The sequence below is a fragment of the Varroa jacobsoni genome, unplaced genomic scaffold (assembly GCF_002532875.2).
Source record: "Varroa jacobsoni isolate VJ856 unplaced genomic scaffold, vjacob_1.0 scaffold_123, whole genome shotgun sequence".
Classification (NCBI taxonomy): domain Eukaryota; kingdom Metazoa; phylum Arthropoda; class Arachnida; order Mesostigmata; family Varroidae; genus Varroa; species Varroa jacobsoni.
The window spans coordinates 369,637-484,131 of record NW_019213025.1 but is presented as its reverse complement, the minus strand read 5'-3'; the positions used below and the strand labels follow the sequence as shown (position 1 = coordinate 484,131).

Genomic DNA, 114,495 nt, shown 5'->3' with positions numbered 1-114,495 from the left:
GTTACCTTCCCTGAATTTCGTTGCTACGAAACACTACTTCCTGTAAATAACTAAACTGTCTGTGTGTAAATTACTAGACGAAGAACTTTTACTCCATTTCTGGGTGCACGTTTCTTGTTGTTTAAATATGGCTAGTCTCCTTGCCAGCAGATCTGAGAGAAGTCTATAGCTGACGTGTTCCGTTAGGGATAAAGAGAAGCGTTGCATTTCACCAATGTGGAAAAAGCAGTCCGAAACAAAAAAAATCGTAAAATGAAGCCATCCAGCGCGGCGTAAGGCCCGCGATTCCTTTGAAGTATTCATTCCTAATCCTGTCAAGTACCAGTGCCTTTCTTGAGCGTAGACTTTCAAGCACTTGAGTAATTTCCACGACAGAGGATTAACTCCTGGTCCAGTCTTTCGCAATCGTCTATTGCCGGTTCGTTCCACCGTTGTATTGGGGGTAAAACCTCTATTCGCGCGATGAGCATTGATAAGGCGATGGGATAGGATATGGGACATTGACGGGTCGTCAAACCATTTGTATGACCGACGTTCAGCCTTCTTTCGGAGTATAGTTTCGTGTTGTTTCAGGTATTTTTTGCCCTGGGTATCATATGTCATCCGGAAGATTACTTTAAGCGCTGCAGTTAGTGGCCCCAATACCGCTTGTGGTGTTGCCAGTAACATAAAGGTATTTTATGCACGGCGGGCCAGGAGGTGATTGCAATCAAATTACGGCCAACATCTCCTTGCACAGGTCGATAATCGCAGGATGTCGACAAGATAGCGCAAATAAACCTTAACATCATCAATCGAGGTCGATATTGGGAGGACTTTAGAAGCACGTATTTAGAACTTTAGTCTAATTTATGCGGTAAAGGAAAGGTCTAGTCTGACGCGAATGTGCGTCTTGATCTGTCCTGTTTCATAAAAAGAGCGATTTTGTAAGACGTATTTGATTTTATCCCTTGTCGCACTCGTTGCAAAGATATCTATGATAGAGGTTCCTGCAATATCAATAAGCGTTAGTATCGCGCTGGAATTTACTCTCCAGCAATCGTACTCCGCCTCGAAATGTGCCCTGAAGGGATGATATCACTCCGCAGACCACCGATGAGCTTTTCTGGGAGGGTCAGAATGTACTCTTTGCGATTCGGTCGTACACACACCGCCACAAACTGCATTCTGGGACCATAAAAGACTATAACGTTGTCTTCCACACAGTGCGGAATAAAGTCTTGAACTATATGATTATAAAACACTGAGGTTGGTCGCGACGCCTTCCCCTCCGCGCGAGGCAATAGATGGAGTAAATTCCCTATAAGTCAAATGAATTTTTTACCCAGGTGTCCGTGAGCACGAAGCTAGAGTTGTACTAAACGATTGTCAGCATTTTCCATGGTTCTAGCCTAATCTCTCTTTTGAAAGCGCGCATGCGACTGACTGCGATTTGAAGCTGCTGTCCCTAAATATACTTTGTGGTTTCAGCGCGATCAGAGCCTGATTCAAGGAGTCTTCAGTTGTTAGTGCTAGCAAGAGCTGCGGTAATCCCATAATGAGTGCCAACACGGTGTTAGATCGATTCGGGTAAGAAGGATCTGGAACGGCGACGATCCTGTTACGCCCCTTACGAAACTTGAACTCCTTACGAAACAGATGGTCTGGGCTGTTGCATCTAGGCTGGCAGACTGTTTTTTGAATCTCGTCGTGGCAGGCTACAGACAGACGTGTCCATCGGAATCCTTTTGATCCTCATTTTTAAAAGTTTCTGTGTATATGATCTTCTAGAAAAAAATACACAAAACGCCCGTTAATATTCCATTAGCTCCCACAGAATTGTTCCGCCTTTCCGACGAACCTTATTGGGCTCTCTTAACCTCTAGCATAGCGATCAACCATCCTTATCAGTTACAACATTAATTAGATCACAGTTGGAGATGAGTAAAACCAGAAAAGTATTGCTTCAGATACCTTAGCAATCCTAAAGTTTACCACTACGAATGTCTGAAGGTCAAAGGTTTTTAAGAAGCTGAAATATACGAATGGTTTTATTCTTTGTTTACAATGAACACCATTTGTTACTTTGTAAAGTTCAGTTTATTATACTTCTTCTTTTTGTAGGACTCCCGCATAGTACGCACATTTACTATCTAAAACGTAAATCAGTCGTTTCAAGAGGAACCTTTGTCAAGATTAAAATATATATTCCTTTATCACCTATTTATCTATCATCATTGATTTGATTCTTTAATATTACTGTGAGAAGCAGAATGAGTCAAGGCTTGAGAGAATTTGTTAGCCTTAAATAAACCGTCGGAAAGTATAAGAAATCACAATTTCGCAAATCAGTCGTTTTTTACTGCCCTATTTTCGTTTCAAACATTAATCTTAATATAGATGCAGGTTGTCACTAAGAGATCTATGACACTCGTACTGATTTACATTTAACCTTAGCTAGCGGTTCTCAAATTGATCCCTGCCAGCTTCGCCACACGTCCGTGGTATTCGAATTGAATAGCCATAACCAGCGACGTCCCCTGGGAATTTGCGAACGGAAGCACTCTCTTGAACACCTGGTAGCCTGCGCTCGTTGTGCTTACCCTCTTTAGGATCATAGCCCATTATGGGCGTCTTAAGACATTTCACCATCACAAAATAATTGAAATGATCTCCAGCGCCATTTCAGTCACTAGTCATTGGTTTCGGGTCGAACGTCACACAAACATCGTAACCCTCAGTGATGTAGTGAAGCAGGAAACACGACATGTGAACTACGTCTGCAGTAGCGATGTTCGACTCCTTTCAGCCAATCTAATACTGTCATTTCAAAAGTATAACATAGGTGTTTGCAGTGTATGTTCATAATTTGGCTCACGATCACTTTTCCGCATCTTACTTCACAATAGTATGGATTTTAGCCTGACGGAAAACCGTATGCAGGTCCAAAAAGGTGTATCCTTGCTCGATGTCGAACAACGGATTCTGGTCTACGATCTTCGTCGTAGCTTCTGCAAAGGAATGACGATGGCTTATCGAGCAGGGCTGATCATTTGCATTACAGTAGCCGAGGCTAAAGCGCTATACGCAGCCCTAGGATGGGCAGAAATGGCGCTGAAGACAAAAGCCAACCGGGATGTATTGTTGGCTGCTCAAAGAATAGTCGCAATACGTGTGGCAAGAGCGTACAGAACCGTGTCAACCGAAGCACCTTTAGTACTGGCCAAAATGGTCCCATGGAATCTGCTTGCCAGCGAAAGAGTCGTACGACGACAAAGAGATGACAACACCGACAACATCACGGCCCGTGAGGCCACGTTGAACAAATGGCAACAACAATGGGAAAATCCCCACACTAACGGCCGAGGAGAGTTTCCGGGCAGTTGGACCCCACATCTAATACCAGATGTCAGGAAATGGATTCGCGGCAATCACGGAAAGCTTACACACCATTCCTGCTAAGTCTTGTCGGGCCATGGACAATTCCAGACCTACATGACAAAGACTGGCAAGACGCAAGTGGACACCTATGTACCTTGCGTGTCGGGCACGAAGGACGGAGTAGAACATACTCTACTTCACTGCCAGGCACTTAAAGGGGTTAGAGATAAGCAGGTACACAGAGAAGTCGCAACAAAGGGCAGCGCTAAGGAAATGCTGGATGTGATGACAAAAGACAGGACGACCTGGGCTAAGGTTACGGCCTTCTTTGATGATATTATGAAAAGAAAGGAATAACTTGAAAGGATGAGACGTAAGAGAATAGTAGAAGGACAGGCCCGAAACAATCAAGAGCCTGACACACTACAGTCGGCATTAACGGGAGTACGGGGAGTACGGTCTCCATCGGGACCCAGCGTGTCTGGTCAAGAGGAAAACCAGAATGGAGGACGGACTAGAACGGTTCAAAGGGAAGGATGACGAAATGACTGTTCCTGCAAGTCATGGTTTCGAAGTAATATCAAATACATCCCGAACCATGACCCAAGCTGATAAAGAGGTCCAGGGTTTAGAGTCCCACAGTACCGGACAAAGCACAATTCAGTGATATTTGGTCTGCATAATGCATTTGCCAAAAAAAAGTAGGTCTTACATAGAGCAAGGTTGTTCTGGCCTTCCAAACAATACTAAGTCATTGTAAATTATTGCCAGATGCATAAACCTCTCTCCTGGTGCCTCGACAAGCTTTCGTATTCTATTTGGGAATTTGGTGTACGCGGGTCTGAATGAAGTTCGGCGTAACCACTTTGCTCCGGATATGCTCACCTGTATCGTCAATTACATTGGATTAAATCATTTCTTTTGAATAATTAAATGTGGCGAACAGAAATGCACTGTCGTGCCTCACGCGCACATGGCGCCATTATAGATTTGGAAAGCGAAATGCACTTCTCGTCAAACGATTCGTACTTCCGCCTTGCAGAAGTGCAAAGAAGTTACAGAAGATAACTGCGTTCTATTTCCAACAGTCAAAAAACAATGAAACTAAGCTTTTCCGAATGAACTTGGCTTCGGGCGCAAAAACTTGAACTTCGCTGCACTGAGGTGTGAACTAACGTTCCACAAGCCCTCAATGGTAAGGTGGTCTGTCTGGATCCCATTACTTAACCGTTAAAGGTCACGCGGCTTGGACGGATCTTTTTTGCTTTTTGGAGATTGATGCCTATACTCGCATGACCCATTCCAGGTTAGAATCCAGTGTTATGTCTGGATGAGCCTAACCTCATACACTAGCCCGACTATGCCTAATCAAAGCTTATAAGAGCAAAAGCGAAACTCAACATCGGATTATTCCGGCCGACTGTCGGAGTGGTGGTTCATAAAAATCTGATCCTTTGACTAGCGCTATAATTTCTAAATATGTATAGTGTAAAACTTTGTAAAGTTCTTTTTCCACCACCGACTACGCAGGCTAAAGTAGGTTTCAATTCATATAGGCGATGTTGGATGCTGTAGTTGAAAGCAAAGACAAAAAAAAAGTAGCTTTCGCATTACATCTTTAAGAAATGTGTACAGCAAAACTGGCCGATAATAATACTAAGTTGGTCATATAAAAATAACAAGAAAACTTGGAGAGGCTTATATAGTTCATAATGTAGATATCCTACAAAGCTGAACGTGAACGATAATTAATAAAACAGATTTGATCATGTAAATAGAGTATTCAGTTGGGGGTTATGATAATATAATCCGAATGCTACCATATATATCAGACAGTGTTCAAACCACTCATTTTGATGGTTAATGAAAATTTTGATGATCTCTCTACGTCATTACGTTAAAAAAATGCATAAACATGGGCAAAAACAGTAACGAAGTTTCGTTTGTCTTTACCTTATTCAAAGTTTACTCAATGTGTTTATCCAAGGTCCGTACCATTTTACAAACTGGCGAACACTTCTAATATTTTGATTTATTTTTATGAGAAACAGAAGGATTAAAGTTTGTCGAGAAGTTCGTGTAACATCTCCTTATATGAAACTAGTGATTGATCGTTCGGTAGCATATGAGCTGAGTAGTACAGTCGTATTACTTACAACCCAACAGCGTAATACTGAAGCTTTACTTTACAGATAGGATGATCTCGAATGGAAATTGGGGTGTTCTATATTCGACATAATCATAACCGATTTTTTATTATGCTTCTCACGTTCCCAGGAATAGAAAGGTGTCATACCCGGTTACCATGTAAGGTCGGTAATTTGGTGCGAATACCATTTCATGGCAGCGCGGTTAACGTAAGCCAATTTCATATTGATATGATTAGTGTTAGACGTTAGCTACATCAGTCTTCACTCTGACCAAAAAGGCCCCTCGTACTTTATTGCACCTCTCTTACTGGTTAATGCTTTTTTTTCTATTTACAATATATATTTACATGTTCAATATGTTATACCTGCGTTTCGTGCATTGTATGTTAGTGGCGAGTGTCCTAGACATATGCCATTTCTGGCCTCTTCTCTGGCAACCACTACTACAGGAAAGTTAGTTGGTATCAAAACGATATATCCGCAACCATGCATAGCAAAGGTGTGCAGAGGATACCGAAGTTACGGCAAGACGAAATGAAACGGAAAAAAAAAATTTTAATATATAACAAGAGAAGTACATAAGAACAATTTTGTTCGAATCAAGGAGTGTTTATGCCATCTAAAGTCATTCTACTCTAGTTATCACCATTTTGTTGATGTACGCAATAGCTAGCGAATCGCGCTTAATTATATAATTAGTTTATTTATTTAGATAACTAGTTATATTATTAACTATTTTGAGTAAAAAAGCATGTTGGCTTGGCCTGCTGACACTTTATTTGTAAACTGCTGCAATACACACGTTACACAACTTATAGAAAAGCAATAAAATTAATGCAGGAGTAAAAGGTATAGGAAGTGAGCTGTTGGAAAGCATTTGGTCACGACGAAAAGGATAAAGCAATAAATAGAAACGTTTGAAGTTTTGAAAATTAGTTATTCCTAAGTGGATGAAGCATCAACAAATTTCGTTTCGTTTTGGGACGTCGTCTGGGACGAGACAATGCTGGTTGTAACAGTAGAAACATTTAGTATAAATTGTATTTTCTAGCCCTAATTTTTCTTCAGAATGGCACAGACAACTTGATCTGGCAGCGTGAACACATTAAGATCTCAGTACAGACAAAACGGGATTGTATACTATTGACGTAATAGGACTACGCATACCTTACTTGATAGCAGGAGAGATATCGCTATGGGGACGTAGAGCCTTCGTCGTCTTGCACCCCGCTAAAATTAAATAGTAAATAATTTCGCTAAAAAGCGCCAAAAATAACAAACGAGATGAACAACAGTTCGGCGAAAATTAAAAAATAAAAACGTGCTCATCGTCAGAAGACGTTTCATAGAAAGTCTCCATATGCTTAAAAGCGAAATTCAATAACCGTCGGAAAAATCTCGACTGTCGAAAGTCATTTTACCTTTACCGTACAGTGCCTTTTATGCAAGGGTAATAAAGCGCCTCTTACATACAATCAAATATATGCTCTTAAAAATGACGGTTTAGGTAATTAGCTACATTTTCTGCCGACTTCTCTTGATGATAACTTATTAGTGTTCCATCATAAATTCAGTGGTTACTAATTGATCATCAGGCTTATGTTATATGCAGTCCTCAACAGCGCTCATCTGCTTTTCACAGATTATCTTCACAGATGACGCTACCATGTCCGTCTGCTTTGCACGAACAAACAATTGACCCTTGTTAGCTTGGAGTGATCATTAATTGTGGCGAGAGCTACGCAAAAGTCGAGTGTTATACCGAAAGCATGTTTACAGACGCCTTCGACAAACGCTGATTGGTGCGTGTTTAAATAGCAAAAGTATGCTTCTGGTCTCAATCTCTCAGTTTAACTGAGAGCTTTTATTAGGTATTATTAGTCCTTCAGGAACAAAGGAATACGGTTTTCATGGAACTGGTAATCGTCGGTCATTTATTCTAAACCACTTTACAATTTACCAGCAAAACATCCAACATACATTTCCTCAATATGTATGTGTACAGCCGTAGGTGAAATAGCCTTTCCTACTTTCCTTCAACTCACTCTTTGGATAAATACAGTGCGTATCAAGAAAGGAGGATCATGTTTATAATACCTTTTTTTAATCACATACATTGAATGCGAATGATTTTTAATACATTTTGAAATATGCTGCACGCAGAACAATTCAAGAAACTAAACATATCTGCGATGGTAATAATATAACCTTTTATGTGATATCATGTACTGTCATAAAGTAAAGGATTCTGCGAGTGTGTGATCTGATTCAAAAATAGTCTCTCCTCTAAGTAGTCGAAGTCTCATGCTGCTTCGTTTGGAATGACTCTAATCAAGACATTTGGTCATTAGGACGAAAGCGAAGTTCCAACGTTACCTATTCAATTCCATCCACAAAGAACCCTGTCCTCATCAATAGCCCGTGTGTTCTCAGCTTCGGCCTCATCATTTGCTTGTTTATGACGTTGTGACTTGAGGCCCGTTGTTCGTACTATAACCCAGTAATAATTACTCCATAAATACAACAAGTTACCAATGAATTCACAGCATAATACTAGTAATACATGGTACTAGCTCTGTGCTGATACCACGTTTGCGCATAACTATATTAGAGATAAAGTTTTCAGACAATCATCATATCATTATGAATGATGATGTGGACACAAGATCCACAATTGAAGGAAATCAAAATGGGTTCTTTTGGAAAATGGAGTTGCGCGCCCAACCAAGCGACCGCAAAGAAAGTGCTCCTTTACAATTAGCCTATATGTGTATAAGTATTTAGTTGACCTTTGCCTTCTCCAAGTTCTAATCAAGTGCTTCGACGTTAGGCCACATGGGGACCTTCCGGCCTGCCAGAGCGGATGCTGCTAAACACTCGCCAAGTAACTGGCGAAGAAGAAGTCATTGAAACGGAAAAGATGGTGCGTAAGCGTTGTTGTAATTGTGCAAAAATATGGGCAGTCGCTGCGCGTGTACTTCACCAATGAATAGCTCAAGAACGAATAATAACAAATAACGTATCTCCTGCTCCATTATACCGTCAAACGGCTGCGAGGGACGTCTTTATTTGGAGATCATATCTGCACAGTGTCATCGCGGTATTAGTTTTGTCGTTCGTGGAACCTCAGTGGACGCGTCAGCCGTAAGCGCAGCTGAGGTATTCTCGCTCGCCTGCGTGTTATCATGCTTAAAAACACACATCAGGTGATCATACAAAATAAGTTAGTGTTCTCCAGCACGGCACCTGATACGAGCGTGCCCGGTAGAAATAATCAAATCCTCAACACGACTTTGATGGCTGATTCTCTACGGGATTATGGCTTGTTTACCCTGCTTACAATCGACATTTACAGAATCCAAGACTTACAATGCGTGCGTAGAATCGAAGGGACATTTAACTGGTATGTGATCGTGACGCAAATCCTTTGTATTCGCTGGGACAAAGACTAAAATTGGGTCCTGCCAGGATTATGTACGTTGTCCATCGGTGTGGATAGCGTTAAGAATAGGTTGTACAGGACAATGTCATTTCCTAGGAACTAGTTCGCTGTGACATCAATTAATTTCAATCGGAGCTAATCTAGTTCGGGATCACAAATTTCTTGCGTTGATATTTCTGCCGCCGTCACCTGGCCGCAGCAAGACTGTTTTTCACAATCCCTTCTCTGTATTCCGAAGAACTCAGAAAACTCAAAGAACGTTCGTCCGTATATTGGTTTAAAGAGGTTTTCATGTAAGATAAAAAATACGGCGATACATTGCTGCGTTAACCGATTTGAACTCTCGACACTGCTACATCATAACTGCGCATGACAGGTTCATCTTCAGAAAAAATCACGCTTCAGCCCTTAAATATACACAATTCGTTTCAAGATAATATTAGGTATAGTTCATGTAGCCAGTAGAACATTAGCGGTTAATGAATGAATAATTTGACCATCTCAGGTATTTAGCGGGTGTCGTTCATTAAGAACATCTTCATATAAGCCATAAACAGTCAGCCATTTCTTTGTTATGAGCGAAGAGCGGCGGTTCACGAAACGCCTGCAGTCTTCGAAGAGCCTCGTAAATGTCTTTAGGCTGGATGGCTGGACCGTCCACCAGTTGACCCGAAGGTACAGGATCTTCTCGGAATTTTCCCCTAAACAGAGGGTTGTTAGAGACGAAGTCAGGATTATACCGGCGACCTCGTCCCACTTCTTGCAGTTCCTCCTAAAACAAAAACGAATGCACATTTTAAATTCTATTAGCTATTTCAATAAATTGTCCCTTTGCTTTCACCAGTTGTCGTACACTTAATTTTTTTCCAGTTATTTTTACTTAATATTACGCTCATCAATTATTATTAAAAGTATTGAAAACAGTATTTAAACTGTTAACACCTTTCAACAAAAATAAATAATGAACTCATCGATCCTATCGGAAAACATGCCTCCCGACCAAAAAGCTCGAGATGTTGAACAACCTTCACCAAGTTAACGTTCGAACTTGAATGGATCTAACTTTGCAACGTATTCAGAGCAAAACTCGACAGGCAGTTACCGATATGGGTACCAATAGATAAAAACACGGGATTTGGTTTCCCTAAAGCTTCATTCCCGAAATCTTCTCCTATAATATATGTATATACGTACTACCATTGAATGCCATAAAATCAGATTGCTGTTTTACCTCAATTTGGAAAGTTAAGTTACTTTACTTCTCTAATTGATTCCTAAGAAATAAATCGTATGCTGGAAAATCACAGCCTTTTTTGACTGATTCGGTGACACTTTTTTTACTCTTTATTTTTTTTATCCAATCCACAGCTATCTTAACAATTCCTATTCATTTCTGTACCAACCTCATTAATTGCTTTTGCGGTATCTCGGATGGCTACAGCGCTTTCAGTTAGCTTGGCGACGATCTCATAGGCAATGAATGCAAGAACGTCACCGGCTGAGGGACTTAACTGCCACAAAACATTCTGGGAGAGCCACTCGAGGAAGGCACGTCGCGCAGGTCCCGACGTCCCGAATGAGACCCCTCGAGCCGCGTGAAACTCCAGATACTCCTGGCGATCCATACCGCGAGTGCGGACATCCATTCGCCATAACCGTTCCTGCAAATCATCAAAGAAATATGTTTAGATCGATCAAATACGAACTACGTAAAAAGAAATAACCCAGTCACAATAGATGGTGCCGAATTATTGAGAAATGATCGTCGTATAAAGAAAGAGGTGCCAGCTTAATTTGGCTTATTTAAATACCTTCTGCTTTGAAAATGCTCAGTACACATTGGGTGCACCAGAACCATACATTAAAATATTTATCCATTTATCCTACAACAATAGCTAGAAGAGGAAAATGCCAGCAGAGTTATCGGCCCATAATGTAGACACTGCTGTTTTAGCATAAAATATCATTTTTTAATTGAAAAATTATTTTCCGAAAACACTTGAAAATATCAGAAAACGAATAAGGTATGGCTTGGCTTAAGACTCATGCTTTTTTTTATTTCACAAGTTTCAAATGCAGTATTTTGGAGTTAAGTCAAACTATTTATTACAAAGCTACATCTAAACAATGCCTTTGCTGCCGGCTTTGGTTATTATCGTATGCCTTAAAGGTGTTTAAAGACGAAGTATATGTGCACTGCAAAGGTTGCATCATCGAAAAATTTTAGCCAGATTTTCAAAAACGTATGTTCGTATTATCGTCTAAATATACGTTTGTAAACAATAAGCAAAAACAAGGGTATGCAAAGCAACACTAACTTCTTTGTAGCTACAAACACAAAATCTGAGTGTTTGATCAATATCCAGTGGCTGTCAAAAATGTGGACATGTAAATTTACTATCTACTACTAATTTCAACTATACTACTAAATATTTTGCCGATAACTCATACTTCGTTATAATGCGATAAATAGGATACTTCACTGCATCGTACAAATTCCAGATTATATCTAGGTAGAAGTCATCTTCACTGGTACGAGAATTACCATGGAGAAACTAAACCACAGGAGCGTTACAAAATTTACATACATACATACATACCTTTAAAACCTAGAATACATTCCTTTAAAGCTACGGTTGTATGACTGGGGTCGCATCTCAAGAAAGGTGCGAAGTGCTCAGACAGGATGCTCTGATTAGTAAAAAATTAGTAAAAAAAAAAAACAAGACTTTCGATTCCCTAAAGTCTACAGTAAAATTTAAACTCGCAAGCTGATCGGACTCACGGAAGTAGTTCAATTCGATTTTTCCCACCACTACTAGGCACACATTCGTGTCGACATGACCGTACGATCATTGCTTACGATAGGAGAAATTCGACATTAATTATGCCCGGAAAATGCTTATGGGGACATCGTGCAAGTAAACATTTGCACGTACCGCTTATGTATGTACACTTAATGTCTACCATTATAAGGTCATGCCTATTTGGTACGTTGTTTGACGCGTGGCCGAACACCACCGTTCATATATACATGAAAACACTATTTAGTAAAGAAGCCTTAACAATCGAAATGCTGCTGTTTGTTTGTCATAAACTTGCATTCACACGTAAAAAATATACCCTGACCCCTTACCTGTGATATCGCGTCAATGTACGACTCTTCAAGAACCTCATTAAGTCGGGGATCATCGATAAGTCTGAAGCTATATCGAAGCTCCTGGAGGGTTTTCTCCCCATCAGATGCTCCCATTTTTGCACCAAGTTGTTGCTGTAGTTGACGGACCTGGCTGCGGGTAGATAGCCGTCTAAAATAAGCAAAACTTTCGTAAAGCTTTATACATATATATGTCCTGTTGCATAAAGCTACTGGTCGTCAATGCATTAATTCGCTTCATCTCTAAACAAAGAATATTTTAGTGTCCTCGGATATAAAACGAAAATGGATTGTGAGTTGTCCTGGCCATCTGAAAAAGACTAGGTATGTGTATCACGTTTTTCAGGCTGACGTTTGATCTTATTAATTTTAAGATCTCGCAGGAAACGTCGAAGCATTCTTTGTCGCATCTACATAAAATAGTCTTAGCTTGTGGCACTGTAAACGAGTGTAGTAGCTCAATCTTGGTGCCAAATTTAGATCAGTACCGTTGATTGAATCCGTATTAAGGGTGAATGCTGGTCGTTTAACTTTGCTGTAAGAGCGGCCACGTGCCGGTTTTGCCAATGGTTGTATTTTTTTTTCAAACACTGTTCCTCAAAAAAACACGGTATTGGCTCATCTCCCAAAGGAATTAGAAGTCCCCTTTCACTGAAATGCACAAAACGTAGAAAAAATCTGGAAATCGTGGAAGAAAGCAGAGGCTCCTTCAAAACAAAATGTCGATGAATCTTTTTATGATTTTAAGGAGATTTGAAAATGCGTTAGACGGGTGTGTTGCTTTTTAAAGAAAAACTCAACTGCAAGTCTGAATCATATACTGTTATAGTTTAACTACATGCATAGAGATCCTAAACTTCGTGACCTTAGACTTAACGCGGCATATGGCGCACCGAAGACTTAAGGCAACGGAAGATAAGGCCAGCCGCAATTCCGAAATCATTAAAAGTTTGCGTATGTAACCCATTATGGGCAACATCAACCTCATAAAAACGCCTGATACGGAAATATATATTTCTTTGGCGAATATTGCAAAGAATAGACAGGCGCCAGCTTGAACATGGTTAGAATGGCGAAGGGCAGACACCGAATACGTACTGAACTGCTAAAGCACGAGCAGCGTTGAGGGACTATGGTGACGGCGCGCAACTGCTAGGGGGCTCAGCCGGAAGGCATTACTGTACGTGATACCATTGACCATAGTGAAAGGAACAGCGACACGACCTGCTCATGATCCAGAAGATATGGGCATTGTTTAGATGCATGCGTTTAGAAGCTGAGTTTGGTATCCAATAAAGGAGAAACGGCATTCCACCAAAGCTTGCCAGAAAGGTAAACGCGTCACTGAAGAAGGTCGTCTATATGCTTTCCAAATTATCCTGCGGTTGCGGATAGCTGAAGAGCTGCAGAGCTGCAGTGTTTGGAGAAAGACCAAGCGCTGACAAAATCAAAAATTCAACGACTAGTGTCTTCACAGCTAAAGGCACCGTCACGTGTACTCGCGCGTCGTGACCACGATTTCTGGCAACGAGAAGAGGACGAATTGTGGGAGCCAAAAGACTGACCAAGCTGCAAGGTTAAGTTCTCTGGCTAGCTATATATATATATATATATACAGAATCACTTGAAACTGCGTCCTACAGTTGTACATGTAAGAACTGCGGATGTAACTACAGTACTGAAGTAATATATACATCCCAGATTGGGAGAGTTTAGTCTTATTTGTTTACAGAAAGCCTGCCTAAATTGTGCCAGAGTAAATAACCGGCATAAGGGTAAATTAATGGTCAATCAAGGGTCAACCAACTGCTATTCTCAATGTGTTCTCAAAGAATTGTTTGCGGCCGAATTGTCTGTCTTAGAATTCTTCATGCCTGTTGAGTCGACCCAACTTCAAAAGGTTTGTTGTACACGATTATACGGTGAGGTGAGCACGAAGAGGTAACGATCGTCCTACTTGTTTACAGTTCAAAAATCTATGTTATGGTAGACCACCGTATGTAAGCGCAAGGTATAAAAATACGCATTTGTATAAGTCACTGATTGGTTATCGTTTGCAAATCAAAAGTACTTAAGTAAATAAGCAAAATACTTATGACTGTGCCTAATATGCGCCGGATAGAGTAGAATTCGTTGTTAAGAAAATGGGTCCAAGAACTAACTTCTTTGTGCCACGCTGCTAATTCAAAGACTGATATCTTAACTTGATAGTTCTTATTGTCGGCACAACAAATTCAGGTTTGCTATACGCTTGAATTACAAGTTCAATAATTAATTACCAGTGACTAATTGTAACAATGATTGCTTCCATTCTATAGTGAAGTTTTTTTTTTTTGCTAACTACTACTCGCGTCTAGTGCATTTTTCTTATTTCCATCCCAAAGCTATAATAAACAAAAGATCAGCTTGATGGTTAATTCATGTTTGAATTATTTGATGAACATCTATTAAGCAAACGTAAAACAGCGACCCGTTCCCCAACTAAAAAATCGCCTATTTCTGTAAATCCATATCACTACCTGTCCAGTATGAATTGAACATGGATCTCCAATACCGACAGCTGAGAATCATATGAACGCTAACTTATGGCCCAAGATCGAGACCTACCTTCGAATTACTTAGACCTAGTGGTGTTTTTTTTTAGGATTTAGTAACGGCGAAACCTTGACGTGAAGACAAAGAAGAGCAATCTTCTATCACAATGATAGCCTTTTCATCCCACGTCCTACGTCTTCCGTATGTGTTGTTCCGACAGTGGAAGAATGACAGAAGTAGAAAATGTGATGACTACTGCTCATACTCTTGATTTGTGTGAGCCCCGATGGACTGATTTGTCGTGGCCGAAATTGACGTTTATTCGTAAGTGTTTATACGGTAGACAGGCGTGTATCACGTCGGGAACAGTAGAGAATCATAGTTCAATAGGATAGAGTAAGATGGTAATCGAATATAGTCAACATTGCGGGCATTCCGAAAGTACCATTGAGTCTAAAGCTAAAGCAATCACAACGTTCAAATTCTTAATTTAACCATGCTAAAGGGCATGACAGGTAGCACAAGACACTTCACAACGCGATCACTGCCTCGTAAAAGGAGCGTTACCATTGTTACTTGCACCAGGTCACGCCGTATTCGGATGTTTGATAAGTTCTTTCGAATACTATCATTAAGTTTTTCGCAAGAAAGGGAGCTCCAGACTAACGATAACGACGACTGAGGGTGAATGTACTAGATTGTTAAGGACGAACCAGGCTTCAAGAGTAGCAGCTAAATTGTTAGATACCAGTAATCGGAAAAATAACCTCCGACAGAGCTAAACCTTTAGAGGGTTTGAATGCAAGTTCAGTGATGCATATGCTTTGTATGCTATAAACGGAAAACAGTTCACTCAATACCTCAGACACGTGCGGTCCCTGCCAAATACTCTGTCGGAACAGCGGTTTTTTTTTTGTAAAAAGAACAAACATGCTTATGATTTCTGCAAGTCCGAAATGATATAGCAACGTTTTTATTCTGAGGACAGCTTTCTCAACATCGTTAATGTTCCTCAATCGTAAAACCAGCGTCAGAAGAGCAGCACCTACAACCTGCTGCTCAGGGAGCATTATCATTGTTAACCTAGCTTTTTTATAGTTTTACAAATGAATGGAACCAAAGTAACTAGATAAAATAATTCTAGTTTTATAGCTCAAAAATAAATTCCATAATAAACTATAAATAGTTTCCATCAAAAAAGCAGCGACAGCTTTAAATCATCGCTTGCCGGGAAAATATCTACAGTCACCGATCTTTTTATGTATTAGATGGACCATTCTAGGCGTTCAGGTGACACCTAGAAGACTAAATTTTTACTCAACCTACATTATATCGAATGCATGTAAATATGCTATATCATCGTGGCGAACATGACTCACAGAGTGCAATGAATATCAAACTTCATCTTTAAATGATATGATGGACAAAGGTTGAACCTTAGCTATAGGAGACACGCCTCAAAGGAACTTTAATATGTATTGTGGATATCAAATAATAAAATCATCGATGGAGTAAGGAAGCAGTGACTTTAGATTATGACACCCCGCTATGATGGTCCGCGCACCTCCGCGCAATGAACAGTTTTTGGCAATGGATTATGACGACTAAATTATTTCTATATAAATTTCTAAAGTAAAATAAAAATACATGCCAGGTAATGCTTTTTTTTTTTTAAGTCATTCTGCAAACCTTAAAAACAAACCGCGCAAACTACCCATTTTCATGGCCCACTATACCCTTATTATCATTTATGTCGACCCAAATCGTCGATGGCGATGAACTGATTACAAGCAGACTAATAACGAATGAAGCAAAATCTATACAAAAACACATTTAAAGCTTAAGTTACAGATTAGAAAAACAAGCGTGAAAGCTCTTTGGGCAATTACAGATAGCATAGGCACTCATCATTCACACCTCTTCGCTATTCATCCTCGCTGTAAGTATTAAGATTGTATCAAGCTGGGTCATCGGCATCGTCTCAATTTTACGACCAAAACAATGAGTTAACAGCCGCAACAAAGATGCCGTAAGTTTACCTGTCAAAGACGGTGACCGGTATGGGATACTAAGTATTCGCGCTAGCTTCTGAGGCGTCGATAAGCAAACGGTCGTAAACCGCCCTTTGGGCAAAGGCAGGAGTAGCAGTGTCGAGATGACAGAATCCAGTATAACAAAGAAGCCTTATTGGAAACGTCGCACGAGAAACGGGATGCGCTGGCGAAAGCTGGGAGACAATCGGCCCCTTATGATTGGTTGGAAAAGATGCGGACAGTACATTCATAGACATAAATCACATAGAACCGCTAGCAGAAAAATGGCCATTTACAAGTTGTCGAAACATTAGTGAAGATAAAGTATAATCAACCAGACGAGGCTAATTATAACTGGCGATTTATATGTACCTTACTAGCGAAATGAGTGGACGACATGTTGAGGAAGGGAGGCACAGTAAGATATATTCGTAAGAATTAGGGAACGAGTGCAAGGAAAAGGCCAAAAAAAAATTGCGAGACGCAGATTGGTAATACTTGCCACTCATTTGGTGACAGTTGCCATTTGTTACAGTAACAAAAAGTCTTGCTGCATTACTGCTTTCGCAGTTCTGACCGCTTTACTGCGACGCCTCGAAACCATATTGTCGAGAAACGTTAGCGGGTAATGATATTTCTATGTGCGAGTACGCAGTAAAATGAATTTTCAAATCTTTTGTGATAATTTCGTTGTTGCTGCAAATTGAATTGGGTACAAAGCATCGTACGCCCATTTGACCGCCGTAGCCAAAGGTCGTTTATTATAGTTATGTAATATACACACGCAGTAGTTAGGAGGCAGCGTGGCCCGGCTGGCCCCCTTTCAGTACGTTACCATGGTAATCGTGTAAGGAACAAGCGGTATGCAACTGTGCTGGTTCAACGTTGGCAAAAAAAATACTCGCGGGAAAAATAAGGTTTTTCGTTGAACGAACACAGTAGAATGAACAGCTACTTGTCTAGTCTCCATGCTATCTTATAGGTCTATTAGAGAAAACAAGTTGCTTTTACATCCTTCGATTAAAACTAAACTAACACCATCAAGGAAATTCTGCAAAAAAGCTCTCTTAATGCTAGCAATAGATGATAATGAAACGGTGCAAGATCCGTGCTATAGAGCTTATGGACTCAAATTTCCCATCCTTTCAATCTTCGCCTGGTACTAGTTCCTTTAGTGGTTTTTTTTTTTTAGTTCTTTTTCAGTAGCTTGTCGTAACGTTGTCAATTGTGGTTGGTAATAGGGACCCGTATCAGTCGTTGTGCTAGACGGCAGCAGCTCGTAGTGCACGGTTGTTTTCCAATAAACCAAACACATATCCTCAAAGTCTTTATTTTCGTGTGATGTCTTTTCAGCGTCCGTGATCACCCGCTTTAGAAATGGGTTTTGCGGAACGAAATTTTATCGACAAGATCCTTCTGCGTCGCCTCAGCGTCGAGCTTCTTTTTGGAACTTTTGTGGGGAATATTTGGCCCCTAACGATGTTACGGCTCTCCTCGTGTCAACATTTTTTGCAATAATTTCATTCATTTTTTTCGTAACTGACTGACCGCTGTAAAGGGCACCTTTCAAATGGCAATTTCCAGAACGAGAGCAAGATAACTTTTACATATCTTTAACTCGTTTCTTCCGATAACGCATTTCGAGAACAAATAGCACAATTTTTTAACGGATTTCGGTAGCATTTGTGCCTTTAGCAGAATCGAATTGTACATATTGCCAGGACTAAAAAGACATTATAAGGTAATACAGACGGATAGAAGATTTAAGCAATGTTAGCACATCTACTATTGCCAGCTTTTCCAACCAGTGACATCAGTTTCAACTGATATTACTTGAGGTATACGATTAAAATGACATTTGGCTAGAAAGATGCTTAGTAGTGAACCTCGACAATCGAATATAGATACGTGGGTAACCGATGAACTATATAAGCGAGTTAGGCTGCAATCGCACATAATCCGGATAGAATAAATGTGACGAAGTAAAGCAATTGTCAGGTTTGGTAAAAGATGGAATATCATGTCCTGGAATCAATCTAAGATCCTTCTTGTGCGAACTTGTCGTCTGTAACATCATCACACAACTCCTGTTAGCCTGCAGGCACGGCTGACATCGTAGATCATATGCCGACACTAATTGAGGACCGACAAACAATATCGTTAGGTGACTATATTTAGCTACTTGGGATCGTTTAGAGTTGTCGGGTATGCACTGAGACATGCTAACCCGGCCGTGAGTAAGATCAAAGGAATCCAATGAAACAATACCCCTCAACGATTGGTATCAAGAGTCAACAATTTCTACCGGTCTCTTTTCGACGTTGTTCGACGCAACCACGACTCAGTTTCAGACGTTGACACGTCGTTCCCCAACCCGATCTACACGAACTACTGTCTGGCTAAATCTTACATTTATACACGATGAGCGAAATCACTCTCAAAAACTTACCTACGCGAAGGGAAGGTATGCTGCAATAGAACATCGTCTATAACGAGTAGACTGAATGACTGCGAGCACGCAGACAGCATGCACGAAAGCTTCAGCTCACTAATTCACCCGCCAGTTGACAAACACGTTTCACATAGGCAGATATATATATATAGCTGCCTTTGTCTCATCGTAAGGATAGTCATATGATTTAGCATAAAATGCACAGCTACAGAAACGATTAATCCGAAAACAAGACTCTCTGTGAAGCACTAACTCAAACATGAGTTACAATTGTATTCGTAACAGAATTAGTATAGGAGACAGAGTGTCGTCGCGGGATGACCGTGAGAAACCGCAAGTACTCAGCACTTGCTTCCAATCCACAGGTCCACCGGACGACGAATTGTTGCGCCACAACCAATCGGGTCTTCCCGCGACCACTTCCGACTTACTATTCCTCATGTATACAGTAGGGATGCCCAAACTTCGGTCTAAACTTAATGAGACCCTGCTCAGAACCGCAATATATATTCCCCGCTTACAAATATGTGGCCGATGTATAAAAGAAGTGCTCGAGAGCCAAATATATTCAAAGTGGCTATTGTGTGCCATAAGAATCGATCGAAGGTTGAGCCTAAAAACAAAAGTATCGTTGACTGTAGTGGCGTGCAGACCGCTAGAAAGCATCATTCGTACAGTCGCATGTACAAGAACGATAACAAGCAAGCACTGATATCTAATGGTCAGTTAATTTGCAGGCCGGGATGAAGCACCGATCTGCAGCTATTGTAAACAATTCGAATGAACAAAGTCCATCAATATTCTCAGTGCTGTCACGTAATGTATTTCGACTCGAGTCCAGCGTCCGAACGAACCACTTATTCCAAGCATCTCAAGATGCTTCTCTACTTCAGCGTCTATGTACCTGATTTAAGAGCTGTGGGGGAAAAAAGCACGGGAAATCGTATTAGACAATCGCAACGGATATTTATGTCTATATGCAGTCATCGATGAGCTCCATGAACGCAAAAAATTGATGTGAAAGGTAGTTTCATAATACGCCCCCTTTACGACATATAAGAAAAAGAGTAAATGTTAACACAAATTTTTACACCATTGATACTATTAAAGGCACCAGATAGCCACTAAAAACTAATAAAAGCCAGCAAAAACTAATGAGCTGTCCCAGTGAGGCATTGAGACTTCTCTACCATTTCTGTTTCATGGCCCGCAATTGTTTCGAAGTAGCCGGAAGCGGGCCGCTACAAGTATGCGAAATGAATGACTTCAAGTGTACACTCTACAGGAACAGGCAAATTATTTTTCGACCGGTTTCTCATTTTCGAATACACCTCCTCGATAAAAGTGGCTCAACTTGTGCGCACGGGAGAAACGGAGACCCAGGAAGATCAGAGTTGGCCCGCTGACCTCAAGGTTGAAGGGAATCGCATTAGAGGACGCCTCCTGTCTTTCCCTTACTGACGCTACCTATACTTCATCTGCATCATGTTTTGGGAAAGAAACCCGACAAAAAAGACAGCACGTTCTATCGACAACAAGAAAGAATGAATGCTTATTACCTACCTCGTTGCTTCTTTTATACTAGTACGTGTGTTATGATCAAGTGCTGAACCTTGTCACGAGCAAACTCTATTTAACTGTTTTTGACTAGGAGGTGCGAAAGAGTGACTGTGTAAAACTGGACTTGTTAGGTTAGACTTACACGAAGTTCCTTTGCTAGAAAATCCCGCAGATTGCAAAGACATTTATAAAAGCTTCAACACAACAATACGACGTGTAAACGAATTTGCTCAATTGCTAATGCGTACATCTGTGTGTCGAGCGAAGGCAGAAAATAGAAATCTAAATGCGCTTCGGTCAGACATACAAACACTACAGTATCGTTAGGCCTAGAAGTAACAGCAAATTTTGTTAATATAATAACAGCAATAACAAGGACGCGCTCTCTACCGATTAATTAACGATATGTTACTTCTATGTACCCATTTGACGAGAGAATATAATGTGTTGCCATACGAGTGTTGCAGGTGGCTAGAATGACTGTGCCGCTCACCTGTAAAGCCGATGGAGCAGAGGAATGTCCCTACGGTATAAAAACACAACGTCGAGTACTTCGACGACGGAGGTTCCTCTTTGCTGGCAGTTCTCCCAGGCCAACCTGGATAAAAAGGAGCATTAAGGCAAATGAAGCTAACTTTAGCAGTTGCATCAACGTAAGCAGAATAGTCAGTTAACTCGATGGCCGCCAGGTGTCGGTAGACACCGTGAAAAGGTCAAAACATTGTTCCATTCTCATACCATTCAGATAAATGCTCTGTGGGCTAGTAATTGTTTCAATCGACACCGAAACAACGACCCACATTGATGTAGTGCAGAAAAAGTAATTCATTGCTACAGAGGCCGGTTATGTCAGTCGTTTGGGTATCGCGTCAGCGCTTCGGTGAAAGTAGACGAAGTCTACGATACGGACAGCCAATATTTGGGAACAAGATAGATGCAGAAATTGAAGGGTAGGCAACTAATGCAATGCTAGGGTCGAACATTGTCTCTCTATTTTTCTTACCCCATAGGTACTGGTTATGGTCAAATATTGCTGCCGACTAGCTACATGTATTTATTAGAATTCGCCCGTTAGAACGCCCTGCTTGACACTGGGTGGAAAGCGGAATTTTTCACTATAGAAATTACCACTTTGTTGTATTATGTGCTATCGTGTGTTATAATAGAGACAGTTACGGCTATCCACTTGTATCTGACCACTAGACAGAGGCACTGAAGCCCACACACTCTGCAACGGTAAGGAGGAACTTTCACGGCACCATGACTACATGCACAGGAAGTCGATAACAGACAGGATTGGAATTTATTCTCCGTTAAGAATAATTTAGCCCAGTATACTATTTGATTTCGATCGACTTCCGCTCTTCCATATGATCTTCAAAAAAACAGCAGATAATTCTATAAATAGGTAAGAGCATTACACGATAGAAGTATAACATTTTACAGTGACTTAATCGTTGATTCTCACATAAAATAAGATCATTTAGTGGAAAATTAAGCTAATCTAATGTTTCACCCTTTATCTGACCGGTACGCGCCAATATATTCTCTTGAAAAACGAATCCGACATTGAGACACCGAAAGTAAAAACCATGACTGAAATATAGTGTCTAGGCTACAATAGACCCAAGGCACCGCTACAATGTGTGCATCCCTTTCGAGAAAAGCAAAAGGGACTAGCTGCGTTACGGTCGCACTGGAAAAATAAGATGTATTAGTAAATTTACTCAGAATTGCAAAACACTTAGCTATCTTTCGATTGAAGGGTACAAGTTATCGAAGTAGACCAGTGCAGGAAAAATGTCTTATGTGCCATCTTTGCCTTTTAATAGATCCTCGCCTGTCAGGATACGATATCTATTGCTAATCTGGCAGGCAGCAACACGAATCGAAATGGCATTTGCGCGTCATCCGACCTTGTCTAAATGGCATATATATATATATATATATATATCTTTTATTAGTTATTGATATTGCTACTTTATAGCCAAGAAAGCAGAGAAGAGCTCATTCTAATACGGGTTGATCCACTTTTACGTATTTGAAAATGCAAGGCTAATTCAGCCTTGCATTTTATAATAGGATATTTAGTACTAAACTCTTGTCCTGGTTTGAATTTGCTTCGTGATAGAGGCTTGAAAATATGACTTATCATGCTAACGATTCCTTAGAGTTCAAATTTTACAATGTCTGTTCATTACTACGGATTCAATTATTTCTATATATAGTACCTCAAAAGAAAAGAGCTCCTATGATATTGCTAAACGTACCCAAGAAAAAAATCTATGACAAACAAATGGCAGTTCAGATTTGCGAGCCGGCGCAAATACATTTCTTTTTCGTGCTGGGAGTCAGCCGTCTAATGAAAAGTCTAATGTTTATCTGGTGAAGGACAAATGCAATTGTAACCATAATGTGTCACCGCTTCCTGCAAACCATTATAACAAGTGATAGCATTCGTTAACTTAACATGGCGGACGCATTAAGATTAGGTATTACTGTTTATAGTCGTATTCTCGTAATATGCAAGACAACACAGTAGAATTCAATTCAGATCGGCTTAGGGATCAAATGCTATACTGTATACCTGTAGGCGAGATGCATCTGATCCTGGAGGATTTTTTCGACGGTGTCGGCTGTATTATCCTGCGGGTTTCTCACGTCGCCAAAGGCAAACATAACACTTTTGATGACCGAATGCAAACTTCGTTCCGAGTTTGCCTGGACAAACGAACGTAAATTTGTACACTTGTACTAAAGATTTTGCTACACTGGTGCCTGCCTAAGCTGTTGTAAGGGTCCTACATAGATACCATTGGCTCACTCTCATACATCAGCTGATCGTGGCAACTGTAATAAAATGACCGATTGATCGACTGAAGGGAATTTACTACGATAGTCAATACAAGTTTACCACATACTGTTCATTGTTTCCGCAAGAGACAGAAGTCATCAAAAATAACTTAATATTCTCTAACTAGTACCGTGTCCAGATACTATCCATTTATTATATGTGCATTCGCTCAACCACCTACTAGATTGTCGAAACATCTAAGTAGTATCATACGAAATTCTATATTTAATATGATCATGGGAATTTGGACACCTATAGCAATAGTTCACGTGCTTTGTCTGAGCTGTATTATTGAGATTTTTGCAAAACTATGGAAATGTCAGAAAATGATGCCTCACCTCACGTCTCACCTGGTGCGTCGCCAGATTTGAGCTAGCTGACTCACGACGAATCCGCACCGACGGAGGGGTTTTAACGCGTACTGGCAGATCTTTCGGCATTCTATGTGTTGGTGATCCGCCTGCTTCGAGATCTAAACTTACATAGACCTTGTTTTTGCGTGCCGGAAATCCGTCGTATGACAACCCTGCTGCAAAGGAACATTGCATGAATTCATTACTCTCGAACATGCCATAATTTTCCTTGAACTATTATCCTAAATGTTTCGTCCTGCCGCCGCGCTTGCCTCGACAACCAGCACTAAAAGATCATAAGAGTTTAATAAACGCTTGCGAAAAGCTCTATTAAGCTTGTCTATGCAGCGTTACTAAAATGTTCGCATCCCACATGTGTTATACCTAGCTGGCAACTTAGGCTGCTAGAACAATTCAACTATTTTAGCAAAAGTGCTAAACCTCAAAACTTCTTTAAAACTACGATCATGACACGTATTCTTAACTGAGGTGTACAATACAAAAAACCTTTAGAAAACTTTCGCTTCAAAAATCTTTCAACTGATGACTTCTTTTTCGTCATAGGTTCACTACGATAATTTGGCCAATAAAATGACGAGTTAGAATTCAAAGAACTTTTTATTGCGGCCAGGGGGAACAAAATGCTTGAAAGAAGGATAGCAAAAATGTAATAGAGATGATACCGCCTATTAGAGACGCTACTTTTTAAATATTATTATTATCGAATGTACGTGAAAATTTTCAATACCCCAGCTAAATCTGCGCAGACCCTATTCCTAAGCTAAGCGGATCATATATATATATGATCCGCTTAGCTTTTTTTGATAGTTTTAGAGCAGAAACACCATGTATACAATGGCAAATAGCTGTCCCGACCCTGTCATAATGCTCTACTCGACATACAATATCAAGTTCGCCAAAACAGTACAAATAGATTTCCGCCTCCTGAAAGCATATGTAGTTGCTTCTAATGTTGTCAAGTGTGGCGCTCGTGTACCAGCCAAAATTACGTTGACGGCAATACCGTCAATGATAGCGAAGGCCGTTCAGCCTCTAAAAGGTCGCACCAGCAAAAACGAATGTAATAATAATAATATGAAACACATGGCAACACCTAATGTCGATGTGACAGACTGAAAATGCAAATTAAGAATTAGGTACGAAATTATAGATGGCGCCACTGTTTTTAACGGAGGATATATTTGTATTTCATTTGAGGGTAGCTTAGTGCCACGTTTGTAGACAGTTGACAATGATACAAAAACATCATAATATCGCATTCAGAATAAGACCCGTAAGCTTGAAGAATTGATTCATAGGCCAGCCGTAATAACGACGAACGTTTCTATATTGTATAATATTATAGTGAAGATCCGTTTTCCTGATGTCCGCCCTGCAACAGCGATCGTATTCGGGAATAACTGCTTAGAAACGCATTCGACTGAATAATACTGTCACAATTAATATGAACGGATAGTGAAAATGGAAAAATGTTAGAAGTTATTGCAAACGTTTGTGTGCATCTTGGCGAGACTCTGATCTTCTACTATATTTGCTTTCGTCGTTTGTTCTATGTAAAGCCGCTATGCAGCGGGAGTTCCCCCGTCGGCGGAGCAGTCTTCACAAACTGCGCTGACGTACAGGAACAAACAGGTCCGCGTGAGTGCCTCTAGAAAACGGTCATCAGCACTGCACATATCGATAGTAGAAACGGCAGACCGCTAACTCGCCAACGAAAAGCTAGAACGCCACACGTGGCTTACGCGTGAATAACCATCTGTCATTTTCGACCTATGGTGGTGTCTCTAGTAACCTCAAAGCGTCAAAATTTCGAATAAAAAACTAGTGCATGAGCTTCATATGTTTCAGAGTTGTTAGGCTACTACGGGACGTCAACTTCTTGTCAACAAGTTGTTAGTAAACAGAATAAGCTTCTAGATTAAATGTGAAATACCCAATCAGATGGATAAATTGGTTAGCACAAATTGTCAATATGGACGCATTACGTCATTCGTTTCTAATGACACCCACGCGACGTCCACGCGATAAACCGTTTCTGCGTCTTCGATGTATGCTGACACATCAATAGCCGTGTGACCTTGCATCTGAAAAAAGACTGCTTTTGATGACAACAGTTACGCTGATACGCCTTGGACAGCCTTTTATAACTTACTTCAATGATGCCCTTTCGCCATTACGAGAATCTTCCAAATGTATTTCAACGTCAAATACGTCCTTAGACTTTAGATTAAAAAAAATGAAAGAAATTTATTAAGAATCAGAGGTCAGATTCGAAATTAGCGAGCTGCCTCTGCAGTACGCTGTTTAAATGATCTTCGTTAAGAAGTCGGTCGCTTGATAAAACAAGCGTCAATAGCTTCGGATATCAGAAAAATACTATCTGATTATGGAAGCTGTCAGAAAATCGTTTCACTGAGCAGTTTTAACAACGCCGCAACAACCGCTATATTTACAAACACGGGAAACGACCAAGAGGATACGTGTATTCGGCTTGACGTGCAGTCAAATATCTGTACAAACGCACACATCAAAATGGCTTTTCGTTAAAGAGCCCTTAGGTTCGACAAGTCATCTACTACCTTACAGACCTAGAACCCACAGTAAGAGCAACTGGTTAAAAAATTATCGAACAGATCATTAACTACAGTGTCCATCATAAGCAAATGCACTGTGACAAGTAGTTGTCTCTAAACCCAGTCGTGTGTCTTTTAACAAATTGCGCTTTTTTGATGAACGAATCGCTTTGCGAAAACTAACGCCATCGGTTAAGCGACATCGTCACTGTCCTAAAAGCAGCCTTAGTTACGTATTAGTAGTTAGCAGCATCCTATAGGATCAGTATTCTGCTACGTATTGATACGCTTATTCAGGCCGAAATAGCGACTCAGTAGAAAAATTGGTGCGTCATCTTAATGACTGCTAACAGCCTAAGTGGCGTCAAATAATAGCCTTACTCGATTAGACGACTGCTACACGGGCCGTATAGATAACACATACACACCATTTTCGATACGTACAGTTCGTACATCAAACACCATATTGAACATAGCACATAATGTACTAATGCATACTAATAAATAGGATCGCTTTTGTGCATAGTTCGAAATAATTACTATACTACATTGCAAACACGACATTGTTTATTCCTAAAGAAAGGCTTTTCTCAGCAAGAAAGTAAGGTATTTTATTTAACAACGTTTACAATATTATGTCACAAAAATTAATCAGTAAATGGGTGGATGTCTGTTATACCCAACAGCTATAAAGTCGACTCTAACGAAACAACATAGGAGTAGTTGAGATGCACTGCATTAACCGATAGAATTCGTTGTTTGTATAATTGTGTAGCTAAATGAATGGATAATTGCTATCTGCTGTTTCATAAAATGTTTAGGTTCGCTCTGTCGTAGAAAGAGCAATGCATTTACTTCAATAAACACAAGATAAGAGCTGGCATGCTAAATATAGATGAATCGCACATTGAATAGTCCTATAAGTACAGCATTACATAATTTAGTTCTGTGAGTACCAGTTTGATAGGCATGAAACGAGATGTTCTCACGCTTTGAAAACGCAACTTCAACTTTCAGCATCGTTCATAACTGCAGAGGATAAAGATACGCTGTGTGAACCAATGCCCATCTCCTTATGTCAATGCGACCCTTGCAGCAGCATCCCGTACCGTTATAGCTTAACCGCTTCATCAAAACTTTCTTATAACCGTATAAGCGCAATACTCTCCGAATACAGTTTTAAATGCCAGTCTATATAGGTCTTTCTAATGAATTTTGCCCTTACAGCCTATGCTACTTACTTGACATACTGAAACCGGTCTAATCTCTAACATAAGAAAACGTAGATATTAATTGACGATTCTAGAGTAGATTAGGCGATCATCTATACAGCAGCTGATTAAAGCCCTACTTATTTCTAATGCTCCATATATACACGGCTGTTATAATATCTTGGCAGTCTTAACACTGCGTGCGTATGTGTCTATACGCTCTGTATGATGAGTGGCCACAAACGTAATAACGTAACATGCGGAGTCGAACTCGACCACGAACGACGCCAAATAAATTTTTTGGTAGTCCGATTCTACCTGTTTCCGATTGTATCTAAGCAAAGTCGATAATCTCTTTAGAAGCAGTGCAATGATTCTTGGCTATAGTAGTAAACTATAGACCGAGCTCGGGGTACATTTTACCGCTGTTGGGGTACGAGAGTCAGCTAATCTGACTCAGGTAATCAGCTATCATTGCTTCGTTCGCTGTGCAATAAAAGCTACGGTCTTCATAGTCTTCCTATAGTCAAATGAACTAGTTGTTTTAACCCTGTCTGTCTCTTAGTCGTCGACCATCGACGAGCGAAACATGTTCTCATTTTAACGGCCATCAGCCTAGATTATAACATGCTAATAAAGGCCCATACACTGCGGCAGTGTTTCAAGCAAGTAACGTGCAGCTTGTCTAGAAGGCGTTCAGCGCCCTATACAGCCACAACAAGCACAACCCTGTCTGAGGCTAAACAAATTTCCATGCTCTTGATAGTGTCTTTGCGCGAATTTTTGTTTCTTTATAGATTGTAAAGTGTGCGTGGATGTGAAAATAGGTCAACAAAGGCCACGAAGTGTTATTTTGGAAGACGAAATTGTTGGCTAAAAACGAAACCAGCCCTGCAAAATTATATCGCAATTTTTTACCATCTTCTTCTTCTTTCATCATTACAAAATGCACATCATTAAGTGAATATATTTTTTCAGAAGACAATTCACTTAAGTTCGTTCCGAACTTGTAGGACTGTTGGCTTTTTATAGTTTGTGCCAAGCCTGGATACCCTGTATATAACAGACGAACCCACCACCATCAAAGATTCTTTTACCTCTGGCTGTAGTGTAAATCCGCTAAGGCTACGTGCGATACAGATTCATTGATTAAAGTGGGCCGAGCCTTTTTTCCACACAGCCTATTCGTTCTATTTAAGCGACACATAGAGGGAATGAAAGCTGAGAACTTGCAAGTAAGGCAAACGAAACAGTGATTTCAGAGAAACCAGTCTTTTCCTCTTCCAAAAGAAGATCTTCTGTTTTACATCTTCCCTTGAGTCAACCACACAACAACCGACCATTCGTCCATCCCATTCATAGAAACCTTCTTCCACTTTTATTTCGTAGTTCTGTCTGCAGTGGCGCGTATCTGCCCAGCTTTATCAACAAGTGGTTGTTTGTTCATATCGCTGTTTACACATATCAGCTGTACCAGGAACGCCAGCACACAACATTACAGTGTTGTCTATCAGCGACAGTGCAGAACGTTATCAGGCAATATCAGGGTCAGCTCTTAAAGCGAAACCGGCTTCCTCAGCTCATGCCGGAATCACAGCTGTTAAGAATAGATTACGCAGTACGACCCTGCAACATCCAGCCAGCTACGTAATGCGCGGTAAATAAATTCCAAAAGTAAATAACTCATGAGACGCCGCGGGTTACCAAAGCTGATTATATGAATGAATTGCCAAAAGCACAACGAAACAACTAAATAGACATATTGAAATATTATTTTCGGCAGACATTTTAGACACACATTTTCTTACAGATAATCATTACATCTTCTATAGTGAAAATTAGAACAGAAGAAAAAACACCTGTGTGTTTTTTTTAATATGTTACCTGTGCAAAGTATTGTTATTTTAGAGTTATTCTTTTTTGTTTCACAGATAACAGACATCCTTCCCGTCGTCCAGTGTTGCTTGATACAGCAACTGACTGGTTCTCAATGTGTTAATTACTAGGCCATGTCCATGATCGCAAGTTCGTTATCTAGTTCCTATTTGACAGTAGGCCCCACGGACGAGCCTAACCTCAAGTCAACACGCGATAACGCGACCCAACAGCGAGCACTTCAACATATCCATGACGGTTAGCTCGCAACAACCGCAACCACAAGAGAGATCCTGTATACAAACAATAAAATGCAACGTATGGATGCGTATTTTTCTCTGTATTTTGCGAGTAATTCGACTTTGTAGAAATTGGCTTTGTGGAAAATCGGACTCAAATTCAATTCCTACTTATGTGAACCACCGAAACGACAGCAAAAAATCTAAGAACTGAGCGCAGAGCGCAAATTAGTTTCATAATATTTGTCTTACTGTTTATGAAAGATCTATTGGTGTTTGTATGGTCTTGCCGTATGCCCTTCAAAATATGTCGTAAATTGGGACAATCAGCATATGAAAAAACCGTAACGTGCGCGGCTGTATGTGACCAGACGGCTCAGCCTAAGTACAGTTAACACATCGGATCTGCTGCACGTACTCACTCCATCGGATCACATAGAGACGTATAACGCAATCAAGCTAACCGTCAGCACGATACGCAGAAACAGCCTTGGCCATCATTCAAGCTGTTACATATAGAGCTGTAATTTGTTTTCGATACGGTACGAGCTAGTCTAGACTAGATAAAGGCAGCACAACAAAAGGGGCGATATCGTCCAAGTCTTTCCCCCAACATAGTTTTTTTGTAACCTACGGTTCAGAAAATGATAATTCAAGCTTTTTCACTCAATTATTTAGGCGCATATGCGATATGGGAGGGATCTGCCCTGCGCCCTATGATCCTGCTATAGTGCTTAAACATGGCTATCAACACTGCAACCCACATGATGTTGCCCACCCACGTAAAACCCGAAAGCCACATACTCAGACTAATATCTTATGCTAACATAGCGTATTAATATGTCTTGGTATACATGCGAATACAGATCTTTTGATGTAGCTAGATATGTCAAGATACTAGTAGTACCTGCTACTCATACTTACACGAAGTATGCACTGGATTTGGGCACCATAATAACGATTTAGATTTTTTTTGAGTTGGACCTTTGTGCTCACAGAAAAAAATGTTCAACTGCTATTGATTAAGTATGAGTCAACTTAAATAAAGGCAACGCAATGAAAAGGCCTTCCTGACATAGGCACTTGATAATCTTTCTTCAAATAAATAAATCATAATGTGATGCCGCTTATGTATTGGCAACTGTTCTCATTAGCTAATAACTATAATAAACGTACGTTTAATAATGGCCAGTTCAAAAAGAAGTTCACTTCTACGATAAACGTTACGGACATTCAAGTTCGAATGTTGCTTCCGATTAGCAAACAAGAACCGAGTTGGTACTAAAGTGGGTAAAATACCTATTTACTCACTTTAACTAGAACATTAGTTGAAAACAGCTCGGTTTTAATGAGCAAACAAACCATTAACTACCTATATTACCTATGCACATTAATATTCGACTACTTGCAATAATAAGAAGAGCATTCACTGCATGCATCTCTCCGTCGCCCAAGGCCGTAAATACGATGGCTTATAAGGGAACGAAAACCAAATGCGCTGGCGCGACTTGATCTATTAAGGGTAAGAAAAATATGCTCTGTAATAGGCACCATGCAATGTTTTATAAAGCTATAAATGATTTCAGAACTTCTTCGATTTCGGGCAGTATAACGGTACATGTATCACAACAAATAAATGTTATTTCGAAATGAATGATGTAAAATGTATACTACTTCGGCTGCAATCTAGAATCACAATTCTTAATTAACTGTATTAACTGAAAGACATTGAGGGTATCTGTCAAGCGATTATACAGGGTACTCTGACTTGAATTGCCCTAGTATTTGCAAAACGGCAATCTGCAATTTAGTACTTGAGTTTAATTTCTGATTCTTCGCGGAACGCCGCTGCTGCTGCTACTGCTGCTATGCTGTCTAATGCTATACCAGTAAGACAAGCCAAATATATATTTCGAGTTTTACGTCCGATACTAGGCGTTGGGCCATTCTTCAGTAGGCTGAAGAGACATTTGGGAACACGTTCCCATAAGTAAACATTGCTATACACAAAACACTGAATTTTAAGTGAAAGATTGATCTAAAAGATGCTGTTAGAATCAACTAGGCTCATACTATTAAATCGCTGCGGCCAAACATGGAATTTAAGATCGAACTTCGAGAAATTATTAAGACAAACTGAAATCACAAATTTACCAGAAACAAAGATCTCGAATAAGACCCCATAATAGGCAGCTCAACAAAAAAAAAAACTCCAGAAAATAAAAATTGGTCATCATCTGTACCTGAAAAGCCACCAAAGATTATCGCAAAAAGTTCATTCTTTTGCCACTTTTTTTCTCCGAGACATTGATTCTACTTGCGTCTCCTAAATTCGCACTCTTCGTATGCCAGAGAACGTGCATATCGGTTCTTCTATTCCCATTTTCAATCTTAGAGCACAACAGCCCACCTACTGCTGATATTTGGCGCTGCTTATTAAATATTAGCAATGCTGGATTGCACATAATCAGAGCTGAATTTATCAGTGCCGTTTAATATTCAACTTTGTTACAAAGCCACGATCCATATAATCGAGTTACGCTTACGAATATATTCTCTACGCACTTCTTACGTATCGTTGCTTCAGTATTCATCGTAACGGAAAATACCGTAAGAGCTTTGTACCAAACCATGATTTCGCAAATAACTCTTTCTCTGAATACGAAAGAGTTACGAAATATAACTAAATTTTTTTTTTGGAAATAACGGGGTTAGCCTGAAGCAAAAATTTAAGACTCCCCGCCAGCTTTACATGACGAGAGCAAGCTTCTCTTCGATTGGTTTATTTACAATGATATCGAGTTTATCGGTACGACCTTTCTTTGACTCATGCATGTATATATGCTTTTCTTTTTCATCAGCTTCACCATAATCTATATAGCTTTTCCTCTTTCGCTCTCACCTTAATCCTTTTCCTCTATGCGTTTTCATTGTTGTGGTTGCAGTAATTTTATATCCTGATAGAAGAACCTAACACTACTTTAGTCTAGGGAGCTAAAAATTTATACGGCAATCAGTGTGATCATCACAGTCAATTTGAAAAACATTATAATATAAATATATATTAACATAGTTTGTCGTTTTCGTGATGAACTTGTGGCTTTTATTGTCGTTTTTATGGTAGCTGGTTCTTCTTCTAATTCTTTTATTTTCTTTTTTTGTTGACATCTTTTTGTAATAATAATACGCAACATAAGAACGCTCTCTAGCTACCATTTAGTTGTTCTTTCCGAAGTGTCATGATAAACCTACAAAAGGAACGATTAGCCTAAGTTTTTATATGCATTATTGTTATATATACATTACCGGAAAGCACGTAAAAGTTACGCATTCGTATGTTATTTCGTACGCATTAGTGGCTTCTCCAATCCACCCTCTCAGATTATCCACCTAACCTCTCGGCTAGACTTTGTCATTTTACGATGTAATTCATCAATGTTTCATTGCTCTCGATGTATGTTATGGTAAAACGTCGAACCTACACGAGTCTATATGATGGATTATGCACCGTAATATATATATATATATATGTTTATATATATATGGTAAGTACAACAGTGAAAATCTAAGTACTAGTTAAGTCTAGTTTCCGTTCTATGCTATGATCTACTACCGTTTGTTAAGACACCGTAGAGGCAACACTTATAAGACACTCGTTTCAGAAAGACGTGAGGTTCCACAGTCATATCCATTCAGCCAATAATAATAATAATAAACAGTGGGAAGTTTCGTCAAAGCTGATCTGAGTGAACAACCTATTAGGATAATTCTATATACTAGTTGTATTTTTCCCTTAATGATCGGCAATATAGTTGCAAACAATTATATTGGCAGAATGCTGTGTTTAGAAAAAAGAAATCAGTATTTCTCTACTGAAGTAGATATGACACAGTCAGAACGTCGTCCCTTCAAGGGTGTCAGCTAGACGCCAGCTATATCTTAACTTTCACATCGTCTTTTCGCTTACATAGTTACATTTTAATCGGTCTCGTTGAGGACACAGGTTCTAACCAGAAGATCAGTGACCACATATGGGTCCATATTTGATGCAGGCCGGCGGTCCTCAAAATAGCCCTTGTTTGCTTCAGCGCACGCGCGCGGAATACGAATTGAACAGCCACGATCGGCGATGCCCCACGAAAATTCGTGAACGGAAGACGTCTCATGGGCCCCAGTCAGTCGCCTTTCATTGTCCTTGCCATGTTTAGCATCGTAGTTCGTGATGTGCGTGTTGTGGCGTTTCGACAACTTTTCAATCGCCTCCTTAATAACTTTCATTCCCCCTTCTTTCCGCATTGAGCTTACTGAAAAATTAACATGAGCTCCAGCGCCGTTCCAATCACCTGGCATCGGCTTCGGGTCGAACGTCACACAGACACCGTAGTCCTCAGCGATACGCTGTAGCAGGAAGCGCGACATCCAAAGTTCATCGGAAGCCGACACTCCTTTTGACATAACCTGATACTCCCATTGCGAAAGCATCACTTCAGCGTTTGTGCCAGAAATGTTAATACCTGCATGCAGGCACGCGCGATAGTGAACGTTGACAACGTCACGAGCTGTTACCTTGCCGCAGCCCACACCACAGTAGTATGGGCCCTGGGGGGCGGGGTAGCCGCCTTTTGGCCAGCCATACGGGCGACCATAAAGATCCAAGAAAGTGTACTCTTGCTCCACGCCAAACCACGGATCCTGATCCCTGATCTTGTTCATAGACTCTGCGCAAGAATTACGGTGATTCGTGGGAGTCGGCTTGCCATCGGGTAGGTACGTATCACACAGCACGAGCTTGTTCTTACCTCCGGGAAGAGTGGGATCATCGTACATCGCCACGGGACGCATGAACGTATCCGAGTTGCTACCGCGCGCCTGGTATGTCGACGAACCATCGTAATTCCACTCGGGCAGTTGGTCGACACGGGTAGGAATGAAATTCAGTGTGCGAGCTTTGTTTCGCATATTCTCACCCGTCCCGTCGATCCACACATATGTAGCGATACACTTGTCGCTCGGCTGGGGCAAATTACGAAGGTAATGGAAAGTCGTGACTCGGGAGGCGTTGTCATGCTGATCGCGAATCTGTTGTCCCACATTCTTGAAGAGACGTAGTATAAGCCTGGACTGGGCAATCATTTTTCCTGATTGAACGCTGTGTGACGTTCGCTTTTGCTCAGGAACCTCAAATTCGACTAGCTTTGACTTACAAACAAGCAAACAAAGACGGAGGAACCGCGGGGAGCTACAGCAGCTACCTGGCTTCCTAGCTGAACAAGAGCTAATCAGTCGCTCTTCCCGATCAAAGTGACTGTTTCACTGATGTCAAGACAAGTTCCTGTGTGAACAGAGACGCTGTGACAGCGCGTCGCCCTCGCCACCACCAAATACATCACGTGATCTCCCCGAGCCGATAGAGGGCGCGCACAGACCATGCACACAGACAGCTAGCGCGGTTCAGCTGGGGGCCAGTCTAGCGGAGTTGATAAAAAGGCATTTGAATGAGTCGAAACGCCAATCGCAAGACAAGATGATTTAAGCATGAAATTGTTAAACAATGATGTCGGCGGCGAGCGGAGCAACACGTTATCATGTATCGCGCTCAAAAGCAGCCGCATAATGAATCTGATATCAACCAGCCTGATACACATGATAACAAATAAGTATTGAGACTTAATAAAGACTCGACTTACCGCTTCGGGACCTACTCGATAACACAGCAGCGTCCGTAAGAGTCAGCAAAGAGGGTTGATAAGTGAGGGTGTCGTATACAGCAGTTGTGTTGGCTTACGAGAGGGTTTGTTTTGCCAAGCGAGAGGTGGTGGTCACACGCGTCATGAACTGGCATAAACTAAATTGGCAATCCAGCGCAGCTAACAATGAACAGCTGATTTATCCCTAACACCCGCTCCTTTTCATTTGTCATATCACACATCCATACCGCCCGCGTATACCCCAAAATAATTTAAAACTACAATCGACGAGTTACAACTACGATCACGCACACTATTGAAGCACAAGTGAATGACCTGTAATACTTTTTTTATTTCCCCGACTCTCTCTACAGACTAGACTTCTTGGGGGATCTGATGACAAAAAACGGAGCAAATCAAAGAACATGGTGATTATAAAGCCAGTAAGAAAAAAACTGACATCTTGTTGCAACACCATATTCAGGTCAGGTTTTTTTTTAGAGCGCAGAGACATGAGTCGAGCATTTTTGCAGTGTCACAAGGCCGCCGTCTTTTCTAACATCATCGCGTGTGGAGGAACCGGTACAGCTGTGAGCGGGCAAGGCTAGATATCGAACAACTTGACCCATTCCGGTCGTTCGGGGATCCGGGCATTAGCGAGCAATGTACGCCCGAAATTTAAGACCAAAACAACGCGGAAAACAGGAGGGGCACGCCATGAGATCGCGAAGTTGAAGTTTTTTTACGGAAGTTTTCTCAGTTATTGGAGCTGGCCGCATCTGGGAGCATGGTACGTATGAGCTGAGGCACTAAACTATCGATTCGTGTAAACTTTATCTGGAGTTGTTTGATTCAATAAAAAATTTTATTCAGTCGAAGAACTTGTTTTTTAGTTGTTGCCGCTAAGTCAAGATGAAAGATTGCACGTTAGTGAGTAATCATAAAGTACTGAATTTTGGTTCAAATCTGAGACTTTTATGTAGTAATAACATTTTACTTTGCCATACTACACTATATTGTTGTGTGCAAATATACACTGAGGTTTACAAGTCTTTTTCCATGCAAGTGATGCCGATTCCGAACAGTTCATTTAGCCATAATGAATCTGTTAACTTGAACAATATATGTGGCTCATACTGCTCTAATTAGGATTTTAGAGACGCTTAAGATTATCATACTGTAGATACAGCATATATAATGCGATGTTGTCGACGAAAATACTACAAATATGTTAAAACGCCAATCTAGAAAAGTAGGATAATAGTAGATACAAAAGCGATAGTAAGTTTTTGTATATTTTGCTTTAATGTCTGTGGTTAGACAAAAAATTAACAGGCAGTGGAGTAAGGCCGTATCAGCACATTGACTGTAGCCTGATAATCACAAAAGTTGCGCGGAACCTACGCGGCGAAATTATTAGAATGCAACTTCTACTAATAATACAGATATTGTTGAAAATAATTTATCTCTTGAAATTCATGGCCTAGTTAAATATCTATTGTATGATCATTGTAACAAATTTTTCTCGGCTTTGTGACAAAATACCGATTTTAAATCTTTCCGTATTCAAATAGTTCAATTGTTGGCCAACAAAATTATATTAGCTAACAGTACATTTAGCCTTTGGCCATTCACCTGTCGAGCTTAAGTTCAATTTTGGCATTACATACGCAACTACGAAACTGCGTCTAGTGATTCCGCTGGACGCCACTTGTAATTGGCTCGTTTCATTTGGAAAGCAGTTGTTTTAATTCTGGGGGCGAGTCAGAACACATAGCATGAATCTCAGCAGTTCATCATCAAGTCGTTCGTGAAGGCCTTCTATGTTTTACTAGTGAATGAATAAAGTTAGACGTTTTGCCAACTAATATTTTAGTACTTTATAGACCCACTGATATTTGTATAAGGTACAACGGCGCTTTTACTATTTAGCTGTGCCGCCATATTCATATTCCTATCTAACCACGATTGTCTAAATTTCTAACGGCTGAATTTAAGACTTGATTGTTGAAAAGATAACTAGTATTACCGACCTGTGATAGCAGTAATCAGGTGTTGCTGTAAACTAAGATACCCTCTATGCGTTTAATGTGCACGACTTTATATGGCATAGAGAATGTTACTACACGTGGTAAATAGCCTCTTGATGCACACTCAGAAAAGAACCATTTATATTTAGTGATCTTGGAAATTGACATTTCGTTTGCCGTAAGTTTATCACTTATGTTTCTTGTTTTATCGCTGATTACTTCTAGGCGTTGCCAAGAACTCCCTCAGTGAGTCTGTCGTCTTTTCCGTCGTTTCCGGCAGATAACACCCCATTGGCGCCAGCACAGCGGCAACGCTTGCTGAAGCGCCATAACTCTAATACATCGACGGGCTCATTTTCGCAGGTCACCACCAACAATTTTCTGAGAACTGGGGGTTCAGTAGCGACTTCACAGCTAACAAGGTACGTCGGTTTTTACGTTGTGTTTACAACTTATTACATCAATAAACATGAGTTGAGTAAATTTTGTGAACGCAATGATTCGCTGAGGCGAACTAAGGAATGCAACATCTCTTCCAAAGCCGAACAATATATAAACAGTTAATTTACAATTTATAATTCGTCTCATTTATTAAACAACAGTTAAGCACGGATTCAGTTTTAAGGTTCTAAAATCAAAATAGTGAACTAAATAAATTATTCTGTATTTTCTCTATAGCACCCAAGAATCTAATCCTGAAAAAGATGAAGATGCTCTACGGCTGCAACAATATATTCCTCAGGTATATAAACTGCGACGTTAAATATGACCGAAAACCTAACGTTTTTTGGTGACTATTACGCTCATTCGATTGATATCTTGACTGCTATGCATTTGAGTGCGTAGCACTAATATGGCAATTCTGTATATTATCCTAAAATTGTAACAAAGCTTAAGTGCGCAACTATGTTGTTGACAAAAAAACAGTTTTCACTAGGTTTTGGCACTAGGCTGCTGGGACAAACTCATTTTATTGAGGAACAGTAAATTATAACCGCAAATTTTAACAACTCATGTTATACATTCACACGAAAAACGCCAAACGATGCCTGGACGGCGATGTATTTGGCTTCAAGAAGCTCGCTCGACTTTCTGACACGACATATCCATTTAGAATATTGAAAGTTGTTGCCCCAGTGACTTGTTCCATATAAAATATAAACGGCTTAGGTTATGAAATATATTGTTGTATGCATCGGGTGAGAGTTAAACTTGATAATTCAGTGAGCGTTTACTAAGTTGTTACTTTTTGATATTATGACAGGTGCATCAGCTGATGGATCTTCAAGGCCGGATTGGAGAAGGCACATTTTCCTATGTATATAAAGCTCGACTGAAGGCTCGACCCGACGAGTGCTTCGCGCTTAAGTACATTATACCAACATCACATCCTAGTCGCATTATGAAAGAGCTCAAGTACCTGAACGACATAGGGTGTGTGTAGTTAATGACTACTATATATTTCGACAAGTTTATTAAGCGTTTTATTTTAACACAGTTTACGACTACACACTTGATTTCCTTCAAGTTATATTTTTTCAGCTATTTCTAGAAATCAAGCTATATTATTCTGAGTGCTTTCAAATGGGTTATCACGTCGCTATTGTTTATAAAAATATTTTTGAGTTGTTTCAGCCTTTTTTTTTACTATCACTCCCGTGCTGCTTTTTGTGCCCTGTTCGATACTTCCAGAGGCGAAGCAAACGTAGTACAATTGAAAACCTGTTTTCTTCATAAAGGTCACGTTGCCATTGTCATGCCTTACTTTCCACACGACCGTTTTGCCGTAAGTTGTTTAACTAGTTTAGAACTGAAGTGTTGGAATTAAAATCATATTTCTCTGTGTTCCCTATATACTTAATGAATTATAAAGTTTCTTTCAATCAATTTTTTTTTCTTAGCTAGACGAACAATACCTAGTTAGTTGCAGTGCTTTAAGTTACCTGTTGGTGTGGTAATATGTCGACATAGGTTAGCTGGAGGTACGTGTTCTGCATACTCTTATCAATATTGGCAAACTGCTATATATTATGCACAAGTTCTAAGCATAGTTAACAGGATCTGTGAAAAATATGTTATTTGTCTCAATACTGTTTAGACTATATTTTCTGCTGCAGCTTAGATAATGATTTTACGAAATGTCCTCTCTAAGCTTGTACACAGCATTAGGACACATTGAAGTTCTGTAGAAATCTTCTTTCGTATTTATTGCTTTTAGGACTACGTTCGTCAGCTAAGCGTTGACGAGGTTCAAGACTATATGCGCAATCTCCTTATAGCTTTGGCACGGGTGCATGCATTCAAAGTAGTTCATCGGGACATTAAACCTAGTAACTTCCTATTCAACCGACAACAGAAAATGTAAGTTAATATCAACTAAGAATAGGCCAGAGGTAAAGACGAGTTCTAAATTTTGTTAATCAACAAGGAGTGATGTACTCTTAAAACTTAATTCATCCTTTGTGCTAATAGAACCTTTTTAGAATACCATTTTTTGTTGTCTCCAACAGAGTGTATATCTATAATCGGCTAATTATTATCGATTCTGATTAAATGTGGTGGTGACTGAGTGACATTGAAATGCACAGATTAGGATACAAAAGATATAAACTCCTAGAACTCACTTTACAGTTTACTGGGCCTGATTATAAATAGGTACTTTGAGGTCAGCTTGATACCAGTATATGCACAGTTCTGTGTTTATGAAATTTTTAGGTAAATACGTTCATAGCCTCAGAGCTTGTACAATCATATGTGATATGCGAGCACTCTTTAGTAACGTTTGTTGTAATGTCGCTTTTACTTCGTATTGTTACAACTATGCTCCTATTTCCAGGTACTGCCTTGTGGATTTTGGTTTGGCGGAAAAGCTCGAAAATGATGCTAAGTGCCTTTCACCGCCAGTGGTTTCACAAACCGTTACTGCTGGCAAAAAACGGGTTCGAAATGACCAAGAAAACCACATGGTAAGCTATAAAATATTTTTAGTGCACGTACAGAGCAAAAAAACATATAAGGTTTGAATAGTTTGTCATATTAATTATTATTAATTATTCAGCGAGTCACTGTTTCCATATTTGAATTGTGTAAAAAATTTCACTTTAATGGCACTCAGTTACATTTGCAGGAGAACAAAAGCAAACGGTTGTGTCTCATGCAAGCAGCTTCACCAGCCTTACGAGTCTCAAATGGATTGGTTCCGGGAAGCGCCACAGCTATGACGTACCTGCAGCAATCGGGAGGCGTTGGGACGGGTATCCCATTAGGAACAGGCGCTAGATTAGGAGCAACTCCACAGATGCCGGTTGCTAATCAAAAGCTTGAAAGAAGAAGATCAGAGCCCCATTTGTCAACGAAAAGGTGTCTTTGCTTTGGAAGATCGGAGGTGAGCTCCCACACTGCAGCTTAGAGTTATCACCGCTCCGTTCCAGTTCGCTATAATTTTTTTCATTTGACTTGCTTATGATTGCTTCTTAGTGACTATGTTGAATGAAATGCGGATCATTGCCCATAGATTATTTCCTTATCAAATGAATACGCTACGTTTCGAACGAGCTGCACTACTTGTATATCCAATTGAGTGAGTAGGTTCGAAAACTAATTGAACAGATAGTAAGCATCATTCAATTCAATATGAACATAGCTATTATTGTAATCAATCCTAGGTGTGCAACATTTGTCTGTCTCGACCGGCGGAGGTGGCGCCGCGTGCCGGTACTCCTGGATACCGTGCGCCCGAAGTTCTTATGAAATTTCGTCATCAAGGAACTGCTATCGATGTATGGTCCGCCGCTGTCATCTATCTTTCGTTGTTATCTGGTCGGTACCCCTTCTTCCGCGCCCAGGACGATCTAAGTGCTTTGGCCGAGGTCATCACCCTGCTTGGCTCAGAGAAGGTTGAGGCAGCTGCCGAGGCTATTGGTAGGAACCGATGCGTGACTTAAAGCATATTCTACATATTACTATTGCTTCTTTCAATGCCAAAACGATAAATAAGAAATTTAGCCTATCAAACATTTCAGTGCCGTAGTCGACGAGCCACCAAATTTCTTCTGCAGAAATCACAAAAGACTACGTTTTATTTTTCTAAAAATTTGACATACAGTTTGTATGTTTCCTTTGTAATTGTCTTTCCTGTTCGTTGTTTGTTTGTTATAATCAGGTAAAAAGTTAACGACAACTACACGAAAGTCTCCGATGGACTTAGCCACACTCTGTCTGACACTTAGAGGCTTAGATAACCCCGCGCAACGTGCAGGGACCCTTCATCCGACGTGGTTCACGGTGCCTAATAGCGCGTTCGATCTCCTTTATAAGCTTCTTGATCCCAACCCGTACACGAGGATCAGTGCCGAGCATGCGCTCTCGCATCCGTTTCTCACACGAAACACATAGTGGCATCAGCAATTTTTCTATAGTCCTATTTTGTACAGAAGAAAAATAAGCGATTAGAACTCAGCATAACGCGTTAAGCTAGACCATTTCCGGTTTCCCAAGGGAATCTCATTTAAAAAGCGACTGCATTGAGAGAAGCTCAAATCTCAACCCGGACTCGTGTGTGTGTGTGAAGAACACGAAAAGAAGCTTACTTGTGGCTAACTGGTTATCGCGAATAAGCCGATAAGTTAAGCTTATGCAATTATGCTACCTGACTGCAGTAAAGCAACGATAAATACGGGTTCTTTTTTCGGATCTTTTTCTATTAGTACAGGCATTGTTGATGTGTGAGAACAGTGAGTTTGCTTTGCGTTGAGTAAGAGAACCCAGCCTGTCAGTGTCACGTGTTTGGTATCTCAGACCTGAGGGGTGTTGTTGACAAAGTCGAGCTTGTGTTTAATAGTTGGGATTTAAAAGTTGCTTTCAATAATCTACTCTCATTACTTGTGCTACTAGTGTTGTTGTTATAATGAATATGCTGCAACGTACTGCTGCTTGACAATTTGGTCTCTTCAGCAGTATTTCCAGGATAGGGAAAAAGGCCTTTTCTATAACTCCGTGTACAGATAGGCAAGCTTATTCAGATGTATTTAGCGACAAACCTTTTTCCTGGTGTTGACGCTGTCCATTCATTGGTATTACTTTTAGTAGCAGCTACGCTTACCAGGTTCGGCGAGCAAGCAAAAAAGGTCTTCACAGCAAGCTTTGATTCATATACTAGTAGAACCTTGACTAAGAACGTGTAAACGGCAGATATGTCGCTTAAAGAAAGAACACGAGATCTCTAATTTATTATGGTAACAGGGGGTAAAACAAAATCGATGTCACGAACAGTCATTCGATTTGTGGACTCTAGGAATTTAGTTAAATATCACCGCTGTCCATATAAGGAGAGCGGACGTCAAAAGTCGCATAATCACACCTGCGTAAACATAATGGCGTTCACTCAGGAGGGTCCTTAACCTTTGTGAGTGACTTGAGTACCGGAGGTTAAAGCCTGCTAAAAGCAACGTATTAACGAGACACTAAACAGGAAGATCGATGATATACGAAAGGCATTCAACTGGGCATCTTTACACAATATTTATACATACTTAGGTATCTAATATTTATTGCCATTACAAAGGTTGTTGCGGTTACTATTATTAATCTCTATTGTTGCAAACCGGGCATCTGTTCTGCTAGTCTAACTAGCCATCTATATATATATATATATATATATATATATATATATGATGAACTGTTGTGGTTTACGGTTTGTGTATAATAAACCGCGAATACATGACTGATGCGTAAAATGTTCTAACGTAGATTGCCGTAGACTGCTCTCTAGAATATCTAGATTTAAATCAATAGAAGGTATATTTCTGCGTTTGGGCCTGTGATTTTAATAGAGTGTAATGTGAACATTGCGTGAAAAAGATGATTATGTGATGTCTGAATGTAAAACCCGCGGCATTTGTGACCTCGTTAATGTTGAAACTGACCGCAAAAGTAACGTGGCTAATGTAAAACCAGCATAGTCGGTAAGTTACTTTGAAAAACCGGACGATAGATTTTTTTCAATTGTTACCAATGCGAATGCTTTTGAATCAACCACAGTAGCAGGTGGTAATATTAGCTGAAACAGCATATCGTATACAGAGTCGGTTGTTGATTTGACTGTTTGGAATAGTTGAAACACTTTGACAACTCTGCGAAACTAAAGAACGCCAGAGAACCAGAGGCTATTAAAAAAAATAGAAATTTCATGTATATTTAGCGTTCGTTGAAATAAGTAAGCTAACTTCATGCTAGCAACAAACACTTAATTTACTACAAAAAAGGTACATTTGGCCCATCAAAACCAGTTTCTTACGCGCAGCCATTACACAAACACCTGCTACCGAAGTTTGCAAGAGAGAACGCACATTTCAGATACCTTCATGTATAAACTTACTTGCTGTTAGTGTAGGTTATGGACCTAATGACGATGATTGGTTACGACGATTAATGGGAGCTTTTTTGATGAGCTTTTTTGGTGGCAAGATTGGGGTAAATATTTTTTTGAAAGGGTATATATTGGGTACTTCAACTATAGCAAAAAAAAAATATGGAAGGACAAATGAAAGAACATGGTCTCCAGTTTGCGCGTGAACGTTTGTATGAATGTGAATAGTTTGATAAATGCGTGTACTCTATGAATTTATACGGATAAATATAATTTACATTTAGTCGACGATAATGGCATTATAATATACTGTTAAAAATCATTAAAATATACAAAATAAAAATTGAAGTGAAAATCATCGATGGCAAAGGAAAGGCACAAATAAAAAGGAAGGCGTTGTATACTTTTTTTGAATATCTACAGCCAGCCATATCAACGAAAAATTAAGTCATAATGTTACTAGTAATTACAATATCATTATCTAGGAATAATCGAATATAATAGGCTATTCGGCGATATATACAGTTGTATGTACAAATGATAAATAAGATAATAAATCATTTCGTATTTCTTCAACTTCCTTGTTCTTTGTTATTATTCGTGTTCGATGTTAATATTAGCACGCGGTGTCATTGTGTCTCATTCTATTTATTATTGCACCATTAGTTAATGGACGGATGCTTGTGGAAGAACCGGTACAGCAGGAAAACAACAAACGAACAATTTTTTACCGATGACCGTTTTTTTTATTAATTGTGTTAAATCTTTATATCGTGATCAGTTGTGCAGTTTTTGTACAAAATCTCGCCTTCATCTAGAACATGTGACATTTTTGGCATAAATTACGTTCTTCATATATAACAATGTTTGAATTAGTGACTATTTAGATGGACCAAATAAGTGTGTTTGTTCTTGTTGCCCTTAATTGGAAAATAAAAAAAAAAGACGCTCATAATGACAGAATTTATGCCTAAACAGTTTTTAAATCAGATATATTTTAATCTAAATCTAGCTAGAATATCTAGGAAAAGCGGGCTCTACGTATGGCTTCTGAATCTAAAAACTACGAATAGCTTCTTACTTTACCTATCTAACTATTGGTAAATACAACTGTGCTAGTAACGCACGTTCGCCGTTCCAAATCAACAAATGCAGATGCTGTTTTCCTTGATTAATTGTAACTAAATCGAATGCTTCGGATCCTCTTGTAAGCTTTGGTATATCGACTTATCAGTAAGCATTGGGCACTACATACATTTTTTTTTTAAAATTTTGAAATATTTTTGGATAGCTACGATCATCGTAACGAGGAATATTTATAATTAGACTCTGCTACTGTTAAAAAGCGCTATGCTGATCGGAGGTAGGTTAGCTAGGAATGTCAAATTTTTAGTGGTGAACTTCAAGACAGGAAGATTAGAACAAGCTAAATACACGCTTTTTAGAGGAAAAAATACTCGTTTTCAATACTTATTGTAGTGGCAGTGATCTTCGTTATCTTGTATTCTGGCGCATTTCACCTTTACCTTGTTCGTTAGTTAACTTCTCAATCTGCATAACTATTCTAATCAGTTTATAAAACCTAGTCTTAAATTTTTGGCCTGCTCGTACAGTAGAGTGTTGGACGATGACTGAGACATGTATATAGATAGACGATATTCTAGCGAAGGCTTTAGGCCTTAGCCTTATAAGCGGCGGGAACTGCGGCTATTAAGTTGCTGTAATAGTTCGAATATGACTTGACGACGGTGGCCATGAAGATAACGTTACCATGTGGAACGTCATGAGGCGGAACCCAGATGAGGGAAACCCGTTGCTTCAATTGACCATCCGAATGAGTTATAGCAGAGCAGGCTACAGGATGTGCGCCTTTCACCTGTAACAAGAATTCAGGAAAATTATCAACTAAACAATTTTGTGGCGCACTGTTTCAGCTTAGCATATTTTCCTTTAGAGCTGCCGCAGTTTAGCGCCAGGCGATTTCTTTTGTTATATTAAAACCCTCTCAGCACCATGACCCCCAATACTGATAAAAGTTCATCGCCTTTGTCGCAGTGAGAACCATAATTTCATTACTTTTGAGAGCGTACACTGAAATCATGTGCATTTAACCTGTCATGCGACACACGACTGAATAACACAAACGGCACTTTTTATGCTGACCCCGGGAAGCGGGTGCCTACTTGCATTACGTCAACGCATGATCCAAGTAGCGTATATAGTTTTACGTAGTTGTCTCACCGCTTGGAATCGTCCAATACGTTTGTGGGTGGTGGGATCGATAGCGGCAACCATAAAGCCTTTGAATGTTGCTCCGGAGATTTCAACTGGTAATTGAAAATAAATACATTTTCGACACAGTGTTAGCGTTGCATGTAGTTATGCTTATTTTTAGTAGATAAGCATCGAGTGCGGAAAACACAAAAAAAAACAAAGGAAAAGATGTTTGAGTTGGTAGCTTGTGTAATCAATGTTTGAAATTCAACCATTAATTTTCAACTAAATTGGCGATGTCTAAACGCGGCCACGTTTAAATATAACTCTTCAAGTGAGTAGTTTTTACTTTTGATAAAAATAATTTTCTGCATTGGTTGTGTAAACACTTCTTGTTGGTTCGTTAGCTGTACCCAGATATAAATGAGAATACTGTTAACCCTGGTACAGCGCGTAGATGGTCGAATTATCGAGATTTAATCGCCGAAACAGAAACCAGAAGATATAAAAATAAACTCGTATATATCAGCAAACTAGTATCTATCAGACCGATCAAGGTGGCTCTTTAGATATGTTCACTTGCACCCCACATCTGGAACAAGGACAACAGATAAAGAGGTAGGCTTTACATTGATTAAGAATTAATACCAACATTTGTACGGCTTTTTATTTATTAATTTTTGCTTCTATCAATAAGCTGTTGAAGCCCAGTTGACAATTAAAATTGGATGATCAATCTGGACAGTTGTTAACAGATACTGTGCTATATTTATGAATCGTACCAATCAATTAAAGTTTTGCTACACAATGCATTTTTTAAATATTATACAATAAAGGCTAAAACTCTAATTATTCCTTTCAGCGAAGGATATTAGCCTTTTCCACATACCCGTCATCAGCTTACTGGCCAGGTCATCGCGGTTCTTTTTTTAATTCAATCATATATTGTCTCTTGTGCATCATCATCGTACGCTGTGCAAACGATGTTTGCGAATTATAATTGCCTAATTTTTTATTTGATGTACAATGGTCGATAGTTCAGTGATTTTACAAACCTTGAATGCCATGAAGCGTTTTTTGCTGATCATAAGCGGACGCGGATGCGATGAAGGTATACGGCGATTCTTGCGGTTTCCTAGGCTCCGTGTGAATGTGTCGGGGCAGCAACGAATCGCACGACTCAGCCGGCCCACCCTGCGGGAATCCTCCAACGAACCCTGAAATGTTAGTTTATTTAGCATACAGGAAGTCATCCTACAAAAATGAGACTTTAGGATCGTACGAATATAGAAAGAATCTATCATTCTACTTGTGATGTAAACGATGGTAAACCCTATTATATGGCGGTTTTGTGAAGATAGAAAGTATATTTCTGTGGTTTACAAATGATAGTTGGTGCAATAGCTGACCGCCATGCTTGAAGACACCCGTACGCGATGAGTTGACACTAATAAAATGCCTTCGTTTTTCTTGTGTAGGCTTCGGTGAAACATTTAAGCATCACCGTACATTTATCATTTCTAGTTTAGATTTGACGTTCTTTCACCATACTTAAAATCACATTGCATAACAATTCTCTAGGCTAAAAGCAAGGCACAGCCTCACCTAAAGTCGTTGTACATGTATTAAACCAAAGCTTTATACGGCACAACTCGCGGCCTTCAAGTGTCATTTATTGCCCAGACGCGGGAAGATCGCCAGTCAAAAGACTCATATTATAAAAAAAGAATTTCAGCAAGCAGCCTAGAGATATCTATTGGTCTAGTGTAATCGGTTAACAAACAGGTGCAGTTGCAGTGCGCCATTCTAGTCTATTGGTAAAAGTGAACCGTTAGCTTACGACAAAGATCTAACGCCGTAGCGGCACTTGAAGCGAAGTCCCATCCGGTCAGTGAAATAGCACCATTCTATTGTTACGTCTTTTTCATTTCTATACACAAAGCTAACGGAATAAGCTCTGAACATGTCGTTTTTCGAACAATAAAATGGTAAAACCATGTTTAACCTTGGCTTCGCAAGATACTTCAAGCAAGCTGGTAGCGGAAGATCTAGAGGGTTAGCTTTATAGATGAATCCCTAGGAACATTAAGAATGACTCAAGCGATGCAATTTGACATCACAGAAAAACCGTAAAAAACCCGTAAAATCTGGTTAATTATTTTGCTGATTACTAAGGCTTAGAATATATTGGCAAACATTTATTGTGTTAAATGTTTCATCGAGGTTGGTTAGGTAGTTCTCCACGACTTACAAATATGTATATGACAACTATAGTTACAGTTATATATATACATACTCAGGGTGGTACCAGACTGTATAGATTGGATAATGTTATTTAAAAGATTTCGAGTTCTACGTTCGGTACCGCTGCTAGCCATTCCAACAGAGTACAGGCTCCCAGCACGAAATGAAGTATGTTAAGCCTGGAATTAAATCGAAATTATCACGTGTCCCAAGGATTAATAGGAAAACACGTTATCCACAAAGCTATTGCGAGTACAATACTGGTTAGGACATGTGCTACAAACGATTTTAGAATTTCATAATATATCAATAAATATATTACAAGCCACAGTAACTGACAAAAGGGCGAATAATCAGTTATGCTTTGGTCTAATAAAAGAGGACTTCGATAGTAGAGAAGCTGGCTTTCCCTTTTGTTTCTTCATTTTTTAACTACTTCTCATTTTCTCACATAAATTAGTTGTTACTTTCTTGTGTGGTAACCAAAATTTTGTCTCGGGTTCGAGCTTTATAGATCGATGTTTTTGACAAAACCACGATTCAGTCTCAAAACCTACTTCAAACTGTCTTTTGCTGATGTTAAAAAAACTACCGAAGTCGCTTGGGATATTTGTGCTTTGTGAAAGTTCAGCTGCAATAACAGGTTTCTATATGGAGCTGTTACACAGGCGAGAAGTGGTCTCTTTACATCAATATGGAGTATAAAAAGAAATGAGTAACTTCGGCAGATATGCCTGAGCCCAAAGTTAAGCAAGATATCTAACCGGGAAAGACAATGCTTTGCAAGATTTGAACCATTTTATATACAAAGAGATGTTTGAGACGATCTAGACAGTTAACAATAGTCAGTTTATGGCTCAGTTGCAAAAAATGAATGGGGCTATCGAACAGAAAAGATCCTATAGACAATACTAAACCACCTTTTTCAACAGCAATGCCACCGACATATGGTTAAGCTCGCTAGAACCGCGTTGCAGGACTTTGAGTAATAATTTTCCACCCATTGTTCTCAATGATTACTGCATTTCACAATCACTAGTAGATGAAATCCATAATCAGACTGAATTAGGCCGCATTGTCGGCATCTTCCTTCGTTAGTTTGGCCTTCACAAAAGAGGCATTGAGACACACAGGCAAGGTAGTATGTATTTTTAGTGGACTTTGTTATAGAAACGCAGAATGTGTTAGAAATAAATAACAACTGCTTTCGATGGTTTTCGAACTAATATTTATTATACGTTAAACATTTTGAATACAAATTAAAAACATGATAGAGCTGGCTAGTAACAAATGTGCTACTAACACAAAATTCAATTCGCGCGTCTGCCTCTGACGTATCTTAATATAAGTGATTGCGTTGCAGTCAGGTTATCTGCATAATGATTGGACGCTTTCGAAATCCAGCATGTCCATCTGTTACTGCAATTGCCATTGAAAACAATTTTTTGACACCGTTTACCTTGTTAACAAACGTTTTTCAACGTCAAAAATTTTGTGAAAATAGCTTTCCATAAAGAAGAAGGACCGTAAAGATTACTGTAGCCCCATTCAAGGCTTATATCTTCAATAAGATGTAGTCTGCCTTGATACGTTTAGCGTTTAAGAGCAACATGTTCAGCGGGACAACACGATTTCCTTAGCATTCGTATATAGCGTATGTTGAAGAGCGTTCCTATAAAATCTACCCTATTTACTTAAATAACCTTATTGTTAAAATGATTGTCTCTTTACAGCCGTATACAGAATCGAACGCTGCACAACTGAGCCGCAAGCGAATGTGGTAGCGTATATTGAATAAAAATGAGGAAAAAAATTCATACAACACAACCGCGTTAACTTATAAAAGCTGAAACGTACGTGGGGCTTTTTTAGAGTCTTGGGATAGTCTTGTTAGTGTATTTCAGATATGATCGTCAAATTTGGTAATATATGCGTGCATATGTGGACATATTCGGTATAAATATTTTGTCTTTATTATATTCGAAAATAATACTTTTGGGCCCTTACACTGTGTGTCGCTATTGCATTGCTAAGCTGTGCGTTCACACAATTACAGAATAAACAATATACATTCCAGATACTAACGTTACAGACTCTGGATCGGGTACTGACTTACAGCCGATCAGCCACAAAATCCTTTAGGTAGTGCTTCTGTGCCATAAAAATGACTCAGCCGAAGTCGCTGCTCAGATCAACGAACAACATTGCAACTTGCAAAAAGTTTCGTCTCTCTTTTTCTCTCGTCACTAGCGGCGGCGGCGGCAGCAGCATCGGAACTGAGAGAGCACATTTGAGAACCTTCCAAAAACGACGCGTTAAATGTTCACCGTTGAAACATGAGGTGGATATAGCTATGTGGATTGTTCCGCTGCCTGATTCATCAAAAATCTATAGGCAGCATGGCAGAATGTCCAGAAGCAAACGACGCTGAGCGTGTATAGAGCGGTATTACTACATGTAGTCTACTACTTGACCATCCACTATCTTTGGGACGCTGCGGCGAACACCATGCGTCAAGACCAGCCGTAGCGGACGAAGTCGCAAGATAGACACGAACGACGTCGCGTCAAGGCCACAGGACGATAAACGCTACCGAATCTTATGACAGAAGAATGCTGAGTGATTGAGCAGACTGGCGGCACTCGCTGGTACCACACGACTGCCTAGTTCCAAATCGGTTATTGCGGCTCTTTGCGAAGCACAAGAGTCTGCCGCGTGGTTAGGAACACGCGGGGCAATGCCAGATTTCCATCCGAACAATTAGCCGGTACTTCTACACTAGCCACACCTGATGCTTCATGTGATAAAAGCTACTCGAAGACGACTGACCGCGTATTACGCCGGCGTGGACGCGCAGACAGGTGCTAATAGTAGCCATTGACACATGCGAGACATGCTAATAGCGGCGCTACTTGTTCGCCTGCGACGGACGCTAAGACATTCCTATTGCTTCTACATGCAGGAAGTTATAACCGATGAAAGGGGCGACGATTTGAAGGCAATAGTTTGGAATGACAATGCGGGCTGCATTATATATCAATTTGAAAGTATATGATATGAGTGAATTATGTTGATGATTCGAAATTTGGGAAAAACGATATGTGTATCCGTTTGCTCAGAGTGGACGTTTATTGTAAATAAAGAATTCTTAGGTTACCCACGTCGGCCGAACGAGAAGGGCATATTGAGGCTGTGTCCAGGGGACTAATTGATTGATACCTAGTTGATAGCGACGCGTAAAGTAAAACAAAAAAGGACAGACGCTGATCACTGTTTGTTTATCTCAAGTTGCCTAAGCATAAAGAGAAGCTGTATTTAGAAACGATACATAACCATGGCTAGAGCAAGTAAATCCACAACCGCACCTCTACATTTATTCGTAGACATGGCACCGACCGAAATATTCTGAGATCATGGTATTCATAGTACCTGAGGCATACATGGCATGAGTTGCTAAAAAGATTCCATTGGTTGTGTTACAAATCTCGGCGATCTATGCTCGGTTGTGACGAGAGATACACTTGAACTTGCCTCATACCCTCCATTAAACTAGGCGTGCCGCGTGTGCATAGAAGTAAAATTTCAGATAGAACTCACGAACCTTACGGAAGTTTCAATACGAGAACATCGTCACCCAAGTACATGAGCCAGTTTTCATGACTCGCACACAGACTTTCCTCTCAGTATCAATTCACTTAGCCGTGACAATTTTTCTCTTGTGATGCAAACACTTACCAATAAGGGCGAGTGGAAAAATGCACGTGGACTTAAACATTGCACTTATTGTTCTGTACCTTGTCGCCAGCAGAAAACAACAGCCAAGAAACAACGCACTAATGACCACTGAACATTCGTCTATTTGTTGTAGAAGGGACTTTCGTTTGCTGAGGCGTAGCGAAAAATTCCATGTCGCTTCTGTTCTCCCCCGACTTGTTCTCACCACGGAAGAAAGGGTAACGTGAATATGCCTACACTAACGACGTGGAAACATGCCAATGAGTATTTTCAGATTTCGTTGACTAGAAAATACTAGACTTCATTGACGTACCTACGACTTCGTCGTAATTATCAGTCCGCTGAGTGAGATCTGACACGTCCGCTGCAATATCGACGCAAACGCACGCAGGTATATATACCTGCGTGTAATAAACGAGGTGATTGTTTTATCCAGTACGAAATGACATCTAAGCCAATGGCCTCCAATGCTAATCGCAGACAAAGGTTACTCAATACAATAAAACATCAATACAGCATCTACATATCACATGTTCTTTTTTTATTTCGTTTTTAGCCGGCCAGCAGTACAGATTGCATTGGAACATGCTGGGCGTATTTTAATACTAACGTTGTGTAACTAACGATTGGCTCTCTATCTCCTTGCGTAACGCTGGGATTATAAATGGCGCCAATAATTAGCATCATGGGCGCAAAAGTTAGAGAAGATGAAATACGTATTACTGATTAGCCTGTCTGGTCTCAGTGACTGGACAAGATCAGATGTCGTAGCTCTCGCTAAAGAAAGCATTGAAAAAGGGGAAACTCCTGTTAATGGCATTGGTCATTGTATGTAAGAACGTACCGTATTATTAATTCCCCCCTAAAGAACATACAGCTGAAACAACGAAATTGAGTAACACGCTAAGGGCCATTTGGATTTATGAAGCCAAATACGTTTAGAAGAGATCTGTTTGAGCCACAAATCGACATCGGACCGGGACGGCGGACATCATGCAGACTTCATTGCAGTCCAGCCCAGCCCAGCCCAGTCCAGTCACTATAAAACCTCTCCGCAAATATAGTGTTGAGTCGCACTATTGTCATGGTGGCCCGTTTGCACATGAGAATTACACGAAATAAAGTAAGTCTCATATACGCTCAATGAAAGCACCATTACTCAATAAGCTGAAAAGCAATTCTTCCACAAGTACATTGAATAACTCGTAACAATATTTAGTGCAGGAGGACATAGCCAAATCCTTGGTGGGTCTGTAGTAGTTGGATTTGGCAAGGTTAGTAAACGAAGCTTTAGAAGCGCGACGGTACAGAACGAAAACGGTCCAAACTGATCTTTTTTTTGGAGTGACGTTTCGCTTTATGGAACTTTCTGGCATAATTCTTCGTATTTATATAGTGTCATATGATGAAAATTTAAAAGACACTATCAGGATCTCTTTGTTCTGATTATTGCTTGGGAAAAATCTTTTTTCATGGTTTTGAGTGCCAATCGAACGTAAGCAAACCAAAGGTAAAATGATCAACGATCTAGTATTGACTTGAAGTAATAACAGTTTGCCCTGTAGAAGAACAGCTCATAGGATTCTGTCCCGACTCCGTTTAACTTTTTTTTATCCACACAAATTGTGCTTTATATCTCGGATCTAATTCAGAAAATCTAATCTTTGACTTGTGCATTTTTTTCGGATTAGTCGTTCTAATTCGAAATAATCGGAAGATTATATTTAGACAAAGAAGATAAGGAATTCCCACAAACATTTACTTGATTGAAGTAAAGCATTTTGTATATTATCTCGGTTCCAAATTAAAATAAAGGATATATATATATATATACATACATATGGCCAAAAATTGCCTCGTGTTTCAAGTGTGCTAAAAAATGTTTTTAACATACCTGGCTTACATTTAATAAAATTTGACACAATAGACATAACGGATAAATCTTGTTAAACTATCTGTTTAATATTTATAGCTTTTCGATAGATCGGCAACGATTTCTTTAAAAGTGAGCAGTTTCCAAAGATAATATGAGAGTCAATTGGGTATTTTCGCATCGTCTCGACCTTATGCGCTCAAAGCGATACGTAGGTGCAGTAAAATTCTTCGAGACCATATCGTTTGAATGTTCTTGGAATTTTTGAAATCGAATAGTTTCTGCTAGGTCACCTTCCTGAGATAATGCTAACAACCTATTGAATTAAATAATCACAATATTAAACCTAATCGACAATACTCCTTTTATTGCTGAAACGATCAACTTCAGTATCTACAAAACTCTATATTTATCTGAAACTGAAAAAATAATAAAGTGGATAAAACTTTAAGCATTTCTTATGCGCTAATCAAAAAATCAATGGAGAAACACTTTACTAAACGTTTGCATAGCGGCCTATATTCTGTTCCTCGGAATATCTTTGTAATAGAGAGCTAAATGGCCAACATCATTGTTCGCCTTGGGGCATTTGCAGACAACGCACAAGAACCTCGATTACAACAATTTGTCGGCTTTCTTGTCTGGCCTCCCTTGAAACTAAATTTTATGCATATGGCAAATGTAGATGAGTTTGCAGATATCAGGCGTAGACGTAAGCTGTTGCCCTCTGAGTTACGGAACGCTTTTCGTATTTATTGACTCCCCTTCCCAATGTATCGTCTGCTAATCGGCAAGTGTTCTATACTTTTCAAGGGTTCTTTGCTTTTCGAAACCCTTGCCTGGTACACGAAATTTGAATTCGAGCCGAGAAATTGAAATAGGATTTTTGAAACATTTCATAAAGCAAAACCCGCAAAAGCATTTAAAGAAACAAACGGGAAGTGACTGACCAGTGATTCGAAACTTATTTAAAAACAAGAAAACACAGTTACAAAAAGCCTCAAAATCTATTAAGAGATGAGTGATACCGTTTATCTTTACCTTCTGTTTATTATTCCAGTGTGTTAATCTTTCATCTTCTGTGGAGTATGTTCACTTATAATTTATACTTATTACCATTTATTGTCACATAAAAGACTTTCAATCCTAAAATCGGTCTTTATTTTAGAAAATGTCTTAATTGTCGCATTTCAATGAGTGCTACATCCACTTCAAAATACAGGTACAAAACACGACGAAACAATGCATTCGTAGGGTTAACAAAGGGTTTTGAATTGCGTATAACAAAGAATCGGAAAGAACGGAAGATTTTTACATTTTATATGCGTGTTCAGGCTGAATTTCTTTAACGTTATAGGCACGACTCGTGTACAGATCCATGAAGAAAACATGACTAGCGCCAGGCTGTTTTAGATGAGATAACGTTCCTCACCATCTTTAATCTGATGTTGCTATTCTCTTCCAACACAAAGACTTAATATGTCGCAGCACCAAGATTAAATACAAGCGAATCTTCTGACGAAATGTGTCCGTTTTCAGTAAGCGTTTAGAGCGTTCGTCATTATTTTCATTTGAACGGCAAAAACAGTGACGGTAGTTCCCTAGACATACTTAAACTAAAGTCGTCTGCAGCTAATAATTGATGTCCGACAAGCGCGCCAAACCCAGAATAGGAATTTTTCAGTTGAATTGAATACGCAAATACAACTCTGTCATCTAAGAGTGATTGGTTTATTTATGTACACTATATTTCCAAATAGATTCCATTTGTTCATCTTCTTTGCGATGCAACGAGCATCAGCTTTCGTTTCCATTCTTGAATGATCTTCTACAGGCCGCACCAATAGTCAGTCAGGCAGAATTACATCATAGAAAGGTTCCAGCTTGACAAGGCTCATGTCCAAAGGCTCATCCAATGGCGCTACCACAACTCTAAATTTAGTTTTCGTCGATGGATTGCGCTTGCGTGCTACACTACCAAGTGAAGTAGATGTGGCGGTAGGAGCGGTTCTACCAGTCACGGTATTTGTCGACGATACGGAGGAAGTAGAAACAGGTAATGTAGAAGGAGCAGTGGGGCTTTTATTGGCGGCAGGCGCAGGAACTGCAGCCTGGGAGGCAGATGCTGTCGTTAACGTTACGGCTGCTGCTGTTGACGAGGATGTCGTCTTGCTAGCTTTAGTTCGTGGTCGAGGCAAGGACGGAATGCTTTTCATATATTCGGCACTTTCGCTAACCACTGAATCCCTTTTGCGTTTCAAGGGCAAGCTAATTTCGCCCACCGGCAGTTCGATACGGAAGTTTTCACCATGAAAAAGCTCGCAGTGCCGTTCAAATTGCAAATACGTTCGATAGGCGTTGCCACATAGGCCACACGGCAGCTGCTCATTAGAGTGTAAATCGTATATATGGCGCTGCATCGTATGCTGTGTCGAGAAAATTCGCCCACAGTTGGGAACTGGGCAGGTGCGCTCTACCGAGGAGAATACGCGGATTGAAGGGTCAAGCTGTTGCAATGTGGGCAGGTCAATAGAGTAGTTGACGTTGCCATCATCGGGGGGCGCAGATGACATTTTAGCCCGCTCTTCCATCATATGCATGGTTTCCATGTGGGTTTGGTACTGCTTAAAGGCACGATAGCCATTACCGCACATGTTGCACGTGATCTGAACTCCACTATGTTCATCGTAGTAATGTCGGCCGACATTGTGAAGACTCTGGAAAAACTTACAACACAGCGGACATTTGACTTTGTCCTTGTGCTTGTCCTGATGTGCTAAGTACGTCTTCCATAGGTAGAACGATTTATTACATACCGTGCACCGTGGAGGCCTGCCGGTTTTATCAGGACCATGTCCACCGCTGGGTGATCCAGCTGTGTTTTTACCACCAGACAACTGTGGCTGGGGGTTCTGTTGCCGCTTCGCGCACTTGTCACAGGCCTCGTAGTCACGATTATGAAAATTCAAATGCATTCTCGCGCTGCTATGCCAGTCAAAGCGTAAGCCGCAAGCATTGCAATAGAATGGGCCAGTTAGCCTTGCCCTGCTATTCGTTTTCTGGAGAACGTATCGCCCACCGAGAATCGCCGCTTTGTGGGAGTTATGACATCCAGCGCGCGACAATTCAGGTATCATAGCGAGGAATGAAGCTCCAACAGGGGCTTCGGATGTGTTCGGGGTTGGATTAGGACTAGATGGCGGCGTGGGCAGTGTGTCTCTACCCTGTTCAACTGAGGGAACTGTATCCTCCGACGAGCTGGCCGCGGGTGGGCTAGAACTTGCACGAAACGTTTCATTCCTGGACATCTCGTCGTCGGCTTCAACGGTTTCATCTTCTGTCATATCGATTTCAAGTCTGCCAGAGTCATCGTCGCGATCATCTTCCGAGAAGGTCTGGCGAGCCCGTTCGCCAAATGTGATGACCTCCTTTCGAACTGCCGGCATCTTGTCGTTGCTTTTTAGAATGCTGGCCAAGCTCTCAATAGTTGTGCCGGGAGGAAGTTTGATCAGCGTATATACTGGCTGACCAGTGGTCTGGCTTAGTACGGTCGTCTGCAATAATACGGGATGCTTCTGCTCGCTCCGCTCGCGGGACTCCATTTCTCTGGAAAGTCAAATTAAATCAAATACTCGAATATGTCAATGCTGTTTTTATTTTCACTATATTCTTAACGAGAAGTTTTTTTTTTTTTATCATCTTTTAGAAGAAGGAGAGATAGGTAAGTGCAAGCAGAAGCAGCAGTAGCTGGTGGTAGCGATAGCGGGCGCTACAGGAGTTTTGGTTTTGCGCTCCGGACCTTTTGTCCTTCAAAGTGGTAACAGGCTACCCCAGAAACCAAGAACCCGTTCAGCAAAGTAACAAGATAGCAACTTAACAGATGTTAATCGTCGTCCTCTGCATCTTAGCAGCGATGACGGCAGCAGCCACAGCCATCGTATCAAGCAAGGGATCTACATATCACTGACAAATGGCCAGTAATCTAATGATGCTTGCGCTCACTTTCTCTACTACCAGCACCAATCTCCTGGCGTGGCCGGAGTCGCCGCCGCCGCCGCCGCCGCTGTTACTGCCTGCTGCATGAGATCACCCGGCGTCAGATGTGAAACAATACCATTACACCGGGTAATACTCGCTGTATGGACGGACAGTGGACGCAGCGGCTTGTAGTGGCGCCTAGTTATCAAGTGGTTTCCCAGAGATATGGGGTTCTGCTTTAACTAAGTGCATACACGCACGTACGCAATCAGCGGATTTTTTCCATACTCGACTTGCATAGTCCCCGAATAGTAGACGAATGCAGCAAGAGCGATAGGATCATCGTAACGTGGATAGTGTCTTTACGTTACCATCGGATCGTTCGTAACTATGTAATACATTCAGCATAGATCTTCACTCCGTAGGCTAACAGCAAAAACATCAACATTGAAACCTGGTAAATAGAAAACACAACAACGGCCAATGTAAAGTAACGGTAAAGCTTCTTCTATACCCATATAATCAATAATTTTCCGATAAGCGTATTTGAGCTATGTGTACAGCAACACCCGCGTGTCCTTTAAGCCCGACACCGATTTTTTTAATAGGCCACAAGAACCCTAAGCACCCCAGTATACTTACGTATTTGGAGTTAGCCTTTATGTCGCTCTATGGTAACTCCTAGGTGGCGCGCTTATCAATATTGCTTGCCTAAATGGCCGTTCACTTTATTAAAGCCATGTAAAGCACTATCACAGGTATCACAGAACTCGATGAACACATTGCCGCTGACATCTATAATTATGGGCCACGCATCGTCACTGTCGTTACTGTTTCATGTGATTATCCAGCCACTATCGCTTTCCGCGTACCGCGCCCCGATGCAAAGACGCTCACAATGTTTTGACAACTCTAAAGTCTCTAGCAAATCACAACAACAAGCTATTTGTTCATCTCTTCCGATCAACTAGACAAGCTACAATTATCTTATGTGCTTCTAGTACACTACGAGGCTACTAGAAGATAGTTGTGGGTGGTAGCTGGCGTCTGAAGGTGATTCGCATATGTGTTCAATGCTCTTCACAGATCCAAAAAATTGAATTTCACTATAACGTGTTTGTCGCCTTTTTCACCTTCTCGTCTATCGTTGCTTCATATACCGATCAGTTTAGAAATACTACTGGTGTCGCTGCCGATGATGAGAACGTCGATGTCGTTGATCATGATCTTTATACTTTGAGGTGGTTCCTCACAACGGCTGCCTCTGCCGTCGTCGTCGTCGTCGCCGCCGCCGCCGCCGAAGCTTTACCGCAGCAATAGCTCCTACTCTATGTACTCATAATCGTTCTGTTCTTTTTATTGTAGGGTAAGGTTGAATACCACTAACAATTCCACCGACTGAATGGTTGGATATGCCAGCGCTGTTACGGACGATCTTTGCGGCCGCTGCCACAAATGAAGAGTCAGCGCTCACGCCGTATCCCGTCTCGCTCGAACATTCGTCAAAGAACACCAACCAGGGCGACACAACTGGACTGACTGTGTCCTAACTCCACTCGGTTTGACTGGCGAACGATGTCGACCTGAAAGCGCTTTCCCTGACAATAGCGCAACTCGTCGTAGCCCTTGTAATCGCTCTGCCGACAACGTCCGTCTCTCTCGCCGTCGTCGTCGTTGTCGTTGTTGAATCTGCACCAGCACCGCCAGCAGCCAGCAGAGTGCGGCCACAGCCGCGCAACCCCTGTCTTTGTTATCATATCAGTATTATCAGGCTAACAGTTATCTGGCGAGGAGGTTAACACAACGCTGATGCGGTCCCTGTAGCCACTGCGACCGTCACAACTCCAAGCAGCATCGCGCTTGATATAGCCGAGGAACCGATGATTCTGTTTGAATCGTGAGAGCAACTGCATTGGTATTTCTAGTAAGTAAATCTGTCGGTGAGAAGTGAGTTGTTGATAGCGCAGCGGTCGACGGGCCACATCATAGGCCAAAAGGCCACACCGATGGATGGGGGCGGGTAGCTGTGTGTTAGGTTTCCTCGGCAGCAGCAGCAGTGAACCGAGTCAGGCTGAGATCGACGACGAGCCTAACTGGGATTAATACACACATAAATACAGAAAGGCAAAAACAGTCGAGTCAAGAGAGAGAAAGAGGGCGGAACGGAGAAACAATTTACTGTACTGTTCGACGCCGATGCCGACTTAGTACTGCTGGATACAATAGTCTAGTATTACGACAACTTCTAGCGGGCAGTAATGTTAGAAATAGAAATTGCGCCTAAGACGGCGGACACGCAACGGTACGAAGAGCAACTTCTACTTCGGGTAGCGGCAAGCGCGGGCGGTAGCAGTGGGAGCAACGGCAGCGGCAAGAACATTGATCACAAGCCAGTGCGGAAAAACAGTGACCGCTAACAAAAAAAAGAACAACGAAGTATAGTAATCTCATGATAAAAAAAAAGCTGTGCGTAAACTGACTCGGCTACCCATTCATCAGCATGGATTCTTAAGGGTGAAAAAGACACATGCGGTCATCGTTATGACAATGGCAGGACTTTGAGAAAATACATGGCAGGCTTAGCCAATCGGGTGCGGTAGGGTTGGATGTAGATGGGCAGAAACGTACTGGAAGGAAGGTTCGTCCATCGTTGGATAAAAGGATATGCTCAATGAAGAGCACCAGCAACAGAGTTCGCTGGGGTCAACTGAATCATATTAAAGCTACTTTTCATATTGATTTAATTAAATCCATATAGGCGTAGGTATAAAATGTGTTTGACCGGTATGGTCAAATTTGTAAACAAACCGTATTTGTTTAAATAGGCTTCACTCCTTGCCGGTGCATGACACGGAGCTTCAACCGGAAAGAGAGCACGAAGCGCAGCAAGACGATGATTTCAGGGGAAGGCTGCCACATGATGAACTGCTTATTTACAGACGCGCCTGTTAGCCTACGAAATTAGTCATAACCCGATATACTCTTGGTTGTCAACCTAGCGCTGAAAAACGAGTATCTAAATGGAAATAGAAAACTCGCAACGATAAGATGCTAAGAGAATGTAAGTTACCGCAGGCCTTACCGCAGACAGACACACCACTGAGACAACTACAAGACGGCAGTAAATGCAGGAGAAGTGGGTACACACACATAGTTACAATATGATTGATGACAGTGATAGAAACACACGTCTGTAAAAACACATATGTTCTCATTGATTACATTACAAGCACAATGAAAAATCGGTTAGTGTATGTGTGTGTGTGTGTGTGTGTGCATTATCCGAGTCCCGATAGCAAAACAACTGTTCGGCGCCCCTGAGTATTTTAGACGTAAACAGGCGCATCTGACGCCATGTTTGACGGAACAAAAGCGATTTCAAACATCCTATACTATTACTTTAGGACAATGCACATTCCGCCTATATAGCAATAGTTGTAAATATGAACGCAGCACGACATAAGCGAAGACAGAAAAATAGCCTAAAACACACTAGAACCACTGCTGTTGGGTACAGGCCTTGCTGGCCAAAGCTGAAAGCATCGAACATTATATTGCGGTTGTGTATAAGCACACTCTCTATCTAAAGTCGTATATCTTTGATCTGCCACAAATATGATAAAGGTACTACAATAGATATATTATCTGTGTCCCACAACTGTTGCTTACGGCGTGCGCCATCTAGACGGAATTCAAGATCTGTTCTTACGTTCACAAGCGGAAATAACTGTGTGGCGTACATTTTTGCTCCACAACCGCACTAACCATTCGATCAACTTCTCTAAATGCATGTATGCGTCCGAAAGACCTTCAAGAACCCAGACAGTTGAAACGTAAACGTATTGTGGTCAGCTTGGCGCTGCCTGTCGCTCATTTGGCACCAAGCTCGTCAATATCAAATAATTGTCAACTCAGTATATCGTTCTTATAAATAGTATACAAACCAAGATCGATCCATATTGCAGGAGAGTCTCTCAGCTATCTTATCGTAATAGCATTAGAAATTATGCATAATGTCTAACCAGCAGCAGTATACGGTTTGTTATCTGTTTTCCTACTCGTCTCTTTCCTATCTTGCTCCGTTCGGTGGGAGTCGGTTGTGCCTGTATCGCCATTAACGCGTATCATCAGCACGACCAGTCTCATCGCGATTATCATTTGCCAACTACGTCGCTAGGATCTGCACCAGCAACGTCACGCTGGAAGGACAACAACAATGGTATTTTGTTTTTAGTACCGCGTTCGCTGTTGCTATTCGCACTGCTGTTGGCGCTGCCAGCGTAACGAAGGGTGAGGCTCAGCCTTTGTCGTCACCGTCTTTCTAATCCATTCAATGCCATAATTGGCAATAATAACACATGCCAACTCGAAGTTCAACCGCCTTAACAACGGCAGCATTAGCTACGGGTGGTATTTCAAACCTTTCCCGCTCCTTCTCCGCCTCTTTCAATCGTTAAACGATCGTTGCTGGTGACTTCAGGTCCGCGACAGAGCCTTCGTCACGTAAATTGCGAAGGCCCAGGAGGCTGGAGGTTATGCATGAACATACGGAGGTCGGCCGTGCTTGACTACAAGGAAGTAATAGATTACCGCCGCGGCCAGTAAGCACTATAAATACAAAAACATAAATAGACTAGAAAAACTGGCCTCATCCACTCGTCGGCAAGGGTGTCATGACGACATGGCATTATATTTTGTGAAAGCTGAATAGTGGCTACGATAAACAAGATATGGATAAAAGCCGGCCCAACGGCCGTGTTGTTTAAGGCCAATTCGAGGCGTATCAGGAAGAAGCATTGCATTAAACGCTGCAGAACATTTACTTACTGACATTGGATCGAAAGCTGTCCACTACCTACGCTGTAGTTCCTATGCCTGACGCTGACATGCGCTGGATTCACATCGACTACACAGATCAAACGAAACAGTCTGCTAGGGACTGTCCATAAATGACAACTGCGGTATCTGACTTCGTGCCCCACATATAAAGCCGCGAGTCATAACGCACGATTCTTTTCCAGCTTTTCCAAACACATAGCGTTACCTCCTTTGGCGTCAGTCTAGACATTACCATAAATTGTTTTTCATATTACTACCGTACGCGATACACTTTTCATCATTTGTGGCTAGCCGTTTTAGAAATGACTCGACTTCGCTGCGTTTCTGTAGGGCTTTACAACTAGAAAAACGATCAAGAATACCCTTTGGCACCGATCCGTGTGACACTTAAGTGTCGAGCATGTTTTTATAACTAGATTTCGTTGAATAATCTAAAAGTGTTTGGTGACGCTTTCTTTTTTATGTGTTTGTGCATTTGTTGAAATAAAATCGAACAATATAGCATATTTACACAGAGATATTTACTTATTTGCAAGATGCTTATCATATTAGATGAGGTACATGGCTTTGAGGCCATCTATATGCTCCAAATATATGCCAAAACACTTCCAACAATCCTATATATATATATATATATATATATACAGAATCAGAAAACTTTGATATTATTGCGACCAATATCGAAAATGCATGCCTGAATGTATGAAATTAATTGAGTTCTAATGTGGGTTGGAAAGGATTTCTTTTCCCGGGCTAAATTCAAATTCACTTGTTCTGCTGCCATGTTGCGTCATTGTTATCTCCTTTATCTCATTCCAGTTATTGTCGTGACTTGACTTAGGGTTTCATGGCACAGTTCGTTTTGTTTCAGCAAAGTACTTAAATATTGTATTAAATCTCTCATAATATAATGTCAATATTTCGTGTTTCCATTCCAATTTAGCCGATTCTCTGCTACCGCTAACCAATCACATTTTTACGGCTGTCGTACTACTCGAAGGCTTTTTTTGTTCTGCCGAAGGACTTCAAGGCCGCTTAGCAAACCAAAAACATCAATGTTAAAACGAAAAATAGTAATTCAATCGCTGCCAGCAACTCCATAGCATCAAACGATACGAATTTATCTTGTCTTCAAAAATCCATTTTCCGACAATTTTATAGAGCATGCTCATTTATCTCAAGAGCGACACAGGACCTATTTGCTTGTAATATAGTTGGCCTTTCTAGAGGCGCCTAGATTCTGAATGCTTATTGTCATTCCTGCTACTTGTATTCTTATTAATCCATTTGATGTTTCATCATCGGCAATTGAAGCCATTGTCTCTGCCATTAAATTATAGCGATTGCATCCCTGGTCAAATTTAGTAAGTTGTTTTTGTGATGAGTGATGAGAACCAATCAATCAACGTATTCCTACCGTACGTAATACGTACGATTGAAAAACTTCCCCCTAGTAATGATTATTGTACAAAACTGTTCTATACAGATATTTTAGAACTTTCAAAATGAGACGTTTTCAGTAGCAGTAAATACAGCCTGAAGCTGCTGAATCAATTTTGTCGACTCTGCCATTATATCTATAATCACTGAATAGTCGCTAACCCGAACGCTTTCCGCACTCCTGTAATACGATTTACTTGTTCACTATTATAATCAAACACAATCTCATCAAGGATTTTCACAAGAAAACAGTAGTACTCTAGTGTTCCATAGATAAGATAAAAGATAAAATGAAATGTCATTTTTGTGTATTTCTAGCTAAAAATGCTCATCTCAATGTATCTATATACTATCGCTAAGAAATGCCTGTCCGGCATTTCTTAGCGGTAGTTCTTTTGTTTGCCACTGCTACAGTTTACTGATGCCGCAAAGTGCTGCTTCCTGCCATAGAAATACGATTGCAATGATAAGAACGTATGCCTACCGTCGACTTCTATGTCGGCACTCATATGTAAAAATCTATCCATTTCTCGTCTTCAATGATGTTATTAGCTGTTTTACTTGTTCATATGTCGATAACTCTATTTGCCTGGACGTGGCCTTTCAACGAATCTAGCTCCTTTACTTTAGCGTGCTATCTATCTATCTCTACGCTAACGTATCAAATTGTAATCACTGAAAAAAATATGTTGTAGACCTGGATGTGTGAAGTTTGTGACTGCTGCCAGCAAAGCTGAATAAATAAAATTCTATTGATTGGAAGCACCGTTGAATTATTCCTCCTGTCTCCTTTGAAAACGTGGGGAGAGTCAAATATTTTGACTGCTTCTCTTCAGTCGTTGCGACCGGTTGAGACCGCGTCCGTCTAGCGTTGTCTAGCAGCTACGACAATTCTCTTCAAATACCTACATTTGCTGTTTGTAGTGGTTCGCTGTCTTTTCCCGCCTTTCTCCCCATCTCGACTCCTACCTCCTCTTCCAGCTAAAGCCAGCCTGCACCCGCTTAAAGGCATTTTAGCTCCGTCACACATCGATAACGTCAATGACACCAACGGCCGCAACGACAACAGCAGCAGCAGCAGCAGCAGTTGCGACCACAGCCACGACACATCTCTAATAACCCAACAATAACCTGACCCCCTATCGGCACCACGGCAGCATCTTATCATTGCTAGCTGACGCGCTACATTTCAGTGCTCGATGTTTATTCTAGATGCGAGAGGAGAACAAGTCGCTTGACTATATTATCTTTTTTTTGGTTAAATCTAGGTGGTGGAGCATGCAGCAGGCGCTGTTTCGATTCAACTCGGCATCCGACCTGACGATTAGCAGTAGACGCCTCCAAGCGAGGCTCTAGTATACGGATAGAGGGCGCTGATTATGCGTGGGACCGTTTTCTGGGGGGAGGACTAGAGGGATCTATTGGAGAGCTTTGGCCCATCATCGTTGTTGGTCCCATCGACGCTGACCGACACTAAAACCGAGAAGAGCTTAGGCAAGCGAGAAATATAGTAACATGGTATCACATCCCGAAACGACCTCTGAAATCGCCATTTACATATACTGTTACTGCTGGAGGACAACGCTAAAGCAGGAAAGATGCCTTGCTGGACGAACATGTCAAGACAACATCAACGCCAGCTGCAGCACTCAGTCATTTACGGTAAAACGATAGACAAATCCAGCTACGAGCAAACAGCAACCTCGCTCACGGGATGAAGCCTGACGGAAAATGTTGACACATGAGACGCATGCACGAATATTTTCGAGGCATCCAAAAGTAGGCGCGTGTTCTATTCCGGCTCACTTCGCAAGACCCATCGCTTGTTTCAGCCTCTCAGTATCTCCTTTAATATCCAGCACGCTAAAGGGATGCGATGTGTAAAAAATATCAGCGACCGTGACAAACTATCCTATCCGAAACACGTTTTTTTGTTGTGGATCTAGAGCGTGTATGGAGGTTGATCTGAGAATCATCCATCTGCTCGTAAAAGATGAGACAAACCCTAATGGGAACGCAAGTTTCACAAACAAATAGCCCTAATGTATATGTCGTCTAAATTGAGTAATTGATTTCGTCATTAGATTTACACTCAAACAATGTCACTCACTCCCTCAGCCATGTAAAGGGATCTCTACGTTATCACACGCTTCGTACAAATGCTTCGGAACACACGCTCATAGGTGAACATTCAATATATGCATCAATAAGAGCAAAATGGTTTTTCTCCCAATTTGGTTGATTATATTGTTGATGACCCACGATTCCGAGAGCTTCTTCGAAGCCATGTTGTGTAAGCGCAGCTACATGTCGCCTACACCCTCTAAGCGGAACATCTCAGATATATTCACGAAAAGGTGTTTACGGAAAACTCTGACACATCAGTGACCAAAAGTTTTCACAAAATTCAACGTCGAGACACAAAGGGCCCTGTTACCACACCTACTCGAGGTATCGCGCACGTCTGAACTCTTGAGGACAACCCGTGCCAGCAACAGTTCTATTTGCTGAAGCAGCAATCAATAGAAGCTTGTGGGAAGACCGAGCATAGTCTATTTACAAAACATCGTCCACTTCCGTTTCATCTGTGTGACCAAGCTCTTCGAGTCACGCGCAGTGAGGTCTCTTACTCGTAATGTCCAAATCGTAATGTTGAACTTTTTAGGCAATCGTGCACAATATATAACCGTAGATTGTAAAAGTGACCATATCACCAGTCGTCACGCCCGTGACGCTCATCGCGACAGCAGTATAAACAAACTCGAATTATATCACGGACTTGAATTATCTAGCAAAAGGACTACCTATTATTAGGGCAGTGTATTTTGACCTGTTTATGTATCGCTGTCCTTTTTTGCAAGTGTTTGGATTTGGAAACGATATGCGTGTATAAATAATTTAATAATCAAAAACCGCTCGACAAATTGTCAATATTGGCCATTTGTGTCGAAGAACAAATTTTCTAACGACGAAGATAGTGATTCGTTTTTGTTTTCCTTGAAATATAACCAAGTTATGAAGAAAAATCACACGCTGCAAAAAATACTTGAAAAGATCTATAGGATTAGTGAAAGTTTGAGACTGATCAGAAGCAAAAGCAGAGCAGTTTGAATGCTATAACGCATTTAATAATCCTATCGTAATAAAAGGGTATTAATATTAAATAAAGTTCAATTATATGTATGCATCTATTTCCCTAGTGGTTTCATCAAGATGAACTGACTTAGGTGCGGAACAGCTGAATTCTCAATTCTCCTGGATGGACTGATGATACTAAGTTTTTAGCATTAAATTTTGAGTCTTATATTTCCAAGTTAAGACCAGTTTCAGATGTATACGTAAAATACAAAAGTTTTAATGCTTTATAACTTTTCCGGTCATGTTTAAAAAAAAAGCAGGTATTCAAACATTTTCGAATCATGCACTCTATTTAGCTAAAACTTTGCTACACTAAAACTGCATCTAACCAGAACTAATCTTAGCATTTATACATCGCCAATATTTTATCGGGCTCGTTTGGATCCTTTCAAAAACGTACCATACGCTTCCTTATCAGAGGACACACATGGTGATACCGTCTTATTAGATATACCCTGTAAATCTTAACATAAACAGACTCAAAGAGCTCAAATAAAGTCGCCTTTGAATGTCCTGATCCGCAAACAAGGTTTGTCCTTTTTTTTTTTTTTATTATACATTGCCACTTCTTCCCTTGCCCATGGATCAACCGTCCTTGAACTAGAAAGGCATACTGCGCTTCCTTCTATATCTCCACAAAAATTGGCACTTAAGTAACATATAGACATGAAAAACCTATGTATAAATATCCACTGAAGTCCGATGAAGCGAGAGGAAAGCAAAAAAACATGTCGTCCTATGGTGTTGCTTATACAGGGTCTGTCTATGGAGATCCGACATCTTCTTTAATATCAAGCGGCCATTCAAATGGATGATTAACAAAACAAGTTTAGGATTAAGATATTCGACTAAACGACAATTGCGCTCTTATCCGAATGGCTTTGACAGAAAGCTTGCTTTTCTCGAGAGCTTCTTTTCCCGTTCAGCGTTGTACAACGTTTGCGCATCCGTTGTTCTCATCTGAAGAATACAATTCACCTGATCGAGAAAGTACATACAGTTGAAATATATAAGCATATTAGAAAAGCACGCTGAACCTATAGAGCAGTTACACGTTGCAGGTCAACTGATGATGGTTCACCGCCTTCGAAACACACTTCCGTTCCCATACAAGTCATCATGAACACCAAACGAATACCAACTGAAAGGTACCCATTGAAGTCTACCGAGAACGGGTTCGTGCTAGTTTCTACATTGGTCAAGTAGTTCGAGGAGCTTTGTTTCCACATGCATACAGTGTTTCGCCAAGAAGGCTTGTTGACACAATAACGCTACAGAACACGACTTCACTCTAAACATAACCCTCAATTTAGCCTAAATAACATTTACTCACAGAGTACAAGTTTTGAGTTTTCGTTTCGGCCCTTTCTAGTAATGATTATTGGTGTACGTGTTTGCCATTTCTGAGACAACCCGGCCCCGTGTGGTGTCCGTTACAACATTTCGTAGCTGAAAAATAGGGTGGCAAAAAATTTCCTCACTGATTCCTCACGACTCCTCTGCTGACTTCTGCTAGCACTATAACAGGGCAGCTGTTAACCGTCGCGACGCAGATTAGCTGGTCACCAAATGCGTGACAGTCGTTCATACAGAAGAGCCATGTACAAAGCCCTTGGATAAGTTCCCCATATCGGACACTAGAGCGCGAGTTCGGCCGGATGAAACGGGTTCCAGTTTCAACGAAAGGCTTCTCTAAACTCTAGTTTGCCGTGCGTGTTCATAATGAGGTAGAATGAAGCACTAAATATCTTGTCAACATTTTAGACAACATCAAGAGTCATTCAGCATAGATATAGAGATAATAGATCGGATTGCGTCTATACCTGTTCGACTATCTCTTCGGCCTTCTCAATCGATGCCTCGAACATGTAATCTCTAAACACATCTCCGTCAAGGTACACCACCTTAAAACAACGTTTTCCTGTATCTGAAAGCCACTCGTGGAACAAAGCACGTAATTTAAGCGCGCTTAATAACGAAATTGGTTGGATCCCATGCTTCATGGTAAGCTTTACTCACTGGGTCATTGTTTTTTTTTCTGTTTCAGATTATGTTTTCCGTTATCAGTATCAAAATCACCTGCCGATATATCGATATGGAATCAGCGTTGCCGTTCTACCTAATACTTTCTGAGAGGTTTTAGTGGTAGTAACAGATTGAGTGGATCTCCTCCTCCGCATGTTTTTAATGGTTATATATTAATAATAAGAGTTGCGTGAAGCGTCCATTTAAAAAATCTACTACTTACGGTTCCTTTTGGGCATGAGCTCACATACCGCGATCTCGCGCATATTGTGAGCTGCCGGCTTGACGTGCCATAGCATTTTATTAACCGTCTTCAATGGGAGGGGAGTGATTTCCAGTTTTTCGCTTGATATAGCTGGATATTGATGACAAAAAACAATATTAGTCTTCTTATGTAGATAGTTTCTAAGTAGGTATCGATTGCCGTTAGAAGTAAGAAAGATTATTTATTATCTTCAAGGCATGGTGATATGAACTTGCTGGCGCATACGTTGCCACTGTATACATGGAGGCGTTGAAACCGAACTCAGCTGAGCAACGTTAGAATTATAATGGAACGAATATCTGTTGTTAAAAACGACTTATGTACTGAGGTCAAGCTGTACGCCATCGATACTAACCAAGTTGCACCGTCACGTTCTTACTAAGTTTCTGTATCATCTGTACCACATATGTTTGGAAGTTTCCGCCCGAGAACATTCTCCATTCTGGCAGAAGCTTCAACCCCAGATGGCAATCCGATGACCTCTGTGCCGTACTGTGCTGTAGCGAAGGTGAGTCCGGGATTATCCGAAACTCGGTCGTATTTAATGAGGTTAATTTTGCATCTAAATCAAGCGGTACGCCAGGTTCGGCTTTCTTCTCAACAATGAATTCCGATCCTAATGGTTCCCGCAAGCCTCGACGTCGTTTGAACAGCTCCTCTAGCGCATCTCTCAAAACAAGTGCTTCCGGGGGGACGTTAACCTGAATAAGGAGAACATCAATTTGCTATATCGTTTGTCTGGAAAAACACTATGATTTTGGACAATATCTATTTCTACTGTATAGATTAAGGACATATCACGATGTTATATACATACAGCTAACTATACAATTTTTTTCAACGTAAAGCTATTAAATATATTGTTTAATATCACCGAGCTTTGATAGCTAAACAAGTACCTTGCTAAAGCCGTCTTTCGTATGAAACGAGAGCACTAACATAGGCTGATCGCTTGGTACCGTTTCCTGCATTTGGTAGCTGGGAAATTCATACTTCCCAATAGGTTCCCGTAAATCAACGGAAGGAAACTCATCTTCAACTTCTCCCGTCTCTTCGGCAAATCGTAGACAATAAAATTGGCTGTCTGGCCTAAAGGTGTGGAAATAATTAAATGAAAATTACCAATTAATGCTATAACTTCGTAATGAATCTGTTCAGTAACATAAAGCCTATTAGCCAAAAAACTACAAGCACGCCTGCAATCAATTTCTGCTTTTTTTTTTTTTTTTTTTTTATTTTGTAGCTTGAAATCGTTAGGGACGGTAGCTATATGCGATTTGCTTGAGGATGACTTTTAAGGCTTTATACGACTAATTTTTGTAAGAAGCCAAACACTTTGCGATTCTATATAAACAACATTTCTATTACAAAACATCCATGACGTTGGCAAGGCAACTGCGTCAAGCCATGAATGGCTTTAAACAATAAGTAATTACCCAAAGAAATAGAATAAAACAAATGAACAGGTATAATAGTAAAAATAATTAATAAATAATTACTACTACGGTAGGGACAGTTAATAAGAAAACTTTTCTGATTTTAAAAATAAGCGGAATGACGGGATTTTTTTTGGATAGTCAGCGAGAACGTTTCGGTGATAGGAAATTAATAATATGGTTGCCAGCATAACAGTTGGTAATGAAGATCAGGAGTAAAGGTACTAAGTGATGCTGAACGACCACACAGTGAGGATTGATGCAGCAATAGCTTTAGGTCGACGGATTGGTAAGCTAAGGGGCAGAGGCTTAGTTCGTAAGATTATGTTATACGGCAAAGAGGACAAAGTGAACAGTAAATGGAGGTCGAGATCATACGGGCATTCTGCACATAACAGATAGAATACCGTTTTGTAAAAATTAGAGGGGCTTCATCTTTCGTCTATGATCCCCATATGAGCAGGCCGTAGGAAACACGAGAAATAAACAGGGATATGCAAAGTAAAAGTATCTAGGAATAAAGTTGTTCAGATAAAAAGGATAAACTCATGTTCCATGATTGGCCATTCCATTAGCTTTATATTTCTATTTATATAATGTACCTATATAGGTTATCCAATTTCACTATCGGTATGTTCCGTTTAGAGGTTTGACGGTAGTGACTGACCGACGACAAAGACGCTAGAAGCAACGGGGCTACGAATTACCATTCTATGCAACGCTTTGGCTACCTTCACCTATTGCAACAATATCTCCGTGCAAAACTGAAAATAGACCTACTTAAGTTCCGGTTTTCTTCCTTCACTTGTGTACTGCCAACAGATAAGTCCAAGAAGATCTGCCACGCGCGTTGTTCCTTGGCACGCTACGACCATAGGAAAGTTACGCTCACCCTCAGGCAACATCGGGAGAAAAACTCGTATCGTCTTTGCTGACGAATGACCCTGTACAAAGGAAGCGTAACAACAATAAAAAATATTGTAAAGCACGTACATTCGATTGTCTAGAGCCTACATCAGTGAATAAGAGCCATGAAGAAGTTAACAAAAGTAAACCGCGAGTGTTCGCCATCGTTTCAAATATGTCTGAGACCTAGATTTCAAATTCGCCAAGCTCAAAATACACCTATACGATACCTTAAGGCAAAAAAAAAGTTACTTTAAAGAATCCACCCTTCTTTAAATAATAAATCTTTCGAGTTTTACGTCGGAAGGAAGCACTAAACGAACTGTATGTCGAACTTAGACTTCCCAAATTTAATAGGCAAATACGTTCCCACTGCAATATCAAGCGAAAGTAATGTCGCCTTATTTTTATTCGAGATGTAGTGCAGCATTATTCTGTTTCGATTGCGTTAGATCATCTATAACCATTAAAAATTGCCATTGAGATAATCAGCAGACAATGAAACTTTTTTCTTATCCGATTCTCTCTTAGATAAGTAAGAGTTTTTAATGGCAACAAACATATGAGCAGACGTGACATATATCTACATCCATAAAAGGATAAGAGCCCACCTGGCGTGGATAGTTTCATCTCAAGTATAAACTCTGATTCTTATAAAAATCCACTTCAGCTCTACATCGTATCTTCGAATAACCACAACTATTAAACATCAATAGACCTCAATTAGTAGTCTTCTTAGCAGTTAATGTCTTCCAAGGTTTAGTCTTCATTTCTCAACGTTTTACAGCTCTAACTGCTGTTTTGCATCTCTCGTATACTTAAAGTAATGTTTGTTCTGCTTCCTGCCCTTTAGTCACAAAAGCGTTACATACGAGTAAGTGAACTAGTGCTATACATGGCTACAAATACTGGCGGAATCCAACCCAAACGAGAACAGAACGCTCTGATATACAAGAATAACATAACCTTCATTGACATCAGAGGGGATAGTTCTGTTTAGCCCCTAAAGGCACTTGGATCCTTGATTTTAGCACTTCTCAAAAATGCTGAAATAAAGCCAGCTTTTAAGGGCTTCTGAAGAGGACTAGCCTCCAGACAGGGCGGACATCCGTGAAGACACGATACAGCGCTGCGGCACAGTGGTCACAGAAACAGTGGCTGTACTAGTCGTAGACAACAGCAGTAAACGAGCACTATGTATGGTACTAGCGCGCACTTCTTGAGATGGAGCAGGACCACACGGATGGACCAGACTACGGGCCAATGTCCAGCGTGCATCGGTCCAGCCAAACGGGTCTGCTTCTCTAGCCCTTCCTGGCGTGCCCACTAATTATCCTTGAAACGAGGAAGCAGCAACGGCAACAACGGCTGCAGCGTCGGACCAAACTTATCCCCGAGTCCCCTCCCATTCACCCTAACCTTCACTGGTCAGCCAAACTGGAAGACAAACAGCAGCTAATAGAGGGGAGTTGTCCGGTTTAGTGCTGGGCCGCTGCTATTAGACACTGGCTAGTGCTCAAATGCATACTGAGCTTCCTCTCCTGGTACCCTAGTTCTCTCATCCTATCTGGCTGCTACGGACACATTTGTTAAAGATAAACCCCATGGCCCAACCCCTTTCCGTGGCCAAGTCTCAAGCCCTAAAGCCCCCAAAACGCACAAGATCGTACTTCTACAACAACTGCGCCCCTATTTCTCGTCGTATTTAGTCCCTCGCTTCAGCAGCCAGCAGCGGCGCTAGCCATGCAATAGTGGTTCTGTTGTGGTCAATGTCGGCCCTGGTCAATGTCTCATGCTTTTCTCTTTCGCGCGACTACTGCTGCTGTCGCCTTCTTAAACCCCTTAGTCAGCCCATTTACTCACTGACTTGTTCGTTTCTCGTTTGCAGGACGAACCAGTATGCCCGAGGTATTTAGTTTTTCATCAATTAGGTGAAAGCGTATTTTTATCAAGACCATGAAGCTACGCACAGTGCATGCATTTTGTGCACGCCGGCATGCGTTTCCGCTGCGAAAACCTAAGTAGTAATTAAGCGGTTTTCACAACCTATGTTAGTGTCTGTTCCACGGATATATTTACCCCAGAAATAACGGATCAAATCACAAAACTAGGTAACGTTACGCGCGAGGGCAAACATGCTACAAGGTGTCAAATACAGCGATGACTGAACTGGCCTGAGTCAATGACTTACCTATCAAACGACATTGTAATACATTACCATTCTATAGCAGTAAATTTCGTCTTCGGAAGACTCACGCTCGCAACGTGTTGCCATAGGGTTCTCCGCAATGCTTCATCTGACACTTTCTCCTGCCTACTGTCATTTAATTTACTATATAGCATTGTCACAGTCAAATCCATTTAAGCGTAACGACCTAACTTTTTGACAGGTTTAACTGTCTGCCTGTCGAATGCAAGTGAACCTAGTTGACTAGCCAAACTGGTAAATGCCCAACTTTTAGGAACTTGGCCGTTTTATCCTAACACTCGTCGTCTGGCGCCTGGCTTTCCTGTCAAGCCACCCTGACCACTTCGGTAGTGATTATACTAATGATAACATTGCTAACATAGTATCAAAGGTGCGAGAGCGGTAGTAGAAGAACGACTATGGCTGTGCTACCATTGGTCCCTAGGCGAAATGAAAGTAAGCCAAAGAAACACGAAACGCCTAAAGACAAGACGGCTGAGCCTAACCACAAACGCAGTCGTTTCCACCAGTCATTGGCCTAGAGGCGATTTCACATATGCCTGCCACATACGCAAACACATTTATCGGCAGACAAAATGTCATTGTTATTGCGCCTATTTAGTTTGCTCGGTTCGCCTAATTGTGTTAGCATAAATGGTGAAGTGAGTGATGCCAATTCAATGTGGCAATACGGTGTAGCGACAGAGTACTCGCAAGATCATAGCTACTCCTCCTTTTCTTCTCCTACGCTAGCACCACCGGCAGAAGTGATAGTGCGCATTGTCAACATACGCGAGCGTTGTCATCACGATCGTTTGAGCATTTGTTAAACAGCCTCAGCCTCAGCCTCACGAAAAGAGAGACAACTGTCGAGCAAAACCCTTCGCCGTTCGTATTGAAACCTAGAAATGATCAAGGTAAGCAAATGAATCGTTGGATATCAACCGCCTGTTAAATCGGACTGGTTTTGTCGGTGCTTATGATACTCAGAGGGGTTTTTCGCGGAGGATATACGTTAGTTGCTACATATCGATGCTCCCGTTTCCAAAGCTGCTTTTGTAATCAAGCCATTAGACGTGATGCAACAAAGTAAAGAGTAAAAGGTAGCATCGTAAAGATATCACCTTCAGCGGTAATTTACAGCGCGTCTGGGGACTTCACGAGGTGTATACGCCAACGTTATTTCAAGCAATGATATCTACGGTAAATGGAATTAGTAGAATTCAGAGTGCTTGCTATAAGGAATGAGCGCTTAATGAACGAGGTTACTTCCTCACGATCGAAAGGCCACATCCGTTGGGATTAGTTATAGATGGGTCGGTTCTAGCCTTTTGTCGATAGCTATTAGCAGTTCGTCGATATCCTATTAAAGCCTACCCCAAACTGCAACCTTCCGTGTCAGCGGTTTTCCGAAGGTAGTAAAGAAAGGATCAACAATTTTTGTAACTTATTTAGAAAATGTTGGAGCGGCGAATCATTAATAATTCAAGTTCTCCTGGTCATCCCCAGTAGCAGCTTCAAGACACGGTAATAGCGTTATCGCGGAAGAATATGAGAATTTAAACTGAGCGTTCGGGGAGGCAAGTGACGACAGGGTAAATCCAGGCGTGCGTGAGAGGAGTTCAAAGGATCGGAGAGGAAAGTGTTATCAGTTGACTTCCGCTGACTTTGTGAACCCACAACTTCCGTTTGGAATAACTTTAAAATGATTACTAACTATAGTCATTGTAGCACAGAGGGTTCAGCTCGAACATGGCCAATTATAACGTAGACCAGGATAAGATAACGAGAGTAAAAAATTCGCTTGCAACAACAAATCAGTCACTATTGATATTTTTAGTTAAACGAAATATCACTAATACAATAGTCGAACGAGCGCGAAACATCAGCTACGACAACTGTAATTCGGATACAATAGAGGTCCGGTTGGTAATCGGACGATGGAGTTTTTGTCAAATTAGAGTTTGTATCATTATCTGATAACGCAGTGTTCCGAATGAATCGACTTCTGCTTATTGGCCCGATTTCTTTTCGATGTCAAACAGGAAAGTCCGAAAACTCTGGAAAAACCTATAGCTTCACTTCGCTTGGCTGTCCCTCTACGTAAAACCTCTAACCATTTGATGATTAGGAAACGATCTGCCTTCTAGTCAGTCGAAATTTTTCTTGCTAAGGCGTTTCTCAGATTCAGCTTTATGGATATAAGTGGTTAAGAAGCTGACTAGCCTGAAATTATTTCATGGTACATTGAAAAATAAATCGTCGTGGGAAGAACGATGATTCTATATTTCGGAGCGCAGTGTGACCTTCACGTACTGTGAATTACTAACATGACAAAATTGTGCTTATTTGCCCTATTTCATGGGCACATATAAAATAATCATTACAGTTGCGTATATATATATATATATATATATATATATATATATAGAGAGAGAGAGAGAGAGAGAGAGAGGGAGGGAGGGAGGGAGGGAGAAAAGCGTTTAAAAAAACGCTGGAAAAGTTTTGGCTGTGCATCGTTAAGAGTATGCATTCATTCGCCACCCGTGGTACCATACGATAACCAGTTCATTCTATGACGAAAAAGAAATCGTCATGGTGGACAACAATGGCTCACTTTCTAAATTTGAGTAACAGGCAGCTATAGCACAACCTTTCTTCACTTAATAAGCTCCCAGCAAAATGAAGAACGTCCTTTTCTTCCGATTTCGACGGTCTGCATTATTGACTTCCCACGCGTCTTCTAAAAAGTGCGAGGTTTTTCTGAGGCAAACCGGAGGATCCTCAATGAGCTTCAGATTTAGACGGGCTCGAGAATTCGTTAAAACGGTTCAAAACACCGTTTTCAGCGCGTCTATATCCTTAACACAAAAACTCGAAAGGATACAAATTGTCAGTTAATCCAGACAACGGTACACTCAATGGTTAGTGTTATTCAGACTATTTATGCCGCTTTGTACTTTTCGAGCATTTACGTTTTTAGGCCTTTTTATATTGAACTAACATGATCATCAAGAATAACGCTTTTAGCATACGAAAAAAATTGTTGAAATATCTGTTTCTGTTTATATACATTCTTAGAAAAAGTATAAGAAAAATCTTTCATCTTTTTGACGAGCCAATATATATATCTATTTTTGTTTGTTTCTATCATTAATTGTCAGCACATAGATAATTGTATATAATAATAGAGGCTGTGGAAATGTAGACTTACCCGGGCATCAAGTCGTGCAAACTGTGAGAACGGGTTTACCGGCAGCGGTTTCGTGATCAGTAAGTGACTGAGTAGAGATGTAACTGCTTTGGCATCTTTGCCGGGACGAAAACTAGATGCCGGCTTCGGCGTAAAAATGTCGGAACCTGCCATTGGAAAAAAATTATTCCATGAAACATGTTACAGTATAACAAAATAGCAGATCCTGTTACTGTTTCATATAAAGTTTGAGCTTTAAAAACGAATCTACTTTTTTACTATTCATGATACAGATCGATTTAGGCATTAGACTTACATTGGTATAGGGAGCTATAGTAGTATTCCGTAATAGAACTCGTAATTTCTATATAGAAATAACATGTATCAAGATTGGCAAATTAAATAAATCATTTTTCGTTCACTTAAAATACATACGGAAAGTTCTCATCGTTTTTGGCATCGTAATAAAAAATGCTATACAGTACTATGAAGACAGATAAACTTTAAGTAAGAGCAGTAACTTAAATAAGTGACCTTAAATGTATCGGTATGTACTGAAAATTTTACACCAAACCGCGTAGGAATGATTTCACTTACATAGAGAGAGGACGGACAATTGCAGTGTAAGAACATAATATGCCCTTAAATTACTGCGTACAAATACAGGGCTCCATAAAATCGCGCGCCTCATTTCAGACGCCTTTGTATCTCTTTTATCTGACGTACCCTGAGCTAGATTACTGACCCAAAACCCCAGAAATTTTAACTCAAATAATTCCCATCGCTACCTAATATGCTGTTAATATCTTAGTATCTGAGAGTAGAATTGTGATGACAAGAAGAAATATCAACTAGAAACAGAGATAAAGTTCCTTAAATGTATTTATACAAAAAAATAAAGATGTTTTCAAAAACTATATTATTTAACTAATTAAAGTTATAAAACTCATGATGTTGGTTAAATCTATAAACTAACTTTTAGCGGATTGTACTTCCAGTCTAAGTTAACAGGCTCTTACAGATTACACTTTAAAACACTACAGGCTTACTACACATATCTTAAATACATTTATACCTTTTTTCCACGAAGTTCTGTACTATTTCAATAAGATATAAAAAAACACCGCTTTAAAGGGTGAAAAGCGGCTCATTAGGCGTAACAGGACTGGCATGGTATAAGGAAACAAATGAAACAGGCTAAAGTGACCCATATTGGGTTCTAGTCTAAAAGTGACAGCAGTTTCAAATCTGCAGGTTACAGAAACTCTAACAGTGAAGCTGGATCTGATAGCCCGAGCCAGGTCTTGTGGTTTACACATGTAACTTGCACCAAGCATACAATACGTAGATCATTAGTGTGTCCTGCTATTAAAAAATCTAAATTATTACTTTTTCTTATTGCCACCATTTCTGCTACTATAATATACTGATCTTTATTGTCTACATGTTCTTCATGGTGCCTGTATGTACGTGCAAACGAATATACACACTTGTGAGAAGAACAACGTTGATCTTCAGCCAGCCAATCCAACATTCGACAACACTTACACGGAAGTACTGAATCGTTAGCAAGGCTAGCATACGATCCGTTTTTTATATACGCCCCTTGCAAATTCTTTTTTCAGATCAGGTAAGTTATCCTTTCTTGGCTTTTCTAGTTTACTTTGCATTCCTTTACAGTCGTTCGTCTGCTATGACTTCTACAACGCGTTTCGTCTATGATCTAAATGGTGATTTTCCGGCACGGTGCATAACGGCTGGTAGCCCAACGACTACAAGTTCAGACGTTTTACCCGAACAAACTTGTATGGATATGTAAAGAGAGAGAACATTCTCCAGGAGGAGATCTGCATTCAAAGGAAACGAATGTGCGCATAAAGGAGTTTACGATGGCATCGAAAACATCGAGGAGCCACTCGAGAAGTTGACTAGAGTAGACAGCAGAAAAGGGGCGAGAGTATAGGTAAACGTGAGTGACTTGAGAATCCCCGCGGACCGATATGTCTTGTCAACGGATCTGAAGATTAGACCGCTTATTTCACACCTCCCCCCTGTCGACCCCTGCCGACTGGCCGACAGACTCTTTAGCGTTATATCGCTGAACTCTAAGCGAGCTTCAGTCTTGACTCCTTCCTTCCCTTACCTCACCTTCGCTCCCCTTAAGAGACTACAGACAGAGCTCTGGACTAAAAAGAAGTCAGTAAACGAACGCCTTTTTCTTTTTCCATGCGAAGGGGCCGTGGGCAGATAGAGTGTAGATCTAAAGCAAACGGGGGAATGTTGGGGTTGGATGAACGGGGAAATATGGGGCTATGGTTGGTATAGAAATGAGAGAACGAAAGAAGAAGGCAGAAATAGCCAACCATGTATAATAGCTGGAGACTCAAGTGAAACAGAAAGGGAGACCTGCAGCAAACGTACGGAGGTGAAAGGCGTCGAAAAAAAATAGGGGTCTGTGTGAAGACCAAGTATCGTAAACCGCATGAGATGACCATAGAAGTGTGATATGAAATGGACACCCTGATATCTGCCTTGCGTCTTGTCTCGCTCACCATTTAGCTCTGAACTCAGCAACAGAAGCCAAGCGTACCATATCAATCCTTCGTCTAAGTTCTTGGGATATTTTCATTTTTCGCGGGCTAGCGCGATTTTAAATGGGAATGTTTGGATAGGCTTCTACCCATATCAAACCGCACCTAAACGGCGGCATGGTAGAGGAGCTTGAAAAAGCGGGAAAATTATATCATGCACTATCAATCGCTACGTCTACTGACGCTTGGGGCCAAGAACCGCTTGAGGTCATCCATGAATCTTAATATTTTTGCACGACACTTTATAAGCATATGATGAACGGCGAAGCAATTATTTCCTACGCAAAAACGAGTTTCGACAAAAGAAATAGTTCATCGACAAGCGTTAGGAGACGTCGAGCAAAGGCCTATGATGGGTCTATGCAGCCTGATGTCACCACTGAATCTACATTTACAAACAAGTACGCTTCACACAACGCTGCGCGTTTGACAAGTAGGTCTCTTATAGACCAAAATATAGCTTCGTGCAATCACTGTCTTATACTACACAGCTATACAATGCTCACGATAACGTCAAACTGCCAAACCTACCTTGTCTAGGTATTGAATTTTAATAAACAAACAACTCCTATTCGGCGTGTCCCACCTAATGGCTACGGAATAATGGCAATAACTGCGTGAACGGCACAATAAATTTCATTCCTTAACAACCCTGAAACACCTCTAGTGCCTCGGACGGGTCCAGCACTGGATAGCGATGGTCTGCGACTTTCTTACCTCGACTTGGAAGACCGATGTCCCAAGGTTGCTGAAAGACGCTTCGCTGGCGTGTTCACGCCCGACCGGCGGTGCCGTTTAGCCAAGTGTTTCAATATCACTTCTACCGCCGCTATCACTTCTCCCACCACCGGCACCATCTACGGTAGCACAACCACTATTCTCTGGTTTGTTGTCGCAAAAGCGATATTTCAGAGAGCAGCAAGTGCCATTTGAATAGACCACTAGTAGCGAAGATCCACCTAGCTAACACATCCTTCCATCCTCGCCCCCGTTCTAGTCGCCATTCGGTTTTCCCCTCCAATCGCGCCTTTCCCCCTTCCCTACGCACGCTCATAACTAAGTTGGTGTGGTACCGGCCGGACACGCGCGCCACGCTCACACCAAAGCGACAAAATAGAGAGAGAGCGAGAAAATACGGAGCGAGTGATACATTTAGTCACCAATCTCTGTCGCAGCCTCTACCCAGAAGCCACCAGCTGCACTACAAGTGACTAGCACTGCTCCTATCACCTCTGCGACCACTATAATATTATAGCATTACTTCACCAGCCAGCTTCGGCATAAGAATAGCTGGAGCAGGAAAGAAGCGATCTGCTAGAGCCGGCGCGAGAGACTTCTAATCTAAATTGTACTTACTCGTTCTTCTGCGTTTCTCTCTTCCTCTATCTGCCTGGCACTTTGGTTCATTTCGTTGCTCTTTCCTGCCGTTTTGCTTAGCATGGGGCGAGAAAAGGGGGAATGAGAGAGATGAAACGAGAAAAGGCTAGCCTCCTCGGCTAGTCTGAACTCTTACTAAACGACACAACCTTAAAGAATCCGATTTCCTTCTACTTCTCCTTTTTTCCTCTCAACTGCTGCGAGCGTTAGAGGACAAAGGGATAAAGAGAGAGGGAGAGAATTAGAGAGAGAGGGAAAGAGAGCGAAAGCAAACCAAAGAACGGCACAATGTGAACGGTCGCTTTTCCTGACTGCGCTAAGCAGACGACGACAATCGGGGTGGGCTTTTGCCTATGGGTCTCGCTTCTAATAATTAACCGGGAGACAGAAAGAGAGGGAGATGCCGACTCCGAGAGAACCAGGCGCTCCTGAAACGCAACTATAGTGGCAAGAACGGGCTCGAAACGTGGACCAGCGGTGGCGAGCAGGCGCCGGGTAGTAGATGAGACAACAGGCGACTGGCTGGCTGTTGGGGCGACGTAGTGGGGCATAGTGAACAGGAAGAATGGCGTGTGGCCACACGATTCGTCCGCCCTCACTGCTTAGAACGGACACAAGAAGGAATATGAGCACGAAGCTGTGGGAGGGAGCTACGGGGCATAGCCACCAGAAGGCAGTCAACTGGGAACGGGGACTGGTACTACCCGTTTAATTAAACAACGCGTTAATCACCAACTGATAACACCGCGCTGAAGCTCTGGACGGAGCAAATACTCGGTTCTAAAGTCGGCAAGCAGACGGCCAAGCTATAGTAAGGAAGATCAACATGCAAGGAAAGCGGAACGTGTCGCAAGAAAGAGATGAGACCACTAAATGGCAACTGTGTAACAGAATTTGAGGCTAACGAATTGTTTATTACATTGGCCGCGTTCTACCTTCGTGAATGGATGCACTTGCCCAACGGACATTTTCTTGAAAATCTCGCAACTAATGTGCGTGGTTAAGGTGAGTGTTCAGCTTGGTCGTAAGATTTTCGAGTACTCAATCTTAATCTTGGTTCAAGTACGTTCGATATTGCCGTTAAACGCTGCAAAAACGTACCTAAGACTAACTGTACCACAAGCATATTTTCGTGCGTCATAAATAAGATCTAGATAGCCTTTAGCCACCACCATAGTCATACAGACGATGAAGCGCATTGAAGCTTATCAAGAAAAAGCTCTTAAAATACGCAAGACACGACCATTCTGAAGAACGCAAGGACGTCGATGTTCCATCAGTTGACACAAGTCCACGACCACATGGACGTATATACTGGGTTACCGAAAAAGTATTGATCGTTTTTTAGCCGAAACCGTTTTTTCTAATGCTTCAAAATTATATTACCAAACTAAATATGCGCCATTTTGGTCAATGCTTTTTTGAAACTTTTCTTATCCCATCACTGCAAAAGTTCTGTGGTTACTTGTAAAAAGTTACGGCAAATGAGCTTTGCATCAATTCAATGACAACTTAACTGACACCACTAGGATATTTGGCACAAATCGAAACAGAGTATAATTTGGTGATAAGATTACACCGAAATCCGGGCTGTACGGCAGATGCATTAAAATTTCCCACCCATGTTTTTCAGTTTTTAGCGGATTAAAAACGTACATGGTTTGGGATTGCTATGGTAGGAGACGACACCATTTTTATTTACCTGTTCCGATCGACTCTTTTCAATGGTTTGTTATTATAATCTGAATTAATGGTTTTGCGTGGCGAACCAACTCATCATGAACTATTACTTTCCGATTCCACCAAACACATAGCATTACCTTCTTTGTCGTAAATTGGGCCTTTTGTCAACTTTTCTAGCTGCAAGCATGATCTTTATTCGCGTACTACTGTCATATGGGACCCACTTTTCATCACCCGTAATCAACGTGTCTAGAAATGGCTTAATTTCGTAGCATTCGTGACTCTTGCAAATGGAAATGTGATTGATTCGTCTGGTAACCAAACATCGAGCTTTTTTTTCTAGTCAGCTTCCTTCAACCGGTTTAAAACTTTGTTAAAGATGTCGTAGCTACTCACAGGTGGGTCTTACTTGACTGTTGCAATCTGAGACTTCCAGAATTTTTTATGAACCTGGGCAGCATTCGTGTTTTTGTCGTAATAAAGCTGTAAAGTATAGCGAACCTCTGTTCTATTGTAATCATATAACGACTGAAGGCTAACAACAACGCTAACACTACTATATGAGATATATGACTATTTAAAGCTATCTTGATCAAAAGTTTTCAACAATCTGACAGAGTGCTTGTTTGTTGGAAACGTTACTCAACTGATCTAAAGCTACAGAAAATAGAAATGGTTGATTTAAATAAGTATTACTCAGTAGAAGGGGACGAAAATGCTACTCAACACTGATTGATCAACTATTGTTAGCTTGTCTGTGTGAGTGGTGTATATCTTCAACCAATTTACTTTTACTTCGGGTAAACGTCAACTGGGTGTACTAATAAAGTGTACTCATATTTGTCAAGCTACCGATCTAAATTGGCCACTGACTGAAAAAGCTCATCCGCCGTCACTAACTTACCTTCACACAACTCCGTTCGCTCGGAGGGATGTGGATTTCTTAACGTGACACGCTTAATTTTCGCCTGTAGCCGTCGTTCCTTCTTAAGCTTGTCAAGCCGTTGTGCGGTATTCGATCTTCTACGATGTGCGCCAACTAGTTCGTTGTCTCGAACTATGTCACAAGATCGTGCAATTTGTACAAGTTCCGGGTCATGTACAGAAGAATAAAGATCGTACAAGATCGACCTGTAAAATTCATAAATAAAATTGGTGATGATCACTGGAAACAGCACCAAGTAGATCGAGCCTTTTTTAATAACAATATGTATGATATTTTGACGCTAGCAAGCTCTCCCTTCCCATCAAAGATGGCCACACCTGACAGAATAATGACGATAGCAACAAACACATCAATATACATATCGCCACCGACAGGACGGCGGAATTTTACATTCCGGTTACAAGAGCGGAGCTTGACGCGATCGAATACTACATACGTTGGCGATGGCGGTTCTGAAACTTTCGCGCACAGCGATTCAAACGGCGTCTGGTGCATAATATCCGTCACCATGGCCAGCTCATACATTCCTGCAAAGGTATCACACCAAGACCGGATTAGTTGTACCGATATAGTTTGTTGGTACGAGCGTTTTTGCTTTCGAACATGACATTCCAGCTAGCAATAGCTGGCCAGCTAAACGAACCACGTGTTTCAATAGTTTACACAAATGTCGAATATGCAATGACTCAATCTACATAAACTCGATTTGGTCAACTATATATGACCTTAGAGTGATTTTGTCGTACTTACGGCTTTCGTCGGCTGTGCGAAACGAATGTCTAATGTGCGACAGCAAAAAACGAGAGTCGTCGTACAAAGCCATTACCCTGTGATACTTCTCGGATGAAGGAACGAACTTTCAGTCGGATTACGGCCGACTTGAACCGACTGGGAGAATAATTACATGAAAAATTATGTCGAAAATGTTAATTGTATATATATATATATATATATATATATATATACAAGCCACCTGTTTTTGACCGCGAAAACTGTGTCGACAGATCTGTATCTCAAAAACATATTCCAGGCCGTTAAGTTTGCAAACAGAAAACACTAAATGATAAATAAAAAGGATCGGTCGTTGTCGATCCAAAAAAAAAAGAGAAAACGGTCAGAAGAAGAATTGCTTTCTTTGTTCAGATCCCGCTGCCCGATAAATAAGGCCACAAGATTCAGTTGCAGGCAATAGTTTTCCTTCTTTCTTCTAGATACTTATGCAACCCTGACCAACCAAAACAGTTTAATTAATGACCCCGTCGATCCTGGAGTCACGCCAGCGCTATCGTGACGACCATTGAGGGGGTTGATTTGGCAGCTATTTAGACCAACTTTTCATATTGTAGGATGGAAACTAGTTTTAAGACCGTTTTGGGAAATGGAATATATTAGCGACGCAAGAGACTTCTAAAGGCTACTGAAAGTCCGCAATAACCTTTGACAGATATTTAAGACTCTAAAGAAAATTGCGCTAAATCAATCAATGTCAATTGCTTTGACATTTGTATGTATACGTCTATAGTTAAAAAGGTATACTTTTGAGAATTCTTGGAGCCACAGAAGAACTATGCTGGACAGTATTAAAACAAAGGGCGTACAGCCAGTCTATAGACTAGTAGGTAGGCGAGCGTCATAAAGTATGTGGGTGTTATAAGCTCTATAAGTGACGGATCTATCCCTAAATACTTCTACTCAGGCGGTATTATTCAGCGGGATGCAACAGCGATCACTGCCCGTTCTTAAGAGTTTCCGCAAAAATTTTAATTTTTAAATCTGAATGGCTACATTGTAGGAATTGCTTACAACGCACTAGCTAACTGCACGGTTCCGCGTGATGAGCCTGGCGTTACACTTTTAATTATTTCTACAGTGCAGATGTTTGTGTATGTGTTCAAGTTGCCCCGGGCCAATCCCCCCGTTACCAAAGAATAGAAAACAGAAAAACGGAATATATACATGTGTGTTAAGGATCAGTTATGCCGTAAGATCTAATCAAGTCCTAATAATACTAACAGTATTTAAACATATAATATAGTGTGTATAGTCAAATACAAATGCATACTATCTCAAATTCGAAGCAAGTTACTGAACTTTAATTGGAGATATAACACAATAGACTACTACATTGAACAGTGGATCCTGCATCGCAGCCATTACGCGCGTCAGCGACAATGCCAAACAAGCAAAAACACGAGACTCATTTAAATATAGATTGCATCTAACTATTTAAGATGATAGAACTACAGGCGTCTAGTAATAGTCCTACATATATCAACGCTTGTGTTAATGAGTTAGTTCGTTGGTACATGAAGAGGATACGAACACAGCAGTGTCATTGTTATTAAGCATTCTGTATACCGCCATTTTTTCCGCCGAGCCGTGACGATATTTACAATCTCGCTTCCCCACGGGTTTAGTGGAAGGACTAAGCTTTAATAAATCGCTATCTCGTTCAGACATTGCTTTTTTGTGTAATAATTAATGTCAAATAAAATCGTCGTGCCAGAAAGATATAATGATACAGCATACACCCGTCAAGCTGGAGTGGGGAGAAATACGTGTGCTAACAATCAGCAACTGGAGATTTTTTGAAAGAGTCAGAGATCACTCATTTGCCATTTGATTGATGAGCAGATGCGAACCAGTTCTTTAACCACTACAAATAATATCTATCTAAAATTACGTGAAAGTGTACGGTGTTTAACACAGAAAGCAGCAGGATGCCGCCAAGCTAATTCTGCTATTGGAAAATTCTTTTCACAGGAGGCAAAAATAGAACAGATTGGCAAAATAATTGTTATAAAGCTCGCTAGTGGCGCAATCAGCAATTCCTGTTCAATTGATGTTATTCGGAAATATCTGTTTTAGAGCCTCTGTTCCACGCCTTGCCACAACATGGTAACTGAAGTACCTAGCCATTCCGTCGTGGGGGTCAGAGTAACCCGTTTCTATATCAACATTTACTATTAGATTTGATGTTCAACTAACAGAAAAATGCAATGTGGAGGTCGGTCGTCCACGTCTGGTAACGGATGCGCTGTAGAGGTCACCAGAGATTTAAGCTCATAAAAGTAGCAATGTACTGGCTACGGTTTTAGTATAGGTTTTCAGTTCATGATTCACTCATTGCATCGATCTGGTCCTGTCGTTTCCGATGCTAGCTATTTACCCTTCTACACATCTCACGTCTTAGTTAGCCTTTGAAACAAGGTTTACTAAGACCGTAAAAACGGGAACAATGAGTGGGATTTCCAGATTTACGTATTCACATTTATCGTTTACCGCATACTCGTTTATTGTGTAAGAAGCGTTAGATTCTACCTGCACAATCGAAAAACTAGCGTAAGGGGCACCACTACCACGACCTCATTCATATTCAAGCTGTTTGTTATCAATGCTAATTTTCCCAGTGCGTGGCGAATCACCAGAAGTTTTTAGATGTATTAAATTCCTTTACTACTTTATGTTTGCACTGCTATTCTGGAGTGTAACCGCTTAGCTACTCGGTCAAGAAGTGCGAAGCGCTCTTTAGTTGTGAATACATTTTATAACAGTGAGGAATTGAAGTTCACTTGCTACTTGATTTTCCTGTTGCTTTTTTTTTTTTTTTTTTTTATTTTACGGCGATCTTCCTGCACCTCGCCTGTCGCCGGAATACGCGAGCAGGCAACGCGAACAAGCGTTACTGCTAGCCAATTATCGCCCTACTACTAAGTACAGTGTGACAGACGCTTAGTTACAACCTTCATCCCGTTATAGCACCATCAAACGCTCGTCGTTAAACAGCATGTTCAGCATTCGCCAGCATCTGATACCGCCGCCGTCGTACAAAGATAACCCCACTGCTGCTGCCGTCGCAGCCGCCACTGCTGACGTAATCGCGTATAACAAACGGTAGCACAGCATTCAAACAATGTACATGGCCACACTGTTGTTGATCGTCAAACCAACCAACACAATGGTGCCAGCACTGACTTTCACAGCGAGGTCGAACGACGTCTACAATCGGCACCAGCGCTAAATCAACGGCAGCGTTCACTGGCGCGATCGAACCTGCTTTTCCTCGCGTACTCATCGCCACCCAGGCAGCCTGTGTCCCCCATCGTAGTCATCACTTCGATTACTCTTACATACCAACGCCTATCGTCACCAATTGTACCGCTGTTACTATGATAGGAGGGCAGTTTATGTCTATTGCTACTGTCACATTACTGCGCTCAAGATGTTATAGCGTTTGAACTCTAGAGTGGGCGACGCCGAAGGCGGGTAAGCTGAGAATGTTATAACCACCAACCAATAACAACAGTCGTACGAAGTGACTGATTAGCAGGCTAACGAAGCCGTGTGGTACTAGATCCACGATACTGGTTACCAGCACAAGGAAATCGCTAGTTGGAAAATGGGCGCATAGTGGCACGCGGCTATACCGCTAATTATCAGAGTTTGCCGAATGATGCTAAACATCGAAAAAATTCGAAATAACGAACGGTAACGCGTCGCTGATGGTGGCCGACCAGAGAACTATATCCATTAGCCAACACGGTGCTACTTGAAATTGAGGAGATCAATAGGAAGCTACGAATTACCTTGTATGGTGCAATTGAAAGTACACGCATTTCTATTTATAGCACATAATGGATTTTACACACACAAACACAAGTGTAAATCACAATTAAGGGCTAAGAGAACAGAAATTTGCTCCAGATCGATTTCGTTCGTTGCGCAGTGCCTAGCTTTATATCTTCATGCAAGCGTCTTAGGTAGATTGGTGGTCATAGACAAAAGCTGCATCTATTGTTGCAGCGTTGATGCTATCTATCTTTTATGAGCTCCGAGCGTATCTCTGCATAATACCATAATTTCTACTTACCTTAATTTTCAATGGGTAGATAACATTTTTTACTGCCATCCACCATGTGCGTAACAAGAAATATATGTCTATTCTTATTTATTTAAAGCTACTGCAAAAAGCCGTTAGTAAGTCATTAATTCTATGTAAATTGGGATACAAGGTTTCGTACTATTGGGCTAGGCAGATCGGTTTTATTATCCACTGTGATAAGGTCCAATGCAAAATGATGTGTTTGAATCTTTCGGACTCCAGTCTGGCTTCAAGCGCACGTCGAAACATGCACAGATGCACATTGTCACCATCAAAAGGACGATAAAATATATATATAGTACCCAACGTAGAAGAAAGCAGACTCAAAATAAAGGACAACGTTTCTAAGCTTAGCTTCACAATGAAACAGAATACGCCATGTTAAAAACTAAATAGAAACTGAATCGCGAAATTTCTCGCGTCGAAGCGTAATAAGTAGCGTTTTAAGTAATACGCGGGACGGTTGATGCAAAAACGGGGCTAAAAGGATAAACACTGGGAGAAATTTAACTAGCTTTAACAGTCAATCCCGACTAACAGGAGTCAATCATCGATGACAGGTATCAGCCAGCAGCTTAATTGCAACACTGTATTAATACACATTGTCGATTTGCCAAAAGTATCAACTAGGTAAACAAGAATATAGGATATGTAAACATTCGATATATTTTCAGCCATTTTGTTACCTTCTTCTTGGTTTGGAGATAATGCTGCACCAGCTAACTGAACGAGCATATAACGAATTGGTATCTAGACGAAAACACGGCTGAACACATTATTTAACAGCTTTAAACGCTGCAGAAATTATGATATTATTGTAAATGTACGTAGATAGAATTGCTTGGAGGTATTTATAATACCTCACTCACGCCTCGCAATAAGTTCACAGGTTCATACCGAGACATCTTGAACTTTAACATTTATTATCCTCGTATCAAGACGCGTTCATGGAAGTAGACATCAAAATTGTTGGTGCTTGATTCAAATACATTTTAACACCGACAATGAGCTTTCGATAGTGGAAACCGTTTTGTAGAATGGACAACCCGAACGTCGATTTTGTCCTTGGCCGAAAATTCAATTCTTTTTGCCTAAACAATGGCACAATTCCTACTGATGATAATTATCTAAATCATAATAATAATAATTAATTAAAAATGTGATCGACATCGAATGAGGTTAGCAAACCTCGTATTTACTGCCTGGGGCAAATGTTTTACCTTTACACCTAGGAGTATTGTCGCCCACCATAGCCTGACTAATAGGGGCCCGTGCATTGAACGAACTTGTTGCTTAATGTTCAGTGGAAGTCGTTTGACCTTGTTTGCTACTCCAAAGTGTCAGTACATGGTACCTTGTACCTACACATGATCCGACGTCATTCAGGAACAATGCAACTTTGCACCCTTCAAGTAGCGCACGTTCGTGCATAATGGCGTCATTCACACAGTAACCAATGAACATTTGTTTCTGTTACACTTAGATATTTCTTAGCATCTTAACATAAACAAATCCAGTCTAATCTATAAGCAGAATATATGAGATTCTAAACGTTCAACAATTACCTGCGATAGGTGTTGTAATAGCCGTGATAGATAAATTAAGACTATTAGGACCACCACCTATATAGTGAGGCATATCCCTTAGCAGCAATGGACATGAAAAGCTAGGGCCTTTAAAAATGGATACTGTAAAAAGCTAGAATGATGCGTGTACACCATACAATAACATCAGCATAAAAGTCTCTAAGTTATTATTTTTTCCAGGATCTGTATTGTTCACATGAATCACGTCAACAAAGAAGGATCACAGCGTCGAGGAGTTCGAAGGCCTAATAAACAGTCCGATGTACACCAACGCTTGAACTCAGACGCACTTGTATTAGAGAAATGGTTAAAGCTAATAAAGTGGTTAACGAATTAACAAAAAAAAATATTAGAACTTTTCATGTCAGTATAGACTTAATTGTTGCTCTGAACAAGCAGCTTTTGAAAAATTACAAGCTGATTTATAGCGTTTATCTCTATTTGTCTGTCCACATGCTGTACGGCGGGATTTTAACTAGTAGCCTTTAGCATTACAGTCGGACACTATGCTCTCCGAATCATAGCCAACGCACAGAAAGTAATCACCCCTTAGCTAGTCTCTTAGCTGGATGACGCTCTTCTCCGACCAGTTTCAGCACCGCCGGTCACGAACAGGTCTATGAATGCAGTACATCAATGTTTTTAAATTCTGTCAAGCGACAATACAGCTATTGTATACGAAACAAACTATACATACAATGACCGAAAACGATAAAAGTGTCGTCGTTGTCGAGCTTGCCCGTTAGACACGCGCCATAACACCGCGTCTATCGACGTTCTCTCTCTTCCGCATGGCCGTCTCCCTTTGAGCTTCAAAAGCTATTCCGACTCATGGGGACACAGTACATCCACGAAGCACCTGAGCTTAGGGCAGTTGGCAGCCGATCGTGTTGAGGGTCAGCCAGTAAGAGGAGCGAGTCGGTTAGCTCTGAACGTTTCGAGCCCTGGTACGCTGAGACGAATGACGGTTTGACGTACCATGTCGCTTGTCTACCTCCCTATGGCTTACTTCGCCGCTTTAAGCCAGCAAGGCAGGCAGGGATAGCACAGCAGGACACCCGTGCGTCGCACCCATTTATGTGTCCTGCGCTGGTGTACGACAGGATTCCTGTCGGACAACGCTTCTACCGCTGCCTCCTACAGCTACGATCACTGGCTTACCAACTACAGCTGCTACTGATGCGCTGTCGAAGAGACGTGACAGCTCGGCTGATGACAAGCGCTTGGCATCGGGTGGTACAGTATAGCGTTAGAGCGTTAACGCCGTTGTGTGTTTCGTTCGAATCGCTCAATCGAAAAAGGGTGCCGGAGAGGTGGAGACGAGGTAGCACCGACTACCGTTAGCAATGACACTGCCTATATGCTGACATAGTAATCATGATCGCGCGCTGTTTCCCCTTTGTACTCTCGGTTACCCCTGGAACTGCACGACACAAAACTTACCAACGGTAGCCCATAGACCGTTTCGTAATTCCTATCGTTTCGCTTTTTTTTCTCGCAACAGATATAGTAGCAGCGGTTGTAGCGCATCGAACGACGATGAACGTTTAGCGACAGTTACTCAGCTGCCCTGAGTGGTGTAGTACATGAGCCACTCCTGGACAGCACTAGTATGATGGCGTTGGCAGCACGAATACCGCGGCATCATGATGGAGCCCGTCATTCAAACGTCGACGAACGGATGCTGGCCATGCCACCAAAACTAACAAAATTAGTCATAGAGAGAGCATCGTTCTTCGTGACTGCTATCACCATCGGATGGACTGACTGACCGCAAAACGAACCGCGTTCGCTTGAATCGAGATTCACGGCCCAATTTTCATGAAGAGTAAGAGGTTCGAAGCGTCGAAGAGAAATCGGTGTAAAAGAGAAATCGACTGACGGCACGGGCATCAGGCACCGGTAGCAGCGGCAGAGCTCATTCAATTGGACAATTATAGCATAAACACGCACAACTGCGGCGATGCCATGCGACCGGAGTTTGTCGGCTATGGGTTGGTCTCTAACCATACGCCCGTGGAACTATATGCTACTCAACATTGGCTAGGGCTCGGTGATAAAAACCAAAAAAATTCTATCGAATACTGTGCAAAAGACCGGCAAGAAGTAAGTGTACTACGAGACACATGTGAACGCAACTAATAGCAGCTTAAAAGTTGCAATTTTGGGTTGCAAAAGTCTCTCTATGGCTTCCGTCTAACTTATTTCCGTGCACATATGGCTACACAATGCTACTAGGTCTCCGGTATCGTTTCGCTGTATTTGTATCGCACAATAAGGTTTCTGCCAGATAAATAAATGACATCGGACTGCATCCTCAATATATAGGTGCACATTGCCTTTATTTTTACAAGAAGAAGGAAATTTTGATATCTTCGAAGAAATTTGATTTGTCTTCCCTTCACTATCGACGGTTTCACAAAAATACAATATTATACTGTTGAGAGAAATTCTTGTTTGAGGACTGGAGCCGCAATCGATTTCTTTTCAATTCCAGCCTTATTATACGTAATGCAGGCCTGTCTTACTTCGGAATATCAAAAATTTGATAACCGCACCCTTCTCTAAGCCGACCCTTCGTTTACCTGTCAGTAGGATATGAAGGAATAGGACTTCCACCAGAGCCTCAACCGTCCCCATTATCGACCGAGTAGATATGAAGTGCCCTAAATCCCTATACGCCACACCTGTCTCCATCTTCAAAGAGTGCTGTTTTCACATTTTCTTTGGTAGTGACACATAGCGAAGTACCACGTGGACCTATTCCACTGCTTGATTAGCTTCACAGAGGTGGATTTAGTTAGCCTGAGTGACGTGACCTGCTCCGCCAGCGATGAGCAGGATATAACAGGTCATTACTAGAAAATTAGTTTATTAGAAGAGTGGTGGGAGGAGCTGTTGTTGCGTTGAAATCAAGACCTTAACAGTCCTATTCTACGTAAATAGGCTATATATCATATCGTTTAAGTCAAAGAGTCTTAACAGGATACCTTTAACACTGTGCAGTTAGTTTGCTGCTTTCAGTAAATAACTGACCTGTAATACAAATCAGGAAGATTTAAGTTCGATCAGAAAGAAGTCTGAAAAAAGAACTGAGAATTAGTAGTGGATAGTGCTTTCAGCAAAATCGAGCTCAACCGGGGGGGGCGGGGGGGGGATCGAATCCCCTAATTTGGCCCACAAAAAATAGACATTGCCCTAATGTTGTCCGGTTATACGTAAATAGTATTACTCAAACCTCCAAATTTTTTTAAGCAGGTCGATAACTGAATGATCTTCATTATGTTATTATTATTACTTGGCATACAAACTGTACAACGGTGAACGGGGTAAAATTATGAAGAAAATTTAAAAAGCAAAGAGCTTATGCTTATTGACTAGTTTGTATACCCACTATATGGAACCAATCCTTCTCGCAATAGCAAAAATGTATATACATATATAAATATAAAGTGTTTCCTCGCAAAAATGCTAAAGAAGTTCATTTGCTTTCCGTTAGGTCTGCTAAATGAGCAAAATCTCATCTTTGGAAGAAGTCTGGTAGATTTTACTTTTGCGTTTTTGTGATACCAGCGTGTGTTGAAATGAAATACCACTTTTTGCATACGTTTGATACGCTTTTTATCAACTTTTTGAAAGCTTATGTTGCAAATTTTCCAAAACATGACATTATCCGATCATCGGTTCAGGGGGTATTAAAAGGAATACAGAAAATATTGAAAAGAAAATATTTTAAGTCCTTTTGCATGGAAAGCTTTATCCATGTATCCAGGTTTGTTCTGTTGTTAATGCACTTGTAATGTGCTTACATTGCGAATTCCCCCGAAATATTTTGTCAATTGTCCGAACCATGAAGAGGATCAGGAAGTCACATACAACTAAGAGTAGACAAAGCATTTACCTAGACTGCTTTGCACGTAGACTCCCCATATATACATATATTACCTTTGACCTCCGCATCTTCATCTCTTCATCCCTGTGCATAGTTTGTATTCGTCAAATAATAGCAGCATCCATTTAATATTATAGTGTCATTTTGGGTGACACTGGGCATTGATCAGTTCAGTTGCATAGCCCATAGCCACTGTTGTATTTTGCATAGTACGAAATCAACCAATGTTCAATTTTAGATGCTCTTCTTGTATTTCTACTGCAGTAAAGGACACGGCCAGGATGATTGCCTTAGAGCCTTGACACAGGTGGACAAATGGGGGTGCCCAACTGATCTCCTTCATCTATACTCATTGCTCAGTCACTACCGCATCTGCCGCACCCTGTATATCAAGCGTAACCCAAAAGGTGATGCCTACAAATAATGTCACCTTGTCGCGCCACTACCCATCATCTAATAAAATAACGGAAATCATTGATGAAAGCGGTTAATGTTCTCCTAGTGAGGAGGCGTGTCGGTGCCCCCTAAACACCTTGCCCTCCCCTTGTCTCGCGGATCCCAATTCGGTTAGCGTGGACTTACTCCAGTCGTGATATTGCTGACACGTCGTGACCCGCGGCGCCATATGGCCTCTCCATGGCAGGTAGCCCGAAGCCCATCAAGGGTCAATTGTTGTAAGAGACGTGACCCGATCAGCGCGCAAAATGCTTTGAGTGACGGCTTCAATACTAAACTTGCCCACTTCAGTACTCTTTCTTTCTCTCTTTTTTAATGCCCTACACTGAACAGCCTTTCAGCGTGCATGGATCTCTACCGTCGACTGACTACGATGAACGCTATTATCCAGGACAAAGACATTGGTTTGCTCATGTACGCTTTACGAACATATCGTTCGCTCTGTTGGTAACATTTCGTGACACAGGCATACAATAACAACTCGAGATATACTGACAACAAATTCACGTCGATTCAGTAACACACATAATATGCACACATATATATTGATACAGTCTATATATATTTATACATTCTGTCGAAAAAATAGCCAGCTTCACAGTAAGTATACTTTCAGCCAGCTTAATGACTATGGTAATTAACATACGCTAATCAGAACAGGGAGACCATGAGTTCCTATCTTTCAATAGCGATGTGATAAAAGGGACACGTCGCGACGATCCGTGCAACATGCGGACGCCTCCACTATATAACAAATGAACAGACTCGGATTCGTCGGCTAGGTATACGTTCATAACGTGCATACTAACACGTCACTCCTTATAACCATGTGCGACATAATAATGGCTATTTGACTACGTTGCTAAATCAGTCAAGTAAGCCTAAGCCGACGCTTGCTTAAAACTGTATACTACATGAGATATGATGCCAAAATGAATGCTTTTGGCAATGTAACTCGCCCTATTTTTTTGCCGTAAATCGGGGCGTTGGTTAGGAGCGAAGTGTAATAATGATAATTGCACTCCGTTTGTGTCATCGACCTGCAATTGACTGAGCTGAAAACAGATAATAATAATAATCGGACAATAAACCAAAACTATAGAATAGCAGCTCGCGTAGCGGCCTGACCCGGTCGTGTCTGCTTCACAAACTCTATTACATGCTCTTCTTCGGCCTTTAAATCTGTTTAACTCAAACTGGACAACGTAGTTCCAATAACAATGCCCTTTATACATTATTATTATTAAGCGAAAGTTAGCAACCAATTAATGCGCCAGCTTCATGCTATATGATGTTTAGATGTCGGACGTCAAGGAACAGACACATCTAGTTCAAGTACCTAATTATTACGTCTACCTACATCCTACACTTTAACCTTCCATAGTTTCTTTCCTCCGCCTATTTTACTGTAGAATTTTTTCATCATTCTTCATGTCAATCTGACCTACATGACATTTCTCACGTTACATTTGCGTTACACGCGTTACATTCCGCTAGAACACCAGCGCCCTCAATCAACCAACAGTAGATCCCAGCCGGCGAAAACCGGCTGACTGATCGTCCTATAGAAAACACCGCAATAACCTGATCCATTGCTGTCCGGTTGGTTAATGCGAAACAAAGTTCCTTTCCTTTGCGTAGTTTTTCCTACTCAACAAAGCGCGCAACTCTCCGGTGGTGCAAACCAGACGTCGGCATGCCATCTTCATCATTCAAATCGTCGTCTTCAACGCCGACCTGTCAAATCAGCAGCCATCACATCGTCCCTTTGCAGAACTGCGACTGCTTCTATCAGTACTATTTGAAATTGCGTTCCGCTCGCCTTTCTTTCCTACGATTGCGACTAGCGCTGTTTTCGTCCTGTACCCTTTTCTTCTTATCCCCCTTCTTGATGCTTCTATAATGCCGTAAAACGCTGCACATTTTGTAAGAACCACGGTTGCTGGTGCTGCTAGTCATTTCGTCGCCGTAACTGCCCCACTGTGTGTACACACACACTGGAGCCAGAATTACATTTTCATTACAGCAAGCTGTGACTTATTCAGAGCCGCTTGTCGGTAAAACTCGATGCGCGTTCTTCCCGTTCAACCGTAACCGAGATATAAACCGAACCAAGTTTGGTCAAGGAACATCGTCATTGTTGCCGACACCCAATAGGGGGCCTCACAATGTACGCTAGTCCTTCAGATCCAGCTTTACCCCGTGGCTCACGCGACGCGTCGAGATCTATGCAGTGCAGTCGCTGTATGATGAGTCCAGCAATCCTTCTGCCAACAGCTGCAGCGCACGTAGATTCAAGCCGGCGCTAAATCTCACGGCCGCTGCAAGATGTACGAACTCTGCTCAATTATGGCAAAGCATTCTGGCCGCTACGGGGCGCCTTCAGGCTGATGACTTCCTGTATAGCTCACACAGGCACTCCGAGCTAGGCTTTTATTCTCTTACCAGCGGTTTATACATCCTTTGTCCATGCGTCCGTCTGTTCATCGCCACAGATCAGGGAATGCTGCAGAGCGTCAACCTTGCAGCCCAGCGTTAGAGGCAAGTTCGGTGTTCACAAAAAAAATGGCCGAATTTGAAGACAGCACCTTAAGGCTAAGACCGACCTGACTGGCGTGGCCACCGCACTTCGGTTGAATTGACAATACTTGTGCATCACACTGGACGCACTAGGCGATTAAAGTTACTTTTCGGTCCGGTCTGCGGCAAGACGGTTAAAAATGAACACCCGTAATAAAGCAGGATACCGGCACTAATAGCATCGCCGTATTAAATGCACGGATAAATACTTCGTTCTCTCTTGAGTACGATAAGTTGTTTTATTTGCTGTAACTTCACATGTCGTCGAAGGTTATGTGGTCGTGTAGCTAGGATTCAGACCTGACGAGTCGCTGGACGACTGTCTTAGTTTACTCGAAAACACACGCTTCAGCCGACCGGAACAAAATACGGCAGATTTAAGTGCTAATCTATCATTTTATAAGAAATCCAAAAAGTCAAAATCAAATTTATGACGGAATACTCAGTTCAAAATGCAACTTGTCAGTCTAAATACATATTTAATACATTAATAATAAATATGTTATGACACAATTTAAATTGTCACAGGCTGTTACTTGATCGCCCTCGCGGAATAAAAGAAAGTTAAAAGTATCTATTTCTGCTTACGGCTATACGCTATTGGTGGTATTTTTACTTATGAACGCAATTGCTAAGTCTATAACGAATTGGCCTCACTTTTGGTTAAACTTCCATACATCTCTCAGGAAAAACATAAATACAATTGTCAAATGAAGTCGTATAAACACATATAGGCCTCTTATAACTGCTAGCGTGCGGCGCCTTTCAATAGCTACGCAATATAAAATCACTTAAACATAGTACAACTGCAGTGACCCTGAGGGTTGTACAGACATTCCAATAGCGACAACAAAGTATAAAATTTAATCATAATGACAACGAATAAAGATTAATAACATTATGTGAGATAACAAACTAAATTAGATAAATAATGCACTTACGAACTTCAAGTCAACTTTCACCTCTAAACACTTACTGCACTGAAGAAGATCAACGTTCTAAGAAATTGAAAACGAGCCAAATTAGAAGAGAGTCTGGCATTTTAATATTAAAAACTCAACATCTGTAGACAGAACCGTATTAGAATAGTGACTGTTTTGATGTCCTCACTTAAAAAGGCCGACTAGACAAAATTGCTAGTCAAAATCATAAGAATTACATCGTAGTTAAACATCATGACTAATCCTGAATACTGTATTAACCCTATTGAAAAAGCTGTTCGACCGTTTGACTAAAAGACGTCTGTCAGTAAACTGTATAAACAAAGTATATATATATATAACAAAGTAAACTGCTATGTAACTAACTATATTTAAAAATCATTTAATTAACGTCCTAACCTATAGCAACCATTAGCACCGATCTGCTTTGTGCGTATTGATATACTCTTGAGCATTAAAAAAGACAATGTAATCGGTTGTAGAAAAAAATATTAACCGTTTAAGGTCAGAATTGAAGCAAATAACATTTTGATCAGTAATCTTCCACCATTTTTCTGGTAACACTACACAGTTACTCCAGACCTCTCTGGAAATACTTATGCATCCATACCTGTCTTGAAACTAAATTAAGATTACCAAGGGAGTTCGGCAGATATAGAAATCAATGATGATTTGGTAATGAAAAATCTGGGCTATACGGCGGATGTATTATTTCGTACTGAATTTCTATCAGTTTTTTTTCCGGATAGCTAAAAATATACGTGATCTGGCCTTGTCATGATTTTTTGTTTATTATTTCGGTCGATTTTTTTAAAATGACCAGTTGCAACCTTTTTAGCTGTTGACAGTAGAGATTCAAATGAAGCTTTTGTCAGGCGGCAGCGACCCACAACGCACAGTTCTCTTCTATTCTTACCAAGGATATAGCAGCACTTTCTTTGGCGCAGCTCACGTCAAAGATTGTCGAACATATTTACCTCTTTCCTTTTTATTTGTACATTATTGTCGTAAGTAATTCATTTTCATCACCCGTTAGCAACTATTTTGAAAATCGCTCGATTCCAAATTTTAAGACTTACGCAAATATAAGAGTGTAAATTATTTTGCACCTTTTATAAACGTCGAGCTTTTTTTGTAGCTAGCTTTATTTAGATATTTTAAAAGCAATTGTTCGTAATGGATGTTTAGTTTTTTGATAATAGAATGGTTACTTACGAGTCGGTTTTGCTCAACTTCCGCAATAATTCTATTAACTCTTTCCGTGATTGGTCAACCACTATAAGAAGCATCTTTGACATAGAAACTCTCAGAGAAAAAACGACAGAACTACATCTTGGCCAGCAGACACTTCGTTACGAACATGGCCAGCACTTGTTTCTCTATTATAATCAAATATAATTTGATTATACGGAAATCTCGCTCATCTTCGAAACGCTCTATTCGTATTTCAACAATTGTAACATATCTACTACCGCCAAATCTCGGCTTTCAAATGATACTAACGCCAACCCGATGCGACTCATATCACCGGTCGTCTTGAGCCGTCTAGCTAGAGAAACGGTCAATACTTTTTTCGCCAATATACCGTGTCGCACTAAACAAATGGAAGGGGCTATTTTGTTTGCGTCATTCGAAGGACTATTCAGCAGTAACTAACAAACGATCTCGGCCTCTTCCGCTTTTTATTCAGTCGTTCGTAAAGTCCTGATACTACCTGTGTGACAATCCCAATACTTCGAGGTACATAAAATAATAATGACGAGTAAAGCCAGTAAATTTACAAAAGTATATTATTCTGCTATATCTATCACACACTTGAGCTACAGTTTAAACCTTGCGTTGAACTGCGCGTAATTAAAGTTAAAGTATCTTGACGCAGAAATATCTCAAACTTCATTATCTTTAATAAGGGCTTTGTCGCAAAGGTGAAGTTTGTCCTTTGCTGATTTTGATTAACTGAAATAATGTGTCGTTACAGTGCTGTCTTTACATATTAGAAAATTTTAACTTACATTGAGTCTACTTCATAGCAGCGTTTAAACTTTAACTCAGTCACATAATCAAGTATAGTCGAGCAATGTGTATACTACAGTGAATTTATCATATTCTAAACGATCATAAATTAGGAATAAAAAGAGCCATGTCTTTATAATATTTCTTTATATGTAGGTGACCAAGACAAATCAATGTCATGCTATTGTTGTTGGAATTAGATGGACATCTATTATATATGATGTATATAATTTGAAGTACGAAGTACACACGCGTTCACTCCACGGTCATTCTTTTCGACCGCTCGTTGGCTCCTTCTATTGAAACCAAACGATATGAGCCGCAAACAAAACAACTCGCATTTGATTTTAATTTTTTCAATTACGTATCTGCCGCATGCCCGCTGGGATGTAGCACCACTAAACGTACTACTCCGCAACTCCGCAAAATGCCGCTATCTGCTCACGTGCACAAGCCAGTTTCCGGTCTGCGCGAAACCTGTATGACGTCAACTAGAGCGGATGCTTGAATAAGTCTCACGTTGTTTTAACAGTAGATCATCATAACTTAAATTAAAAATCGACTAGAATCGCCTATTGCCAATATACCAGTGGGTGCGATATCACCATGGCATGAGCCTGAAAAAATAACCGCCAAGTCAATAGACCGTCTAAGAATTTGAACGCACTCCTATCAATGTACGTTTGGTGTTTGTTAACAAACATGTTGGGTTTTTGTATCGAACACGGATCTGTTTATTAAGATTCGAAATAACACAATCAATGACGATTGCAGAAGAAAGACGTACGCAACAATGAACAGGCTGATCTAAAGATAAACGTTTAAGGTACACCTTATTTGCAACTTATATCAGCATGATAAATTGATACATAGGATGATATGAATATCAAACTCGATTCGACTATTGGACAACAATGCTATTTTCACGTTGTTCCGTTTTCCTCAATATAAGTGTCGCAATTTAATTTCACAGTTAGCTACCTTTAGATTACAGTTCATATTGATGATATTATGACGGATATTTGAATATAAATGAGTATGTCTTACACAGTTGTTCAATTATCAATATGAAGAACGCCTTCCTTTATGGAGTTCTTGAAGAAGAAAAGCATACGCTATAATTTTCTATACGAATATAACGCAGAAAACACATTATTCTAACTCAGTTAACACTCGGAATCAGAGTTTTATTTCTATGGTTTGACAAATACTACGTTGTCCTCACTTACGTTTCAATCGGTTCTACTTGCTAGCTGACTGGCCATAAACGCCACTGCCCCACACTTAACCCCTGCAAATTTCTCTTCGTTGGAGGCAACCTTCGCCTGCTCGGTGACACCAGCTACCTCCCTTTCAAATCTTGCAAAAACGCACACTCACACAGACGTCGATGAAACTTAAACATACAGATACATGTCCAGATGAAGCTATCTTTGCCCGTAAAAAACAGCTGACGTTAACGAGAGGGTGCCGCCATCTTGGATTCTGCTGACGTCAGCTCTGGCGGGCCCATTGAAATCTCGAGAATCGGAGCAGTAGATGGAACAGTGGTCGCGTCACGAGTCGCATTTAGACTGTAACGTGCTTGTATAGTTTTCACGCAGTGCGTTAAATTTCCGCTAGTAATCTAGTAAACACTGTAATCACATAATCTTTACCTCAGTATCTTTAAGCTGTTTTTACATCGAGTGCACGACCCACAACCCGCGAGGTTTCACAAACATGCACCTGAACGCGATTCTTAGGCGATAGTGTAAAACCACGCGTAAGAGTACAAACACGTCTGACAAATCTATATAAAAGTATATAATTCGCAGAATCAGCACGATGTTATGGTACGACAGCGTATGTCATGTTGGTTACCTAGACAAACTGCCTTCGGAACGCGAGTTCAGGTTGAACCACTAACAGTCTAATAAATGGATTATAGCAGAAGAAAAAGGCCCAGCGGTTTTAACCACTACGCACTTATGCTCTTAAAAGAACAGACAGTTCTTATTGTGGTGTTTGGGGGTACCTTCAATGGCTAATTGTTCCTTATCGATTTTTTATCGAACAGCAACGAATTTTATATAGCTGATTCTGTATTAGTCAGCATATCAGCGATTTCAAACGTCCATGTATTAGTCACGCTTACTACCAATACAATACAAATAGCTTTTGTTTTTTAACAAAGATAATCATATAAGAAACGGGCACTTATTTATTATTTAAAAATAAATGCGTCGAAATTAACATAGTAGCATATATGGTAACGGATAGATAATAAAAGTTAGCTTTAAGTTTTAATTGGGTCGATTTAGAACTGTCGACGGCTTTAAAATCACAGTGTATGATCGGTGTTATAGCGGCCACGATGCGTAAACCAGTGGCTACTGAACGAGACTCGAGAATCTCGGACGTGAACTAGTGGACTCCATGTAGCTGAAAAGATACTAGCGATGCTAGAGCTGCAAGTCGTGCTTCTGAAGTCGCTGTCAAGCAATATACTAGACCATTGGCTTTCAACACGATGTCCAAAGTTAGCACTTAACTAATTGACCGAAGTCAACCATGCACCCCAGAATGCAGGGCTGTGAAAAATTTGATCAATACAGCAAGCACTTACTGATATAAGCAGCTCTTCAGTGGTCAAGTTCCATGTGTCTGGGGCTCGGAAAGAAACAACTGTGCGTTTATATAAAAAGCTGAGTGTATTTAAAATTTAAGTTATCTCTATTTCATTTTATTAGATCGAGGCAACAGGCCATCATGGGTGTCTTATAACAAAGATCTTGTTATTTAAATCTCTTTCGATAGAAATCAGTAAGTCATGGAAGGAAACACATGGATAAAGAAGCACCCCTAATATGCAATTTCGTTCCCACAAGAAAGGCTTGTCCAGCTACAGATTTTGGCAATATTAAGTTCAGTAGATGGTTACCAAGATAAAGAACGAGTCTTGTACTGGATGCTAAAGCCAACATGTACAACTTATAGATGGGGTTAGGATTGGCATGCACACTTGTTAACTCAGGCTCCCTAACATGTATTTATGTGTAATAAAAGCCGAACATGTGTGAATATGGTGACTTGTACCTTGGCAGTACTCACGGCTATTTACCTTCTACTGCTTGTTAAATTAAAAACACTGTCATTAGGAAGTTTAACTACAAGGTAACTTTGACAAATGGTAACATAATATAACCATGCGCTGCTTAATAAGACAGGACAACAGATACCAAGTAGCTACAAGGGCTTTGGCAGAATTTATGATATATTGGTTATGAAAACGTATTGTTTCGTCGCGTTATTTTACTTCTATTTACTATAAATACATAGACTTTCATTGGTGGCTGCACACTTACTTTTGGCAGGAAACGGAACGTGTCTATGTCCGGATTCGAATTCCCTATTTAATCTGCCCGCTTTCCAGCTGTGCGAAGTTTATTGACTCACGCAAAATACACCATAAGGTATATCATATTCGGGCATGTTTTGTTCAGTCGATCTACCCAACTGCAAGGACGAACAGCATAGGTGAAATGAATAAATGCCAATATTAGAACACTAATTACTTGTATGTACCTTTTGATATAATAGGTCGAAATTGAAAATTCACTTATTTTACCTCGAAATTGCTTCAACAGCGGTAACAGCAACGGTAGTAGACTCAACATCTCATGGCATGGTTGCATTAGGTAATCTTACAGTGAGTGTATGGCCTAGAAAGGATACTCAAAACCTCTGAGCTTGCCTAAGTGCCTTAATAGGGGTTCTTTAGGACCGGCTCAAAGACCTTTTTCGAAACCTAGCTACAATAATAATAATAATAATAATTATTAAACAATGTTAAAGCAAGACACAATAGTACTCTAACTTCAATTTTATTAACCAAAAAGAAACTAAGGGACGAAAAAAGCTCGTTTTAGCACAACATTAAATCCTCTAAAATCCAAACATAGTCGTTCACGTCGCTTATAAAATCTTTTCGGTTTAATGGAGTAACAACGTGCAAAACGGAGGAGCTCAATGATTTCACTAATCACTAATTTCGTCAAAAGAAGTAGCGTTTACTCCATGCTCCATCTTCGAGCAAATAGCTTCATCGTTCAAGTAACGATCCGTAGCTCAAATTAAGCTCGACTTTTCCTAAATACGTATGTCTCTGTAGCCAACGTATAGACTCGAATTGAAATATCATCGCTAAATCACTCTAATTGGTCGAATAAGTAAAAGAGATCTGAACACTTTGAAGGTCGGTCCGTTCTAGTTCCGTTAAGCATTCAGGCGGCTAGATTCGTCCGGCACGAGACAAGGCATGTCCCTAACGTTAATAAGTAAACGCATTATCTTGTGCAATATCATGGGGACAAATCAATAAGGCCTAGGGCTTTTGGAACAGGTCATCCTGTTAGGCCATCGGTGAGAGAAAATAGATCCCGCTTCGGGTTTTGCAAAATAGAAACAACCTCACTGTTTCTATGCCTACCGACGAAACTTAATATAAATATACAAAATAAATATATAACTAACATACTTACTGCAATTCAGAATTCAATTTATACCGATGCGCGCGGGAAATCTACAAGTAATAAATTTATCTCATATAGAATCTGTCAGCATATGCTTTATATGTAATATCTGCTACCAATAATTGGTCTAAATTAGTTTGCAACGGGACGTGAGTATTAAGAGGAGGAGATGATGGCTAGAGGTATTTAACTTTTACCTAAACAACGAGAGCTGTGGTAGACTAATTTCACATATGCGGAAAATCAGTCAGCTCCTCATGAGACTGTTGAATTGTCTAGCCCATTGTACTGACCAAATAGTACTTTGATACCTGACATGACTGTCCTATAAGAAGTTCGCTAAGGTTTTTTAGAGTAAGTTACTGAATTCCCCGTAAGTATCTGAAAGCACGCGAACTCACGTAGCATACGTATATGTTTTTAAGAGGGCACTTTTCCTTTCAACGAAATGGCATTTGCGCTAAACAACACAACGGCGAGTAAAACATGTAGGAGTTGTATGACATTTTGTAATCATGGGAAGCCGTATATAATTAATTCAGATACCCCTAAACCAGAAATTTGTCTATGCAACAACAAACGTTCGTCCCGAATTGGAATGCTTTAGAAAAATACCGGGAAAGTACGTATGACAAATGTCGATATACTTGGTTGTAAAATAAGCAGTATTTCAAAGTTGATCAGGCACGCTGATTCAAACAAAGTGATATCTGTTGTACAAAATTATAATGAGATTGACTCAACTAGGATTGTTTAAAACGCAATTTTATTTCTCGAAGTTACGTTCGAGTGCAAGAGCGAAAATATCCTTTGTGTTATACGACACACACTTGTTGAGCTGGCAGTTGTTAGAGGGCGCCAGCGGTCTCATGTGGAAGCGCTTTTCGCTTGAGCGCCATCGGCTAAATCGTTTAGCTAGAGACCAACTAACAAAAAGAATAGAAGGGTTTGTAAAGCTTCGTGAAATTTTTGAAAAAAAATACAGGCTTACGAAGTTAAAAATATTCTCCACAACATTGCCTACAATGAACATTATTCCGGCGCATCTTATGCTAAAATTTATGTTAAATTGTTTTTCAAAGGTTCAAGACGCGTATAAATATATATATATATATATATATATATATATATATATATATATATATATCGCTTGGAGAAAGCTTATATATATATATATGCACGTGTATATGTGCCAATGCATTGAAATACATAATAATACATAAACCAAAAAAGGGAAGGATATCGATTCGTATTAATGTCAAATGCCGCAAACGTATTAGCTACTTGTCAATAATATATTAAATATCGATTGCCTGCTCTCAAACGTTTATCGATATTTACATGTGCACTTCTCTACTTAATCATCTTAACGCACATATGTGTATGTACACATATTGATCATAATAGTGTATACAATATAATTTGGCAGCTAGCGGCCCGGATATCTAACTGAGGAGAATATAAAAAATCGAGCTCGAATATAAAAAAAACCTAGAACTTATTTGGTTGTCAGGGGAATATTGATATTCACTCTAGTGATTCAGCTTGTTCATAACCTCGACATTATTATTATAAGGTATAATTTCATACTATCAGGTATTTATCCGGATCGTATCAGTTGTGTAGAAAATACTCGATTTTTTACGGTACTGTTTATAACTAAACAATTACGCCTGGACTTGAACAGTTTTCTGTTCACGACTTGTAGCATTAGCATATTGTAAAAGGTCACTACCGGCCATTACTGTGAAATAATCTATGTGCATTACGAGTCAATGCACCTCGTCTCGCAGGTAATGTTATAGCTAAATTGCCTTGGTTTTATTTACCACAAAGCCTAAGGATGTAGCCAGCACGACCTGACGCAAATCCATGTCATTATATGGATGTCTACACTACATTAAATAGTATAGGATAACTACATTAAATAAGTACGACATCTTAGAATTAGACTTTATCACATCAAGTGAGTATACCTCCCTACGAAACATACCTGGAACAAGGGTTTTTTTATGGTAGGTCGCACAGAATTTTCTATAATTGTCAAAGCTCGTTGTTTTGAAAAGTGATTTTTACGCCACTTAAACTTTAGAATGTATAAAAAGTGTATCTAGATCTTTTTTTTTTGTTTCACTCATTGAAACTTCCGCGCTATTTATTCAAAAGGAATATACTTCCTTATTATTATGATCATGTCATCCTGTGCAACAGGGATCATCGAAACAAAAATTAAATTACAGAGATTAGCTCAGCGTAATGGGAAATATACGATGATGCATGTGCGTCTAATGCAGTTCTGTGTAAGGCGCTTACTATATGTTAACTTATACAGTATGCTGGGCCATTAAGAGAGCGTCGTTCTGCGACCAGTAGCACTCTGCTATTATGACTTCAGTGTTAACGACCTTAGTGCGCGAGGTAGATCTAAAAATAAGCCTAGAAAAATACTACAGTTTGCAAATTCAGTCCAAAAAGGGAGAAGCTTTTATTATGTTCCAGTTTTCTCAATGATGTAGCTTCCTTACACGTTTGAAGATTAAGCCCATTCTTGGACTAGGAAATTCTTGAACTCCCGTATGATACTCCGGTTTTGTTACTCGTCAGAAAAAAGTATTATATCTAATATACTGCGCTAGGTTTTTCTTTTGTTGATTTTCTTTTGAGTGCAATAGTCTTTATTTTTTATATTTCTACGTATAGCAGAACTCTACTTATAGACGTAATTTTCTATCCCTACAGCTGCTATTTAGAAATAAGTTCATTTTAATACTTACGATCTCCTAGCCCTCCCGCACCCCCACGATACACCCCGTTCGCTTATCCAGCCGTACGCTGTTCGCTTATCCATCGACACGTCGCAATTTATGACAAGCGTCACTCAATGTTCGCGCTTATTTACCATCATCTCAGTTCAATGAAAGTAGCAGTACATTTTACGTCCTACTTCCAGGCCTGCCTCCCTCAATAAGCTCTATCTATAGTATACTCTCCGAGTCTGATGATGCCTGGCGTCGCTTGAAATTAATATCTAAACCTTCCTCTCATTGCCGCCCGTTTACTTTTCAGCGCCCCCGCCGTTAACAGCAGTGTTCGCTTCTGCCGGTGCGCCCCTTAGTAAAAGCGTTCCGTATCATCTCAGGCTCCTATTACCTCTCCAGGAGACAACTGAACGTCCGAGAGCCGACAAAGGAGGGGAGACGACCCGTACCGTTGTGCTGCTTTTCGTACGGTGTACTGCCGCTGCTTCTGGTACCGGCCGCTACTGCTGCTAGCATTCTCTTTCGGTGTTCTTTCGCTGTGTGCTGTGGTACCATGGCTCACAACAGGAGGTTCATCGGAACGTGCCACACCAGCACTCTTCCAGCGCTCTTCCAACACTTGCTGTGGTACGTCGCGTTAACTCCGCCTATTTAAATATGATTGGTGCGCGGCTCGCTGACGTCACAAGATGGCGGCCTGCGCGGGCTTCGGCCGCTAGACGGCGCGCGGAGCACCGTTGAGGGCGAGGGCAGGTTGTTGTGTGTTTGTTGGTGCTCAGTTAGAGTCGGGCGGGCGACTGAGCTGGTTCTGTGGCGTGCGAGCCGAGTGTCTGCGAGGCGATGTGCCGTCTGCCGTCAGCACGCGGCTAAGTTCGTCGCCAAAACCAAACCCCCGCAATGTCTGCGATGGATGTGCGACGCTGCCCTGGAGTCTGAGAACGACGTGCTCCCCAAGTGCAGGGCGCTACCCCCAACACAGTGTGAAATAGAAAAAAACGTGTGTGCGCGCAACGCCAAGCGGCCAAAGCCAGTGTTATTGTTCGATTTAATCAGGTCTTCTCAACAATCAGTCAACAACACGATAACAACAACAACAACAATTCGTTGGTCGTCATCAGTTGTGTTTTAGCATTAAACAACATAAGTCAGTGGCTGCTGCTCGAAACAAGCCAGCAAGACAGAGCTGCTGCTTTGGCAACAAGCTCGAATATTGTAGAAATAAATAAAAGAACGGGAAAAGTCGACATATATATATATACATATATATATATATATATATACATATATATATATATATATATACATATATATATATAAATTTGTTCTTTTGTTGATTGGAACGACAGAAGGAAAAAGTAAACAAAGGAAATTATCAAAATCAAAATTAGCGACGACCAAATTTCCACTTCTGATTGGCAATTCAGTGAAGGTGCATTGTTGTGGACGAACGACAACCGAGTAGAAGAATATATTCATATAAGAAAACAAGAAGCAATTGAGGAAAATTTTCAAATTACCATTTGCTGGTTTTTTCAGTGAGAAATAGTTTGTTGTTTGTCTCATCATCGAACGTCAACATCATTATTTGTATTGTCTTCGGTCATCGTCAACGTTGTGTTACTAGAAATAATACTTCAGCTAGCCACCACGACAACTATACTAAATCTATTATAAGAAAATCTACCGACAGCACTTCCAAGTACGAAACAAAAGAAATAGCTATAACTGCTGCCTTCGGTCGGCTCCGTGTTTGTAGAGCCAGTTCAAGCAACAGTAATAGTCAGCACAATACGACGTTATTCGAAAAAGCTTTTGTATCGATCTACTGCTGTCCGTTGTGTATTGTAGTAGTTGCTATCAATCAACAATTGAAAAATCGTCTCGAATAGTAATCATAACCGTAATACCAATCGTCATCATCATTGCTCAGCAGCAGTTCTTCGTGGTTTGTGAAGTGACAGCTAGTGTACTGTGTGAGTCGACGTGTGATCGTCGGCTGTGATTCACGTTGCTGGCGTTGATGGAAGGCGCCTCGGCGGACGGCCGAATCATGCACCCGGGCCACCTGGGCGCGTACGGGCCTCCGCTCGACGCCCCCGCGTCGGCCGACGGAGACCGTAAACATGATATTCAGGAGATACTCCAACAGATTATGAACATCACCGACCAGAGTCTAGACGAGGCCCAGGCAAGGTACGAAGCTTTACTGCTCAGATTCGTGAATCGTAAACTTCTCGTGTGCCCCCAGAGCTAGTCAACTATTACGTTGTTGGCAGTGCCAAATGCTCGCGCGGGTGCCAAGTTTAGCGTTTTCGGCACGGTTTGACTGGCCTCGCCAGCCGTTCGCCGTCACTCTGTTAACATTCGAATTGGCGTTTAGCTACGACTCGTATCTTTGTTGTTCCCCCCTTTTCCCTCCTTTGCCAACGCTGTCGGTCCGTGGACGGACAGAGTTCGGTGTGAGCGTGCGGTGTGATTGTGTCCATTGATGGTGTCTAGGAATCATACGATGACGATGTCACTGACGTCTTACGTCAGTGCAGCTGTCCGTCGCCCGGCATCGGATCGAGTGACAACAGCCAATTGGTCAATAGAGTTTTGCTACAAAGTGCCCATAGTGCCAGCGAGATTTGTGAATTCTTCAACCATTCGAATGTTGTTGCCCCGTTGCCGAGTGACGGCCGCTAGCTGGCTGTATAGGCGCATTCCTCTGCGGCGCAGGTGTTTGTGGGGGCTCGGTTTGGTGGAAGTGTTTTTGGCCATCCTTCTTCTTTGTTTACCTACAATTTTATTTCTCTTTACTAGCCATTCTACTACATAGCCACTACAAAGTGTCATCTCTATTCTCCATTCATTAGCTGTGGTGTTGCGCGCTGGTGATTCACCGCAAAATCATGTGCGAAAAAAATTGTGCGACAGCCGACGACAACGAATTCCATTTCCCCGGAATCAGTGTGTTTGTATTGTTGTGTTCTGATGATGTTTTGGTTCTCCCTCTCGTTGTGTGTTGCTTTGGTATCTAGAAGTGTTCCACCGAGCTGGCCCCAATCCCAGTGTCGATATTTATGTGTGTGTGTGTGTGTATATGTGATTTCCTTCCCGGTGCTAGGCCTAAGTTCGATTCGCTCGATGTCTCATGTTGGGATTTTTGGCAATTTCAGGAAGCATACCCTGAACTGCCACAGGATGAAGCCGGCCTTGTTCAGCGTCCTCTGCGAAATCAAGGAGAAAACAGGTAAGATTTTCCGTACGAGTTCGTTTGTTTTGTTCGGCGTCGTCTGCTAGCCGTAAGTAGCCATGGGCGACGCCATCTTCTCTGTTTTGTTTTGGGCCTCTCTGGGAGGCGCGCGTTGGCCCGGTAGCGCGGCCAACCAATCCGCTGCCCAACCAAAAGACTGAACTATGATAATGCAACTGGCGGCATTCCCCGTGCTGCTGCTCTTCTAGTTATTCCAGCAGCAGGCAGAAAGCTTTTGCTGGCTAGTGTTTTTGAACACAGTACTGACAGCTGACAACTTGCGTCACGATGTACATATGAATGTGTTATATCTGATTGGCGCGCGGCGTTGCAGAGCATTTTAGCGCTCTATAGCTGACGTTGTCGACGATGTCGGTCGTCCACTCGGTGGCCATCACGCTAAGAGTAATAGCAGTGAATGGGACTGCCAAACGGTGTGCTACGCTGGTAACTTCTGCCTTCGTACGCAAATTTGTCGTCGGGCAAAAAAAGCGTGTCGCTGTAGTGGGTTGGCGGTAATGCTTGACGATTGAAGAAATAATGTTTAACGTGAAGGAGAAATAATGTTGGCAAGAAATAGACTTCGAGTTAGGGGGGGCAACGAACGTTTGATCGCGCGCTTTAGAGCTACCGGACGATCCAAAGCGCGCTTCACTCAAGTGTGCATATGTGTGCCTTCGTGTGTATAAGCAACTCATTTAACGACTGGGAGCCCAAGAGCGATAGAAGATTTATTCGGTAACGTCGTATCGGCGACGATACCGAGGGGTAGGCCACGTAACCGCTTCAATTTTGTTGCAAGATGCGCTTCGAAAGAAGAAGCAGCATAGTAGTAGCGAAGCAAGTGATCTTCAGATTTTTTTTTGTTAACAAAAACATTTCTTAAACTCATGAAATTTGAGAGGTACGTGAGACTATTTAAGAAATACGGAAAATGACCAAACAATTAATGGAGATGTTAGCAGTGACAACAATTATAACCCCCGTGCTCGCTCTTGAAATGATCAATGTAAGAATAACTCTGTTATTGCGGGTCAGGTTTGTCTTTCGTTAGTTTGGGTAGCTCGTTCAGGGTAGCGTTAAAGGGACTTTATGATACTCTGCGCTATTTCAGTGCCCATAGGATAACGATTACGTTGTGGCAAATATATTTCGTATAGAACTCGTATAAAAGTGTACTTTTCTCATCAATGCACCTCTATGTCCTGGCGTTATTTCCGCAGTATGCCTAACAGTAGTTTCAAACAAACCAGCACCATTCGTCCGAGTTATGCCCGTGTGACCACATCAAAAGGACGCTACCGTGTTTGTTAACACAATAGCGTGCCATAAACGCCGTGTCGAACCGATAGCTGACGGTGCACGATCGAACGTAGATAGTGGTCTTTGTTTTACGGACAAAATGACTAAATCCATTGTTAACATCAGCGATCACAGGGTTTACAGTTTGAACGATTTCAGTGATGGCTTGTCGTCGATCGTGCTTGTTGCGTTTTGCTTCGGCTGCCTATAAAAGTTTTCGAAGGAGAGATGACGGCAGCAATGAAGGCGCGCGCGTACAAGCAGTGTTCGCAGTGCTACTAGCCGAGCCAGGCCGGTAGACCGGTCGGTCAGTGTCTCATCGTAGCACCATGTCATCCTTTGTGTGTTGACATTGTCTTTGCGCGCACTCTTATGCTGCTCACTCTGTGCGTGGCGGGTTAACGGCGCCGCGGTAGTCGTTGCGGTCGACTGATTAATTGGCCATTTAGCCCTACTTAGAAAAGCAGATAGTCAACCAATCAGCTAGCGGCCGGCAAGCCGTCAAAGGCAGTAACACTACTAGGCAAAAAATAATCTGCAAGAACAACAACAGCGGACGCAGCAGCGGCTGAGCGATTCTATTCCATTTCATTCACGCTACAGAATGGTAACAGCGATGGTAGCAATGGAAGTGATATTTGTATGGCCGTGGTCTAAGTCCCTTAATACTGGTCTATATGGCAACGGCGCTCGTACTGTTGCCGCTGGCAGTTGAGGACGGTGACATCTAATCACAATGTGTCTATCTCTCTGAGCGACCGTCTGTGAATCGTGTATGTTTTTGTCTACCGACTAACAGGTTAGAATGACACGGCGTTTCCGAGCCGTTGCTGCCGGATTGACGCTGATAGACGCGCGCGCGCACTGCTGCTGCCCCCTCCGCCTCCGTCGCCGCTGCCGCCGCCGCCGCTGACGGTCGGTTGGACAGACGACGGATCGCCCCCGTCGCGAGATCAGGCAGAGAGGTGGAAAGCGGAAGACATTGAGTGCGTGAGAGATGATAGAAAAAAATCACAGAACAGACGGAGACATTCAGACGATGATAAGAACAACGAGACCGCTACCACTACGGCGGGCAAAGGGAGAACGGCCAGGTTACCCTTCCAATTGAAAGCTATTCGAATGTACCTGATGTAGGCGATGGCCTTATGACGGCCATGATGATGACTGAGAATGCAGTCGCAGCAGTAGAGACCGTTTTCTCTAATACCTTTTTCATATTGATTCAATCGAAAACATACCCATACGCGCACGCACGCACGCACGCTTGTGCATGGCCTGCTTCCAGTGTAGATTCACGACCGAACTGCATAAATGAAAACAGTTAATTAGCTAGTTAGAGAGCCAACTGTGAGCGAGATTAATGTTACTACTTCTCAAAAATCCGAATGGCGTACGGCTCTTATGAGTCGAAAATTATCAATTCGTCGAGCTAATTAAGAAGTATTATACACAGTTCCCTTGCTTGATGATGAGTATATGCCATAAAATGATTCTGTAGATGTGTGGCTATTATATTTTGGCGCTGGCTATATAGGAGTTATGAATGAAACCAGCTGAGCAGAGGATGATGACTCTTATGCCTATGTACCGTTCCCTTAATGGACAGATTTATGGTGAGCGTTTTTGACTTGCGTGTATCTCATTATACTTTGATGTGTATGAGGAAGGATGGAACCAAAAACTTTGCATCAGCTGTGACGAGCCGGCATTAAGTCGGCAGTTGTCCCGCGAATGCGCGAGAAATAAAAGCATTAACGAGGAAGCGCCTTTGTTTAGGACGAATTTGTGAGTGTCGTGTGAGGACAAGACAGGACCATCGGGTGTCTGATGCTCTTGTGTTGTTGCTCTTAGCGCTCAGAAGCTCCCGTACAGGGGTCTGTAGAAGACGCGAAAGGGCTGCTGTGTCATAAACTGTGCACTATTTCAAGCTAACGTGCGACTGTTAAACGATCAACCGAATATTTTACGCCCCTATGTATGTGTCGTATGATGTTCATGTTCCGGGGCTTTCTTCTATTTGTATTGTATTTCTAATTGTCGTCCTATCGTTCCCTAGCGCATTGTTGATGACGACTCGACATTTGTCCACTTGGCCTTGTCCTTCATCTAGGTAAACGCCACCGTCTTTACTAAGCAAATAGCACAGTCTGCGACCTATAGAGTGACAAGCCGACAGCTAGGTGCTAGCTCTCCGAATTGTAGACCCCTCTGCGATGTCGATAAAAGGAAGACCTATGTTTCAGTAATGTTACTCGTCCAAACTTACCCGGAGATCATTCTGCGTGTGAAAATTTACATGACGCGTAGGGTTGGGCATCTCATTTGACGGCAAGTCGTACTGGGAAAGCCTTCAAGCCGA

General features: G+C 41.0%; 6 protein-coding genes and 1 pseudogene across 12 annotated transcripts in view; 2 read left to right on the top strand and 5 right to left on the bottom strand.

Annotated features, from left to right (window-relative positions):
• Positions 1-8,532: 8,532 nt before the first annotated feature.
• Positions 8,533-36,086, bottom strand: LOC111267424 (transcription initiation protein SPT3 homolog). 6 transcript variants are annotated; one of them, XR_002684615.2, is made up of 8 exons: positions 35,503-36,083; positions 23,882-24,072; positions 23,277-23,410; positions 21,183-21,287; positions 12,089-12,260; positions 10,356-10,613; positions 8,880-9,724; positions 8,533-8,698 (listed from the first exon to the last, which is right to left on the bottom strand). XR_002684615.2 is itself a non-coding variant. In XM_022845697.2 (7 exons), the coding sequence occupies exons 2-7, from the start codon at positions 23,981-23,983 to the stop codon at positions 9,491-9,493; spliced, it is 987 nt and encodes a 328-aa protein (XP_022701432.1). In that variant the 5' UTR covers positions 23,984-24,072; positions 35,503-36,086; the 3' UTR covers positions 8,533-9,490. The 6 variants fall into 6 exon arrangements, 5 of the variants coding, with proteins under 5 accessions (XP_022701432.1, XP_022701424.1, XP_022701402.1 ...); XM_022845697.2 differs by having other exon boundaries at positions 8,533-9,724; positions 12,089-12,242; positions 35,503-36,086; XM_022845689.2 differs by having other exon boundaries at positions 8,533-9,724; positions 23,894-24,072; positions 35,503-36,085.
• On the bottom strand, positions 32,563-35,257 carry LOC111267416 (glutamine synthetase 2, cytoplasmic pseudogene; annotated as a pseudogene).
• An 85-nt stretch (positions 36,087-36,171) lies between the features above and the next one.
• Positions 36,172-44,479, top strand: LOC111267407 (cell division cycle 7-related protein kinase). The gene is made up of 10 exons (XM_022845649.2): positions 36,172-36,292; positions 37,758-37,954; positions 38,211-38,274; positions 38,797-38,966; positions 39,225-39,318; positions 39,751-39,893; positions 40,369-40,498; positions 40,660-40,917; positions 41,198-41,453; positions 41,695-44,479. Exons 1-10 carry the CDS (start codon positions 36,290-36,292, stop codon positions 41,925-41,927), a joined length of 1,548 nt encoding a protein of 515 aa, XP_022701384.1. The 5' UTR covers positions 36,172-36,289; the 3' UTR covers positions 41,928-44,479.
• Positions 44,480-44,622: 143 nt separating this feature from the next.
• On the bottom strand, positions 44,623-52,249 carry LOC111267450 (putative defense protein 1). The gene is made up of 4 exons (XM_022845715.2): positions 52,093-52,249; positions 47,169-47,330; positions 46,141-46,226; positions 44,623-45,775 (listed from the first exon to the last, which is right to left on the bottom strand). Exons 1-4 carry the CDS (start codon positions 52,130-52,132, stop codon positions 45,572-45,574), a joined length of 492 nt encoding a protein of 163 aa, XP_022701450.1. The 5' UTR covers positions 52,133-52,249; the 3' UTR covers positions 44,623-45,571.
• A 2,746-nt stretch (positions 52,250-54,995) lies between these two features.
• On the bottom strand, positions 54,996-59,793 carry LOC111267391 (uncharacterized). 2 transcript variants are annotated; one of them, XM_022845632.2, is made up of 2 exons: positions 58,586-59,793; positions 54,996-57,571 (listed from the first exon to the last, which is right to left on the bottom strand). In XM_022845632.2, exon 2 carries the CDS (start codon positions 57,565-57,567, stop codon positions 55,813-55,815), a length of 1,755 nt encoding a protein of 584 aa, XP_022701367.1. In that variant the 5' UTR covers positions 57,568-57,571; positions 58,586-59,793; the 3' UTR covers positions 54,996-55,812. The 2 variants fall into 2 exon arrangements, with proteins under 2 accessions (XP_022701367.1, XP_022701371.1); XM_022845636.2 differs by lacking the exon at positions 58,586-59,793 and adding an exon at positions 57,844-58,182.
• A 7,762-nt stretch (positions 59,794-67,555) lies between these two features.
• On the bottom strand, positions 67,556-101,762 carry Sin1 (SAPK-interacting protein 1). Its single transcript, XM_022845597.2, has 11 exons — positions 101,550-101,762; positions 84,721-84,858; positions 84,407-84,497; positions 83,929-84,155; positions 77,395-77,540; positions 71,867-72,030; positions 70,550-70,739; positions 70,006-70,351; positions 69,609-69,740; positions 69,184-69,287; positions 67,556-68,338 (listed from the first exon to the last, which is right to left on the bottom strand). Exons 2-11 carry the CDS (start codon positions 84,791-84,793, stop codon positions 68,228-68,230), a joined length of 1,584 nt encoding a protein of 527 aa, XP_022701332.1. The 5' UTR covers positions 84,794-84,858; positions 101,550-101,762; the 3' UTR covers positions 67,556-68,227.
• A 6,604-nt stretch (positions 101,763-108,366) lies between these two features.
• The window catches only part of exd (PBX homeobox extradenticle), a 316,385-nt gene continuing 310,256 nt past the window's right edge, over positions 108,367-114,495 (top strand). Inside the window, exons 1-2 of the mRNA XM_022845728.2 lie at positions 108,367-109,786; positions 110,755-110,828. Coding sequence (XP_022701463.1) covers positions 109,614-109,786; positions 110,755-110,828 — 247 coding nt within the window. The 5' untranslated portion in view covers positions 108,367-109,613. The remainder of the gene's footprint in view (positions 109,787-110,754; positions 110,829-114,495) is intronic.

Coding starts and splice junctions, on each gene's coding strand:
- LOC111267424 (XM_022845667.2), bottom strand. CDS start 23,983: ATGCCGAAAGATCTGCCAGTACGCGTTAAAACCCCTCCGTCGGTGCGG. Junction 12,261..21,182: donor CTGCTCCATCGGCTTTACAG/GTGAGCGGCACA, acceptor TGCTTATTTTAG/ACGGCTATCTACCCGCAGCC. Junction 10,614..12,088: donor ACATTGACGCGATATCACAG/GTAAGGGGTCAG, acceptor GATGATTTGCAG/GAACGGTTATGGCGAATGGA.
- LOC111267407 (XM_022845649.2), top strand. Junction 38,275..38,796: donor TGCAACAATATATTCCTCAG/GTATATAAACTG, acceptor ATATTATGACAG/GTGCATCAGCTGATGGATCT. Junction 41,454..41,694: donor GGCAGCTGCCGAGGCTATTG/GTAGGAACCGAT, acceptor TGTTATAATCAG/GTAAAAAGTTAACGACAACT.
- LOC111267450 (XM_022845715.2), bottom strand. CDS start 52,132: ATGTTTAAGTCCACGTGCATTTTTCCACTCGCCCTTATTG. Junction 47,331..52,092: donor TTTTCCACTCGCCCTTATTG/GTAAGTGTTTGC, acceptor CTAACATTTCAG/GGTTCGTTGGAGGATTCCCG. Junction 46,227..47,168: donor AACGCTTCATGGCATTCAAG/GTTTGTAAAATC, acceptor TTCAATTACCAG/TTGAAATCTCCGGAGCAACA.
- LOC111267391 (XM_022845632.2), bottom strand. CDS start 57,567: ATGGAGTCCCGCGAGCGGAGCGAGCAGAAGCATCCCGTATTATTGCAG.
- Sin1 (XM_022845597.2), bottom strand. CDS start 84,793: ATGGCTTTGTACGACGACTCTCGTTTTTTGCTGTCGCACATTAGACAT. Junction 72,031..77,394: donor TTGCACGACTTGATGCCCGG/GTAAGTCTACAT, acceptor TCCTTTGTACAG/GGTCATTCGTCAGCAAAGAC. Junction 69,288..69,608: donor GCTCATGCCCAAAAGGAACC/GTAAGTAGTAGA, acceptor AGTGGCTTTCAG/ATACAGGAAAACGTTGTTTT.